The 144,179-nt window shown below is 44.7% G+C and overlaps 1 protein-coding gene and 1 long non-coding RNA gene across 9 annotated transcripts in view; both read right to left on the reverse strand.

Annotated features, from left to right (window-relative positions):
* Positions 1–5,685: 5,685 nt before the first annotated feature.
* MAP7D3 (MAP7 domain containing 3) lies at positions 5,686–95,490 on the reverse strand. 8 transcript variants are annotated; one of them, XM_088465767.1, is made up of 21 exons: positions 95,324–95,490; positions 67,583–67,681; positions 67,423–67,503; positions 67,045–67,208; positions 57,671–57,776; positions 55,436–55,468; positions 53,683–53,787; positions 51,698–51,796; positions 49,156–49,251; positions 47,464–47,589; positions 44,681–44,829; positions 38,364–38,494; positions 36,380–36,630; positions 34,939–35,068; positions 22,977–23,157; positions 19,252–19,356; positions 18,874–18,927; positions 16,187–16,244; positions 9,946–10,141; positions 7,050–7,333; positions 5,686–6,439 (listed from the first exon to the last, which is right to left on the reverse strand). In XM_088465767.1, the coding sequence occupies exons 1-21, from the start codon at positions 95,367–95,369 to the stop codon at positions 6,432–6,434; spliced, it is 2,502 nt and encodes an 833-aa protein (XP_088321893.1). In that variant the 5' UTR covers positions 95,370–95,490; the 3' UTR covers positions 5,686–6,431. The 8 variants fall into 8 exon arrangements, with proteins under 8 accessions (XP_088321893.1, XP_088321891.1, XP_088321890.1 ...); XM_088465765.1 differs by having other exon boundaries at positions 44,681–44,805; positions 55,436–55,531; XM_088465764.1 differs by having other exon boundaries at positions 55,436–55,531.
* A 36,215-nt stretch (positions 95,491–131,705) lies between these two features.
* Positions 131,706–144,179, reverse strand: part of LOC148534758 (uncharacterized) — a 24,064-nt gene continuing 11,590 nt past the window's right edge. The window contains exon 3 of the long non-coding RNA XR_015876880.1: positions 131,706–132,183. This is a non-coding gene — a long non-coding RNA (uncharacterized LOC148534758). The remainder of the gene's footprint in view (positions 132,184–144,179) is intronic.

Consider the following 144,179-nt stretch of genomic DNA (forward strand, 5'->3'; position numbering starts at 1 on the left):
CAGCCTCACAATATTCCAGTGTTTCTGAACAATAGTTTGAATAGATTGCCACTCACAGCAGAAATTCCCGATAAATCTGATCTTATCTGGTGCTTCTGTGGCTTCCCTGTTACTGGGAAAGATCAGTGTGTCCCTATCAATTTTGGATACAGTATGATAGGCTCTCTTAATTAGCCTGTTGCTATATCCCCTGTTCCTCAGTCTTAGTGCCAGTTCCTTACTCTGAACCTTAAAGGTGCTGTTGTCAGAGCAGTTCCTCCTCAACCTAAGAAATTCACCCTTGGGTACATTATGTATTGTCGGAGGAAAATTACTACTGTCATGGTGTAACAGACTATTAGTAGCTGTGGGTTTGCGAAAGAGATCCGACGATAGATTACCTTGATCGTCAATGAATAATTTAAGATCCAGAAAAGTAATGGATTCCCTACTGATCTCATACGTGAATCTCAAATTAAGATCATTGACATTTAGTTTGATCATTAATTCATGAAAACCTGACTCTGATCCGTTCCAGATAACCAAAATGTCATCGATGTAACGGACCCAGAGTAGTATCGATGAGTTGCATTCGTCGTTTTCCTCATTGAAAATGTGGGTACGCTCCCACCACCCCAAAAATAAATTGGCGTAGGTGGGAGCGCATGCCGATCCCATCACTGTTCCCCTCATTTGCAGGTAGTACTTTTTATCGAATAAGAAAACATTCCTATGTAGGATAAATTCCAGTAATTGTTTACTCTTATACATTTATTTTGGTGGTCAGTAGTGGACTACTATTAGATAAACCTTTATTAGTGTCCTTCTGCTTACAGTCTAAATGGGGACACCAATTTATTTGGATATCCTCATTGATGTCCTTTATGTCTACTTGACTAGTACAATTATTGTTATGTTTATACTAGTATGTATAGAGAGATGACATCACTATTCTGGAGTGAGAGTATTATCATGAATTTCTGACATCCATTCTCTTGTCTCTTTGACACACGGTATAGTTTTTCTATTTCTGATTTTTCATATATATTTATCATGTTGTCTTATGTTCTCATAAAAGATGTCTCAGAATATTGACCAGTGTTTGTTTACTTGTAATATATTGATGGATTATAGTTGAATTTATCCTCTATAGTACTACTGTGTGCTACTATGTCTTTTGTTTTCATAAAAGATTTTTCAGAGTATTGACCAGTGTTCTCTTTTTATATGGTATATTTTTTAGATCATAGTTTAACTTATCCTTTGTAGCATTACTGTGTGTTACCATGTCTGTTTAGTGGTAACTATATCATGTGATTGCACTTATAATAATTACCCTCTTCAAGAGTTATGGTACCCATATTTACAGTGGCATATCACATCTTTGATAATTGCTACAAGGATCATATGTGTCTCGTTTATAAATTCTAACATCGATTGAACCTATAGAAATATCGATTGTACACTACAACTTAAAACATGGTGATCGGCAATATCGATATGCGACCTATGCGTGAGACATAGGTCTCTATTTTTTTATTATTTTTCATGAATGTATGTTTTGGCGATGGCGTGTTCCTCGGACTTGCGTCCGTGGCTCACGCCATTGTCAACCTGTCTTTAAACTATCATTTTCTTTTATATCATATTGGCTGATTATTATCTTATTTGCTCAGCTGGGAGCATTACTGGTCTCTGTCCATCTTATAACTCTCTGTGTGGCCTTGTAGGAATACTAATAGCACCTGTCACGATGCGAAACATGCTTACTGATAATGTGCATATGCCTATTGAGATATCTCCTACTATTCAGCTCTACAGTGACGTGTTTCTGGCATACACGTTACTATGGGAACGCCTTTTGTCTCCGCCCACCATAGTCCTCATTGGTCCTCTAGCAGTGTCAGTTTTCTAATACTACCAATTACATGAGGGCCGGTACTATTTATGTCCGGCCTGTAGACAGCGTCCTTGAAAAAGCCCGCCTCCGGCAAAACGCGCGTCGGCCTGTCAGCTGGGGGATCCCGGTGCGCACTGTGGATCCCTTTACCCAACACCCGTCTGAGAGCATACTCTATACAGGTACAACCCTTTACTCTCTTTCTCTGCTCTCTCATTAGATGCCTGTGTGGTGGGTCTCTGCGCTGCATGTAGCAACAGAGATACTACCTATACGGTGGCACTAAAAGCAGAGGCAGTCTGCACTGTTTCTTTGTATGCCTGGTGACAGTGAAACTCATTCCACATCCTCTGATTTCATCGATGTGGAACAGCAGTATCTGACCCTTAAGCGCATACGCTCTGCATTCCAATCTATAAATACACTGTAAGCTCTCATATATTTAATAGAGGGACGCCTCTATATATACTATACAGTAATCATTGACGATACGGGGTTAATTATTGATTGCGGTATACAGCTTTTTAATTATGTTATTGTTGATTAGTACATGTCATTTGTGTTATGTCATGTTATATTTTCGCCGTACTTTATGAGGGATATATGCCTTGATTTAGAGGATTAAGATACGTGTTGCGACATTTAGATTAAGAGCCAACTTTAGTAATAGTTCACTTTATAATTAAACTATTACATATACATGTTTTGTATTTACATGCAGGACTGTAATACATTATATTATTTGGGATCATCAACCGCTTCCATTGATTGTAGGAGGAGTACCTCCAATCCAATGATTTCCTAAAAGTCTCGGTGACCTCTCAATAGTTTAATTGATAAATTGGCCATTTATAAAGACCACTATCTGTCTCATTGTGCAACACAACTCTGAGATATTTATGTTTTGTTACTGTCTTCATTGTTCTGTCATTTGTTTAATGTCATTTGTGTGACTCTTGCCCAGAACACCCAGTACAGGTTTTAATGATACTAATAAAGTTGAAACTTTTTAAGATTTCTCCTATATAGCTTTCTTCATGATTTAATTTTGTGATTTTCTTTGAGTTTGGGGTGTGCCTCAGTTATTGGGGTCCTTTTTTTCTGTTTTTTCTTATAATTTTGATCTTTGCAATATCAGTTTGTATTATAGCTTGTGCATTATTGCTTCATTCTGGATCTGCATTGTCAACTGTATAATAACCTGGAAAAAGCATATTTCTGTACAAGTATACTTTGTGCAATGTCTTTTCAGGTTTTGACGCCTAAATGTTTCATAGCTTTTATAAGCACGTTTTCTGGACTGTTTAGCAAATGTAATTAATTAATATTTACTTATATTTTCGCCTATAGAATTTTTTCTTCCTTTATAAACATTTTTTAAAGTTACAAAATAATAGAAGGTACATTTAAATATCATAATCATATCATATACATTGAAGATTTCATATAAGAGTGCCCCAAAAAGGAATATATTTTCTTTTTTTGCCTGTGCAAAATATTCCATTATAATGTTCTATGGACTAATGAATAAAAATGTTCACTTTTTGGAAGACATTGGTCAAGTTATACCTCTCATAAAACAAAACAGCAATCCACAAAAACATCATCATACTTCGTGGAAGTGTGATGGTGTGAGAACGCTTTGCTGCTTCAGGCCTGGGTGACTTGTCATAATTGATGCAATCATATATTCTGCTCTCTACCAGAAAATTCTGAGGGATAATGTCCTGTCATCAGTCTGTGGTCTGCAGTTTAAGCACAATTGGGTTATGCAGCAAAACAACAATAAGAAGTACAGGAGAAAGTCCACCTATGAATGGTTTAAAGGAAACAAAATTAAGAATTTGGAGTGGCCTAGTTAAAGTCCTGACTTGAGTCCAATTGAGATGCTGTGGCAGAACGTTTAACGGGCAGTACATGCTTGAAAACCCTCCAATGTGGCTGAATTAAAGCAATTTTGCAAAGAGTGGGTCAAAATTCCTGAACAGCGATGTGATAGAATGATCTCCAGGTATTGGAAGCCATTAGCTGCAGTTGTTGCTGCTAAATATAGCACAACCAATTATTAAGTTTAGGGGGCAGTTCATTTTTCACATGGGTGATATGGTTTGGGTAACACCTAAGTGTGACAAATATGCAAAAATGGAAGAAATCAGGAAGGTAGCAAAAACTTTTTCACGCTATTGTAAATGGAGGGATTGCTGCTTTAACCACTTAACGGACATGGTCGCATGGGATGCAAACGCAGCCAGCTGTGCCTCAGCTGATAAGGTGCCACCGCACCACCTGCTGTGGTTTTGAAGAGGAAATTTGTTCTACACCTGTGCAGAACGGATCTCCTGACTCTCCTGCGGACCCGGCAATTTCTGACCGGTTTTGCTGGATAAAAAGTCAGTTAAGTGGTTAAATGTTTGGCACAAATGGAAGTAAACACCCTCCCCATAAACACAATGTCACTATATTAAAAGAAAAGTTACAAGGATGTAACATATTCCAATTTTTAAATTGATAAAGTTTATTTAACAGTGCACATATATATATTTACATAAGTAGCTGTAAACTAAGAAGTTAACATGTAACAGATGCACACAAAATATAAGCAATTTACTGGTTAGATTGTCTCTGCTAGAATTAAACAGTGTTTATACAAAAATACATATATGTATATTTTTTTTTTTATCTAAGGCACTGTCTGACCAAGTCTACCAAGCGGAGTCTAATGATGTGTGTAAGGCTAAACGGTATTTTAGCCTAAAAAGAGGAACTTCAAACTTCTACCATTCTCCATTGACCAAGCATTAATGCACAAACTTTATGTTCGTTAATATCAATATTTTCAAGACACAAATCTTGACAAGTCTTTGCTGTTATTAGGACGAAAACCACACAAGTTTTTATCAATTAAATTAATGTTTTAGTGTCTTTAAAGCGTTTTTAGAGTGAACATATTGCCTACAGACAATGGAAACAGACATTTTGGACACTGAACTAAATCTCAGAGTACAGGCCATCAGCTTGCGAGGAACTAGTGACATCACTATGACATCACAACCAAAACTGATGGATAGCTAACAGGTTGATGATTTGAATAGCCTGGAAAATGGCTTCATACATTGCCTTCAATAAATAAATCCCCACCCTCTTTGTCAAAACATATGCCAAAATGAAACCTGCCACATTAAATTGAAAAATGTGCACTGTAAGCAGCCCCTGGGGACTGGAAAACACTAATCCTGCCTAACTAGTGGTGCAAAATGCTACTTTGCAAGTTAGTTATTAAATGTGTATTCATAAACACATGTAATATCAACTTTTGTTCTGTGATGCACCTGTATGTAAAGCAAGGAGAACAATAAATTGTGTCTAACTAAAGGCACTTGAGGACTGAAAACAGAACTGTTGCCTAAGCAGTATGTAATCATTTCTCAATAATCCTCAAACATGCAATTATCTTAAAGAACTGTCCATATTGTGCTGCCTGGCAATTTTTCAGAACCAGTAACATCCATACACTGTTGTGTGGGTCTCTTTAGGAGTTAAAAAAATATTGAATATTAAGACCAGTTACGCTAGAGGTAGTGACTCGGACTGCTGGAAAACTGCCCTCACTGCAAGGGCTGAGATGTCAAATCAGTGGAGACTTCATCCCACCTCATTCAAATAATGATATGTTTAATGGATGGCCTGGTGGAACCAATCAGATGAAATGTCTCTGTCTGCTGCGGATAGAACCCTATGGCAGCACTCAGAACTAAACCACTGTAAAAACTTGTTTTAAAACCAACAGAAACATCCTAAAGATCAAGTAGTTGTCTAATACTGCTGTTTATATACACAATAAAATAATACATATACAACTTAAATACAAATGAACAAAGAAAATGAAATGTTTTAAAAATTGTGACAAGAGCAAAGCTGAGAGGCATGTAAAGCAGACCTACATACAGTAAAGGCAGTCATTTTATGGGCTAAGCCAATATCCATGAGGATGCAGCCTATCAATTCGCTAGGAACTAGTCATATGGCTAGTGCCTCATTCCTCAATAGGGAATTCATAGGGTGAAGAGAACGGGGTTCAGCCCACAACTACTGCCTTCACTCTGCACAAATGTATGGGCCAGTTTAATGATCATTATTTTCTCATGGCATTAGCCATGGTGTACTCTTACGAGTATAAAAAAAGAAACCCTGAACGAATGCGGAAAATGTTATCAACTTCTTAACAGCTCTAAACAAACCCATTATTAACATATACTCCTCCTTCTTTGCCCAGAGTATCAATTGTATTGTCAGGGAACACAGTTCTGTCAAAGTTAGAAAGTAAGAAAATGAGGATGAAACGTCCGAGACCCTGTGTGACTGCCTAACACAACAGAGTGTGATATCACCAACATCTCCCTGAGGGAATATCACATTATAACCTCCGTTCCTTGCCAGGTGATTTTTGCATTTTAGTAATATGTTCAAATAGCAGCTTTAAACAACAAGGCTTCAGCGCTTTATTAAATACTGGAGAGCGAAGTGCAATCGTAGGCCGACGGCTGTGGAGAGGTCACATCTCTGGGGACAGAGGAGAGATGGATTAGAAAAGGTTCATTACATAAATAAACAAACAGAAATGGCAGATCATTATATTACATTGTATTATTACAACTACTGAGCTTGTAGTTAAAGTATAGGGTGGATGCAGCCCTTTTGTAGGTTGAACCAATATTTGAACAATTAATGAACTAGTGACATAATTGAGGGGATCTGGTATAGCAGAGACACTAACATATGCATAAGCTGTGGCTTTCTGTATTGCTGGAGGAGTGAATCAGTGGCCTGTACCACATTACAGAGATCAGTCACATGGAGCTTTCAGTGCACACTTCTTGTAGACAACAATTTTACACAGTGTCTGTCTAGTCCTTGCCACAGTGTCTGACGAGCCCTGGCTTGTGTTCAAGCAGACACTGTAAGGGATGAGGAAGATCTGTACATATACAGATAGGGAAACATCCTAATTATAGAAACAGTATTTTAAGTGGAAACCTTCTGTACAATCTCTGAATGAAAGTCAGCTGAGCCCACATCAGCGAAGAAGACGACTCCTGACACTGCCACACAATCACATGGGCGTTCGCAACACAGTAGTAATAAATACTTTATTGCGTTATATACAATGTACCTGCAGCAGACTCGATGGTTGTGGACAAAGAATTGACTCGTCCGTCTTCAAAAGCTAACTTTGGAGGGACTGTAGCGGATTCTATGAGGTCCTGATTACAGCTGTCTGCACTGATGGAATCAGACAAACTGGCGGTCTTGGAATGGATTCCCAGATGAATAATTTCCTCAAATGTCCATGTGCCGGATTTCCCATGTAAATTTGATACACTATCTCCTGTACTATAATCCTCATTAAGATGCGACTGATCCTGGCTCAATATAGCGGTGTCATTGGTCATCTGACTGTAATTGGAGTTATGAGCATTAGAAATAGCAAAACAGATTAAAAAACAGATAGAAAACTAATACTTGCAAAATACACTAATATTACTGTAGCTGCTAAAACATGCAATTTGAAAAAACTTAAAGCTAGGCATGTACATTTAAAGGGTCTCTCCACTTTTTCCCCCTAATAATCGATGTCCGACAGCTAATTAACATACACTTACCATCCTCATGGCTGCCAAAAGCAGCTTTCCAGCTGTTATCTTTGTGGACTCTGGGGGTCACAATACTGTAGGGCATTCAACGTAATACTCCAGGCCTGGCCAACCTGTGGCTCTCCAGCTGTTGTGAAACTACAAGTTCCAGCATGCCCTGCCACAGTTTTGCTATTAGGGAATGCAAAAACGGTGGCAGGGCATGCCGGTTTATGTATTTTTGCAACAGCTGGAGAACCACAGTTTGGCCAGGCCTGTAATACGCCAATAATTAAAAACACCTGTGTAATCCCCATCTACCACAAAGGACGCCCAGGATTTCTCTTACCTCTAGCTTTATGCTGTTCAACCCCTAGATACAGAGAGGTTTATACAATCACCTTAGCCATTTATCCCCCTCTTAACAGAGAAGCCCTATATGTACCATACTTCCAACACACCAGTCATTCCCTGTACACTTTATCAACCTCTCTTATATGTGAGGCATATCTCTTTATAGTATTCCACTAATACTGCACTTCTCCCTCACCCATCTACCCACATTAACATTCACCGTAACATTCCATCTCTGCTATATGCACTCTTAAAGGTATTAACTTGTTAAGCAGAGCATAGAGCCAAAGCCCCAGATAAACCATAATCCCTAAGCAATCAAGCGCTCATTCCGCAACTAACAATATCACCTTCCTCACCTCCTGACACTTCTCTACAGGATCCATATACTACTACCATAGTCTCATCCACAAACTACGGATCCTGGTTTCATTCACCATCAAGGGAACCCAGCTCCTGTACATTGCTACGAAATCAACCATATACAGGCAGTAGCTCCCTGTGTATATGGATAGCCCATTACACATAACATATACATGTGCACTTAGACATATCGGGTACATGCCCAGTTAATGGTGGTGCCACTGGTATATTTCTACAATTCATTTTCTGATGTTATGTGTGGTGGACTGCTGATATTTATGAACAAAGGGCCTGATTCAGGTTTGGGTAATAGAGAAAGATAGAGAAAGTAACTGTGTACAACATGCAGTGCAACATGGTTTTGCCCAGGTTCACCATTACTTGCTCTTTCTTACTCTATTCCTAGCTCTGAATCAGGCCCATATTACACTATATTTGTGCTTTCTTCTGACACCACACGGAATGATATGCATATAAAGGGAAGTAGCGGCTTATTGTACTGTTTATTCATCGTCTGTACATGGTACCTATTGTTAATATATTGTGTTTGTTCTTCAAAAAATTGAGGTGGAATTTTTTTTTTTATACAGATATGTCCTCTCGCATCTTTGCAGATTGTGCGGCAAATCGTGCATCGCGAGCAGCACACCCTCGAATGGGTGCACATGCTTAGTTCGCACCCACGACTTCATAGGCTTGCATGATACGAACGCAGCACGCGGCATGGCGCAGCTAGGCGCATGCGGCTAATCGCATGGCGCAATGCGTGCGCACGTTTGAAGCAAAGATGCAAGAGGACACATCTGTAGATATGGGTTTTAAGACTGCTGTGTTGGGGTATATATTCATTTTTCCTGTTATATACAGGCAGTGCAAGATAAGATAAGATCTGCAGAACACATTCAATTAACTATGAGGGTCCTCTTGGAACCGGTTATTACGGTAGGTAAAGCCTCACTTATTTTTGTTCGTACTACCATGGTATGCAAGCAAAAAGAAGTGAGATTTTCCTACCCAAATCTCACATGATCTGTTAGCAGAACTGAGTGGCTAATTGAAGCTGCCCTTTAATTGTACAGTATATGTCGTCCATCGTCTTTGCCTCTAGCATGCAAATTAGGTGCACACCAGGACTTGGTGTGTGACCTGCTTAAATGACTAATCAGAAAGACTGGATACAAGCAATAATTATCAGTTAATCTGATCAATCTTAAAGCACTTGGACATATTGGGTACATGCCCAGTTAATGGTGTTGCGACTGAAATATTTATACAGTTCTTTATGCTACAAAATATCCCTCAGAAACACAGTGAAAACATGTGGGTGGGTCTGGAATACCCGAAAACATATTAAGGCAATTTGTTCTGGCATTATTAGTACCCTTGCCCACACCAAATCCCCCCCCCCCTTCCCATCATGAAAACAAGTATCAATCACACTCAAAGCTGCTACTTTGAGGTGTTGTGTGCATAATGAATATACAAACACCCATCACTCTGGTAATCAAAAGAGATTTCCATTACTACATCCTAAGGGGACCTTAAGCAATAGCCAAGTAGCATCATATACGTTTTATCCAATGGTCAGGAAATCATTTTACTTGTTTAGGGGTTGGAAGAGAAAAACTGTGGTTCTAAAAGGTCAACAGGTCTGTCTTTTGCCGGTTTTATTTTAGACTGAGTGTAGAACAAACAATACGGTGTCTGGTCACCACTGACCTTGATTCTTGTGCAGGTGCGGAGTCTGAAGAGTGTCCATTAAGTTTATGATCAATGTCTGCCCTGTCCCCATTAATAAATAATTCATTCTCTGCAGCATCCTGGGATACAGGATGTGGGGAAATCGGAGCAGGCGTCTCTTCCAAATCCCCAGGATCATCTGTATCATCACACAGATCAACTCCATTTACTGTTGCTGAAAGGTAATACCAAAAAACACCCAACATATTACAATACCAGCATATTCCACCGTACTTAAAAATTGGGACTATGTGTACACAAATAGAATCTGAATCTCACTGCTTAGTTCAGGTGCCCAGATAAATAGAAATTAACCTAGTTAGATTCCTCTAACACTACATGATCAATTATGTGCTACTTTCTTAACTTTAATAGTTCTAGACTTTGATGAATTGCAGCGAGAAGTGATTTGTTGCAGCTGTCCGAACATATCTACTTGTGTAATAAAATGCAGAGAGCCTCACTGCTGACATAGTTATCTCATGTAATGATTGTCCCAACCCTACCTAACCATGTCCAAAACACAGCTCATCATCTTCCTGCCACTCAAATTAGCCACTTAACGGATGTGGTCGTATGGGATGTGAACGCAGCCAGCTGTGCTTCAGCTGACAAGGTGCCACCGCACGCTGTGTTTTTGAAGAGAAAATTTGTACTACACATGTGCAGAACTAATCTCCTCTGACTCCCCGGACTTTCCTGCATACCCGGCAGTTTCTGACCAGTTTTGCTGGAAAAATTGTCAGTTAATGGTTAAACAGGAATCTAATTATTGGCGCTAATAATCAGATAAATTAGTATACTGAAAAAAGTTCTGACAATAAAACATTTTCATCTACATTAAACAAAGTATTTTTCTCAAGTTGTGGAAGAACTAATGAGCAGGTAAGCACAATTGGACTTGGTATTAGCTAATATAACCTAGAGCAGAGGGGGGATCATTTAGGTAATAATGATCATAATAGGAGAACATCTAAAAGCATGACAGTGTTTTCAGATGAAATTCAAGTTGTATGAAGGGGTATTAGTATTAAGTACTTTGTAGGTGAGGGTGAGTAATTTGCTTTCGGTTCTAGAGGATATGGGGAGCCTCCCCTCAAATGTAACTAGCAGTTAGCACCGCAACAAATTACCATTTCTTAAGCTTACTGTTATCTAGATGTCATCCTTGAACCCACCCTCCCTCCACGTCCTGTTGTGGCTATCTTTGAAATATTGCTAAAAAACACCCTTTTCTTAACCAAAACTCTTACTTCCCTCAGCAGTCCAGTCCCTCTGAAATGTTATAGCATGACTGGTCCTCCTCTCTTGCTGATCCACCCTGCTAATAGTATACCGACTCCCCATATGCTCCAGAACCCAAAGCAAACCATTACAAAACTTGAACCTCATCTGAAAACACTGTCATGATCTTAGATGTTATCCTATTATGATTATTATTAGCTAAATTACCCCCCTTAGCTGTAGGTTAGAAACCGCATCAGTGCTATTAGCTAATACCAAATCCAACTGTGCTTACCCGCTCGTTAGTTCATCCGCAATTTGGGAATTATAATTGTATTTTAATGTTTATTAAAATATGACACCAAGAAGAAGAGTCAATCACACAACACTTACTAACTTAAACAGACTACATGGGAGTAACTGAGCTGCAAACAAAGTACTATGGCGGCTAACACCAACTAATTAAGTATTTGTGTGAGTGTAATTAAAAAGACTGATTTAATATTAAAGATTACTATTTTATTATATTTAAAAAAAAGGAGAGTTACGGTAGATGTACCTTTGTTAATGCTCTTTCTTCGAAGTCCACAGGGGAGACAATGGGGTATAGGTGATGGCTAGGAGGACTGGACACCAACAGTTAAAACTTTTCTGTCCCAGGATGCTCCGATCCTTCCCCCCTATACTCCGGCCACGGCCTGAGGCAATTCAGGTTTGTCAACAAGTCCAAGCCAGGAGCAAGATGGGAGAGAAGGAAGACTGGTACACTGAAGAATCACACTCTCACACAATAGAGAAGGATACCGGTGACCAAGAGAAGAAACCCATAGGTGCGTCAGGGCGGGCGTCCTGTGGACCCTATGGACTTCAAAGAAAGAGTTAACAAAGGTAAGTCTACCATAACTCTCCTTTTCTTCTTCAGGGTCCATAGGGCTCCATAGGGGAGACAATGGAAATGTCCCAAAGCAGTTGTTCAAGGGCAGAGACGCTCCTGAGCTGAGAGGAGACTACGACGCCCAAAGGAAGCTTCCTGAGAGGCAAAGATATCAAAGCCATAGAACCTAAGAAAGGTGTGGCCAGAAGACCACCTGGCCACCTTGCATAGTTGTTCGGCAGACACGCTACGGCGGGCTGCCCACGAGGGACCCACAGAGTGAGTAGAATGAGCTGATATTATATACAGCACAGGAAGGCCAGCCTGCGTGTAAGTGGGAAAATAGACATGCGAAGCCATCTGGCCAGAGTCGGTTTGTTAGCTGACCAGCCCTTCTTATGGAATCCACATAGGACAAAGAGGGAATCCGTTTTCCTGATGGAACCAGTACGGTCCACGTAGATTCTCAGAGCACGTACCATATCAAAGGAGGCCTCACCTGCCGAGAGGTCTGGTGATTGGAAGGCCAGAACTACAATTTCCTCATTAATGTGGAAACTAGAGAGACCACCTTGGGAAGAAAGCCAGGGAGAGTTCGAAGAACAGCCCTGTCCTGATGAAAGATCAGAAATGGAGAGCGACAGGAGAGCACCCCCAAATATGGCACCCTACGGGCAGACGCGATAGCCAGAAAAAAAAAAAAGTCTTTGCAGTGAGCAATTTGACGTCTACGGAATCCAGGGGTTAAAACGCAGGTCCCTGAAGTGCATGGAGAACCACTGACAAATCCCAGGGAGCCACAGGAGGGACAAAGGAAGGTAGTATACTGAGAACACCCTGAAGGAAGGTGTAACATCGGTCAGTGGAGCAATTCTGCGCTGGAACTAGATGGACAGAGCAGAGACGTGCGCTTACAGAGAGGCCAGACGGAGTCCGAGATCCAATCCATCTTGAAGGCAGGCAAGGATCCGAGAAACCCGAAAAACCTGAGGGTCATAGCTTCTGATAGCACACCACTGGAAGTATGTATGCCACACCCGGTGATAGATCCGGTCGGAGGCCGGCTTACGTGCTCTGAGCATGGTCTGGACCACGGAGCGAGAAAGCCCTTTGGACCTTAGGAGAGATGTCTCAAGGACCAAGGATCAAAGACAGATGGGGCAGGTCCGGATGTAGACAGGGACCCTGAGACAACAGGTGCGGCCGTTGAGGAATTTGGAGAAGAGCGTCTATGGAGAGACTGAAGATCTGAGTATCAATGGCGTCTGGGCCAAGCCGGAGCTACCCCTTTCTTGCTTAAATTTCAGAAGGACCTGAGAAAGGGAGACTGGCGGGAAGAGGTATGCCACATGGAAGGACCACTTCACTGACGAGGCATCCAAGAAAGTTGCTGCTTCGGGGTCCCTTGTCCTGGACCCGTACACTGGAAGCTTGTGTCGATGAGGCCATGAGGTCCATGTCCGGTAGACCCCATTTGTCCACCAGGAGCTGAAAGACCTCTGGGTGTAGAGACCACTCCCCAGCGTGCACCTCGTGATGGCTGAGGGAATCAGCTTCCCAATTGAGAATCCCCGGGATGAACAGCGCAGAGATGGACGGGAGATAATGTTCGGCCCAATTGAGAATACATGCCAATTCTGCCATTGCCGCCCGACTGCGAGTGCCTCCCTGCTGCTTGTGTTAGGCCACCGCCGTGGCGCTGTGTGACTGTACTTGTACTGGCTTGCCCTGAAGAATGTCCTGAGCCAGAGTGAGGGCTCTCTAGATGGCTCGGAGCTCCAGGGTGTTGATTGGTAGGACCCCCTCGGTGGGAGTCTCCAGTGACCCTGGAAAGAGTGCTGGACGGTCACTGCGCCCCACCCGCGGAGGCTTGCGTCCGTGATGAGTACCACCCAATCCGGGTTCCAGAAGGGACGACCCTGGTTTAGGTGGGACATCTGTAACTAGCATGAGAGGGATAGACGAACTTCCGGAGAGAGGACCATCATCTGGGATCTGATTAGATGGGGCAGCTCATTCCATCTGGAGAGGATTAGGTGTTGTAGGGGCCTGGAGTGGAACTGAGCGAACTCCACCATGTCGAAGGTGGATACCATGGACCCCAAGGTCTGCATTGCTAAATGAATTGACACTTGCGACTGTGGAGTAACCTGCGCACTCATAGCTGTAGTGCGGAGATTTTGTCTGCTGTCAGGAAGATTCTCTGAACTTGAGAATCCAGAAGGGCTTCCAGATGTACTATCCTTTGAGAAGAGATCAGAGAGGACTTTTTCCAGTGTATCAACCAGTCGTGTTGTTGTAGAAACTCTTTACTTTGTGTAAAGGGACTGCTAGGAAGTCTGCAATATTTGCCAACACCTGTGAAAAGGAAGCCCAAGGGGGTTCCTGAGCAGGGGCTGACTAGCCTGGGGCAGTATAACAAGATGCAAATACACCAGTGGTTCTCAAACTCGGTCCTCAGGACCCCACCCAGGTCACGTTTTCCAGGTCACCCAGCAGGTGCATTCACTACTCACTTACACATTTTAAAAGATCCACAGCTGGAGCTCATTATCTCACTTGTGATTCTGTGAGGAGACCTGGAAAACATGCACTATGTGGGGTCCTGAGGACAGAGTTTGAGAACCTGTGAAATAGACCATCTTGACTTAAATCCTCCTGGGTTAATCCTGCTGAACAGGACCTGCAAGAGACCAGTATAGGAGCAGCAGCCTGCTTGTTACCCTTGCCTTTGCCAGACATAGCTGCAAATAGAGAATAACACAATATGGCACTGAGCAGAGTACAACACATACAGTATGTGACAGCCTTCACAAATACAGGTAGATGTGAAGTACAGGGAACCCCTATACACCAGTATCCCAGGGTTATTGTGAAAGAAAGAAAGGTATAAGCTGTCAGCAGAAAAAAAGCAGCGCTAGCACAAGTCACATACAATGCAGAGTGTAAAATATAACTGCAATGGGCACTAAATTCAACAACACAGACCGCAGTGGCTGGTAGGAAATAGCGCTGTATAACCTTGCTCCTAGGAGAGGTATATAGGGAGACTGGACCCAGCATTCCCTGGAGACCTGTGGCTGCTCTGAAGAAAATGGCCACCATGAGTCTCTTAGGGGACGGAGGGTGAAGGAGGAGCAGCTCAGGTGTGCCAAGACCGCAATGGAATGGCGCCCTGAGCTGGGGGAGGGACTGCAGGGAGAGGGCTGGCCTTCCCTATGCCGACATCAACCAGTATAATTTTATGCCCTCTTGGTCTAGTGGATTCACGGACGAACCGGTGTCCACATCAGCACCTCACTTGTCCCGGCTGCAGTCTGAGGTCCTCCCGTGGAGCCACACTAGCCAGGTCCCCCGGTTCCCCGCCAAGACTGGGGCTGGAGTTGCGGCGCTGTGGAGGGGTGTTGGAGCAGCAACGCTAGCATCCAGAGGACTGCCTAGTGCTGCCTGCTCTTCAGGAAAGAACAAAATAAAATAAAAAATAAAGCTTTGGCTGCTTTAAAGCAGCCCCACTGTTGTTAACGGTTATCCAGCTCCTGCCGGACATCAACATAAACTGAATTGCCTCAGGCTATGAGCGGGGTATTTTGGGTGTAAAGGACCGGAGCATCCTGGAACAGAAAAGCTTTAACTGCTGGTGTCCTCCTAACTACCACCTAAACCCCACTGTCTCCCCTGTGGAGCCCTATGGACCCTGAAGAAGAAAATGCCTTGCCCTTTATACAAACTACCTTGGTTTCAACTAAATCAGTGTGGACACACTCGCTAGTAACACGTGCAGTGTTACTAGTGAGTGTGTCCACACTGATTTAGTTGGAACCAAGGTAGTTTGTACTGAAATCAAGGCACATCACTTACAGTATGCCCTTTTCACTGGTTAAACACTAGCAACAAACAGTGGGACACTTCCGTGAAGTACCACCAGTAAATGACCAATTCCCAGTGGAAGCTGCAGTTGTCCATGCACTCCGCTCATTTGCTGAAAACCTCCCAATATTCCCTCATGTACTCTAAACTCTCCCCCTTGATACAGTGAACACTAGAAAATAATGTAAACTTGGAAAAGCTTCCAAACTCAATTTAAAACAGCAGCAATATGCCCAGTACATAATCGTGGCATACCATGTAGCTCTTTTTCTAGACTGCCAATTTCGTCATCCTCTTCAGATTGGTCTTCACCCTTCCAAACAAGAAGCAATGGTACCATGAAATACAGAACTGATCAAATATATTTATACTTATTCAAAACATGAGTAACCATAACAAAGATGAAGGGTTTGTTTTTCTCTAACCTCATTCTATGGTTTATTGGCCTATTGCTATAAACGTTATACATGAATGGAAACTTAGTGATCCACCTTAGGATGACCCCTTCCTAATTAAATCTGTCAACTACCTACAGTAACAAGCAGGTAGAGATCCCTCCCTGTTAATTTACCTTGAATGCAAGTTTTCTGTTGCACACCGGCCCTCCATGCCCCACACGCAGCCACAACGCCCACCTCCCTGTACTGATCACATGGCAACATCTTTCTGGTGATACACTTCCAAAGATGGCGTCACTGGGACCAGGTATGGCTACTACATAGTGTCCCTCTCCTCAGCTCTTAAAATGCCACTATCCCTCCACCCACATACTCTATCACTTAAAGCATACCACTGAATGCAGATTCATAGAAATGCTTTTGTACTACTGATAGGACATTTACCAGCACTAGGCTCAAATAACAATAGGTTCTCAAAAGGGGTGATGTCCTCTATATTACTATACTTAGGGCCATATTCAATTAGTGGCGAAAACGGCCGTTTTTTTTTCGCCATTGGCGAAAACGCAATTGGTGAAAAAAACTGGATAAGTTTTCTCCATCCCAGACCAGGTGAATAAAAAATGGTAAATCCGTATTTTTGCCTAAAAATGTGGGGATTTCTTTCAGAACCCTTTGGACACCCCCCCTAATGATAAATTACCCCCCCAAAAAATCGTAAGTTGCACACTTTGGCGAAAAAAACGACTGCGCAATTTTGGGTAACAAAAAAAAAGTTGAAATGGTTTTAATGTATTGGGTCTGATTTTTCGGGGGGAGGTATGGATGTGTGAAGTGTTTTAAACATGGCACGCAGTCGCAGCAGGCAGTTTTTTACGGTTTTTAAAAATGTGTTTTTATGACACGAAAATATACTTACACCCATTTTAATGTACCCCCCAATTTACGTGGAACAGTAATTTCCTGGAAAAAAAAGAACTTTATTTTCCACCCAAAATTGCGCGGTCGTTTTTCACCAAAGTGCGCAACTTACGAAAATTTTTTGGGATCATTTATTATTTGAGGGGTGTCCAAAGGGTTCTGAAAGAAATCCCCACATTTTTAGCCAAAAATAGGGATTTTGTATTTTTTTTCGCCTGGTCTGGGATGGAGAAAATTTATCTCCAGTTTTTAACCACAAACTTTCCTCATCATAATCTACAATTGTTATTCTGCTACCTTTTGTATCTAGTGGTCCACACTCCTCTTAAGCAGGGTACACACTATACGATGTGTGTACCCAGCGACAGCACAACGCTATGTAACAATACATCGCACGTGCTGTACACACTGCACGATACGATGTACGGCAGCACTATTAGCAGCATGGCACCATTCATTACATAGTCCCATCTGCTGTGAATGACAGATCAGGTGTACACACTGTACGATGCGTATGAGATATCATTCCGATCCGTGATGGAATGATCTATCGTTCGATAGGTGTATAGTGTGTATCCCGCTTAACATTGAAGTTTTTGGGCATGACCATTTTTATCTTATTTCAGGTCAGTGCATATAAAGTATGCCATGTCATGATATCCTCAATGTACAGCGTTGCGTAATACGTCAGCATTTGAGAGAGAAAATAGTCATAACAGTAAAAAGGGGAGCTGTACGGGACAATTCTTATAACCATGTATGGAATGAGGCTATGCAAGTAAACCTTAGAAGATCACAGTGCAAAGGGCATCTTTGAGGGAACTTGGTAAAACAGGGCGGCAAGCCTCAGAACTTTGGATTATTGTAAAAATTTTTGGAATTAACGCAGGATTTGACCCAAGGAGCAACAAATTGAAAGTGTCAAGGCAGGTATCCACTTATAGATATATGCAAACGAGAGCACGATTACGACATTGCTGTCGTGCTCTCGTTTGTATATCTAGTGATGTGCCTAGACTGAATGTTCACTCGTTCAGTCCAGGCACATCCCTCATCCCCGCACATGCAGAAACTGACGAGATCGTCAGGTTGACCAGCATGTACGAGCGATGTCAAAAGCGACAAGCGGGCAAGCGCATCACTGGTCGCTTCCGACCAAAACGTGCCTGATTTGCAAGCGATTGCACGATAACAACGTCGTTATCGTGCAATCGCTTGGTTAAATCGCTAAGTGGATACCTCCCTTCAGTCTTCAATCAGCATTTATGATTCACTGAAATGGGTAGAAGTCTTGTCACTGGAAGGCCAGAGAGAAGGATATTGCAATAGTCAAGGCGGAAAACTACAAGAGCATGGATCAGGAAGTTTGTGGCACATTGTGTGGAGAAAGGACATATTTTGGAGATGTTTAAATGTGAGGAATAATAGTGCTGGGCACGGCAAACACTGCGACGGCAAACCAGGGAAGAAGGATAGAGACATTGACTGTAGATCTCTGAAGAGATATAAGACAGGGGTTTGGAATGCAATGGAAGGAAAATAGTCTGCTCAATTCTACTAGCCTATCGGTAAGTTAGATAACACACAGGGTGTGAGTACAAGGCACTCAGACATGACACCTACTTTGACATCCATCTGGTCAGTCTTTCTAGTTCTCTTCATTATTTCATCGATTCTCTAAAAAGAAAACAAACAAGAGCACAAGTGAAAAGGACATTTAAGTGGCAATAAATCCAAAATTTAAACTATTGGAAAACTTCCTAAAAGTAGTATTGATACATAAGAGAGATAATAGTCTGATGTACAGTGATGCAGGTAAACTGCCAATCATACAAAACATGTCACACTACAGATGCCAAAAACTGGCTGGGTCAGTAATGATCCCACCTGCTCCCGCAGTAATTATCCCACCTGCTCCCGCAGACAGAAATCCTCAAACATGACCTGTGGGGAGAACTTTAGAGCTGTGAACCACTGTTGCACTCATCATGGGACATATACCTTTTTTCGTTCGAGTCTTTCCTGCATATTTTGCTGCATGATTTTTTCCCGTTCTAGTCTTTGCTTCTCAGCTTCTTCAAGAGCTTTGGCCTCTGCCTCTTCTCTCTTAAAACAGATGAGAAATCTAATATTTACTGAACTTCAGTAATAGCTTTTTAACATTGTTTATTCGTAACATTTTCCTTGTAAAACCTGTGTGGTGGTGCGACTCCCTTCTCTGGTGCCTAATAAGTCTAGTAAGTTCCAGTGTAAATAGTTCACTGAGCATAGTAGGGACTGTGTATCAGTGGGCGCCTGCCGCAGACGCCCGCTGCTTACCTTGTGTCCCCGTGCAGTCCGGCCACAGTCCGGGGTTCCTGCTAGCAGGAACCCCAGAAGCCCGCCGAGATCCCCGAATCAGTCTCGGGGCCGGTGGAGCGTCAGCATGGACGTCCCTTGGACTGTCTGCTCTGAAGATCTTCTGGGGCTGTTGACAGCCCCTCCGTGTAGTGACCAGACTCTGGCCTGGCACCTACGAAACTTAAGGTTCCTTGGCCTGGGGGCGGGGTATAGGAGAGGGGCCCCGATGCATCCTGGGAGAAATGTTTAACTGTGTGGTACATGATTAACACATCCCCTATACCCCAAGATATCCTGTGGCTACCCTATAGACCCTGCAGTAGTTTTTATTTCCACATTGTATGCGGTCTTCCTCTACAGAAGGGGATCTTTACCATTTCTTTCCAATCCACTTCTGCCAAAAATTCTCAATCACTTGTGCTCCCAATGTGAAATAAGAGGATAAGCTGTTATTTGCTGTGAATATAAACTCTTCTGCAGTAATCAACCTGGCCTTACCTAAACAGTCATTATGTCCTACACTGAAGTCCTGTTTGCCACTCCCTAAAACTGTTGGACAATGATATTTGTTGCTACGTACCCATCAAACTATTAGCAGAGTAAACAGGAGTGTAATGAGTGTAAGGAACCATCTACCCGCCTGCAACGAAACAAGTAGCCCCCTTGCTTCTCATTGAGCTCCATGAGCGCATCTGCTGCATTTATGGTCTAAGATGAAATTTCCTTTTTACGATAGCAGTTGTAACAAATGTCACAGCTTAGATATAACATTACATCGTCTTGAAAAAGTCCCAGCATTCCATGGGAGGAAACGCGTTGACTGTATTATCCCCTTAAACCTATTTGCTGAAGAGACGGTGGGAGATTGTCTGGAGAAATACTTGAGAGCAGCCGAAATGGGAGCTTTATCAGCCGCACTGACTATACAAACAAGAGCCACGGCGGCTCTGCAGTGCCTCCGACTCCCCGGTTTACCTCTGGAGCTCATGATTGCACAGCGCAACCATCATTTCCCCACTTTCTGCCCTTTTTGGACAAGAAGAGGACATTGAATATTTAACCCTGGAAAACTCCACTAAGCGTGGCCACGCAGTGGGACAGACCAACGTTAAGTCCTATCTATACTGACCTATGTACAAGGGGGTACTGTATTTAGCAGAGACTGCTTGCTTACTTATGGTAAGACTGGGACGCCAGTAGTTACCTAAACATTGTATCGTGACAGCGACCAGTGTGATAACTATATGTCTTGATTTGTTACAGTATATTATTGGATTGACATTGTAGCTATTTAGCTACCAGATTTGCAACAATTGCAAACAGCCAAAGTATCCTATTAATATTCAATTTCTAAGCATAGCAAAAGGGTTTTTTTCTTGTGACTTTTAAAAGTGGTTTTTATATGTGTATACTTTTTTCATTTTGCTTATTAATATTGTTATCTATTGCTGCTATTTATGTGTAGTTATTTATTTGCATTTCTATTTTGTGGATATTTTGATTAAAACCAATTTTAGTAGAACCAAACAGGTCTCTTGTGCATTTAATAATAGACAGCAAACCTCATATTAAATTGGATATATTCTGAATAACATAATTGAATACCAGCGCAGTAACGTTACATCAATGTCTCAAGAAATAGTGGAAGATGTTTGGTGGCAGATTTTTTTCAATGAATCCACAATGTGATGGGATGTACAATGTCACTAGATGCGAAGGACTGCCTGCTGGAAATAAATGAAGGGTTAGGTCTTCCTCACCATAAACAAGCACTGCTACATGGACTGTTGTGCCTGGCCAGGACGTAACAGGTATAAGCTGCCTTTCCCCTGACCGCTCTCTTCCGCATAAGAAAGTGGTTTATCATCACTGGTGGTGATCTGACATATTTAATAACAATATGGAAGCCAAGGTAGGACAAGCCAGAGCCAGCTCCCTATGAGCCTCTCCAGTCAGTCAATCAATCTAAATGTGATCTATCATTTTGGAAACATCCCTCATGGTGCTACTCCTGGTTACCTGCTAATATTGTTACATGACATACAGTATATAGTCAGAATGGTGATCATACTGTACAAAAGTAATATGGAAATGTTTGAGTTATAGCCTTCAAATGATACTGAGCAGCACTCGTTACATTATTCTCTTTTCTCCTGTTTTGTTCTGTTAATGCATTACAGTACATTATTGTTTAAGATGGTTGTAAAAAATCTGGCCTGACATTTGGAATATATTTTAAACATGTAAATGTATTTTCCAGAATTTCCTTGTGTGTGTATACAGCCAACAGTAAAGCATCCTGAGACCATTCATGTGAGGGGTTGCTTCTCAGCCATGGGAGTGGGCTCATTCAAAATTTTGCCTAAGAACACAGCCATGAATAAAGAAATGGTGCCAAAACATTCTCCAGAGCAACTTCTCCCAACCATCCAAGAACAGTTTGGTGAGGAACAATACCTATTCCAGCATGATGGAGCACCTTGCCATAAGGCAAAAAGGATAACCAAGTGGCTAGGGGAACAAAACATCTAAATTTTTAGTCCATGGCCTGGAAACTCCCCAGACCTTAATCCCATTGAGATCTTGTGGTCAATCCTCAAGAGGCGGGTGGACAAACAAAATCCCACAAATTCTGACAAACTCCAAGCATTGATTAGGCAAGAATGGGCGGCCATCAGTCAGTATGTGGCCGAGAAGTTGATTGACAGCATGCCAGGGCGAATTGCAGAGGTCAACACTGCAAATATTGACTCTTTGCATAAACTTAATGTAATTGTCAATACAAGCCTTTGACACTTATGAAATGCTTGTAATTTTACTTCAGTATACCATAGTAACATCTGACAAAAAGGTCTAAAATCACTCGAACAGCAAAGTTTGTGAAAACCAATACTTGTGTCATTCTCTATACTTTTGGCCATGGCTGTACAGTGTTGCTAAGCAGTTTTTAATAAAAGGGATAGATTTCATGCTGAAAGTAATAATTATACATAACATTCAAAACAGTAAATATGTTGAGTAATCACTAGTACTATACACTGTAGACCACATGAAATAAGCAACACTGCTAGGTTATACACTGCGTAAGGCTCAAAGCTGCTTGCCAATCCCTAAAAAAGTTATGGAGTATATTGGACCTTTATCGTTGTAATGTAAATACGCGGAATTATTAGTAGTAGTCAGCAAGAAATCATATGATGGCATAAAAGATAAATAACTGAGGTGTAGCCTTAATTATTCTTTGTAGTAATGAGCAGGATACTTTTAATAGAAGTGTTGCTACTGCATACAGTGATATCTTCACAAAGAACATAGCGTTAGTGATATTATCAACTACTGTATATCAACTATAGCTAGTCCTATTATTCCTATATTATTTTGTCTACCTGTTGTTGAAGCTCCACAAGTCGCTCTTGTTCCTCTAGATCTCGGAGCAGCTTTTCTTCTTGAGCTATTCGTTCTTCTTCCTCTCTCTCCAGCTTTCTCTTCTCCTCTAATAAAATGGCCTCTTCTTTCAGTCTCTGCTTTTCCTCCTCAGCTTTGACAGCCATTTCTTCCTGCTTTATCCTGTGAAATGACAAATACTATTTAAAGACCTGTTGCATATGAAACCTGCCTTGCTCTCCATAGCTCCCTTTTGGTTGAAGAAGCAGAAGAGGGGCAAGCACTTCAACCATGTCAGCCAGATACCAGCAGGAATTACAGTGTTCTAACTGATGCCCGGCACAATGGAGCAACAAGTAAACAAATATGCAAAAAAAAAAAAAAAGTTATGGTAAACCTTACCTTGGTTAACTCTTTTTTCAAAGTCCATAGGGTCCACAGGGAGACATTGGGGTGTAGGTGGGACCTGGAGGACCGGACATCAACAGCAAAGCTTTTCAATCCCAGGATGCTGCGGTCCTTCCCCCTATATCCCGCCCACAGCCTGAGGGCACTTCTGTTTTGTTAACAAGCCCAAGGGAGGAGCAGGATTGGAGAGAAGGAAGACTGGTACACTGAGGAATCACACGCTCACACAGAGAAGGAAACAAGTGACCAGGAGAAGAAATCCATAGAAGCTAGAAGCGTCAGGGAGGGTGCCCTGTGGATCTTATGGACTTCAAAGAAAGAGTTAACCAAGGTACGTTTTACCATAGCTCTCCTTTTCTTCTTCTTCAGGGTCCATAGGGTGTCACAGGGAGACATGGGAATGTCCGAAAGCAGTTTGAATGGAGGTTCCTGAAGTGCTTGGAGCACCACTGACAAATCCCATGGAGCCACAGGAGGGACAAAGGAAGGTTGTATTCGTTTAACACCCTGCATGAAGGTGTGAACATCCGGTATAGGAGAAATTCTGTGCTGATACCAGATAGACAAAGCAGAGACCTGCACTGTCAGAGGTGGAGGCCTAGATGCATTCCAGCTTGAAGAAAGGCAAGAATTTTAGAAACCTTAAAGATCTGAGGGTCATAGTTTCTTGGAGCACACCATTGGAAATACAGTCAGGTGCATAAATATTGGGACATTGACAGAATTTTCATATTTTATCCTCTATTCACCACCACAATGGCTTTGAAATGAAACAAACAAGATGTGCTTTAACTGCAGACTTTCAGATTTAATTTGAGGGTAATTACATCCAAATTAGGTGAACGGTGTAGGAATTACAACGGTTTCTCTATGTGCAATTACAGCCTGAAGTCTGGAACGCATAGACATCACCAGACGCTGGGTTTCATCCCTGGTGATGCTCTGCCAGGCCTCTACTGCAAATGTCTTCTGTTCCTGCTTGTTCTTGGGTCACATCAACAATAAATACAAGGGAACCAGTTCCATTGGCAGCCATACATGCCCACGCCATGACACTATCACCACCATGCTTCACTGATGAGGTGGTATGTTTTGGATCATGAGCAGTTCCTTTCCTTCTCCATACTCTTCTCTTCCCACCACTCTGGTACAAGTTGATCTTTGTCTCATTTGTCCATAGGATGTTGTTCCAGAAAAGTAATGGCTTTTTTAGATGTTGTTTGGCAAACTCTAATCTGGTCTTCCTGTTTTTGTGGCTCACCAATGGTTTACATCTTCTGGTGTACCCTCTATATTCACTCTTGTGAAGTCTTCTCTTGATTGTTGACTGACACATATACACCTACCTCCTGGAGAGTGGTGGAATTACAACGGTTTCTATATGTGCCTCCCACTTTGTAATGGGACTATCATCTGACTGTATGTATGTCATATTCTGTGGTAAATCCTGGCTGAGGCTGGTTTACGTGATTTTAGCATGGTGTGGACCACAGAGCTGGAAAAACCCTTAGCCGTTAGATGGGATGTCTCAAGAGCCAAGCCGGTAAAGACAGACGGGCTAGGTCCAGCTGTAGACATGGACCCTGAGACAACAGGTTTACTCATAGAGGAAGCTGAAGAGGAACGTCTATGGAGAGTGTTTGAAGATCTGGGTCAGGCCGGAGCTATTAACATGACTGTGCCTACCTCCTGTCTGAACTTTCAAAGACACTCGAGGAAGCAGGGATATTGGAGGGAAGAGATATGCTAAATGGTTCCATTTCACAGACAATGCGTCTACGAAGGCCGTGTCGGGGGGCTTTGTTCTGGCTCCATAAATTGGAAGTTTGTTGTTGTGTCTGGAGGCCATGAGATCCACCTCCGGAGGACCCCATTTGTCCACTAGATACTGAAAGACTTATGGATGTAGAAAACATTCTCCTACATGCACGTCGTGACTGCTGAGAAAATCCGCCTCCCAATTGAGAATCCCTGGAATGAACACTGTGGAGATGGCTGGGAGATTGTGTTTGGCCCAGGTGAGAAAGCGGGACACTTCTGTCATTGCTGACTGACTTCGAGTTCCCCCTTGGTGATTGAGGTAGGCAACAGCCGTGGAGTTGTCGGACTGTACTTATGCCATGATCTGGTAAAGACCCGAGGGGCCATTGAGAAGCCAAATGGCAGAGCCTGGAATTGGTAATGTTGCTGCAGTGTAGCAAACCGGATATATTGTTGATGAGAAGGCGCTATAGGTACATGTATGTAAGCGTCCTGAATGTCTAGGGATACCATAAAAACTCCAGGTTCCATAGGAAGGATAATAGAATGGAGAAATTCCATACAAAACCTGGGCATCCTGATAAACGTGTTCAGAAACTTGCGGTTGAGGATAGGCTGATGAGACCCATTGGGCTTCTGAACTAAGAAAGGGGTAGAATAATAGCCCTTGCCCCGTTGTGAGGAGGGGACTCTAATTATTACTCCTGAATTCAGTAAGGACTGAATGTCTTTTTGGAGCAGCAGGGCCTTGGTTGAGTCCGATGGAGGTCCTTTGCAAAAGAACTGCTGTTGGGGTTGCCTCAGGAAGGAGAGGGCATATCTGTGGGAGGCCACTTCTCTTACCCAGGCATCTGTCGTGATTTCATGCCATGCCATACTTGAGTGAATTGAAGAAGTCAGCCTCCCACCCTGGGAACCCCCAGGGAGAGGCCCGCCGCGTCAGGCTGCAGGCTTGTCCTCAGACTTGGCAGGTGGACGTCTAGTAGCCCAGGCTTGTTTGGCCCTAGGCTTGGAGGCCTTGGCTGATGTCTGTTGCTGTGGAAAGGACTGACCCTTGGCTTTGCCTTGAGGGTGAAAGGACTGAAAGTACGACGTCCGCGGCTTCGTATTATATGCAGAGGGCAGGAATACCGTCTTATTAGTCGCCAAAGGTAGTTACAATTTTATCCAATTCTGGACCAAACAGGATGTCTTCTGCATAAGGCAGAGACTCCAGAGCCGTTTTGATTCCGAATCGGCTTTCCAGGAACGTAGTCAAAGAACACTGCCAGGAGAGCCGTATCCATAGCTGCTTTAACCTAAGTAGGAGGCTGCATCTCTGATGTGAGATATATAGGACAGCTGTTTCCTCGAAGCATCAGGGGGAAAAGTCTCTCCTAGGGCTCTCACAAGAGCAGGTATATTTAGTTTAGAGGGTGGCTCCTCTTCTCCTAAGACAGAGTCAGAGTGAGAGAGATCTGCGTCTTCGGCCTCCCCATATATCACAGAATCAGATAACTGTGTGGATTGGGAAGATATCACAGTACGTTTAGTAGGTAAAGGTTTATCTTTTTGCAGCACTTGCTGAAAAACCGTAGAAGTATTAGCCAAAGTCTGTACTGAAGCAGACAGTACATCTATCCATGGGGGAGGCAACAGATATGCAGGGGGTACCAGCTGTGGCCATCCCATAGGGGGAGCTACCACGGAGACTGCTACTTGGTCCACAAGTTTTGCCAGCACTTGTGAAAAGGCAGCCCAGGGTGGGTCCTGAGGGAGACCCCGGGGCTGACTGACCAGGAGCTGTTTAACAATTAATACAAAGACCATCCTGAATGAGGTCCTCTGTGACTAAGCCCGCAGAGCAGGACTTACAAGCTATCAGAGTAGGAGGAGCAGCATCAGGCTGCTTGTTATTCTTTCCTCTGCCAGACATAATCACAAGAATAGAATACACAGTATGATACAGTGCAATGAACACCTTGCAGTATTTGCAATATGGCACAATGTAGTGTGCAACCGCGCTATATATAGCACAGTTTAGTGTGCATCCATGTTACATAGTATGTGATAGTCCTCACACTTAAAATATGAGATATGGTAAGAACTTACCTTTGTTATCTCTATTTCTACGAAGTCCATAGGGTTCCACAGGATACCTTGGGGTATAGGTGATGACGTCAGGCATCGGGCACCAGAGTGTTAAGTTTCAGCCTCCCAGGATGCACTAGGGTCCCCCTCCTATACCCCGCCCCTGAGCCAAGGCATCTCAGTTACGTACCAAGCCATAGGCCGGAGGAGGAGAATGAAGAGAGCGAAAAAAGATCTGGACACACACAAGAATCACATTCTCACCAGAGGGAGACGGAAAAAAACCGGTGACCAGAGTAAAGCCCATCTGCAGCACAGGTGCGACAGGGCGGGAGTCCTGTGGAATCCTATTGACTTCGTAGAAATAGACATAACAAGGGTAAGTTCTTACCATATCTCATATTTTCTACATCAGGGTCCATAGGGTATCCACAGGATACCTTGGGGATGTCCCAAAGCAGTATCCTTCAAGGGTGGGGACGCTCCTGTGCTGAAAGGAGAATCCGCCGCCCGAAGGAAGCATCCTGAGAGGCAAAGGTGTCAAACGCATAATACCTCACAAAGGTATGGAGAGAAGACCACGTGGCAGCCTTGCAGATCTGGACTGCCGAGGCACCACGTCGAGCTGCCCACGAAGGACCCACAGTACTAGTGGAATGAGCCCTCACAGAGGAAGGAACCGGAAGGCCTTCATGAAGTTATGCTTCTGAAATGGCCATACGAATCCAGCCTCCCAAAGTCTGCTTTGAAGCAGGCCAACCCTTTTTACGGAAGCCATAGAGGACAAACGAGGCGTCAGACTTCCTAAACGAAGAAGTGCGGTCAACATAAATCCTTAAGGCCCGCACAACATCCAAAGTGGCCTCACCCACGGAAAGGTCAGGTGAGTTAAAAGCCGGCACAACGATTTCCTCGTTGATGTGGAAACTCGAAAGAACTTTGAAGAACTTTGGGAGAAGGAAACCAGGACGACTGCGCAGCACTGCCCTGTTTCTATTGAAAATCAGGAAAGGGGGTCTACAGGAGAGAGCCCCTGTCAGAAACACGTCTAGCCGAAGCAATGGCCAGAAGGAAAATTGTTTAGCTGTCAGCCATTTAAGGTCCACTGAGCCCAGTGGTTCAAATGGCGGTCCCTGGAGAGCCCTCAGGACCACAGCTAAATCCCAAGGCGCCACCGGTGGAACAAAAGGGCTGAATTCGGAGAACACCTTGCATAAAGGTGCGCACATCAGGGATTGCAGCAATCCTACGATGGAACCAGACGGACAGGGCAGACACCTGTACCTTCAGAGAAGCAAGGCGAAGCCCATGGTGTAGTCCCGCCTGTAGAAATGCCAACACTCTAGTCAGACGGAACTCCCGAGGTGCATAACCTCTAGGCCGACACCACTGGAAGAACGTATGCCACACACTATGGTATATTCTTGCAGAAGAAGGCTTCCGAGCTCTTAGCGTAGTCCGTACTACAGAGCTGGAAAACCCCCTGGACCTTAACATGGCCGTCTCAACAGCTACGCCGTCAAAGACAGCCGAGTCAGGTCCGGGTGAAGACAAGGACCATGTGACAGAAGGTCCGGTCGTAGCGGCAACCGCAGAGGACTGTCCACGGACAGACCCTGAAGGTCTGAGAACCAGTACCGCCTGGGCCACGAGGGAGCTATCAACAGGAGTGTCCCTCCTTCCTGTTTGAATTTCCGGATTACCCGTGAAAGAAGGGAAAACGGAGGAAAGAGATAAGCAAACCGGAACGTCCACTGGACGGACAGAGCATCCACCAGAGACGCCTTTTCGTCCCTTGTGCGAGACCCGTACACCGGCAACTTGTTGTTGTGCCCTGACGCCATGAGGTCGATCTCTGGAAGACCCCACCTGTCCACCAGAAGTTGAAAGACGTCCTGGTGCAGAGACCATTCCCCCGGATGAACGTCCTGGCGACTGAGAAAGTCCGCCTCCCAGTTGAGAACTCCCGGGATGAATACTGCCGATATGGCCGGGAGATTGCGCTCTGCCCAGACCAGGATGCGGGACACCTCTACGAGTGCCGCCAGACTTCGGGTTCCTCCTTGCCGATTTATGTAGGCCACGGTGGTGGCGTTGTCCGACTGGACCGGCACGGGGTGACCTTGGAGAACCCGCTGTGCCTGCTGGAGAGCATTGAAAATGGCGCGGAGTTCCAAGATGTTTATCGGAAGCTCCTTTTCCGCCTGAATCCATCTGCCCTGGAACAAGTGTGGACCCGTGATAGCTCCCCAGCCCCGAAGGCTGGCGTCCGTTGTCAACAGGACCCAATTCGCCACCCAGAACGGACGACCCCTGTCGAGATGGGTCGTCTGCAACCACCAGGCTAAGGACAGGCGAACCTCCGGAGTGAGCACCATCGTCTGGGATTTTAGACTCTGGGGCAGTCCATTCCATTTGGACAGGATCAATTGCTGCAGAGGTCTGGAGTGAAACTGGGCATATTCCACCATGTCGAAGACCGACACCATGGAGCCCAGTAACCTCATCGCAGAGTGCAGAGACACACGGCGATTTTGCAGACAACTGCGCACCCTCAACTGCAAGGCAGAGATCTTTTCCCCCGTCACAAAGATCCTTTGCTGTCCGGAGTCCAATAAGGCTCCGAGGTGCAGAATCCTCTGAGACGGGATCAGGGTGGACTTCTGCCAGTTTATCAACCAGCCGTGCCATTGTAGTACCGCAATGGTCAGGTCCAAGTGGCGTAGAAGGAGCTCTGGAGATCCTGCCACCAACAGAAGGTCGTTCAAGTACGGCAGCATGCGGACTCCCTGCAGCCGCAGGGAAGCCGCCATGACCGCCATCACCTTGGTGAATACACGTGGTGCTGTCGCCAGCCCAAAAGGTAATGCCCGGAACTGAAAGTGGTCGTTGCGGATTGCAAACCTGAGGAACTGTTGATGCCGCAATAGAAAAGGGACATGCAGGTAAGCGTCCTGTATGTCCAACGACACCATGTAATCCCCGGGTTCCAGCGCCAGAATGATGGACCGTAGGGTCTCCATCCGAAACCTCAGCACCCGCAAAGACTTGTTGAGTGCTTTGAGGTTGAGGATTGGACGATAAGACCCATTGGGTTTCTGCACCAAAAACAGATTGGAATAGAAACCCTGGCCCCTCTGGGAGAATGGAACAGGCACTATAACTCCAGCCTGGAGCATAGTGTGCAAAAACTTCCGCAGTTCCATGGCTTTGTTCCGGTCTGATGGAAGACCCGTGGTGAAGAATCGAGACAGGGGCCTGTGCCGAAAGGAGAGGGCGTACCCGTGAGAAACCACCTCGAAGAACCCAAGTGTCTGTCGTGGTAACCGACCAACACTGGGCGAACTGCAGCAGGCGGCCTCCCACTTTGGAATCCCCCAAAGGTGGGCCCAGACCGTCAGGCCGTAGGCTTGTCATCGGGCTTAGGGGCCGGACGTCTGGTACTCCAGGCCTGTTTCCGGGGCTTGGCCGATTTTTTGGGGCCAGCTTGTCTGGGAAAAGACTGCTACCCTGGGCCCTGTAAGGCCGAAAGGACGACGTACCTGAACCGGAAGGAACCGCAGCAGACGGAAGACATGCCGATTTGGCTGCCGCCAGCGTGGCTACGATTTTGTACAGATCCGGACCAAAGAGGACTTCTCCATTGAAAGGCAAAGCTTCCAAGCCCTTCTTGGAATCAGCGTCCGCCTTCCAAGATCGCAACCATAAGGTGCGACGAGAAGCTACAGCCGCCGAAGAAATCCAAGACGCCAGGGTACTGATATCCAAGGCCGCCTCATTGATATAAGTGGCCGAGTCCCGGAGATTGCCTATCAACTCGGTCTATTCAGCCGAACAGTCGGAATCGAGAGACGCCTCCAAACTATCAGCCCAGCGCTCCATAGCCCTGGCTACCCAACAAATGGCCATAGCCGGCCTAGCTGCCCCCCTCCCCCCCGCAAGAGAATAAACGGACTTTAGGCAGATCTCTACCTTACGGTCCGTAGCATCCTTCAAGGAAGACATGGAGGGCATGGGCAATGTGGCACTTCGGACTAGGCGTGTCACATGAGAATCCAAACGGATAAGCCACCGCCAAACGCCTCTGAGGCTGATTCCGTTTGCCCGGATGTTTCCACGCCTCCTCTAAATGGTCCACTAACTGACCCGAAAGAGGAAACACTGTGGCGTCACCCTTAATATCCTTAAAAAAGGCATATTTAGATTTTGACACCGGAGGATTTTCATCCTCAATCACTAAAGCTGTGCGGACTGCCCGAATAAGTCCAGGAATATAAACCTTGGACCTAGCGTCCGACTCTTTAGTACGGAGAGGTTCCTGGTCCGAAAGATCCATAATCTCCCAGTCATCAGACGTCACGTCGTCATCCTCATAAGGAGCGGACAGAGATGTCACCGACCGCTTATGTGGCCGCAACACAGACTCCCCTTGTAACACGTCCGACAAGTGCTTTACAGAACTTGTCGGAGAATTAACCCACGCAGGCTCCTGAGAAACCTGGGGAGGGGAAATAGGGAGACTGTGTGGTACCATCAATTGTCTCAGGAAACCCTGCATGGGTGACGACACCACTGACTGCTGGGACAAACCCATCTGTGAGAACGCAGGCTGCGAGCTAACTGGCCCACGAGGGTCGTAAGCGCTTTGGCGAAACAAGCCCAGGGCGGCTCCTGTACCGGGGCCGTGACAGTAATTGGCCGCGCCAATAAATAACACTGCCCCTCTGCACTACCCTCCCCCTCCGCTATTGGTACCTTACACGTAGTACACATAGGCTGGAGAGGAAAGTCACTCTCAGACATGATGGTAAGTATGTGACCCCTCTCACTGATACTTGTAGTATAGTGTGAGACCACCCTGCAATCACCGCACCGCAAGGGCTTTAGCAGAAAAAGATCAGGGACAGTGAAATGGCTGACAGTAGAAAATGAAAGTACAGGCAGCAGCGCTAGCAGAAGTCACATACAATGCAAAGAAAATCAATTCCTGCACTAACAGCGCTGATAATCAACTACACAGACACGGAGCCTGGTAGGACACAGCGCTGCATACACAGACCTGAACCAAACGGAGGAGAGGTATGCCGGGGGACCCAGACCGCGATGCCACCGCTCCCAAGCTTCCAGCAGTGTTCACCATGCGTCTTGTTCAGATGGCCACCAAGGAGCATAGAGGAGGCCGGCCTGGGGGAGGAGCGCTGCCACAGGGCCAGTCAGCACAGAGCAGAGAGGGCTGTGTGCAGCGGGGGAGGCACCGGCTGTGTACAGGGAAGCCGTGCTCCCCTGGCATGCAATTAACCCCTGGGACGCCGCAGCGCTACCGCTCAGCCGCGGTCCGCTGTCCCAGGGGGGTAGTGGAAGCGCAGGTTAGGTACCTGGCTCCACGCTGCAGCCAGTCCCCAGGGAGCCCCCTGCCTGGGGACTCTGGACCATGTTTCAGCAGGGTCCCACCGCGGGACCCCGCTGCCCCTTTGGATCCGGCCATGGTCCCAAACATCTGGGGTCACCGCTAGCTGTGACCCCAGATGTTTACCAGCATCCCCGGATCGGTACCGGCGGGGGTGTAGGGAAGACAGCATGGACGTCAGCACTGACTGTCCATGCTGTACTTCCAGATGTGCAGCCACAGCTGCATTGAAGAAACTTCAAGGGCTATTCTTAGCCCCCTCTAACAGGTGCATCCGACTCCGGCCTGTACTTTTTGAATGCCAGACTTTTTGCGATATCGCTGGTTTTCCATGTGAAAAAGTATCGCGCTCATCCCCGCATTCAATTAGAAATCGGCGAAAAGTGCTGTCAGATTTAGGGAAATCAGCCTGACACCCCCCAAAAGATGCACTGACATTGGGGATTACTATAGCTACCCCTGAATAGGCCTGTTGAAGGTATTTGGGTACTTAAATGCTCTCAATAGCTGCTATTTAGCGTCTTTGCAGAAGTGGTGAAGAATAGCATTTAGCAGGTTTTTTTGCAGAAAATAAGTAGTCCCAGCAAATTTGGGGTACATGAAAATGGGTGCTAGCACATTTTACAATTGCTAAAGTGAAGTTCTAAAAAAACTTAAAAAATCCACCTGCCGCAAACACCTGCAAACTTGAAAACAACTGGGGCATACTTGGGGACCCCCCCTGGAGTCCATTTCGCTAGTTTTTAAATTTGTACCCCAACTTTGGATTATTTTTTTGCCCCAAAATGAAAGTACTTTTTTGGGGAGATCTAATGTTTAAATCTAATATTATAATTTAAATCTAATATTAAATTATATAATTTAAATTATATAACTTAAATCTAATATTTTTTTTTTTTACTTGTTTTTTACGCAGTTTACCTTTTGGGGACTGTCCCAAGGGTGCAGGTGGGTTTTCCGAAGTTTGCACCCCAAAACCCCAATTCGGCACTGTTTTTCGACACCTATTAATAGGCAAAACTTTTTCGCAGGTTCCAGTTTCCGCACCGGCAAAAAGTCTCTGGAATTGAATAGCGAGGAAACTTTTCACATGGTGAAATGACGTCACTCGCGATAATTATCGCCGAAAACGGCTTTTCACACCTAAATGAATACGGCCCTTAAAAGTCTTTGGAGTCTGCAGACAAAACATTGCTGACATTGAATTTAGCTTTTCTCCTAGCCATTCCTTCAGCAAGGAGGGTTTCCGCGCTGTGAGCGATCTACTGCTGGTCACCTTTCTTAATCTCCCTTGAGGACAATGCCATCTCGACATCTAAGCCCTAATTTCAGCCATAGATGTGGCAATCGCTCTTAAGATTTGTGTCTGCAGTACAAAGGAGGTAAGTCATACGGACAACCTATTTGTTCTCTATGACTTTCACATAAGGGGCGACCCATCCTTTAAGCAGTCCATAAACCAGTTTCCCAAACTCCGCCATTACAGTCCAGGTTTTAAGGATATCCATGCTTGAGTCCAGATGGTTAAATCAAATTGACTAAAGTTCTAATTAAGCCACCTGTGCTCAACATGGATATCATTAAAACCTGGACTGCAATGGTGGAGTTTGGGAAACTCTACCATAGCCTATCAGATTATAGCTGTGGTCTGCCAGGTTTACACAGGAGCAGGTAAACCTGTACACAAGGATTTGCTAACCCACTTTGCTAAAATGGTGCGAGCTTCGTGGGCAACGAGGAATTGTGCCTTTGCTGTGCAAATTTGCAAAATGGTCAACTGGTATTGAGGAGCAAACTTCTGCAAAATTCTAACGGTTTGTCAACATTGCTTCCAAGGTGGTCAGGTTTGGGCAATCGATGTCCCCGAGGACAGCTTTAGGACGTCCCCCAATAATGCTGTCCTATTTGATATTGTCCTATTAGTTTTGTTCTGTGTACTACACTTTCCTAGTGTGGTTAGGTTTTGTGCGTTTATCCTCTCCTTCCTTGCACTAGACATCTGTCCTTTGGGTACTGTTAGGTAAGAAAGACTGGTACAGCCAACCAGGGCATAGAGGGGGAGTAGCCAGAGTTAAAACAGTTTATTTGCAAGTGTCCTGGCTCCTTGTACAACATGCTATAGCCCCAGAGTTTCCTTCATGGAATTAGAGAAAATGATTTAACAGGAAGTACAAAAATCCTGCTTTTATAGTGTAGATTTTTCACTATTTCACCGAGATTTTGTATCATAGTCCAATTACAAACATGTCATTTTTTAAACTCATTTTTTTAGAATGCAATAAGATAAAGAAAATCAAATAAAAAAAAATATCACTTACTTTTCTTCTTCTTGTCTTTGAATTCTTTCTTGTTCCTCGCGCTCCCTCTGCTCCCGTGCAAGACGCCGTTTTTCAGCCAAGATTTTAGCAGCTTCCTCAGCAGTGGTGCTCCCCGATTTGTTACTAGGTTCTAAAAGTAAAAACAGATGTAATACTCCTGTAATAAACTGCAATATGCCAACAAAACTCATCTGACCCCAATATTTATTTCCATAATGTTGTCTCATATTGTACAATGATTTTTATTTTCACATCTGTTTAACATGTGTAAAAAAACACATTGATTAAAAAAAAAAAAAAAAAAAAAAAGTTTGTAACGTTAGAGTGTACATAATCTTGCTCTTATGTCTAAAAGAGAAAATCTCCTTGTTTGGGCATTTAAATAAGCTTGAAACATTACCTCCACATTTAAAATATATTATTAAAATCCCAGGACCTTAAATGGGTATTATGTAGAAGAATTACCTGGCTTATCCTGCTGGTTAGGTAAAGTCTTATACTGTATATATTTACATGTTGCCATAACTTATCTTTAGGATTACCCTTTGCATCCTATATTCCGTAGAGTTATATTGCAATTTTTCCCCACCCCTTCCACCTCTTATGCTAAGGAGTACAAAGTGGATGTTTAATTAATGCCATGATATATACTTCTGATAGAAAACAGGACAATAAAAATGTTATTTCCACTAAGTAGACTTTTAAATAGAATATGGTGTAAAACTGCATAGAAGTTCCATCATTCGAACTATAGAGGGCGCTCCTCACTGTTTTTAATGGAGCAGACTAGCACTGGCACTGTGATATCAGCAATGTCTGATATATAGTTGTAATAGAGTACAGTAGGCTCCTTTACTTCTCATTTCCGATTGTTAAAGTTGTTTCCCAAAGAAAGTATTCTAAATATTGAGCAGATAGAGAGCCTTTAGATTCAATTTAATTGCAACTGTACCATAATTGACACTAGTTTTTTTATTTTTAGGTGGTGTCAAATCCAAACAGGAGCAGGTGAGCTACACACGTTTCAGTCACAAAAATTCACATTTTGAAAGTACATGCAACTTTAAATCACTATTTACTATCCTTGTTGCTGGTCATTTACTATCCACAATATACCAAAATATTGTGCTTGAATATGAAGTGGAGGAAATAGTCAATAGACATAAATTTAAGACCAATTGTAAAAATAAAAAACCCCCAAAAAACATTGTGCCATTTCCAGAAATTGGATACGACATGAGGTGCGAGCAAAAATGAACAAGATTTATTTACAGAAACATCCCTCAAAAACACATTGCACAAGTCTACAACAGAACCTCACAATTTATCGAATTGGCTCCAAAACGTTTCCAATTGCCATAGAGGGTTTGAAGATTCAAAACATAGGGCAAAACCAGATGCATAACACATTGCTTGACATAAATACATAGGCTCACGTTACCATCTTTGGTCTTTGCTGTCTCCTTTTCCGAAGTCTGTACAGTTTTGGGTTCTGAGCTAATCACATCCAGAGATTTCTCCTTTGGTTTAGCTTCTGGTTCGGTGCTCTTTTTGGTAGCACTTAAGACAGTTGGCGTGAGTGTGGGACGCTGAATGGGAACTGGCTTGTGGGGCACTGTGGGTGAGGGAGGTCTCTGCTTCACACTTGGAGATGGGGGACGGTTCTTTTGTGCCAATGAACTACTGGTTCTTCTGAAATTTTTGTTAAAAATACACAAACGTCAGTCAATTCCTAGTTTCACTTCTCTCCTTGGGAAAATAATGCTTATGTGTAAAAAACATTCATGTTCTAATTTTTCATTCAGTTAATTAAAATAACTTTGCTTCATATTAATTAAAACATCTACATTAGTTTTCAGCAGCTACCACTGCCTTCCCATCTATAAAAGCACCAAGTTATTTTAATGCAAAAGGCATGTACTTCCGCAGTCGTAAGAGGTTTGTAAACTGGATCTAATTGTGTCTGGAAGGTCTGTTATAATCAGTATAAACTGGATATTATTGCAAGTGTGAGATATTAGAAAGGCTAATCAGATGCCTAACTGGGGCCCTTGAATACAAATCTGAGGCTGTTGCAATATGCGAGAAAGGTGAGGAAGAACTGCAATACTATGCACCACAACTGGCCCAGGTCACCGGACGGGATCGGTATGAAATCCCGCCGGCGCTCTGGCCGGCAGTTCGGATCCCGGGAGCGGCAGGCCGACAGAAGCAGAGTTCCCCGCAGCGGAAGCCGGACAGCGCTGGAAATCCCGACTGTCCTCAAGGTAAGTAAATACTAACCTAACTCCCTAACCCTCCTTAGGGGTGCCTGACCCTAACCTCCCCCCAAGTGCCTAAACCTAATCCCCCCCTTCCCCGCTGCCTAAATCCCCTGAGGGGGGTGCCTCCCCCTAGCCTAAACCTAACCCTCCCGGGGGGGGTGCCTAGTCTTAAATCCCCTCCGGGTGCCCTAAACCTAAACCCCCCCCCCCTGTGGCTGTTCGCTCGCGGCACCCGGCATCCCTTCGATTGTCATTTAACCCTCGCCAGGATAAAGCAGTCGGGAAGCCGGCTGTCGGGATTAAGACAGCTGGTTTCCCGATTGCATCCCCACCGGACAGACCCTGGTGACTATCTAATAAAAGAAACCCCCAACAAATCACGGACTAGCCTGGCATACAGCTATGGGACTGCATCAGGAAGGTCATAGATAAACCTCATGACTTTTGGATCATCTACAGCAGCGGTGGCCACATGCGGCTCTTCCGTTGTTCTGATGTGGCTCCCCTGACTGACACTGACTGCCTCCTTTGATAGGCGTGCATGTATGAGCAATGTGGTGATGTCACACCGCAAACAGGAGGCGGAGCTTAATTTGTGACTAAACCTGTAGCCACGAGGAGGACATGCGTCGCAGATACCGAGCCTACCTACGTGACAGACAGCTGCGACAGGGTAAGAGCTGTAGGTTTTTGTTTTTATTTTGTGACATGTGGGGGGGCTGGAGTAGCCCATTGAGTGGGAAGAAGTGTGGGGGAAGATGGTTGGACTGGAGTGCCCGGGTAGAGAGGGAGGGGGAGGAGGCTTCTTCAGTGTATTTTATGTGGATCTGTTTTTTTTCAATGGTTTTTTTCAAATTGTTTTGGCTTTTTCTTTCCCTTTAATAGTTACCTCTACAGTGATTGTAGAAGCATGTAAAAGCGCATGCACACAATCATACCTAGATGACCACGCCCCCTTTTGCACGTGCACCTTCGGTGTGCGCATGATCTCGGCTCTTTGACATACCTACAGATATTTTTGGGCTCTTTGCCCTACTGGTTGGCCTCCCCTGATCTACAGTCAGATGAATTGTGCAGTTCTGATTAATATGTACAATTCCGCTGTTTATATTTATCGGGGTGAAATGTGAAACAGAAGTAAACATATTATTAAACACTTACTTTTCATGTGTTGGTGAAGGAGCCCGTTTTGTTACATTTGAGGGTGAGGGAGATCTTCTCTGCAAAGTCACAGTAGGAGAAGGAGGGCGCTTCCCCACAGATGATGGCAGCTGTTTTTCAAGATCTGCCTTCTAGAAAGCATATTAAAATCTTATTTATAATAAGAAATATAGCTGTAACACTGTCACTTCTGTTCTAAACGAAGTCCACAATGACAAGATTCAGAACAAGCCATTCAAAACACATGCAGTATCTTTAAAATGTTACTTCTACAGGACATAAGGAACAAATGACTTGTTAAACTTTGTTTCTAGCAAAGTTTCAACACAAAGGCCTAAATCAGCAGTGTTAAGCTGGGTAGACACTGGGTCTGATTCAGAGATGGACGGAATTGCACAGCTGCAAACAAGCTGCTGTACAATTCAGTCCATCTAAAATGCTAGTGCAGCAAGAGGTGTCTGTAGGAAACATACACCTCTGTGCTGCATCTGCGTTCACAGCCTGGGATCACCATCGCAACCATCGGTCACGATGGTTGCTCCTATGGCCAGGCTGCGGAAGCTGAAGCTTACTGAAGCCTGACCGGGTCCTGGTCAGTTGCGAGATCAGGAAATCTGCATCCACTGACGATTACCCTGGCCTCGTCCCTTCTAGAAAACGGAGGCAATACGCCCATTTCTGGGAACGGAGGCCAGTCACGCCTCTGCTCGGCCTCCCAAACGCCACAGCATGTCAATCATACCGGGTCCTGCGCATGCACAGACCCCAAAACATCAGAGATGTGCGCTAACCATCTCTGAATCAGGCCCACTATACGGTGTGTCGTACAATATATCGTTCAGACGTGGATTGGAAATTTTACATTGTACACACTGTATAGATCAGTCGTTCACCGTATCGTCCCATCTACTGTTCTGCAGCATGTAACAGCACATCACACCGTCATACACCAGATCATGCAGTGTGTATGGCGCACACGATGTATCGTTACATTGCATCTTTGTTGGGTCGCACATTATATAGTGTGTACCCAGCTTTAGACTAGACTTCTGTTCTGTTAGGTCCATATCTGCTACAGTTCTAATTGCAAAAGCAAACCATTATTAATTTGGTACCACATAAGGAGAGTTATGGGAACACTGACCCTTGTTAACTCTCTTTCTTCAAAGTCCATAGGGTCCACAGGGAGACAATGGAGTGTAGGTGGTACCTGGATGACCGGACACCAACAGCAAAGCTTTTTTCTATCCTGGGATGCTCTGGTCCTTCCTCCTATACCCCGCCCACAGCCTGAAGGCAATTCTGTTTTGTTAACAAGCCCAAGGCAGGAGCAGGATAGGAGAGAAGGAAGACTGGTACACTGAAGAATCACACTCTCACACAGAGAAGGAAACAAGTGACCAAGAAAAGAAACCCATAGAACCCAGGTTCGTCAGGTCGGGTGCCCTATGGATCCCATGGATTCGAAGAAAGAGTTAACAAGTATAAGTTTTACGATAACTCTCATTTTCTTCTTCAGGGTCCATAGGGCTTCACAGGGAGACAATGGGAATGTCCCAATGCAGTTGTTCATGGGCACAAATGCTTCTGAGCTGAGAGGAGAACCCGGCACCTGAAGGAAGCATCTTGAGAGGCAAATGTATAAAATGCATAGAACCTAAGAAAGGTGTGGACAGAAGACCATGTGGCCTCCTTGTATCGGACGTGCCACAGCGGGCTGCCCATGAAGGACCCACAGAGCGTGTAGAATGAGCAGATACTGTAGCCGGCACAGGAAGGCCTGTCTGCGTGTAAGCCTGTGAGATAGTCATGGGAAGCCATCTGGCCAGAGTCTGTTTGTTAGCTGGCCATCCCTTCTCATTTATTATTTATTTTATCAACAGTTTCTTAACTGTATAGCGCAGCATATTCAGTTGCGCTTTACAATTGTAAGCATTAATAGAACAAAACTGGGTAATAACAGACAGGTAGGAAGGCCCTGCTCGCAAGTCCTTCTTGTGGAATCCATATAAGACAGAGGGAGTCCAAATTCCTTATGGAACTAGTATGGACCACATAGATCTTCAGTGCACGGACCACATCCAAAGAGGCCTTACCTGCTGAGAGGTCTGGTGATTGAAAGGTCGGAACCGTGATTTACTCATTAAGGTGGAAACAAGAGACCATCTTGGGAAGGAATCCAGGGAAAATTTGAACAACAGCCCTGTCCTGATGAAATATCAGAAATGGGGAGCGACAGAAGAGCGCCTCTAAATCAAATACCCTATGGGCAGATGCGATAGCAAGAAAAAGAGTCTTCACAATGAGCCATTTGACGTCTACTGAATCCAGGGGTTTGATTGGAGGTTCCTGAAGCGCATGGAGAACCACTGACAAATCCCACGGAGCCACAGGAGGGACAAAGGGAGGTTGTATACGTAGAACACCCTGCAGAAAGGTGTGAACATCCGGCAGAGAAGCAATTCTGTGCAGGAACCAGATGGGCAGAGCAGAGATGTGCACTTTCAGACAGGCTAAGAGGAGTCAAGAGATCCAATCCAGCTTGAAGAAAGGCAAGGACTCGAGAAACCCTAAAATCCTGGAGGGTCATAGCTTCTAGTAGCACACCACTGGAAATATGAATGCCACACTTTGAAGGTCGGAGTACCAATGGCGTCTGGGCCAAGCTGGAGTTACCAACAGGACCGTGCCCCCTCTCGCTTGAAATTCTGAGGAACACGAGGAAGAAGGGAGACTGGAGGAAAGAGGTAAACCAAATGGAAGGTCAACCTCACAGATAAGGCACACACGAAGGCTTGTCCTGGCCCCGTACACTGGAAGCTTGTGGTAGTGTCGCGAGGCCATGAGGTCCACGTCCAGTAGACCCCCATTTGACCACCAGAAGTTGAAATACTTCTGGATGTAGAGACCACTCCCCTGCATCCCCTTCCCAATTGAGAATCCCTGGGATGAACACTGCGGAGATGGCGCACAGCCCATGTAAGAATGCGGGACACTTCTGCCATCACTGACCGACTTCGAGTGCCTCCTTTGTGATTGAGATAGGCCAATGCCGTGATATTGTTGTACTGGCCTGTCCTGAATAATATTCTGAGCCAGAGTGAGGGCTTTGTAGATGGCTCGGAGTTCCAGGAAGATGATTGGTAAGATCGCCTCAGCTGGAGTCCAGTGTCCTTGGAAGGAGTGCTGACCAGTCACTCCGTCCCACCTGCGGAGACTTGCGTCCGTGGTGAGGAGTGCCCAGTCCGGGATCAAGACTTTTTCCAGTTATCAGCCAACCGTGCATTTGTAGAAAGGCAATGGTTATCTGTAGATGGGGTAGGGTCTTCATACGAAAGCTGGGCACCCTGATTAATTTGTTCAGAGACCTGAGGATGAGGATAGGCCGATGAGACCTGTTGGGCTTCTGAACCAAGAAAAGGGTGGAATAATAACCCGTCCCACGCTGTGATGAGGGGACCAGAATTATTACCCCCAAGAACAACAAAGACTGAATGGCCTTCTGGAAGAGCAGGGCTTTGCTTGGGTCCAATGGAGTTCCTGTGCAAAAGAACTGCTGGGGGGGGGAGGTCGCCTCAGGAATGAGGACATATCCGTGGGAGACCACTTCTTGTACCCAGGCATCTGTGGTGGTCTGAAGCCAGAACTGGGTGAAATGAAGAAGTAGGCCTCCCACCCTGGGAGCCCCTAGGGAGAGGCCCACCTCGTCAGGCTGAAGGCTTGTCCTCAGTTTTGGTAGGTGGACATCTAGTAACCCAGGCCCGTTTGGTCCTAGGCTTGGAGGCCTTTGTGGATGCCGAGTGCCGTGGAAAGGACTGAGCTTTAGCTTTCCCCTGGGGACGAAAGGACCCAAAGCATAACATCTGAGGCTTCGTAGTAGATGCAGAAGGCAAGAACGCCGTCACGATCTTGTCCAATTCTGAGCCAAACAGGATCTCCCCAGAGTAAGGCAGAGACTGCAAAGCCTTTTTAGAGTCAGAGTCTGCCTTCCATGAGCGAATCCAAATGATACGGCGGGCTACCACGGCAGATGCCATGGAAGCTAGGAGACTAGTATCCAAAGCCGCTTTTCCTAAATAGGAGGCTGCATCCCTAATGTGATAGATGTAGGAAAGCTGTTCCCTTGAAGCTTCAGAGGGAAATGTATCTTCTAGGGCCTCTGCCCAACTCTCAATGACTTTTGTCACACAGGCCATAACCTTGGGAGGACGAGTAATAGCTCCTGTAAGTGAGTATATAGACTTCAAGCAAGCTTCAATCCTTCTATCCGTAGTCTCCTTTTAAGGAGGTTGCTGTATGGATAGGTAAGGTACCGTTCTTAACCAGGCGTGTCACGTGGGAATCCACTGCAGGGGGAACTTCCCATTTAGTGCAATCATTAGCTGGAAGAGGGTAAAAAGAAATAAAGCATTTAGGGAGCTGAAACCTTTTATTTGGCATATTCCATGCTTCATTCATTAGATCAGATAGCTGATCAGAGTGAGGAAACTCTGGCAAAACTACTTCTGTCGCTTAAAGAGTGTCTCTTTTGCCTTAGCAGTGGGTTCTACCTCTTCTATTTGAAGAATAGATTTTACTGCTCTCACAAGTGCAGGTGTATATTCAATTTAGAGGGGGGTTCCTCCTCTCCCGAGGGGGAGTCAGAGTGAGAGAGGTCTCTGAGTCTTCTGCCTCCCCAGATGATAACGCAGAATCTGATAGCTGGGTGGATTGGGAAGATAACACAGCACGCTTAGTAGGTTTACTAGGTACGGGGTCTCTCCTTTTGAAACATATGTTGAAAGGCTGTAGAGGTATCCGCCAGACTCTGCACTGAGGTAGAAAGTACCCATGGGGGAGGCAAAGTGTTTGCAGGGAGTATCTGCTGTAGCCATCCCATAGAGGCAGCTCCTACAGGGACCGCTAGGTCGTCCGCAATTATTGCCAACACCTGTGAAAATGGAAATCCAGGGGTTGGTCCTGAGGAGAGGATGCAGGAGCTGATGGACCAGGTGCCGTATAACAAGATGCACACAGACCATTTTGAATGAGATCCTCTGAAGCTAAGCCTGCTAAGCAGAAGTCACAAGAAACCAGAGTGGGAGCAGCAGGCTGCTCATTATTCTTGCTGCAAGGATAATATAGCACACAATATGGCACAGTGTAGTGCGCAACACAGATATACAGCCTGTAACAGCCCTCTCAAATATAGGTAGATGTGAGGTACAAAGAACCCCCCCATACCTCAGTATTCCAGGATTATAATGAAAGAAAGGGAAAAGGTATAAACTGACAGTTGAGAAAAATAAACAGACAGCAGCTCTAGCACAAATCACATACAGTGCAGAGCATATTAGTTAACTGCAGTAAGCACTAAAATCAACTACACAGATCGCAGTGGCTGGTAGGAAATAGCGCTGTATAACCTGGCTTCTGGGAGAGGTATACAGGGAGACCGGACCCAGCGTTCCCAGTGAGGTTGTTGTAGAAAATGGCTGCCATGAGTCTCTGAGGGGGTGGAGGGTGAGGGAGGAGCAGCTCAGGAATGGCAAGACTGCAATGGAATGGTGCCCTGAGCTGGGGGAGGGGCCGCAATGAGAGGACCTTCTCCCCTATGCTGACATCAACCACCGGCTCCCTGGCCTTAGCTGTACCCTGCGCCAGTATAGGTTATGCCTTAGTGGAGTCCCGGACAAACCGGTGTCCACATCAGCGCCTCCGGTCTGTCTCCTGAGACCGGAGGTAAGACCGTGCATCGACCTGTCCCCTCGAGTCCCGGGCTGCAGTCTGGGGTTCGAGGAGCTCTGCTAGCTAGGTCCCCTCGGAGCCCCGAGAGTACCTAGCCAATTGCTGGAGTCGCGGCGCCGTGGAGTGGTGATGGAGCAGCAGTGCAGACGTCCAGGGGACTGTCTAGCACTGCTTGCTCTGTAGGAAAAAAAAGAAAAGAAAAATAAATCATAAAATAAATCTTGGGCACCAACGAAACTGAGTTGCCTTCAGGCTGTGGGCGGGGTAAAGGGGGGATGGACCAGAGCATCCTGGGATAGAAAAAAGCTTTGCTGTCCGGTGCTCCAAGTACCACAAACATCTCATTGTCTCCCTGTGGAGCCCTATGGACCCTGAGGGAGAAAATTATATACAGACAGCATTTACTACCGGATAATGATATTTTAAAAATTAACAAAAGAAATACTGCTAATCAAAGACTAAAAATAAGCCACTTGACTCAAAAGGCTTTGAAACAATGGGAAAAAGTTAATGTCTCAAAATAAATGAAGTCATTCCACAAACGATTAAAACAAACAAAAAAACACATACAAATAAATAATCATCTCTACCTGGTTAGGTTCAGTGGGGATAACGCCAGGTGCCGGACTTTGTGGGGATTTCAATCTGTCAATGCTGCGGCTGCGTATGGGACCTTTAGAGGCGGAGGGTGGGGTACTGCTGGTAGTGGCTGAAGCTGAACGAGGACAGAGGTAAGATTCTATAAAGTTAAGAATTTGACAGAACAAAACAGAGAGCCAAGTGCAGAGCATAGCGGAGGGAAAAGGAGAGAGAAAGAGACTGTGTGTTAGAAATGGCAGGGAAGCTCACCATAGGAAGTGCGCAGTGCAGCAGATCACACAAAACACCATCACCATACATTTAAGTGCAGACAAGCAACAGTACTAGGAAGAAAGACCCCTTCAGAAAATAAGACTAAAATTACAGGGTCTATTTACTAAATTGTTAAGTGTTGCCATGCTTTCTTAAAATATTTTCATACGGTCTTTTATTTCTCATTAGTTAGGCAAAGTTACAGGTGTATTTTCAATTAACTAACCAGCCTTTGCATATAATGACCTATAAAGCAACATTACATTTCCATTCATGTTTTGTAAATCTATTCTTGCTGGGAAACACACAGGTGCTCCTGTATCTCTGTATAAAGGGAAGCTACTTGCATTCTACCATTTTATTACTAGAGGTCAATGTTCCAATGGGGATTAGGAGGGACAGTTTAATGATAATTTCCCTAAATTTGCAGTGCTTACCCACTACTTACATAGGGAGGTTTGCTTAAAATAGTGCTATAATATTATTTATTGTAGTAAAACATTGTCTTTATCTATTTAGAAACATAAAATGTGTTTGCCCCTCTCTCTCTTGAAACTGACAGACAAAAGCTGGGTACACACTTGTCGATGTGTGTACCCAGAGATGCGATGCCCGATCACACGATAGATCGTACACACTGCATGATACGGTGACCAATCGCCTGATACATCGGACATCGGCTCCATCCACTATGCCAGGAGTCAGCATCTTGGTCGTTCCATTGGCCCTACATGCCAATGGAACAACCCCGATGGACGACCCACGGGACCTAGTGGTTGGACATAGTGGGTACAAACTGCACGATGCAGTGACGGATCACCTGATATGTCGGGCACCGGCTCCATCCACTATGCCGGCATCCGCATTTGGGTCGTTCCATCGGCCTTACATGCAGGCCGAGCTCTAGAATACCATGTAAGCTATGTACGTGTTTTGCCCGCAACATGGCAGAGAAAAGCGTGACTCGTGGCCTGCCACACAGCCTGATGTAACAGAAGGGAGACGGGGACAACTCCTTTAAAATTAAAAAAAACTGCCAGCCTCTGAGAAGCCATAAATGGATGGATGGATTATTTATAGGGTGTACTGAAAAGACTTCAATGTAGTAACGAGTGGTTTGAACCTTATTTCATAAACATATGGCAAGTTGCAAGTTTTTTTTCCCGGGTGCTCCATCAAATTTGCAGTTACATTTTCAGAGCACCAGGCGCTTGTTTTATAAATGTCCCTCTGAATAAGTTGTCAGCATGGCAGTTCCTCGTTCATTTAGGACAGGGGTGGGGAACCTTTTTTATATATAACATTATTCGCAGGCCCAGTTAGGGGAACAAAAACAAAGTAAATAAAAAAACAACACTCTAAACCAGGACCAAAATTATCTTTCTCCCCAGTTTTAAATTAACACAAGATTTCATGTATTTTTAGATTTTCTAATTTGGTTTACATGTGGCTACTTGCGGCCCACTAACATAGGCAACTTGAATTTAATCATAATATTGCAGACACATTTGGACTAACACTTGCGGAGGACTCTATGGGTGACAATTAGAAAAAAAAATATTTCTGGGTAGGGAAGATCATGAGCACAGAAAAAAAAAACAGGACACAGGGATATATTTACTTAAGTGCGGGTTTTTAGAAGTGATGGTGTTGCCCACAGCAACCAATCAGATTCTAGCTATTATCTTCTAGAAGGCACTAGATAAATAAGTAGAATCTGATTGGATGCTATGGGCAACACCTCCACTTCTAAAAACCCATACTTAGTAAATATACCCCATAATTTTTACTTACAAGAGTGAAAAGTGGGTAAGCACTGTAACTAGTACACAAATGTCTTTGCTAAAACTTACTATACGCTCTAGAAAAAGAGAAAGGCAATTCCTAAAATGCAAGATAAATATTTAGTTACAACTGCAAATGATGCAAATGATGACTGCAACTAACTGTAAACTGATTAAATTAGTAAATAGACCCAATGTTTTTTAACAAAGTGGTATAGAAAAACACATTGTGTGTGTGTGTGTGTAATTATCATGTTTTTTGTATTTAATACAATTTTAAAATAAAACATACAGCATTTTAAAGAGACATTTTTACATTTGTATATGTTAATGACATCCTACTTAAAAGGACTAAAAAAAAACATAACCAGGGCCAGAGTGGTGGCTACAGATGCACTTTACTGCTGACCATATTCTAACCATAATACGTAACACCTATGGAACTCTGCTGAGCTTGGTTTTGCTATTCTAAGAATAAAAAAAGCAGGCTTTCAACTGGCATACATTGAGAACCTTGCTATTATTATTCTCATCAAAACTCCTAAAGCGTTTTACTTGTCCTGCAAAGTGGGTTAAATGATACTGGACCCTCAGCCCTTTAAAAAGCGGAGAAGTTGGAGAACATTCTCCATGATGCTGTGTGTTACAGGACACAGATTCCCAAACTGACTTAGTAATTGCATGTGGAGCACTCAGGTTAGAAGATGCAAGTGCAATTTCCAGGCTCTTGAGGTTACCTGGTGGCTCTTTTCCATCAGCTGATAATGTGGCAGCACTCTTACTCCTAGCTAGGGAAGACTGAGTGGGGGCGAGGAGGCGACTGATTATACTATTGTCCAGAGGACTGGTCGGGGGGCGATGAGCTAAATGAACAAATCAAATGGGCATTGTCATGAATATGTACAATGCAATACATAAAAATAAACAAAATGCTGAAACTGGATTAAAAAGTATCAAGCACCAAGAGAAAATAGTATTAGATGTTAGAAGGAAATCAGATTAAATGCAATAATATCCAGAAGAAATGCAGGCAACATGTTTAGCAATTTTAGTAACAAATTAATGTCAGGGCACTAACAGGTGAAAGTCATTACTTTTCATAAATAACTGATCATATTACATAATAGTTACATTAGTACTCCAAATATCAGTAACAGGGGGCCAAATGTAATAACCTGTGAGATGCGGCAAGATTCAACAGTATTGCAGCCAACATTCAGTATTACTTTTTGTTAACATTTGGGCGGTTTGTTTTAGACAAAACCAAAAGGTTTTCCTAAAAAATAAAATTGCCTCTTAAGGCATCTTAATACATGGTGCGATGGCACAGTGTGGGGCGACAGGGGATCCGTTGTCCGACATATCGGGCGGTCCGCGCACACAGTGCAATCGGGTGGCCGACCGCCCGATATGCCGGCTCCCCCGTCTCACCTGCATAGCAATCACTGGGATAGCACATCGCATCCCCTGATCCTATGGTCCTGCAGAGAGATCAGGAGGTGCGACCCCGCGGGAGAGCGCTCGGCGTGATATCAGGGCCATACACTGTGTGATATAGCAGGCAAATCGCACCAATCAGTCGGATTGTCTGCTATATCGCCCCATGTATGGGGGCCTTTAAAAGCTAGCGGCTTCATTGCCGGAATCTCGCAGGCCATTACGTTTGGGCCAGAGTGTTGATATAATGCATATACAAAAAAAGACTGACATTATTTATTATTCTGGTAAGGAAGCAGCTGAAAGAAAAACATTTGCTTTGTAAATGGTACTTTACAGAAGGCAGAATAAAACAGGTGCATAATAAAGATTTATATTAAAACAAAAATTGTAGTTAAATTCTGGTAGAAGAAACAAAGATTAGTTCCAGGCATAACAATGCAGGCCAGGCAGCACAGCACCCAGGTTCAAATGATTATATTGGGGATGGTCCTTGTAAACAAGCACAAGGCTTGGTTGGAGCTTATTTAATGAAATTGAGCAATGTGCAGAAACGCACTGGAACGCAACAAAATAAAATGTTCGTTTTAATTTTCAAACCTTTCCTAGAAAAACAGGCAGGATCTGCTCTGGGGTTACACACATTTGTGCACATTGCACCATTTTATTAACCTTTATGTTGACACCTGACTTTTAAATACTAAATTGTAAAAGTTACCAACTTGTAATTTATGTTGTGTGAAATCCCAAATGACTCATTTTCAGTTGTGTGGTTTTATGACATATGAAACAGAAAAAAGCTTAACTGCACGTCTGCAATTGTGTAGGTGTGTGCATATACGGTGTACCAGTGTATAGTGTAAAATGTTTGCACTTCGATAAACCATTTTTAATCCACAGTGTGTTGTAGATGAAGCCTGGGTGTCATGGACACAGCAAGTGGTTGTTAGACGGGAGCCCTGCTAAGCACACAAAGCAGACTGACATAACACCTGGGCTTTCTTCCTTTTTCACAGCCTCTAGAAGGAGAGAGGACTTTTTATTACTCAGCCTACTGAGTGAGGAGCTCCTCTTCTGGCCTGCTCCACCTGAGTGTCAAACCAACAGAACAGCACTGATCATGCAGAAACACACACCGATACCCTGTAACATTAGCAATCTTATCAACAATCACTGCTTAATTATATTAAGTGGACACTACTAACAAATAAAATAAATCCCCTCCCAAAAACTTCTGTGGTTTTAAACTTTCAAGGCATGTTTGACCAACCCCTCACTTAAATTATAATTTTACATTTCCATATTCTGCTCGTGTTCCCAGATAAAGATTTTCAAATCATATCACTGGCATATTCACACCAGCACAGAGTATTTCAGGAACTGTGTAAATGATGTGCTAGAGAGAGATATGAATAGTATACTTGTGTGACTGTGTAAGTATATGCCAGGATCGCATAAGACAAGGACAGTGTCCCAATGTGTGCAGGGGATGGAGGCAAGCAGGAAGCTATAGGTAAAGTTACACAGTGCAGTGATGTCAGGATCCTGTCATACTGGTGCAGGAAGATTGCGGTGCCACACACTCCTCTATATGAGGAGAAGTGCATATTCTTTCAGTAGATGGAGTCATCACAGGCACACAATGAATCAATAGCCCTCTATATTGTACATCACTCTGCATTTCACATAATGTATGCACTTATTGTGCTTTATCTCATAGAGATAAGATTGCTTGCGCGTCTGTTCTGTCTACTGGAAGAAAAATGGAAGCAGCACAAGTGGATTAATACAGCCCATGAGCACTTAGCCTAATTATTCACAAAGCATCGGTCAGTCTCTCCACATCCAGCCTCCCCATTAATGTCATCATTCATTACCAGTGTAGAGAACAGGTAATTAGCAGCATGGTTGGGGTACACTAATAGCAGCTTTATTACAGCAGATTCATATTTATTTTTCATCGGTCATTATTTAATATTTTAAAAGAAAAGAAACGAGTCTGGTACAACTCCTCCTCATACTATAATAGGCAGTTTGCTGTTGTCAGGATTCTAAAGATATTGATATATTCTTTCTTTCTGAGACAAAGTATACATCCTGCTGACCTGTCTGGCCATTTTTAGAAGGCCAGATCAGTAGAATTTCTGACACTGGACTCGGTCACAGCTAGATGTCCTTTAGGACACTCCTCCAATTCCCCTTCGCTAAAATCCAGCATACTGCTTACATGTGAAGCACCTAAGCCACCAAACCACAAATGAGTCCTATTCTACACACCTTATTTTGTCCCATTATCAATGTCGTCAGTTCATCAGTCAACCAATACATGTGTGGTATCAATGCAATCGTCACAATTTGTAATGTTATTACAAATGTGCCCACATACATCTAGCCTCCTTGCTTGTTAAACAGCTCTTCTAGTCATGCCATGCCGTGGTGTGAGACTGTAGCGCCAAGTGTCTTTTCATGTGACTTTTTACCTTCAAATGCGTCTTATTCGCACAGCGGAGCGAATAGAAGGCACAAGCAGCTTCTGCTGATTAAACTGATGTGGCATGCCTATATTCTGCGGGTAACTGCGGGTGAATCTGCATACGAAATACTACATAACAGCATCCCAGCCACTGACACTGTAACATAGCATTTTGAGTCGCACACAGAACATAGGCATCCCGCATATCATTTTAATCAGCAGAAGCTGCTTGTGTGTTCTATTTGCACCGCTGTGTGAATAAGACGCATTTAAAAAGGTAAAAAGTTGCATGAAAAGATGCTCGGCGCTACAGAGTTACATGGCTGATGTATGTGGACACATCAGTAGTTTGTGTTTGAGATATTTTTATTGTAAATGGTTTCTGTAACTTTATTTTTTAAGTATTTCAACCTAAAACTTCAGTTTTGTGCTTTTAATTAGGAATACATTAAGATTCCTCTTATGGTCTCTTCCGTGAGTACTTAAAAAAAAAAAAATATTTCAAAAAAGTGCTGCCTCCTCAAAATGTTGTTTTGACACTCCTCATAAGGAAGTGGTTAGTAAACTTTTTATGTGACTGAAATAGAATACACTTTGGGAGTGATCACTCTGCTGCTGGTATCTTGCAATACTGAAGAGCAGTTGACTAATTGGTGTTCAATCAGAGGTTTTTAATCTAACAATTCTCCTGCTCCCACTAGAACAGTGATCCATGACAGGTACTAACAGGCACTGAACCACAGGTACTAACAGGCACTGGACCACAGCCATTCTGCTCAGTGGGATTAAATGAAATGTTAAGCATTAGCGCATAGCACCTCTAAGAAAGCAATGAGCTCTAAACAGTCCTGTAAATTGTATCTGAAATTTATCAGGTGGACTGAAGACGACTTAGCCTTAATATAGCACTCTTGGTGTTGGGACAAATTTGTAGAAGGTAATAAAATAGATATACAATGTATGACGGTGTGGTGACATTAAACAGCGTTTTGTAAAGTATTTCAGGTGATATATTTTAAGGGTTAAATGTAATTAGTAATTGGATATAAGCTATGTTGCACCTTTCTTTTCCAGGGCAGATACCCTAGGCGAGGGGGGCTGTGGGCTGAGAGTAGTTTTGTTACTCAGCCTGCTTAATGATGCGCTCCTCTGCTTGGTACCTGTAAGAAGTGCACAGTTAACGACAACAATCACACTGCATCTGCAGCCGCACTGGAACAACCGCTGCAAATCGCTTTGTATTACAGATATATAAAACACATTTGAATGCAAATCGAAAAGGAGAAACAATTCCTGTTAAACTGCCAACACTAAAGTCAATTCATAACCATCTTTAGCATTTATACAGTGAGACTGAAACTATGCCCACACACATACAGACATGCTCCCAATCAGCCGATGTACACGATTTCCCCTGAGCTCTCCCCAGGCAGTCGTGGTCACGATTTGGACTTAAAAATGTCCAATCTGACTTAAGATCTATCTTGCAGCCAGTGCATTGTATCCCAGATTGGCTAATCTGCTCTACAGCATGGCAGATCTGAAGATGCGAGGTACGACTAGCGGGGACGCGCATCAGCATCGTGATCAAGAGTAGAAACTCACGATTTGGCCATTTTTTACATGATCTGTCGTCACGATTCGTCGAAATCGGCCAAATTGGATGAAAAGTCGGTATGTGTGTGGGCACCTTTAGACATAATTACAATTTAACACATTGTACATAAATGAACAGTGTAAAAAGCTGAACTCTTAAATTCTTATGCAGCCTGGTGCTCACATAATGGCAGAAAAAGTGCCCAAAAATCCATCAGTAGAGAGAGAACAAGTCAGGACTGGAAGAGGTAACCTTAAATATTTGGCAGCTAAAGGGGATGTCCCCAAAGCAGACCTTTTCTTGTACTTGCAGACATTTAGATGAATGTAGTTAAAATAGTAAATTTTGCTACCACTAGGATCCAGTGCTGTGGGACAAAGGGTGAAAAGCCCAATTGCCAAAGAAAAAGGTTTTCTTTACTCCGGGGAAAGGGTTAGGCTGCGAGAAAGGTGGGTTAGGAGGAGGGTTAGAGCTGGGCACCGGGATTCTGACTGTTGAGATGCCGCCGGGATCCCGTACCCAACCCGTGTATAGCTACATGTTTATCAAGCGATGAAAAGTAGTACTTTCACGGAGATAAACAGTTTGCTTCTCCCGTTAATGCCATCTCTAAATAGCATTAACAATGGTACAGGGAGATAGCCTGGCCCTAACTACAGTCTTCCTAGGTCCTAGCTCCTCCTCTCCCCTCCTGCACATACTGTACAGCAGAGCAACAGGACAAGACTTTTTATTTATTTTTTTGGACAATCATTTACTTCATTATTTTATGAATATTTTAGCTTTTATTTTTAATACTAACATATTGCTATTTTTCTATAATTAATATTGGACAGGACAAAGTAATAAAGTTCTAATGCTATCAATGCAGACTTCAAAATAGGTGTACTATACAAATCAGATATGGATGCCATTGAGATACTGCGACAGCAGATGGAATACTTCAACAACATTTTGTGCAAACCGCAGTATATCTAACGGGGGACATTTATTTTGCAGTAATTCTTCCAAAAGTACAAACTTTCAAAAACTACACGGGTTGTCAGGAACGGGTTTCTGCTGTGTAAGTATTCACTATAAGGGCTCGAGTTGTGAGAGAATGAGTGTTAAGGTTAATAAAACTGCTTACCATGGTGAGAATGATAACGGCATCATAATTTAAACCCTTTTTTTTTTAATTTTAAAGACAGCTCAAGAATTATTTCAAAGGACATACTTGAAAAGAGTACAAATTATATGTAATTTAAAATAAATGAACCTGAAACAAGGGAAGAATATAATATTAAAGAGTCACAGCTTTGGTATCACTTTAAATCAATAAAAAATAAAACATATGCAACCGCTGAGTATGGAGGTTCACTCGTTATCAAAAACGCAGACCCACGAAAATGATAAAACATCACAGTAAATACTAATACGCAAGATCAATAATTAATCACAGAAATTTACCTTTTTCCGTAGAGCTCATAAGAGCGGCAGATGAGGAAGACAGACGTTTATGTATGACGCTGTCCGTCTGCTTTAAGTTAGACGCTGATGTGGAGCGCTTGTTTGCTGTAGAGATAAAAAACACATAGAACATGATCACCAGGTACAAACACTGTTAGGTATTATACGTGCAAAGGATATAGGAGCCAAACACTGAATGCTTGGGGTGTACATTATTGATAACTGAAGGGGGTCATGCACAAGTGAGACCATACCAAATATATAAAGAACACGGAAAAGCAGCAGGGAGACAAGTAAAATGGGATAGAACTGATCTATATATTTCAGACATTATAAAAAGTTCCTCAAGTGCACAACCAAAATAAAAAATCTTAAAACTTTTCTCCCAAACAGTGAGTACTGACCAAAAATGGGTTATGGCGGAGATCACATAAAATCAACAATATGACTATGATGGTAGGAAATAAGATGTATGTACACACAGAACTAAATCTGGATATGGAGGGCCAAGCAGTGAAGACGCAAACCATCACATAGAACAAGCGTATAAGTATATTACAAAGTGCATAAAAGGGTAATAAAAAATGCTAACAATGCATATAAAAGGCACAACAGTACAAAAACCGATGCACACAATTCAAAATTTTTAGGGCCTTTATTAAAATATATGTGCATTTGGACAGTAAAAAGTAATTAATGAAAGAAAGTAAAGTGACAAATATACAGTAAAAACTTGAAAACAATGAATAATTGGGGCTTCCTGGGGATGTGCTGTACTAAAGCACTCTAATATTTTCCAACCATTACACATTTCAAATTCTAAATGCTATTTGCATTTAGGCGCTCTAACACTATGTATTGATGCTTTACCTTCCTTTGCATCCATGCAATGTAAAGAATAAAATAGAAGATGGTAATACACTATTATGGCTATATGATTTTACCTCATTCCTATGCTGCTGCTGGTAAGTCTACTTAAAATCATCAAAATTGTGAATAGTTCCATTTCCTCCCTAACCTATTATTTCATGATGAAATAGCTTGGGGTCATGGCCTTGTGCCGAGGCCTGTGTATGATATCATGAAGGACATGGTCTGGAAAGGACCAAAACTATGACAGAGTGCAGTCAGAGAGGTAGACACGACCCCAAGTACAGTCTGCTCACAGTCTGCACATGGGATTACATAAAACTCTCTGATTGTACATACACCCCACATAATAGGCATTACTCGTGAAATGCAGTGTGGCCTTTTTACCATACTAATAAGGAACACCTCATAAAACCAGCTTTTTAAAACAGGCATAAAAGGGTTTAACAAATCGTGCAGGGGAGCAATGATATAAAAGCGGTGACATTTAGTTAGTTTAAATGCTATAAGATACAATTAATATGTATAACATATCTGACACCTATGTTATCATATTAACTGCTGTAAGTCATGTCCCATGTTTAGAAGGGCTGTCCACTTTTTGACTTGTCCTCACCCTCCATGCATCTCTACTAAAAGAGAACTAGACTGATTTGGTCCTGCTTTCTGCCAGCTCACAGCATGAGATGGCTCCCTACATTAGGGAACGGGAAGGGAGCCAGGGGAAGGAATGTACCCGTATGTTACTTGGAGTAGAGCGGAGGGCAGACAAGGAAGAGGACATTTGTCTATAAGTGGATAACCCCTTCAAGTAAGGCGATGCAAGCTATAGCCAGAATGTTAGAGGTTAGTTTATAAGGGACAACAAGAATTAAATAAATACCGCTAGGTCCACTTTTATCTTCAGGCTGTGGCTCTGTGGAGGAAGAAATTGTGTCTATAATATTTACAGGGCTGGGGGAGCTACTTCCAGGTACACCTATGCAAGAACAACAAAATGTAAGCAGGGCACAAAGCAAATGACATCTATGAATGCATGCTGACATTATAAATAGCAACTCCAAATCACACGCTTCCATGTTGCCCTAAATGACCACATAAAGAATAGAAATGGCTAGGCCAGGGTGCTATCTAAATATGTATATTTCCTGTGGCTATGTGAGTTTCATCAGAACGCTCAGCTTTTCCCCCAGAGTCCAATAATATACTGCTAGGTTATATGGCTTCTTGCTTAAAAGGGAAAAAAACAAAGTGTACGTCTGTGCTTATCGTAGGGAAATGATGTTGTAGGTTCCCTGGGGCTAAAACAGGTGGAACTTTACAAACATACTTAAACAAATACATGAAATTAAACCAGAAGTTCCAAAACGCAGTCCTCAAGGCTCCCCAACAGTTCAGGTTTTAGAGATATCCATGGTTGAGCACAGATTGCTTAATTAGTACCTCAGTCAATTTGAATTAACCACCTGTGCTCAACCATGGATATCTCTAAAACCTGAACTGTTGGGGAGCCTTGAGGACTGCGATTGGGAACCTCTGCATTAAACAATAAAGTATAGAAAAGCAAAATGTAATATATCTGATATAAAGTAAATAATTAATAGCACTGAACATTTTCATGTTGATGAAAATTACCAGTATTAAAATGCTAACATTATCAATGCTAAACTTTGCTGTCTGAGGGCCTGATTCAGCAAGGACCGCAATTGCAAAGCTGCACACAGGCTATAGATATATGATGTATGCATGCAGGCAACTTTGCAATTGCGATCCTTGCAATAATGCAAATGCAGCAAGAGGTGTATAACACCCCTTGCTGAATTTGTGATCCCAGCACAGCGACGGAGGACGGATCACCATCACGACCATCGGTGGTCGATGGTCGCAATGGTGGATGGAGCCGGGCTTACTCCTGCTGGCCGGCTTGCGAGTCCTGAAGACTGCGTACGTCCACACAGTCTCTGGGCTGGCCACTCCCGGAAAACAGGGCAGACATGTCCCCGTTTCCGGGAACAACGGCTACACCCGCCCCTTAAATGTCTCTGCCTGTCAATCAGACAGAAGCATTCAATGGCTTGCGTGCGATTGAGCAAGACCCATTCTGCACACTCGCAGCATGTGTCCTGCGCACGCGTAGAATCCGATAATCGGGGAATCTGCGTTCAGCAGTGAAAATCAGTTGCCCAACTTCAAATATTGGCACAAATAACCATACATTGTAAGTACAGAGCAACAATATATTTTTATGGCAGTTCATATTTTACCTTTAATTGAAATGGTTTATTGATATTTTGTTACACTTTGTCTGGCCAGATTGGACACCATATCGGGCACATTGTGTAGTGTGTACCCGCTATGTTGCTGACAATGTGCACTCCCACGCGTCGTCAGCTTCGTCAGTTGGACCTCCATGCAGGTCCGGCGGGCAACGTTAGCGAGGGCCATACTGCATGGCCCCCACTGTCAGCGGCAAGTGTACATGCACTTGCCAATGCCGGCACCCCACTGGGTTCCGTCGCTAACAAGGTCGGTACACACTAGACATCGTCTAGTGTGTACCAGCCTTTACGGTTGTTTTTTCTTTAGCACACAATTATCATCTCTAGAAATTAGCTGCTACTTTTTAGCCATCATTCTGGGGTTGAGAAAAGTTACACGTGACACGCAGCAACCATAATAAAGAGAAAACGTGACAGTGATTGGAGAACGGGTTTCCTTTGAGGTCAGAACATACTGTTCAAGAACTCATTACAAGTGTGGTATGAAAAGTCGACATTCATGTCCACGTGGACATTAGGTCGACAAGCAGTATGACATTCATGGTTAAAATGTGAACATGTTCATAACGTCGATATTTGATATGTCGACACCATAATATCAACATACATTACTTTGCATATTTTAAGCCTAACCCTAAAAAGAACACAAAAAAAAGGTACTGTCAACATTCTGTGTCGACATGTTAAATATCGACAGTTTAACCAGGTCAACATTTGTGAATGTCCACATTTTTTCTATTCGACCTCATGCCCACATCGACATTTAGAACCTGTCGACATTCTGACCGTATAACTGTAATTATATCATTTAAATTGAATGAAAGAAATTAATAAGTTACCTTGTTTATCACCGTCTACTGATCCACCCCATGACCATCTTTTCTGTCTGTGATCCAACTGACTGCTGCGTTCAAGAGTGCGTCGTACATTTGCCTCCCGACGTTCCTAAAACCAACAATTCTCCATTTGCAACATCTGTGCTGTGATAGCATCAAGAACATGTTCGCTGCTAGAAAATCTCACATCTTGAGAAATATAATTAAAAATATGGGCACATATTTTCCCAACAACCTATACATTTAGCAAATGCATCATGTAATTTCTTAACCTTTTAAAGACCCAGAGCACTTTTTAGCGCTCACATTTAATCATTTATGCCATGTGCTGGTCAAGAAAATTTTTTTTATTCATTTTATAGCAGTGTGCGCTGTCTTTGTTATTATTCTTATAATAAGTATTAAAGAGCCTTTGTCTGCATTTATTATGGTTAGAAAAGAAAACAGTAAAAATAATTTCACATGACTCTTCTACAATTAGTGCACCCACAAAAAAATGTGCTAAATAGGTTTATGAAATACTAATGACCCGCCACGGTTTTGCAAGGGAGCGATTTTGATTTTATGGCGATAGTCTTTTTTAACTGAGGTCTTATAAGATTGATGTACAGCTGTGGCCAAAAGTATTGAGAATGACAAGTATTGGTTTTCACAAAGTTTTCTGCTTCAGTGTTTTTAGACCTTTTTGTCAGATGTTACTATGGTATACTGAAGTAAAATTACAATCATTTCATAAGTGTCAAAGGCTTTTATTGACAATTATATTACGTTTATGCAAAGAGTCAATATTTGCAATGTTGACCCTTCTTTTTCAAGACCTCTGCAATTCGCCCTGGCGTGCTGTCAATCAACTTCTAGGCCACATACTGACTGATGGCCGCCCATTCTTGTCTAATCAGTGCTTGGAGTTTGTCAGAATTTGTGGGTTTTTGTTTGTCCACCCGCCTCTTGAGGACTGACCACAAGTTCTCAATGGGATTAAGGTCTGGGGAGTTTCCTGGCCATGGACTCAAAATTTCGATGTTTTGTTCCCCGAGCCACTTAGTTATCACTTTGGCCTTATGGCAAGGTGCTCCATCATGCTGGAAAAGGCATTGTTCATCACCAAACTGTTCTAGGATGGTTGGGAGAAGTTGCTCTTGGAGGATGTTTCACTATTCTACAGAACATTTTTCAAGGAAGGTTTAAGTATATGAAACATTAATGTGTAACATTAGCCAGAATAAATAGACAGACGCCTACCAGGGATTTTAATTTATACTATGTATAGATTATTGGGCGAGAGTTTAGAAAATGTGAGAGAAAACTCACATTTTTAAACTCAGCCAACGTAATAAAGTCACAGAACAGGCAAACTTGCATGTTTTTCAGACTAGAAAAACTCTCAAGATTTAAACGCTCATCCAGGTGTTTCCTGTATTGAAAATACAACTCGATCAATGAGTTTTACTGCTAAACTCTCACATTTTCTAAACTCTCACCCTCTTAGGCCCATTGTGTCTATATTGATACCATATATGTGAAGTTTTCATTAGTTTAGGATAAGTTTGTCCAAAGTCAGGACATATTTTGTTAATCACATATACAAATATAACAAGAGATATGGTAAGAACTTACCTTTGTTATCTCTGTTTCTACGAAGTCCATAGGGTCCACAGGGTTGACCTTGGGGTATAGCTGGATCTGGATCCATGGGCACCACGCAGTTAAAGCTTTAGCTGCTCCCAGGATGCACTTGGGTCCGTCCTCCTCTATACCCCGCCCCCGGCCACAGCACCTCAGTTGGTAAGCAGCCAAGGCCGGAGGAGGAGACTAAACAGAGAGAAGGAAGACTGGAACACACAAGAAACCATACTCACAGAAATGGGAGACTGAAAACCGGTGACCAGCCACACAGCCCATTTGAAGCCAGGTGCGTCAGGGCGGGCGCCCTGTGGACCCTATGGACTTCGTAGAAAGAGATAACAAAGGTAAGTTCTTACCATATCTCTTGTTTTCTACTTCAGGGTCCATAGGGGGTCCACAGGGTTGACCTTGGGGATGTCCCAAAGCAGTACAACTAAGGGCGGGGATGCTCCTGTGCTGAAAGGAGTACCCGGCGCCCAAAGGATGCATCCTGAGAGGCGAAGGTGTCAAACGCATAGAACCTCAAAAACGTTTGAATTGAAGACCAAGTGGCCGCCTTACACAGCTGAACAGCAGAAGCGCCACGTCTAGCAGCCCAAGAGGGACCTACAGAACGAGTGGAATGAGCCTTAACATAGGCTGGCACAGGTAAGCCCTCCTGTGCATAAGCCTCACAAATAACGGAACGAAGCCAACGGGCTAACATTTGTTTGTTGGCAGGCCAACCCCTCTTGTGAAAACCAAAGAGGATAAACAAGGAATCAGACTTCCTAACCGAAGCCGTCCGGTCTACATAAATTCTAAGCGCCCGGGCCACATCTAAGGAAGTCTCACCAGCTGAAAGATCAGGGGACTGAAAAGCTGGCACAACAAGTTCCTGATTAATGTGGAACTTCGAGACCACTTTGGGCAAAAACTCAGGACGAGTGCGGAGCACCGCTCTGTCCTGGTGAAAAATCAGGAAAGGAGGGCGACAGGAAAGTGCCCCCAATTCAGACACCCTCCTGGCCGAAGCAATTGCCAGGAGAAAAACAGTCTTAAATGTCAGCCACTTGAGCTCCACCGCCTCAAGAGGCTCAAACGGAGGACCCTGCAGGACCCGTAGCACCACCGCCAAGTCCCAAGGAGCCACAGGAGGCACAAAGGGAGGCTGGATCCTGAGAACACCTTGGAAAAAGGTGTGAACGTCTGGTAGTATTGCAATCCGCCGTTTAAACCACACGGACAAGGCGGACACATGAACCTTCAGAGATGCAAGGCGTAAGCCGAGATCCAATCCTGACTGAAGAAATTCCAAGATCCTAGAAACTCGGAACACCTGAGGATCATAATGTCTGGACTCACACCACTGAAAGTAAGTGTGCCACACTCTGTGATAAATCCGTGCTGAAGCAGGCTTGCGTGCCCTGAGCATGGTACCAATAACCGAACTGGAGAAGTCCCGAGACCTCAAGACGGCTGTCTCAAGAGCCACGCCGTCAAAGACAGCCGACCCAGATCCGGGTAAAGGCAGGGCCCCTGAGACAACAGGTCCCGACGCTGAGGAAGAAGGTACGGAGCGTCGATGGAGAGGCTCCTGAGATCGGAGTACCAAGGACGTCTGGGCCACGCCGGAGCTACCAGCACGAGCATGCCGCCGTCCTGCTTGAATTTCCGCAGAACCCGAGGAAGCAGGGATAACGGAGGAAACAGATACGCCAGGTGAAACGTCCATTTCACCGACAGCGCGTCCACCAGACTTGCGCCTGCGTCTCTTGTCCTTGACCCGTAAACGGGCAACTTGTGATTGTGACGGGAGGCCATCAAGTCCAGCTCCGGCAGTCCCCACCTGTCCACGAGTAGCTGAAACACCTCTGGGTGAAGCAACCATTCCCCGGGATGCACGTCGTGACGGCTGAGGAAGCCCGCCTCCCAATTGAGGACTCCGGGGATGAAGACCGCCGAGATCGCTGGAATGTGACCCTCCGCCCAAGTCAGGATACGAGACACCTCCGACATCGCTGCCTGACTGCGAGTTCCGCCTTGGTGGTTGATATATGCCACCGTGGTGGCGTTGTCGGACTGCACCTGTACCGCCCTTCCGTGAAGAGCGGGGCCGGACGACTGCAGGGCCCTGTATACTGCCCGCAGTTCCAGGATGTTGATGGGGAGAAGTGCTTCTTCCGCTGACCAACGACCCTGAAGTGACAAAGAGCCGGTCACTGCCCCCCAACCCCGGAGACTGGCATCCGTCGTGAGCAGGACCCAGTCCGGGATCCAAAATGGGCGCCCCTCGACCAGATGAGCTGTCTGAAGCCACCAAGCCAAAGATTGCCGAACGTCCGGAGACAACACCAGCACCTGAGAGCGGATCCGGTGAGGTAACCCGTTCCACTCTGATAGAATCAGCCCCTGCAGGGGCCGGGAATGGAACTGGGCAAATTCCACCATGTCGAATGTCGACACCATGGACCCCAGAACTCTCATAGCCGAATGGACCGACAGGCGGCAACGGCTCAGGCAACTGCGTATCCGCAGCTGTAGGGAGGCGACCTTCTCCGGAGTCAGGAAGATCCTTTGCTGACGCGAATCCAGCAGGGCTCCCAAATGAACCATCCGCTGTGATGGAATCAGGGAGGACTTTTTCCAATTTATCAACCACCCGTGTGCTTGCAGGCAAGCGATCGTCAGGTGGAGATGTTGAAGCAGTACCTCCGGGAAGCTCGCCAGCAACAGGAGGTCGTCCAGATACGGCAGCAGCCGTACATTCTGGTTCCGAAGATGTGCGGCCATGACCGCCATAATCTTCGTGAACACCCTCGGTGCCGTGGAGAGACCAAAGGGTAGCGCCCGGAACTGATAGTGGTGTTGAAGGATAGCGAACCTCAGATACCGCTGGTGTGAAGATGCTATCGGAACATGGAGGTAGGCGTCCTGGATGTCCAGGGACACCATGTAATCCCCCGGTTCCATCGCCAGAATGATGGAATGTAACGTTTCCATCCTAAACTTGGGAACTCTGAGGAATTTGTTCAGAGACTTCAAGTTGAGGATAGGGCGATGAGAACCATTGGGTTTCTGCACCAGAAACAGAGACGAATAATACCCCGTCCCTCGTTGTGATAGAGGAACGGGAACAATGACCCCTGCTTTCAGCAAGGACTCTATAGCCTCCTGAACCTGTAACGCCTTGGTCTTGTCCTGAGAAGGACTTGTGCAGAAAAACTGGTGGGGTGGTCTGTGCCGAAAAAACAGGGCGTACCCCTGGGAGACCACTTCTCGAACCCAGGCATCCGTGGTGGTATTGTGCCAGCACTGGGCAAATAGAAGAAGTCGGCCTCCCACTCTGAGTTCCCCCAGAGGGAGGCCCGTCCCATCAGGCCGCAGGTTTATCTTCCTGCTTGGAAGAAGGACGCCGATCACTCCAGGCTTGCTTCTTGGGTTTAGAGGCAGTCTTACTCGCAGACGACTGACCTTTCGCCTTACCCTGAACCCGAAAGGAACGAAAAGCCGAACTCCAAACCTTAGCAGGCAGTGCCGCCGAAGGGAGGAAGGCCGACTTGGATTTAGCCAGGGTGTCCACTATTTTGTCCAAGTCCGGACCAAATAGTAATTCCCCATTGAAAGGTAAGGCCTCCAGACCTTTCTTTGAATCAGAGTCCGCTCTCCAGGACCGCAACCATAAGGATCGGCGGGCAGACACCGCTGCAGCCGATACCCGCGAGGTCAGCAGACTAGCATCTAAAGAAGCTTCTCCAATGTAAGAAGCAGCGTCCCTCATTTGTCCCAACAACGCCCGCTGGACATCCGGAGCGTCGTCCGGGAAGGTATCTTCCAATGCATTGGCCCACCCCTCAATGGCCTTGGCCACCCAGGAGATGGCCATGGACGGTCGGGCCACCGCCCCGGAGAGGGAGTAAATAGACTTTAAGCAAGTCTCAACTTTCCTGTCCGTGGGATCCTTCAGCGAGGATATCGACGGTAATGGTAAGGTGGCGCCCCGAGTTAAACGGGTGACATGGGAATCCACCGCCGGTGGAGTTTCCCATTTTTTACAATGTGCCTCAGGGAAGGGGTAATTAGAAGCCAACCGCTTCTGAGGAAGGAATCTCTTACTGGGAGCCTGCCAAGCTACCGCCATATGATCCGTCAACTGATCCGACAGGGGAAACACCGCAGAAGCCACCTTAGTTTTTTTGAAACTAAGAAACTTCGACTTAGGAACCGGTGCCTCATCCTCTATAAGAAGAATAGCTCGTACCGCCCTAACTAGTGCTCGCACATTAATGGACGACTTGGTATCCATTTCCTGGACCGAGGCGTCCGAGTCAGTGTCATCAGGGACCTCCCCATCATCTGAGGAACCCTCTGAGTCCGATACCTGAGCAGCCCGTGTCATGAGTGGGCGTTTTGAAATCCTAGAAGGCATGTCAGTCTGCAACATTGACTGAAAAGCCGAGGAAGCGGCCGCCAAATTTTGCACGGAGTTGGAGAGCACATCCACCCATGGTGGAGGAGTCGCCATAGGGGCCTGAAAAGGTACCACAGGCTGCTGCGGCACAGGGGAAGCCTGGATATACATAGGCAACCCCGCATAGGGACCCACCGACTGAGACCCAGGAGGACTCCGCAATAACTGCGGGACACCCGGGGAATGGGGGATGGTCGGCTGGGGCAACGCCCTAGTAGGGAGAGCAGTCGGGACCGACAGACGGTCCGCAATAGACACCAGCACTTGAGAAAACATCGCCCACGGTGGTTCCTGCGCCAGAGAAGGTCTGGATGGGCCAGGAGCCACCTGGCATCGACTACACAGGCCATCCTGTGACAAATCCTCCCTATCTACTCCTGCAGAACAGCGTCCGCAGGAGGCCAACACCGGAGCCACTGAGCGCTCAACCTCCTCGTCTGACATGACAGAATATATTATATAGTCAAAAAATATATCTGGCAACAGGGCAGAAGAAAACGCACTCACCGGTGTGCTAAACAACAGCCCACAATACGGCACTGTGTAGCACACAACTGTATGTGACGGACCTCACAAATACGTGATTTATATAGGTGAGGTCTGCAGAAACGCCCCTCCCCCACACACCTGTAGGGCTTGTAGGAGAAGTAAAGGGATAGGTATAAGCTGACAGTAAGCGGAAAATAAGCACAGACAGGCAGCACTAGCAAAAGTCACATACCATGCAGGAAGATATACTCACTGCACCTTTCCACTACAATCAACCTGCCCAGATTCAGTGTCTGGGAGGGCTATAGTGCTGTGTACACTGTCCTTATATCGGGGGAGAGGTACACAGGGGGACCGGTCCGCGTGCTCCCTGAAGATCTGCGCTGCCACTTGTAGAAAATGGCCCCCAGAGACCTCAGAGGAGGAGTGGCCGTGTAACTGCAGCTCAGCGACGCCAGACTCCGTGCTGAAAGGCGCGCTGAGCTGAGGGGAGGAGCCGCTGACAGGGAAGGCTTCCTCCCCTGGCTAGCATATTAACCCCAGGGCTTGCCGGCATCCCGCTTGCCATATATCCCTGGTGGTCTAGTGGTCCCACGGGTTATTCCTCCTCAGAGGGGGAGCCCGCCGCCACCGCTAGCGGCCCCCGGTCTGTCCCCTAGGACCGGGGGCAAAGGACTGCATGTGCAGGCAATACCCGCGAGCCGCCGCTAATCGGCGACTCGCGGCTTACCTTGTCCCCGGCGACTCCGGCAGCAGTCCAGGGAGGGACCCAGAGTCCGGCTAGTACGGACTCTGGCCTCCCGCCGCGATCCCCAGTGCAGGGAAGGAGAGCGGCAGCGTGGGCGTCTGCATAGACAGCCCGTCGCTGCCACACTAGAGCCTCTGTTTTAAAATAAAAATCTAACAGGCTCTTTTTTTTTTTTTTAAATAAAAATAGAAAGCTTTTGGGGGCTGCTCCTGCAGCCCCCTTGCGCAGGTGACCCGACTCCGGCCGGGCACCAACTCAAACTGAGGTGCTGTGGCCGGGGGCGGGGTATAGAGGAGGACGGACCCAAGTGCATCCTGGGAGCAGCTAAAGCTTTAACTGCGTGGTGCCCATGGATCCAGATCCAGCTATACCCAAAGGTCAACCCTGTGGACCCCCTCTGGACCCTGAAGTAGAAATTTCCATTATTAGAGCTATTTCGTTCAAAGGGGACCGGATATACCAGTTAGAAAATAACCAGACAAGCTGTGTTTTATAAACTCACAGAGCTCAACCAGGTTATATTAGACCAGTATCTTACAGTTCTCCAGCCCCAAATGCTCCACTCCCAAAAAGGAAGTCCATAGTCCCAGAAAACATCCCACACTAACCTGTGACATGGAACGTTCAAGAGAAAGTAATAGTATAAATGTCAACATTTAGGATGGAACCTTACAATACATATAGGAGTTGATTCAATTATACACGACATAATTGCGCCTGCGAGTGAGGCTATCTGCTGCATTTATGGTACCGCCGGACTAACATTTTTGTTTGCAACCCCGTAATGCTGCGTACAAAAAAATCCACATGTCCAGGGCAAGATCGAGCCACGAGGGAGATGAGATGCAGGGCCATTGGTGGCGTTTTCACTTCATTACAACAGCAACCGGGATGGGTAAAAGATGCCAGCGCTCGGGAACCCGGCGGCCAAAATCCTGACACCGGCATCCCGACAGGTTAGGTTTAGGCACTAGGGGGAGGTTAGGTTCAGGCACCCTCCATCCCCGATGCCTGAACCTAACCACCCCCCTAGGGCCTAAACACAACCTCCCCCCCTAGTGCCTAAACCTAACCTCCCCCCCTAGTGCCTAAACCTAACCTCCCCCCCTAGTGCCTAAACCTAACCTCCCCCCCTAGTGCCTAAACCAAACCTCCCCCCCTAGTGCCTAAACCAAACCTCCCCCCCTAGTGCCTAAACCTAACCTCCCCCCCTAGTGCCTAAACCTAACCTCCCCCCCTAGTGCCTAAACCTAACCTCCCCCCCTAGTGCCTAAACCTAACCTCCCCCCCTAGTGCCTAAACCTAACCTCCCCCCCTAGTGCCTAAACCTAACCTCCCCCCCTAGTGCCTAAACCTAACCTCCCCCCTAGTGCCTAAACCTAACCTCCCCCCCTAGTGCCTAAACCTAACCTCCCCCCCTAGTGCCTAAACCTAACCTCCCCCCCTAGTGCCTAAACCTAACCTCCCCCCTAGTGCCTAAACCTAACCTCCCCCCTAGTGCCTAAACCTAACCTCCCCAAACCCTAAACAAAACCCTTGCCCCCTAACCCCCCCCGTGTGACTATCCCTAACCCTCCCCCCAACTTACCTTTGGAATGCCAGCGCCAGGATTCTGACAGGTGTCGGGATACCGGCGCCGGTATTCTAAGCTCTAGCATCCCCTGTGCCGGGATACTAAATGCATCCCCTGAAACCCGCCCCTCTCATATCTAACGGAATTGACCCCATACACTTTGCCCATTTAACAGCTGACCCAACCCCTCACAGATTCTATACACAGAAAAACAACAAATATAGATAACCAAGATATTGCTGCTGGGTTCAAAATTCTATTGTCTCATGTAAAGAGATCGTGCAGTAAATCGGATTAGTCTGTACTGTGTCTGATCTATTTAACAAATTGGTGCTAATAGGCATGTAATTAAGTACTTAGAAAAATTATTTTAAATATATATTAAAGTTTCATGTCACGTATGTCTGTGTTCTAACCCTCCGTAGAAAATATATTACTATATTTTAGATGTGAGTCTTTCCCTACTGTAGTACGAATGCAAACATAAAAACCTTTTCCTCCAGCAGCTTTTGCTTCCTCTTTTCTTCCGCTGCTGTTCTCTTCTGCTCATCTTTTTGTTTCTGCTCTTCCAGCTTCTTCTGCTTTTCCTCCATTTGTTTCTCATACTGGAGTTTTGCTTTCTTCTCTTTTTCGATTAATTCTCTCTCTTTGGCAGCTGCATTGTAATTACAAAGACTGAGTACATTATATTACAGAAGACAAACATGAAGAAGTTATTTGGAATGAGATGTAAATCACTTAAATAGTAACCATTTACAACTCATGTACTGGAGGAAGAAAGGTCTGGCAAGGGCTTTGGGTATAGTGATTTTTTACTATGCTATTATAGTTACAAATTATTTAGTGGCTTATAACAGACTAAAGCTTACCATTTAGTCTTTCCTTCTCTTCTCTGCGTTCTCGAGCTAATCTTTGCCTCTCATCGGTTCTTAAAGCTGAGCCATCAATTACTATAAAAAGACAGGCACGACAGATTATTGCAGCATTGTGTTACACCTTATACAATGTTTTATAGGAGATAAAGATTACCTGGCTTAGTTGTCTTTGTACTGACTGAGGAATGGACAGGAACAGGACTAGAGCCAGTTTGGCTTCTTCGCTCATCAGCTAGCGCTTGTGCTGCAGCCACTATTCAAAATAAAACATACAAAACACCAAAATAAAGACCCCCAAGAACATATGTAATAACTGCATGTTGTCAATAAAAGTAATAATTTAGCTAAGAACAACTTCTCCTAGGCAGTTACTGGGTCACTTAAAACATTATGAACATATGAATGTTTGTTGTTAGTTTGCTTATGTTACATAATAGAAGCAGCAACAACAACAATAAAGCTAGGGATCATACTACACTAATCAGAGGCTAATCAGACATTATTCCCCATTACAGGGGCTATGTAGGAAATCTAAGACATGTGGGGGTCAATTCAGTTACATCAGGCCCTGTGAGTCGTTCTCACGGCAAACCTTCATCACGAATAACATTTGCAATTCAACTCCAAACTCACATTGATTTTTCAAAGAACATTTGCGTTTTTTTTGTGCATATTCACTGAGCAGGAGAAAAGGTAGGGAAAAATCTTTGTTTTAAGGCAGGGTTGCAAAAAAAAAAAAAAAAAAAAAGAAGTTTTTTTTCTAAACAAAACCAAAGAACCCTGATTTTTTTGGTTTAAACCGTTTTTTTCATGTTTAAATTAAAAAAAAAAAATAATAATCTTGCTATGTATTAGAAACCTTGATCAATCACAAACCAAAGTTATTAGGGTTTGATAAGATTTATTTGACATCTTTCAATAAAACCAATTTTAGACTAAACATAATTAAACATGCAAAAACACAAAAAAAAAAAAAAAAAGGTGTTAAGCATTAGAACTGGGAATGTCACTGGCATTAAACATTTTGAATAAAAACATTAGTTTAGAGACCTTTTCAGTTCCCAGTCTGTTTCGAAGCTTCGAATGAACTAAACTGAAAGAAGAAAAATTCTTTCGACACTAGCTGAAGATGCTTGCGCAGTCAGAGGTTGTTAAATAATGAGAAATACATTTGGGTTAACTTTTTTCAATTGCGCTTCTTTTTTGCTCGTCCACCATTCATAAGAAGATACTTGTGACACCACAGAGGCTAAGGGGCATATTTTTGGAGCGAAAAGTCCATTTCCGGGCTTTTCGCTGTCATCGCAGGTTTTGGCAGCAATAAAGTATCTCACTCGTCCCCGCTATTCCATGTAATCGGCGAAAACGGGACCCGGCGAAAAGAAAATCGGCGAAAAGTCCTGTCATTTTTGGGGAAATCAGCCTGACACCCACCAATAGATGCTCTGACATGGGGGTTCACTATGGGTACCCCCGAATAGCCCTGATAAAGGTATGTGGGGTCTTTAAACGGTCTCAATAGGTGCTGTTAAGCATCTTTGGTAAAGTGGTGAAGAATAGCATTTACCAACTTTTTGGGGGAAAAATTAGTAGCCCCATCAAATTTGGGGTACTTGAAAATGGGTACTAGCATATTTTAAGTGGCTAATGTGATTTTTAAAAAATCATGAAAAATCCACCTGCCTCTACCAACCGCAATAAAAAAAAAAAACACCTTGGGCATACACACCTTGAGTCTATTTTGCTAGTTTAGAAGTTTGTCCCCCATTTTTTTTTTCACCCCCAAAATGAAAGTACCTTTTTAGGGGTGTCCTGTGATACTTTATCAATTTTTTTTGACACAGAATACCTTTGGGGGACTGTCCAAGGGGTGCAGGGTGGTTTTTGGAAGTCTGCACCCCAAAACCCCAATTCTGCACTTGTTCTCGCCACCTATTCATAGGTGATACTTTTTCGCTGGTCCCAATGTAACCACTTTTTGCACGAAAATCGGCAAAAATGACGTCATCGGTGAACAAAGTATCGCAGATAACATCTTTTTGCAGCCTAATTGAATATGGCCCTAAGGGGCTACATTTTTACTAAAGTGAGAGTTTTTAGAAGGGAGTTTTAGAAGAGATGTTGCCCATAGCAACCAATCAATCAGATTCTAGCTATTATCTTCTAGAAGATGCTAGTTATGTTAAGAAGAATCTGATTGATTGGTTGCTATGGGCAACATCTCTTTTAAAACTCACTTCTACAAACTCTCACTTTAGTAAATTTACCCCTAAGTCTATCTTTCTAGCACTCATCTCAATAGAACTGAAGGTTTTGAATTGAAATACAAAAGGTAAACATGGAGATTAATCCAGAGTTGTATCTCTGTGTATTGCCTGGTTTATGTGTTGGTGTTTACTCTTTAAGATTGAGAATGTTAGCGGTGGTTTTTTTCCTGCCCTATGGGATTGATGGGGGAGAAGTCTTAGCTTGAAGGAAGGCAGATTTAGCAACTCTTATCTGGTTCATCCTCCCTATATCTTTGTAGTGTGTGTGATTTACTGCATTGGCTGAGCTTACTCCAATAAAGACCACAAGCAACAAAAATGTGGAATAATACCAGTCACAGCATAATAAAGAAACCCAGAGTGTTTTTTTAAAAAAAAAAAAACATTTGGTTTAAACCAGCCAACTCGGTTTTAAGGTAAAAATGTTGGGACACAGAGCAGAACCTCTGGTACACCCTGCGTAATAAATAATCATGCACTTAAAGAGGTTTACCCATCATAAGCTGGCCAAATAAAGACATCAGTTATCTGGTGAAATTCTCAAAAAAGCACAATAATGGATTAAATGATGTGCGACAGGTACGTGGCGGTGTAAATGATGTGCGACAGGTACGTGGCGGTGTAAATGATGTGCGACAGGTACGTGGCGGTGTAAATGATGTGCGACAGGTACGTGGCGGTGTAAATGATGTGCGACAGGTACGTGGCGGTGTAAATGATGTGCGACAGGTACGTGGCGGTGTAAATGATGTCGACAGGTACGTGGCGGTGTAAATGATGTGGACAGGTACGTGGCGGTGTAAATGAGGTGGACAGGTACGTGGCGGTGTAAATGAGGTGGACAGGTACGTGGCGGTGTAAATGAGGTGGACAGGTACGTGGCGGTGTAAATGAGGTGGACAGGTACGTGGCGGTGTAAATGAGGTGGACAGGTACGTGGCGGTGTAAATGAGGTGGACAGGTACGTGGCGGTGTAAATGAGGTGGACAGGTACGTGGCGGTGTAAATGAGGTGGACAGGTACGTGGCGGTGTAAATGAGGTGGACAGGTACGTGGCGGTGTAAATGATGTGGACAGGTACGTGGCGGTGTAAATGATGTGGACAGGTACGTGGCGGTGTAAATGATGTGGACAGGTACGTGGCGGTGTAAATGATGTGGACAGGTACGTGGCGGTGTAAATGATGTGGACAGGTACGTGGCGGTGTAAATGATGTGGACAGGTACGTGGCGGTGTAAATGTGATGGGACAGGTACGTGGAGGTGAATCATGTGGGACAGGTATGTGAGGGTGTAAATGATGTGGGACAGGTATGTGGGGTTGTAAATTATATGTAGGTATGTAGAGGTGAATCATATGGGACATGTATGTGGGGGTGTAAATGATGCGGACAGCTATGTGGAGGTGTAAATGACGCGGACAGGTATGTGGAGGTGTAAATGATGTTAGATAGGTATGTGGAGGTGTAAATTATGCGGACAGGTATGTGGAGCTGTAAATTATGCGGACAGGTATGTGGAGGTGTAAATTATGCGGACATGTATGTGGAGGTGTAAATTATGCGGACAGGTATGTGGAGGTGTAAATTATGCGGACAGGTATGTGGAGGTGTAAATTATGCGGACATGTATGTGGAGGTGTAAATTATGCGGACAGGTATGTGGAGGTGTAAATGATGCGGACAGGTATGTGGAGGTGTAAATGATGCGGACAGGTATGTGGAGGTGTAAATGATGCGGACAGGTGTGTGGAGGTGTAAATGATGTAGGACAGGTGTGTGGAGGTGTAAATGATGCGGACAGGTATGTTAGAGGTGTAAATGATGTAGGACAGGTGTGTGGAGGTGTAAATGATGCGGACAGGTATGTTAGAGGTGTAAATGATGTAGGACAGGTGTGTGGAGGTGTAAATGATGCGGACAGTTGTGTGGAGGTGTAGTGTTCACTCTAGCACCGGCGGCAGGCAGGGTGCCGGAGCCAAAGAGGGCACCTTTGTGCGCGCGTCTGAAAAGGGGGTGTGGCCATTGAAAAGGGGGCGTGTCTATAAGACGCATCCCCTTTTCGTTACTCTTGGGGGCGTGCCCGGCACTTACGGACACGCCGGGCAGCCCACATGCGCTGCAGACAGGGAGAATAGATGCTGGGCGCATGTCTATTCTCCAGCGGTGACCGGGTCACCGCACATATCTCCACCCGCGGAACACTGCGACCGCAGGCTGTGAGGGCAGGGCGCTTTTTGTCCTCCTTCTGGAGGGCAGGGTGCTTTTTGATGTAAATGATGTGGACAGGTATGTGGAAGTGTAAATTATGCGGGACAAGTATGTGACAGGCTAAATATTCTCTGTAAAGCGCTGCAGGATATGTGTGCGCTATATAAATAACTGGTAATAAATAAATATAAAGTTTAGAACTTGAAGATGGGAGCTAAGAGTCTTTAGTCCAACATTTTACAAACGTGTATAGAAATACTGAAAAATTATTGTACAAACATTTTTATGTACCCCAAAATGCTGGAAATACTTTCATTTGCTGAAAAACACTTGCTTGCTATAATTTTTCAATCATTAAAAAAATTACACAAGTCAGCCATTTGACACCTTTTAAGAACCTCCAGTATTTTCCTTATGGCCACTAATAGTCCTATGGTCCTGCTATCTCAGTTACCAATTTTTTGGGGTCCAGGATAGTTTCCCTACTTTTCGTAGGGGTTTTGGAATTTCCATATGGTACTGTAATTAGTGCCTTTCCCGTTGTCCCCTAGCCACTACACACGGACACCCAGCTTTAACACAAAATAAAAACCAACAACAAATTGAGATCCCTGTTCTATACCCTATTTAGAAAGACTAACAGGAGTCCAGTAAACCCTGTGGTGGCTTTACAAGGGTGAACCCAAAACAATAGACCAATCCTCATCCCTCAGTATATTCAAATCAGATTCCCATTTATCACAGAGGCTTCGCAATGGGTGACTAACCCCTCCACCCAACAAATGGGAATACATATTAGACACAAATTTACAAGCAATTAGAGAATGGAGGAACAATCTCAAAGGGGAGATGAAACATTTGCGATACAGCACCTGCAAACCGCTTACCCATTGCATGCCGCAGTTGAAGAGAACGGAAAAAACGAAAATTTGGCAGTCCAGAAATCAATTGAAGGCAAGACGTAAGGTGCGATACGTGCGCACGTTTGCCATCAAAGTGGTAAAGATGGAAGAGGACACATCTGTAAATATAAATTGGGAAGTGCCATACCGCCATCATTTCTGGTCCTACACAGTCTTAAAACTTATACGACCAAGGAAGTAATAGATCTATTTCGTTAAAGATATGGGTATATAAAAATATCAGGGACTGTTGAAGCACGTATAAAGACTTCAGCTTGATGACCATTTTTACAAGGTTCACTCTACCCATAGATGATAATGGCAATTTCTTCCAAATGTTAGACTTGGTTTAAGGAAGTCAATTTGGAGTCGTATATTCAATAGAAAATAATGTGCCATGTTTTGAGAAATGTCAACACCCAAATATCAAAACAGAGTAACCCATCTCAGGAAAAAGTGATAGCTTCTAAGGGGAAACATACTAGATTTGTTCTAGTATGAAAAGGAACCACATTGATTCACTATAAATAGGGCTGGAAATAATAATTTTGGGTCTGTCTAAAAAAGAAACATATCGTCCGCATATAGGGACATTTTCTCCTCCATGCTAGAGACAATTAGACCCTTGATGGAAGCATCATCTCTTATAGTACATGCCAGGGGCTCAATCACCATTGCAAATAACATGGGTGTGAGTGGACATCCTTCTCTATTTCCTCTAGCCAGGGGGTAGGATTCCGTGGCAAACCCATTAACATTAAATATTGTTTTCGGTACAGAATACAGAAGTTAAATCCATCTCATAAATGTAGGCCCCACTCCAAACAGCCTAACACCTCCCCGCAATATATCCATTCTACTGAATCAAATGACTTTTTCTGCGTCGAGGGGCACAACAAAGGCAGAGGGATCGACTGGATAATGTAAGTGCAGGTGTGAATATAACCTCTGCAGATTTATAGGTATAAACCCCGTCTGATCTCAATGTATGATTTCTCCAATGACAGCACTAAGTCTATTGGTCAGTATTTTAGCAAGAATTTTAATAAATCGGTGGACAACAAGGAAATTGGACGGTAAGAATCAGGGCATAAAGGATCCTTTCCCGTTTTAGGGCCAAATTCAATTAGCCGCGAAAATCAGAGGTTTACGAAAAGTGCAATGTTTTTGCCTCATTCGCCTGTTTGGACGCAATGTTTTCTCCATGCGCGTCCCAGCTTTTCGCCCTATTCAATTCCAAAACTGGCGAAAACACAGATAGGCGAATGTAGTGAATAGCAAAACTAGCGACAAGGACAGCATATTTTGGGGAAATCAGACTGTACCCCATAAAAAGCTTAACTGACCCTGGGAATCAATATAGAAGAGTATAAATAGCCCTAATCAAAGTATTTAGTTATCTTATATTGAGTTAAAGGGCTGTTATATGCATATTTGCATAAATGTGGAAAAATGATATAAAGCAATGTACCGTAGTTAAATTTGGGGTACATGTAAATGGGTACTAGTGTATTTTGTAGTCTCTAAAGTGAAGATTTAAAAATAAAAAATTTGAAAAATACACCTGCTGCAGCCTCCTGCAATCCTAAAAACACCTGTCTCATCCTTATAGCCCCCCAAAATACCAGGCCCCCTACTTTTTACATTTTCACCCCAAAAAGGACAAGTCTTTTTTGGGGTGACTTGAGAATTTTTTTTTGCCTAATTAGTCATTATGGGGGTGTCCAAAGAGTTCTGAACCAAGTCCCCACATGTGCACCACACCATATGGATTTTGCACTTTTCTCCTGCCTTTTGCTGGAGAACTTTTTGCCTGTTTTTGCCTATGGAGTTTCGCCTAGGCGCAAATGTCCTGGAATTGAATACGACGATACTTTGAAAACAGGCGAGCATCGGCAAAAACTTCTCGCCAATCTCAGCTTTTCATGGCTAATTGAATTCGGCCCTTAGGGAGCACAAGAGCCTCAGACATTGACAGAGGTAGATGGCCATATTTTAACATATTAAACATTTCCAACAATTTGGGGACAAAGAAAAGGGCATTAGTTTTATATACTATCTATTCCAGGAGACTTGACGTTAGGAAAGGAGTGAATAGCCTCCTATTTCTTCTCCTGTAAAGGCGGAATTTATGTACATTGTGCTGTCAAAAAAATATTTTAGATTTTCAATAAGTTTGATTCATTTGTTTCCTAAACAATGACTATTTTATGTCTATCTATAGTGGTTAGTGTTGTTTCATGGCTTTGATTCACGTCTGCAAAGTGTTTGTTTGTTCTCGCAGACCTGACATGGGATTCCTCCATGTACTCAGGCTTCATCCAACAGTTCAAAAACATACAGTGTACTTGGTTTCTTAAGTAATTGGCTTTTTGTATAAGTCGGTTTCTATGCCTATGGTACGGAATTACATTGTTCGCTTCGGTGGGGCAGGGACTAGCATAGAAGAGAAAATCTTTAGTACAGGAACAAGATTTTATTTATCATATGTTTGAAAGATCCTGACAATGAATCATCAGCTTTTTAAAAATAAAACCTTACTGAACAGCATGTATTTAAAGCATTTTCACAGCTAAATATTAATGGAATAAAGATTGATTTGTAACAGGTGACTGTGCTGTTTGTAGAGATTTCAGCATGATCTGGCGCAATGTAGTTTAAATGTGATTTTGACCAATTGCACTATAATAAATGAAGCCTTTAATCTACTTTAATGAAGCACAACAAAAGGCAAAATTGTGTAACTATAAAGAACGTCACTCAGTATGGAATATTCACTCCAAGGCAGCTGCCCAGGTACTCTTGTGCAGGGCCACAACTAAGTGGGAGGGGGACGGTATGAGAAAACCGCGCAGAATTACTGCCTGGCCCCGGGTGACAAACCTCCTACTTTTGTCTCTGCCTGGAAAGCTCCTGCACTGGGCTGGAGTGGTGTAGCTGCTCACTAATATGCTAAGGGCTGTTAAAGGGATTGTGCCCTGAAAGCGGAACCCTTTTAGACATGGTGCAATCCATTCAGGTGTTGCTTTCTGTGTGCACTGTCCAGTTACACCAGTTTAAATCTTACTGATTGTCACCATTCCTCAAGCACCTTAGAAGATCAGAATACGGTAGACTCTGCATCAGATTTAGTGATAGTTGTAAAGTAAGGGGTGCAGTGAATGGACCGCCATCAGCATCTGGGGGAGGAACACTTAAAGGCAGAGGGGAGAGCCTCTATTTTGAGCAGAGCTCTTTAACCGTCCACTAGAACAGCAGGGAAAGGATACCGGTCGATTGGTCAACATAAAAAAAGGTCGGCACATTCTGAATGTCGACAGTAAAAAGGTCAACGATCATTTGGTCGATATGTATTTAGGTTGACAGTCAAAGGGTCGACTTTAAAAATGCTGACACGGGTTTTAGGGTTAGGTTTGGCTAAAATATTTTTTAAAAAGAGTTGCCATTTTAGCGTCAACATGTTAACTGCTGAACTTTTGACGTGTCAACCATTTAATCCTGTGTAACTAAATGTCAACAGAATGATGTTCGACCTATTGACCATGTCGACTTGTTTCCTATCGACATTTAGAACCAGTTAACATTCTAGGGTCGACCTTTATACTGTCGACCTTTTGAACTACAGCCCAGGGAAATGAGCTTTCAGCTTAAATGATTGAATCTTAAGTATTCAGTCTGAATTTTAATAAAAGCGTCACAATTTATTTTAAATTAAAATAGACAAATTAGTACCAGTTTTAAAAGCTTGCACTACGGGGGCCATTCAATTGTTTTATCACACCCTATCTCCTGTCTAAAGTGCTGGGAGATTGGGGTGTGCGATATTCAATTGTTTTTGGGCGCCCATGCATATCGCACCCAAATAAACAGGGTTTTGCCATGTAAAACAGCTAAATCTGCCTTAAGTCCTGCTTTGGGTACACAAACTCTTGTTTGGGCACCTAAGGTGCCGACTTGTCGCACATTTCTGCTCGCCTACCCAGGGGGCTGCGAGCAGAAATGTGTGCTCCCACGCCTGAAACTCCTGAACAGAGCAACAACTGAATTGCTATATCGGACACCGGGCACCATCAGCCGCGAGCAAAAACAACTGAAATCTCCAGTCTGCAAATTAGCCATAAAAAGAGAAATCTAACCAAAAGGAAAATATGAATAGAATCAGTTGACACCCACCTATACACCCCATCAGCCTGAGACAGTTATCTCAAGAGTCTGAATGAAAATGTACTTTTATGAAGGTCTGTGTTATCGGGCTTTAGCTGTTAAATTTAGCATTTCTCTCTTTTCCATTACAAATTCTGTAATGTAAAAGCAGTTCTATCAAAATGACATCAGAATAACTAAATGTCTTTATGTCCCTGGGACAAGCTTTAGAAATAGCGCAAACAAAAAGACCATTTAGTATAAGCAAACAAACGACAAGCGTACACCCAGCCAGCAAAATATCTACAAAGACCTCCTTATATATAGACATTCCCATCTGCAGGCCAAGAACAAGGTCACTATATAACATCTTAAAGAAACATCTCCACCAAACCAAGAATGTAAGTTATTTTCATATAAGAGAGCTACAAGAACCATTCATTCAGTTATTTCTGAAAACCTTTGTATGAATGGAAAGGTTATAGCAGAAGCCATAGAGGACATTGCAGAGTCTCACAGAGAGGAGATAATAGCTTGCTCTAACACATATACAACACAACACATTTTAGTAAACAATTTGCAAAGGTTCAGTGCTCCTTTAAGCCAATAAAAACTAATATAATGTAGAACATGTATTTTTCCTATAGTGTTTGGCTCTCACACATGGACAAATTGATATCGCATCCGTGGTTCGATGTGGTGCGATACATTCATTGTATGGAGATCACAGCGACAATCAATTTAGAATTAATGATTGATCCACATAATGGAAAGGATTAAACTGATGATGAATCAAAATCCTTTCAATTCAAATCAGTTCATTATAACAGAACATAAAAAAAAAAAAAAACCTGTAATAGACAGACTTTATTACATGGCGTGACATGCGAATTATATGCGGGATTGTGCTGTGCCGGGATACGTTCAATATCCCAACAGCGGGGAATCTGGCAGCCAGAATGCAGACACCAGAATCCCGACACTTAACAGAATACCGGCGCCGGCATTCTGACAGTCGGAATCTGACAGTAAGTAGAGGGGTTAGGGATAGGGTTATGGTGCGTACACACGGTACAATCAGTCAGAGATAACAATATCGCTGACTGACCTCCCTGCACCATCCCGATGTGCTGGATGATCAATATCGTTCATCCAGCACACAACCGACGGGCCAGCGTAACCTGGACGATATCGACCAGGGCTTGCATGCACCGCCGATGGACGATATCATTATAGTCCATACATGCCGACGCATCGCTTGGTCGTTTGAGGGCTGGAAGGCACAAAAAAAAAAATGAACGATCTGAACAATATCGTTAATATCATGCATTTTTATCGTACCGTGTGTACTCGCCATAAGGCACTAGGGGGAGGTTAGGTTTAGGCACCTTGGAGGGAGTATTAGGGTTAGGTATACTTACCTCGAGCCATCGGGATGGTAACCTAGTCGGGATGCCGACGTCGGGATTCTGACTGCCCGGATCCCGTACCCAACTGTGCCATATGCGATGACTCCATTTTGTAGAAGAAATTCTACAGGTAATCTTACTCAATGGAATCAAGCAATAACATCTGCTCTGTTTGTATAACCAGGCTCTTCAAGATTGAGCAGATGTTATTTAATAAAAATAGCCAGGTCGAACTGACTTATCAGCACCCATACTGCCTGGATGTCACTAGTTTTGGATATATAACTGAAAAGCTATTAGAGAGCAACATGGCCACTTGTCAGCGCTGCAGCTCTGGAGAGTGGGGAAAACAGGTTGATACAAGGTAGTCAAAATGCAGATGTGAAAATAAAGGGTTATTTTTTGAGGATGACAAAATAATACAGATTTCAGGAGCCAGCAGAAAATTTTAAGTAAGATTAATATTTATATTTTATTTATAAAATGTTCTTTTTAAATGAGCACTTGCTACTTTGGTTATGAGATTTATCCCTTGATAAATTCATATGGTGCATCACATACAAGAAGTTTTGTTTTTTTGTATTTTGAAAGGATAATTTAAAGCGGCACTCACATTCAGTGTAAAGCATGTCAGACTTTACAATGAACATGAATACCGCTTTAAATTTTCAGCTCCAAGTCGCAGCTTCGTAAATATAGCCCTAAGTGTCTTTATAGTGAACTAATTTGTACTGGCAGAGCGAAAGCTGAACACAGACAGCTGAGAAAGTGTGCAAGCAAGAAAATATATGAATAGCATCTATACGCTGCAAAGCCCCCTTTCTTCCTACAGGTTACCATTACAGAATATAAAAATGTAGTACGAGAGCTACTATCTTTAATTCTCGGTCAACATTATACTCAACGGACCATAATTTGTCTCTACTAGCTACTGTGCAATCAGAGAGTAGAAAGGGAGGAAAGGACATTTCACCATGGTAACTTGTATTGTTAGTATAATAAGGTTCCCAAAGGTAAACAGAAAGAACATGAAACTCAGTGAACACATGAGGCTAATGATGAATGTCTATTATATGCAACTTGACATTCTCAGATTGTAATTATTATTCTGTGACATAACGGTGTAACATGTAAAGGGAAAGAGGCCTAGTAGGACAGGGGGACTGGACTATAAGATATTGTATATTTCTGCTTATCATGCTTGAACTATTATTTTTAGTTTTTCTATCACATTTGTATGACTGCTACCTGAGCTATGAGCACAACCCTTCTACCAGAAAACTGCATCCACATACAACTTAAACATAAGCAAATCCTAAAAATGTTCTTTAGAAACTTTGAAGCCCTTAATTATTAAAGCAGGTAATATACCAGGAGCCCCACAGTGTAACTCCAAATGAAATTCCTTGTGACACAAGGCACCCATCAACTGTACGGGAGATATCCCTCCAAGTATTTCTCAGAGATGATTGCTCATTATAATATTTTTGTGAGAAGAACCAAACAGGTTGGTTACTAATGAAAATTAAACAAGAAAACAAAACAATTGTTTCAGGGGTTGGTCCACATGTAAGATTAAATTGGAGGTTATTAAACTATGGCTGGATAAACTTCTCCAAAAGTTAGTAGCAAATGTATCTGTAGTTCACAAGAGTGATCTACAAAACAGTTAGGGGGGTGTCTAACAAACATCCTTATTACCCATCAGGTTACAAGCAGGGCGTAACACATGTATCCAGCTCATGCATATAGTGCACACAACAGAAAGCCCAGCATGTAATTTTAAGCACAAAGTGACCCCATCTGTCCCTGTAGCAGAGAGGGAGCTTTATACTGAAACAGCAATTGCTATTAGTGGGCGCTGACACTTTGAATAAGGACAGGCCAAGGTAACATAACTTGCACCTCGTTACCCAACAATGCGGTACCCTTAGCTCCCTAGGTCTCCTCTGGTTTCCAGGGTCTATTTGGTATTCACCATGGTGACCTGTCAACTGGATTTTGTCAGTCACTTCCCAAAATGCAACATAAATCAGTAAATGTGTAAATATGTAGGTTAGTCTCCCACATCACAGGCTCTTCTGAATAGGGACATATTCAATTAGGTGCGAGAACAGCAAAAGTTAGGTGCAGGGTTTTTAATACTTTGAGCAGCGGGAGGTATTTTTTCTTGCAGCCATGGAACACGAGCAAATTTTCCTAAACTCCATATTTTTAGCTGAAATGGTCGGGACTCCTGCGGCGCCCCCGAATGACCACTTAAGCAACTGGAAGTGTCCAATTAGCTTAGTAAGTAATTACTCACCTTCCGATGAGGCGTCTTCTTCCTGCAGCAGCAGTGTAAGTATGTGCAGCCACCTCCCTGCCCAGCAGCCCCCTCTCCAGTGCAAAGATGGACGGGAGATGGCCGGGAGCCACAGAGACCACCAAAAAGGTTAACACTTTTTTTTTCCTCGCCCCGCTGGGTTTTCTAAACAGAAAACCCAGAGTGTATTGTTTTTAAATTGGATACCGCAGGTATCAGGAGCATGCATACCAGCAGTAATCCAAAATTGGGCGTAAGGTCCACAAGGTTTTTTCCGGTTAAAACCTTGCGGCCAATTGAATACGCCCCTTAGTATTGATTTGCATCTATTATCACATACAATTCGCATCTATTATCACATACAACCCTTTATACAGGATTCCATAGTGCTGTGCAATTTGTAAGTGAACACTATATCGAGGTAAGGTGAACATTTCCTTTGGCAATCACAGAATAGAACATTAGAAGAATTCCATTTCACTTCTGACAAATAAGCAGACATGTGATTGAACAGGCTGACTGGAAGCTGCAGAGTGCAGATGCATGCAATTTACAGTTCTACATCCCATGGAACAAACAGAAAGCTGTTAACCATTTGGCTCCCGGAACCTAGGACATAAAACTCGGGAGTCAGTGTCTCTGATGCAGCGTAACCATCAGAAAGGAGTAGTCACACACCATACGTACTGTAGTAGTTCCCACTCTAAGGCACTAAGTAAATACTACTGTGTGGCATACGGCGGACAAGGGGTCCTTACCACGTGGCATACGGCGGACAAGGGGTCCCTACTACGTGGCATACGGCGGACAAGGGGCCCTACTGTGTGGCATATGACTTGGGAACATTATTGTGTGGCATAAGATGAATTGTGGGCATTATATTACAGTAAATATAACATTGATTATATTAATGTTATATTACTGATGTATATATAACTATATACAAACTTTAATGATCCGTCCAAAATTTTGCCCTTAAAAATATAAATGTGCCCTTCTCAGTGGTCAACACCCTGACCAGAAAAAATCTTGAGTGAGTGAACATGACCACTAGAATATAAGCTCTTGCAAGTAGGGCTCTCCTTCCTCTATGTCAGTGTTTCCCAACAACAGTCCTCAAGGCACACTGACAGTCCAGGTTTTAAGGATAGCCATACTTGAGCATAGATGTCTTGATAAGAACCTCAGTTATTTTGATTTAACCATTTGTGCTCAAGCATGGATATCACTAAAACCAGGACTGTTAGTGTGCCCTGAGGACAGAGGTCAGGATACACTGCTGTACGTAATTATGGAATCAGTTGATTTTAATTATATCTTAGGAATCTTGTATTTTGTAATGTTGCTATGTTACTTCACTGTTTACAAGACTTCGGAACCCTTGTGGCACCTTATAAATAATAGTTTTTTTTTCTTTAAATTTACAGTTAATAAAAATCACATTGCATAACCCCCATTTACGTATAATTAAAACTGTCCCTTCAAGTACAAGTGTTTTTCTTGGGACAACATGTACAGCCTTTTCTCTGCCATGTGGCCTGATTCATTATGTATCACTATTGCGATCGCAGCTGCGATTATGCACGTAGGTCTCCGGCGAAAATATACTAATGTTTGTGACTGCTCAGCCAGCATAGTGATGCCCACTACAGCTTTCACACATCCGTAAGACCTCGCAGTCCGGGCGTATACATCGGTAACATCGGCCCCTCACGCACAATTACAGCAGGTCTGACCAGTCTCAGAAATTGATAACCTCGTCGCACGCAGTGAGTACACAAGCTACGTATGCCGTCGAAGTGGCTAATTTATGCATGCCCCTGAAACAGCGTTCAAACGGACAGGCACGCATGTGTTTCTCCAACCACTCCCCCTTCACCACCCCCAAACGTTGACATCCCGTCACTCACTCTGCGATGGCTTTGCATCTGCAAATGTGATCGCAGTACGATCGCAATGCTGACCTGCGCACACGTGCTGCAGTGCCTACGCAGTACACACCATCGGCCGATCTGCTTACGCTGTTGCAATTACGATCCGCGATGAATCAGGCCCATGGTCTGCAGTAACCTTTTGCTGGAGTATTTTCTGCCCAATATATTGAGTAAAGTACAATGAAATAATGGATGCTATCTGCTAAATGGAGCTAGTTAGAAACCAGATTAACAAAAACACATAAAGCAGCAGCAAGTCCTGACAGAGATTTAGGATGACATGACATTAGCAGACAACCTGGAAGAATACAAGCGCTCAATCATTACCTTAATATCCATATATCCAGTATATAGGCAAATCATGCACCAATATGCAAATTCTAAAGCATTTAACATGGTTTCTTGTCCCATTAGAAAAACAGAGAAGCATTAGCGTGCTGACACACATACCTTTGGAGTGAGGGATAGGATTTTCTATGTTTGTATTTGGCATTAATGTGCCACTCTACTGTACAGAGCTATTAACATGCAATTGTATGTTCCTTCATTGCTGCAATTCAAGTAATTTGGCAGCTGTTATTAATATAGAATATGGTGATGTTTGTAGAAAATCGAATTTCAAGGATTACTGTATATGCCAATTTACAATACAAGCTGGTGACATAGGAAATCACAGAATGACCCAAACTAGAGATTCATCATCAGCTCAGTCATTGTTCATGACAGTGGTATTCCTTTACAAGGTCTTACAAGAGTGAATGACTGGCAAGTGTTGTCGGGGAAGAATTGATGTAAATAATAACCACAAGTTATATTTGGCATGGTCATTCTTGGGGTCACCTAATGTAGTAGTCCCTGGTAGAGAACAAAATGACAGAAGTGGTGCAAACCTACAAGTCACATCTCACTTAGCATGCATACTACCAACAGCGCCGGCCTGCTAGACGGAGAATAGGCAAAAAATACATTGAAAAAAATACTTGTAGTACACTTGCAAAAGAAATGCTAACTGAAGTACTAAAAGTCATGCGATAGCAATATGTAATGGTAAGTGGCTGTGTCGTACTGCTTTCTTAGAAATGCCCAGACCTGCATCAGTTGCAATCGGGCATCTTGTGAGTCAGTTTGAACACCAACTAGGCTGTTCATTGCAAGGCGACGTGAATTATCAGAGTTTGAACGGGGCTACGATAGTTGGTGCCCGACAGATGGGACATTCCATTTCCAAAGTTGTTCGGACATTCAACATTCCTCAACCTACGTGTTGTGTGTGCCGGGAATACCTCTTGGAAGGCATTACCACCCACTGTGGACAGCGCAGTGGCCGACCACAGGTGCTCAATGATCGTGACCAGCTGTGTCTGGCCAGAAATGTCCGTAGTGACAAGCGACATTGGTTAAAATCACATCCACATTCATTCAATGCAGGAGGTACCAAGCGCATATCCAGCAGGTCAGTGCAGTGTTCTTTAGCTTCCATGGGAGCAGAAAAAACACTCCTGTTAACATTACCGGACACAGAGCCTCACTTGGGCTCGTGATGTCGCTAATTGGACCCTGGAGGACTAGCACAGACCCCATAACACCATGGACCTTAGTTGTCAACAAGGCACCGTGCAGGCTCATGGGGTGAGTTCACATGGCATGAGTGGGGTCTGCTGGTCCACCTTGAACGGTAACCACTACGTTACATTGCTTGATGACCATTTGCAGCCCTTCATGGACTTCATGTACCCCCACAAAGATGGAATATTCCAGCAGGATAATGCACCGTGTCATCGGTCACAAGTTGTCAAGAATTGGTTCAAGGAGCACTGTGTAGCGTTCCAATGAATAGTGTGGCTACCACGTTCGCCCAACATGAACTCAAATCGAGCATTTATGGGATGTGGTGGAGAGGTACATTCGCATCCAAGATCCTGCACCTACAAATATTAGAGAGCTGTGGGAAGCTACCCAGACACCATGAGTCAACATCTCTCCGGAGGTCTTCCGTCCACTTGTGGAATTGATGCCATGTTAAGTTGCTGCACTTCGCCGGGCTTGAGGGTGTCCTACATGATACTAGGCATCTATCCCATGACTTCTGCACTTCAGTGTATAGTGTTCCTCAAGGCAGTTGGAGAATACAACACTTATTTAACAGGGCTAATGTACACCAGACTTCGGGGGCAAATCAACTGAGCGTGAGTTTGTTTCGTTCCGGGAATGGGTGCCCGGAGCTATTTAATTGGCAGCACTGTAAATCTCATACTAGAGGATTTCTGCTCGACTAGTTGAGGACTTATTACATGCACTACTAGCATTGCACCCAGCACTGAAGTTGGATTATGCCATTTACTGCGACTAAATCCTGGGCTTTAGTTGCAGCAAACTGCATCTCCCAACTTAAGTAGGGGGCACAATCCAGACAACAGAAAAGCTCCGGGCACTCATCCTAGGAGTTCAACATAGTTATTCTGTCAATAAGCGCACTATGTTATATATTGTGCAACTAATGAAGTAAGAAAGAGGTTCCGCCTTCCTTCCCCAAATGATATAGATACAAATTTAATATTACCTCAAATAGGCGCTCAAATATAAACCATAGATAAAGAACAAATAATACACCCCTGGTGCAAGTTCACGGAAATGTGTGTACCACAACCTGGGTAAAAATGACACTGACATCTTACTCTGTTTAGGCTTCAGAGCAGTGTTAAAATCCACCATTCAACATCCTTTCCCAAATGTACCATAAATCCTTTATTTTCAGTGCTGCTGTCCTGTGCAGCTTTATCAACTATATATGATAAGCTGCACAGGACAGCAGCACAACGCGTCATGTGTTTTATCCCTACAATTTATTAAGAACCTCTGCGGAAGCGCTTGGACCAGGACTGGACTATTTACCATTTGTAGCTGGGACCTCATTGGACATTGTTTTATGTTTATCTACTGATGGATGAGGCTCCACTAAAAAGACATTGCATACTGGTGAGGACTTTACCTTTTTTTTGGATTATTACTACCAATACGGGACTTTATCCTCCAGCGGTGACTTTAGGGTAATTACCCATTTTGTGGATTATGCTCCCACATTCAAGAAGTACTTAAATGTGGGTTTACCAGCTATAGTGTAGTCCAGCTATCCTAATAGAAACATACACTGGGTCTTATATTAAGCAGCTGATGTGATTAATTGATTTTATTTGTCTAATTTGTTTTATTATTATTGTGAATAAATGTTGAATGAATTTAATACTATGATGTAATTGTTGTGCATCCAATTTTTCTAAACATTTGATTGAAGTGCTGATATATTTTATGTATTATATTTCGTATGCCACAAAACTTTCGCACATTTCTGCTCGCCAACTCAGGACAAACGTTTGCGCCCGTGGCCACTCACACCTGATAGGAGCTACAATTGAATTGCTCCATTGGGCGCCCATTAACTAAAGTCGCAATAAAAATCATTGAATCCCCCCCCCCAGCTCCTTAAAAACCCAATAACCCAATAAAGGTATAGTCAAAACTGAAATCAGTGCTGTAAGCCACATGAACTAAGTTATGTGCCTGTTGTATGGTTATATTGTTGTTGGGTTAGATTGGTGATATGGGCTACAGTACCTTTTCTGCAGTTATATAGGCACCAGTTTTTATACATCTGCCACCAGTATCCTGAATTATGATCCCTAACTTATAAACAGGATATCATTTTAAAAATATTTCTACTATGAGACTGAGGGCCTGATTCAGAGCCACTCGTAAGCGGCAGCTCGTTCGCTCCGAGCGATGTTTGCCCAACTGCGCATGCGTACGGATCGTTATACGCATGCGCGAACCAGTCAATGCGGCCGAAATTCATGTGCTCGCAAAATATGTGCTGCTAATTTGAGTGACAGGATAAGGCGTATGTGGGTGGTAACAGGGGAAGGTGCTTGAATACGGGGAGTGGAGATCCGATCGCAGGCGTGCTTAAAGGTCAAAACGGGCGTTTTATGGGTGTGCATATTTAAAACAGCAGCGTCATTGACCACGTCACTGGGTTATTTTTTAGCCAGAACTGCTCGCAAAATTGTGGTAGCAAAAACCAACCACAAGAATAGCGAGCAGCTCATACCCTGTACTCGATTAATCTAATAAATAGCGGACATGACGTAGGATGCGTGCGGCCAGGGGGTGTAGTTTCCCAAAAAACGACCGCAAGTTTTGTTCGCTCGTTCAAACCTAGAGGCGTGAGCAGACCGCAAACAGCGAACGGTTCATTTGAATAGCCACCCCTATTTTCTGGACGAGCGAGAGCAAATAGCGACCGGCTCTGAATCAGGCCCTGAGTCTTCCAGTAGAAACATTTTTTTAGGAAACATCACATACAGAATTGTGACAAATCCGGTCGGTGAAGAAATTGTGTCGAAATTTGTGATCAGCAAAATACTACGGAGTTAAAGAATTTCTCAATTAACAGCAAGTTTCTTTCTTAACAGCAACAATGATTAAAAAAAATAATAATTTAATAAGAATACTAATAATGAGCTAAACTTTTGCAACCAAATAAGCTGATGTCACACTAACATTTCTGGAAGCCATGCTTTCTCAATTTCTGACATGGGGCCGAATTAAATTGTTGCAGCCGCCTACGCGCCCGACGGAGCTATTCAATTGTTGCTCCTGTCGGGCGCAATCAGCTGCAGGGCACCCGAACTGCACTTTTCGCAATCACATCCAGCACTTTGGTCGGGTGTAGCCGTTTTACACGGCTAAACCAGACCTCATTGGATGCGTTCGGCAATCTCCTGTCACTTTAGACCGGAGATCTTGCGAGAGAAAACAATTGAATTCCGCCCATGTAGTCACTGCTTTCCGTTTAAAAGCCAAGTGCCTCTATAGTAACTTTTGACAGTTGATGGCTGCATTTGTCATCTCAGCAAAGCATTCAGAAATGTGCGACACAATACAAAATAAATACATGTATATATTATATGGTGCATATAGTTTTATACAAATTATTATTACATACACAATATCCCCTTCACATAACACATTCCATCAGGGGTATTCATCATGCAACACTCCAGCTGTGAACTACACACTTCAGCTTGTCCTGCCACAGTTTTGTTATTAGGGCAGGCTGACATGTCTAGTTCAACAGCTGTAGGGCTGCAGTTGAATACACCTGCTCTATATTCATTTGTGGGTGGAATTAGTTGTGAATAATGTCACAGGTGCTATCACCATGTTTCAAAACTGCATTTTTAAGGGAAGATTTGAATGATTAGAATACTTAATTATTACAAAGTAAATCCCCCCCTAACATTGTTTACAAGCTGTGCTACATACTGAATAAAGATTATTTCTGACTTTGCTATTATCTCACGGTTATAAGCACTATTGAACATAACAGGACCACCAAGCCCAAACTTTAGATTTTTTGATGTGACCCATGATGGCAAAATACAATCTTCTGTGTTAGCCTGACAATCCAGTGCAGCTGGGTTCCTCTCCATCACGTAGTTTAATCTCCAGCCACTTCTTTTGAACATTGGGCCTGATTCATACGGATCGCAACAGCGCACGCACCACAGTGCGCATGTGTGAGTTGGCATTGAGATCACCTACGCAAATATAACGCTATCGCATATCAAGGGACTGGACGTCAGCGTTTGGGGGGTGGTGACGGGGCAGTGGTAGAAGAAACGCAGGCGTGCCTGAAGTTGATTGGTGGGCTTGTTTAAGTGTGTCATTCCCTTATATGTCAAGGACTCCTAGTGATGTTTGTGTGCACTGTGATAATCCCTGCGCTTTTGGTCATGGACTTCATCAAGAGGCTGATTATCTGGCTACCATGTGACTTATCATGGTAAAAATCTTTATTAAAAAAAGGGTTAAGTACTTGGCCTATGCTGAAAGGGTTACCGTTTTAAAAAGGCCTTCTTAAGTTAAGGTGCTCATACACTGTGCAATGCACCGTGTAGGGAGACTGCCGATCCGTCGGCAAACGGATCGTGCTTTCTCAGAGCGGTCCCCAATGACCGCACGATGTGCCGGTTCCCCCCTCCACCATCAAAATGTGATGTTACATCTAATCCCAGATCTGATTAACCTGCGGGAAGATCTGGGGATGCGATTTACGATCACTCGGGAGCGCGCAGCACGATATCAGGTACGATATCATGCTCATACACGGCACGATATAGCACCTATGTCGGATCGGCACGTATATATCGTGCCGTGTATGGTCAGCATTACACTATAAAAGGTTATGGTCTCATCCAGGCATATAGACGTTTACATAGAAATGTATCCACACACATCTAGCCTCCTTGCGCGGTAAACAGCCCTTCTAGTAGCGCCATGCCGTGGTGTGACTTGGTAGTCCCAAGAGAGTTTTCATGCGACTTTTTACCTTCAAATGTGTCTTATTCACATAGCGGTGTGAATAGTGCGGCGGTGAAACTAACGTAGCGTTTTGCATGCAGATACACCCGCAGTTGCACACAGAACATAAGCCTGGCGCATATTTTAATCAGCAGAAGCTGCCTGTGTGTTCCATTCGCTGTGCGAATAAGACGCATTTGAAGGTAAAAAGTTGCACGAAAAGACAATGCGCTACCAAGTCACATGGCTGTCACATTTTATGTGTAACACGACTTATAGGTTAGGATAGTTGTATGTGGACACATCTGTATGAGTCACCTTAAATGTCATGTATTACCCATACAAACGTTAAATAGGTTTAGCTGTCTTGCGAGACATCTGTAGATATTGCGGCCAGAACTCATTGAACGTTTGCGTTGTATAATATAAAGTAATTATCTCATAAAATGACAGGGGCCATTCGGCAGCATGGCATCGCTAGTTACAATCTGTATGTACATAAGATATGAGGAAGTGACGGACGACCCGTGGGAGCTCGCATCATGCGTACACACAGGACGATATGAACGATTTGTCGTTCCGATGCATCAGAATCAGCCAAATCACTCAAGATATCGTCTAGTGTGTATGGGGCTTCAGGTTCATTACATAAATCCTCTACACCTTCATTATCCATTAATAACATGTTCTATGTATGACAAGGAACACTGGGTCTTGACAAAGTAGGATATCTTTGAAAACAGACACTTATCAATTGAAATATAAAATTTCACACGTCTACGTAGCCCCTTTCTCTTTGCCGCTAGCAGCAGAGGAACAAATATACTTCTATCAATGTTTAAGCTCAGGCTGTTTTTTTAGCATTTAATAGTGTCCAATGCTAGAACATGTTTAGAGGTTGTTTAATTTATTACTGTGTTGGCCCCCATTCCCACACTCAGAAGTTGTGGTCTTCAGTCCCATGCATAGCTGAAAGTCGGTGTTATGACTGTGCTACTAAGCATAAGGTTTAAAGTTAAACCTCAACTCATAGAAGCAATAGACCACCTTTTATTGATGCTTGACAGTCAGAAAGGGGTAGGGGCACCGGAGCTGCTGGAAACATTCATTATCAGCAGTCATATGTATGATCTCTAGGTTGTGTATATAACCTGAGACTATTGCATCCATATATGCTGCAGTCATTGTTTGTTTCCAGCTGTGCACAGGACTGGGGCATCAGCCTAGAAATGAATAAAGACTCAGTAATTAAACAATGCAGAAGTTGAACTTGATACACTTGGACAATTACAATAGTCTGACAGGAATTGCTTACAACAGGGGAGAGAAATAGAGTGAAGAGAAACTGAAGAGGGATTTACAGATGGCTGACACCTATCCTTCCAAATACAACTTTTACACTAAAGCTGGCCATTCACTACACAATTTTCTGTCAGATATCAATCTGTCCAATCTGGCTGGTTGGAATGAAAACCTGGTAATGTATGGGAGCCAATGACAGTCGATCATATGGTTTGAAACACTGAAAAAAGGACAAAAAAAATTGTTCAAATTGGTTAAATTTGTGTGTTTTAACCAATTTGTCTGAACAACCATTTTTGACTATTTTCCAGTGTTTGTGAGCAAATGGAAGATTATTTGCTCCCATACATTACCAGGGTTTCATTCCAACCAGCCAGATTGGACAGATATCTTGTATAGTGGACAGAAAATTGTATAGTGGATGCCCAGCTTTAACCTACTGCAAGACAAAATAAACTAACAAAAAAAAACCATTAAGCTTACTTCACCGTTCGATCATAACCACTGTAACCCAATTTTTTTTGAATCCCGACGTCTGTCATTTTACTTACACCGGGAGCCCGACACCCGGCTTAACGATCGAAGGTAAGCCGGACATGGACAGCCGCGGGGGGTATAGGGTTAGGATTAGGGTGTGTGTGTGGGGGGGGGGGGGACTTAGGGTTAGGCACCCCCCGGGAGTTTAGGGAAAGGCTAGGGGAAGGGAGGGTTTGGTTTAGGCACCCCCCGGGGGACTTAGGTTTAGGCGGCAGGGAAGGGGGGGTTAGGTTTAGGCACTTGGGGGGGGGGGTTAGGGTTAGGCACCTCTAAGGAAGGATTAGGGTTAGCGGGTAGAATAGGGTAGGAAATACTTACCTTGGGACGATCTGGATTTGCATTGCTGCCGGGATGCCACTGTCAGGATACTGAATCCTTCTAATTACATGGAATTTAGAATTTGGTGGCTTTTGACTGCAGAACCTGTTTATTGAAGAGTATTAATTATATAACTCACAAAGTATACGCATCATAAACAAGCTGCAAGGGTCAGCGAAGCTTTCTGCAGTGTAATATAGAGCACTATTGTACACTGCGTAACTGTGGCAGGACTTCAATTAAAAAGTAAAGATGTCTGTATATTTGCTGCGACAATATGATCGTTACAGTTTCATGAACAAAGAGCAGTATACTGATTTCCTGTAGAATCTATTATCTGGGCACAAGTCTGTGTATGGTGAGCCTGTATGATCCTGATGGGTTATGATGCTGTCACATTTGGAACAAGCACTGCAAATAATATACAGGGCCAAGTAAATGGTGATCGTGAAACAGTTGTGCTGACGTGGGATTATGGTATGCATGATGCCATTACGTTGGGTACAAGGCTATATATGGTGATCATAGGATGCCTATACATAGTATTTACTTTTTGTTTTCCATATTATCCAAATTTATGTATTTACTTCTTTACCTGTGCACACCAAGCACATTTGTATCAGACCATATGGTACATTCCACCACAAAACAAACATGGCCTGCATGGATTACTAAATCACAGCCATAAAGAGGCAGTATCCTTCTACTAGCCAGCCAGATGAGTCCAGCTTTGCACATTTTTATTCTGTAAGATTCCATAAAGACAGGCATATTATAAAGATAGTCGACCATGTTAGACTTTCCTTTCAACTAACTGATATTTTTAGTCGTAATCTGTCACCAGTGTTAATCGCATTGCTAGACTCTGCAGAAGGGGTTATCACATGGTGCGGTGTTCCTTATCTGCATTAATTATATATACTGAGGGAGACAGACACTTCCATGCTTCATAAAAAGAGACCTGAAAATTCTTTAAGAAATGTAAACATGTGGACACTGCCCAGTTATAATCTGCAGCAACACAACCAGAAACAATAATATAAACACCTTGTTTCCTTTGACAGGACACAAAAGAATGAAGCTCTTCAGAGCAGGAATCTCATGTAGAGCGAGCGCATCCTTCATGTTTGTCACTTAAAACTCATTTCTATTTCACTCACAGTTGCTTATTAAAAAATGTCACAAAAAGAGAGATATAAGGACGGGGGGGGGATAGAAGGACGGAGGTGGAGGAAGACGGAGTAATAGATACTATTGGACAGAGGGGTGGAGAGATAAGGACTGAGGGATGGGAGGACAGAGTGCAGCCACTGAGTCTTGCTGCTGCCTGCCAGTGCCGCAACCAACTGAATCCGGGGATTGAGCGTTTTTCAATCCCGAATTCCAGGATTGGTCTCCCTACACAGCACTATGCAATAACTGGCAATAGTTTACAACTCACATAATATACTGCAAGGATACACTGTAATAAAATGCACTCTCCTCCCAATCACCAAGCTGTCTACAGCCTTGTCATATAAGCTAATGTATTTAATTGAGAACACTTGCAAAGAAGATAAAACAAAACCAAGTTTTAATGTTGGAGTGGTCAGCAGACAGTCCCAAAGCTTTATAGCACTGTGTTATCTGTACCAATAATATTACCCTTCTGGGTAGCCAGGCATCACTTGATACTCTTATGCTGGGTACACACGGGACGATATGTTCAGCGGACGGTATCGCTGAATGATCTCCCTTGAAATTACCGGTATGCTGGATGAACGATATTGTTCATCCACATACCAAATATATTGTTAACGACCAACGATCGTTCTCCCATATGGAAAATGAACGATATCGTCCAGGTTGGCCTGCATGCATGCCCAATGGACGATATCATTATCATCCAGCAGGAGCGCGCATCGTTGGTCATTCATTGCATACACACGGAACAATATATCGTTGAACGATTTCGTTAATATTGTTGAAAGATAGCATTCCGTGTATATGCACCTTTAACAAAGCTCACATGTTCCATGTTGTATTAGCAAATATATATGTTTGAGTCTAATATATTTATGAAAGCTAATTATAAGGTGGAATTAAACTTTAATGAAAATGTACAAAATCTGTGTTGTAAAGTATAACTATTTAAATAAAACGATATAGAATAATAAAATATATATATATATTTTTTTAAAGCACACAAAGGGGGTGCCACATTGTGCATCAAAAAGTAACAATTTTATTGCAAACAACTAGCAATCAACTCCAAATCTGCGTGCGTACCAAAACAGGCGGTCAGCACCACCGCAAGTAATAACAGTGTAACAATAAGGCCAGTAAATCACCCGAACGCCTCCAGGATCTTGATGGGCCACTTGATCATTCAACGAAAGTAACGTCAAGCCACGCCCCAACGCATTTCGTCATCAGACTAGATGCGCCTGGCATCCAATCACAGCCGGTGACCGCTACACCGCAGTTTTCGCCTCCCACAGGACACTGCCACCCGTGGTTGGACAATAACCGCAGGCTGTTTCAGCAGGGTGCTGCGCCGGAGGGCAGGGTGCATTTTGCCCTTTACAAATATGGTAGGGCGCGGCCTAGCAGGAACACTATATATATATATATATATATATATATATATATGCATACACACACATACACTGTATATAATTTATTACACTAATTGGGCAGGACGAGCACTTCGCAAAGAAGAAATACATGTTTTTTTAAAAACCAAGTATGTGAGAGTTTACAATTCAGAGAATCAAAGCCGATGGGTGACACAACAGGATAACAAGCCGAAACCCCCCCCCCCAAATAAAAAATTTTACTTCCATCTTGTGGAATGTGCTTATACTACTATGCATTGATCCAGAAATCTAAGTTAGTCATGAAAATGCTCATAAAAACAATATGGAATTATATTAAACATTTAAATATATAGGGCCGTATTCAATTTGAGGTGAAAATCCGTTTGCGCGTGTTTTTGGCAAAAACTTTGACGATGACGTCATTTTCGCCTGTTTTGATTATACTCCGTATTCAATTGGAAAGTCAATGTAATAGGCGGAAAAGTTTTGCGGGCATGCGCGCGATACTTTTCCACCTGCAAAACAGGCGAAGTAGGCAGAAAGTCTGGGGAGGCGAAAAAGTATCACGGGTCCGCTCTAATTGAATAGGGCTCTAAGTGTTACTCTCACCCAGGCATAAAATGGGGATTATATCAGCTACATAAATTTAAAGCTTGCCCAAAGGGTAATATTTATGAAAACCAGTCCAAAAGGAAAAGGTCATCCTGTTATTTATGCCATGACTTGGTTAAGTGTATTACAGAATTAGTTACAATTTGGTCTATCAAACCCCCTTTTTTTTTTTTTTTTTTAAACTTTGCACCAGTTTAAAAAAAAAAAAAAAGTGCCCTATGGTATGATGAAAGATAGGAAGCTCCTACTACACTTAATAATACACAGAATTATGGAGGAAAAAAAAACCAGGAAGCAAACTAAAAAAACATTAATTTGAAATGATTAATTTCCAAGAAGCTGAGCTGCAGAACGTCACTCCCCCCAAAGCTCCTCTGCAGCTGGGGGACCTCTGGCTGTGCAGCACAGGGATGGGTCATAGGCTCCAAAGAGGTTCTGCAGCAGCAGCTACAAAAGTCATAGTGTATAGAGACTAATGTGACATGCACGCCTTAGGAGTCTCATACAGAGGCAGGAAATGTCATGTGTGTCACTCTCAGGCCCTCAGTCCTAATACTCATTGTGATGGGGAGGAAGCAGCAGCCACAGGGTGGGGGGAGGAAGCAGTAGAGGCGGCGGCGGCGGCCACATCACATCTCTAAGCGGTATTAGAGCACCATGTAGTTACCCCCACAGTTATAGCAGACATGGGGGGCGGAGAGGGACTGATCTCCTGAATGCCAGCAGCTCCCTCACAGGGAGACATGTGTACATGGTATACTGAGTGACAGGACCTTACAATCAGTGACTCTGACTGAGGCCGCTGATAAGAGCCGGTGTGTGACACCGCCAGGCGCTCTCCCCTGCGTGTGGGATCCCCGGGTCACAGCATACACACAGTAGCCCCTCCTAGCTTCTCCCTCCATGACAGGCCACGTCTGCTGTCTACAGCTCAACAGAATCCGGGGCTGGATCCGTCACACACCGCCGCCCCATCAACCTCTCCCTCCACCCCCGGTCATGCTTTGCCCTGTCTTACCCATCTGCTCCCGCAGACCCTTCAGCTTGCCGCTGCTGTCCGCCATCTTCCAGCTCCCCCCGGTGTTGCCGCTCTCTCTGTCCGCCCTGGGCTGCGCATGCGCAGGCGGCTGGAGGGAATCACGCGCGGCGGTTGTTGCTGCTGCTGTTGCTAGGGAGAACTGTGTGGTTGGGCTTAACCAGTAACCTGCCGGCCGGGCCCGCTGCACATGCACTCATCATCATCATCATCATCATCATGTGGCTCCCGCGTCTCCGGGGATCATTGCCCGTGTGGCCTCTCCCTCCACCTGACAAGGCATGCTGAGGCGTGTAGTTCCTCACCAAGTCCTACATACCCTGGATCACAACGATTATTCTAAACAAATGTCATTTACACTCAAACACGTCATCATTTTAATTACCTACACCAGTGGTTCCCAAACTTTTTTGTACCACGGCACCCTAGTGCATCAGATTTGTTTTCACGGCACCCCTAAGCCAAAAGTTTGTTATTGAGAAATTCAGAAAAAAATGTAGTGAAGTAGTAAGGTTAAGTAAATTGTGCTCACCTAGGTTCATATATGTAGTGGGTAACAGGTTTGTGCTTCTTTTCGTCCACATATTTATATTACATTGGCTATAAATAATTTGATTTGGTGCTGGACCACCAACCTGAGGCACCCCTGCAAGTGTCTCGAGGCACCCCATGGTGCCGTGGCGCACAGTTTGGGAACCACTGACCTATACAATTAATGTATTTCAGTGATTTGCAGTGATTTCTTTGACACTGGTTTACATTTGCACTTGTGTACTTTATGTACTAATAGGCTTTTGTTGCAGGACATCTATTTAACTAATACCACTTTCAGACAGAATTTTTGCAAAAAAACGGATTTTACCCCGCATTTGAGTACCAGGTCGTTTTGCCGGTCCCAGCCTGAACTCGTTTCAGACAGAAGAGCAAATTACCGGGTTAAGCATTTCTACCCAGTAATTTGCTAATCAACACAGGATTTTTTTCTGTCTGATACCTCTTTTCCATAGCTCCAATAACCCATGTTTTTGCACGTGAGCGCGCAGCAAACCGGGTTAATGTGCTGCGTGAAAAGGCAGGGTTAAAATAAGCCGGATCGAGGGACCGGCCTTTCAAGCCTGGTCACGAGAAGGGTTGAATGCGTGTGACCTGGGTCCCTTTCTCTGAATAGGAAGAGCCAGCGCTTGGAGATGAGATCATCTCCCAGTGCCGGATCATCACATGACGCCTGTCTGACGGGTCTCCGGGATGGGCGCGTGAACATAATCCCGGGTGCGCCCCGGCAATTTAGTGGAGCAGGTATGAAAGGGTCAAACCAGGATCTAAATCCCTGGAATTTCGACCTGGGTTGACCCTTTCAGACAGATATAGGACCCGTGTTGATCAGCAAATTACAGCGTAAAAGTGCTTTACCCAGTAATTTGCTATTCTGTCTGAAAGGGGTATAATACTCCATTTGATATAGTGTAAATATATTTGTCATTTTAGAAAAACAACTATCTTTATTACATGTCTTGCTTTGTAATTTTTACTTTGCTTTACAAGTCTTTTATCTGTTCTGTTTTCTGTACCCTGCAGGGGTAAATGTTCAGTTATGTTACTACAGTCTATAAAGAGTTTAGCCAGTCATTATAATGTCTCCCAAGGTGACAACGAAACAAAGAGAAGCGAGAGAACAAAACATTTACTTTAATTAGAGGTTTTCGCTCATACAGCCCTCCCCACTAGTGTAATGCCTGACCCAGGGGTATAACATTTTATATATCGCTTGGCAAAATTGCAGGGAGACCTTCCAAACCTACCCAGATACCCTAACACCTTTTAGAATATGCAAGGGCCAATGCATGTCCAGTGAGGCCTATAGGTTCTTGGAACAAAAGCCCAAACGGGGCTTCCCTGGGCATGTGCCGGCCCTCACGAATGCCCAGAAGAGCATAGTGGTGGCCTTAGACATTAGGGGACTAGCCAGCATCACCAGTCCCCTTCACCACCTGGCCCCATGAGCTGCTATTGTTGCCACTGGCATGACCAATGCTCGTATCTTTGCAACTTGGGTAGTTTGAAAAAGCTGGGAGGACCCTTACAGTGAGACAATGGTAAGGAACACAGCTGATCCAATAACATGCCCCCTGGGCGCCAGATGGCATGTCTCCGAGCGGTGGACTAAAACACAAGATGGCCCCCTAGGGCAGAAGCTGTAAACTAGGGATGTGCAGGCTCGGATAGGTTCGAGTTTGCACGTGGAGTTCGGATTTTTCCCTCCAAAAAAACGGAACTCAGAACGAGGCAAAACGTCATCTTACATGGACGAACATCATCATTCCTGGTCTTTTGTCCAGGAATGATGATGTTCGTCCATGTAAGATGACGTTTTGCCTCGTTCTGAGTTCCGTTTTTTTGGAGGGAAAAATCCGAACTCCACGTGCAAACTCGAACCTATCCGAGCCTGCACATCCCTACTGTAAACCCCTACAATCCCGTTCCTAGAGGGAGTGGTAGTCCTTTTGGTCAGTGTCTGTAAAACCTTTGACATCATCATTCTAGACAGTATTGAATAAAATTAAAAATACTGACATGGTCATAGTAGTTCCACATTACACAATCATAATAGGCCAAAAGGTCCCATATTATACTGTCACAACAGCCCTTGTATCATGCAGCCTCAAAAGTACCTGTGGTTATAGCTAGAAAGGACCCCATAATCAGGAATTATTACAGCCTTTATATTGCCTTTGTGCAATAGCAAAAGTAAAAATGTGCCCAGTTATATGTTCAGTTGCAGAAATATGGGAAGTAATATATCCATAATTAATAAAATTAATATTATATGCATATCACTAGTAATATGCCACTAATATTCCATACAGTACACAGATTTTCCATTAATGCCCATTACTATATCCATCAATAGTAATATGCCCATCAGGAGAAGAACATCATTAGTCTTATGCACAATGTAGTAGTAACATGCCACTAGTATGACCATCAATAACAGGAATGTACAGTAATCTGTCCTTAAATAGTAGTTTGCTGGTAATATACCCATCAATAGCAGTAAAATGCCAATTGTAGTAATATGCTGCTAATTTGCCCATCAACAGAAATTTGCAATACACATCCTCCTCTTCACACACTCTTTTTTCAAAACTCACTCTCTGCGGACCAAGTTGGTATGGCCAACATACTACACTATTCCTTCTTAGAACCAAAGCTACACTTGGCCTTCTAGCGGATTTGAAGAGCATAAATACATCCAATATGAGGAAGGGGTGTAGCTATTCCAAACATTTGGAGAAGTTAACCCCTTCCTCAAACATGGAAACTCTCACCCAAAGCCTAGTCTCGCAGTCCCTGTCAAGCTAATTAACTGTAATGAAAAGTTTAGTAGCTTGCCTTGCTCATTCTCACGCATACTCTCATTCAAGAGAGTACTGTAGCCTGATACTACAAACACAGCTGCTAATCCCCACTGTGAAATTGTAAGAGCAGTTTCTAGGTTAGCTGGGAGCGCCCAAGCCATAAATACAGGTGAAGATGTTCTACAAGGCTACCATAGGCGAAACTAGAGATCTGGTAATGGGTGGTCCCAGTTTTAGCACCATGTCAGATATTGGGAAAAAAACACCAGTGGCGCCCTTCCCCATGTTGTCACCCGGAGTAAGAAGGCATGTTGTGTGCGCGGTATAGCCGCGCGTCGCCAACAAGAGGGCGTGGCCTCGTGATCAGGGGGCGTGGTCACATGAGAAGGGGAAATGGCTTCGCTGCCCGAACCCCAGTGGTCTGGTCTGTGTCTAAGAAGTACGGGTGAGCACTATGCAGTGCCGGCTCCCTCACACTGTCAGGAGCCGAGTGCTGCATTTGATGCTACAGTGCAGCACCCGGCTCCTGTCACCTTGTTGTCATCCCTAGGCGGGTTTTGGGACCCCAGTCAGTTTGACAGTCTTTTCTTACCTATATGGTGGTTTCTCTGCAACGGAGAACCTCTTAGGAATTTGAGCCTCACTGTGCAGCGTCTTCAGCCGGTATTCACTATTCATGTAGGAGATAACATTGTCTGGAAGATGCCTGTTTACGTAGAAATATAACCCATGTCATTATCATAACCAAATAATATATACTGTAGTAACAGAAGCTTTTGTGCAGGAAAAATGTGAATTTCTCTGATCAAACTTCTGTGTCTCTCCAGGCTCCCCTGTGTTACTCCAGACCCCCAATATCTCTATCCCCAGGCCCCTCAGTGGTTCTCCAGGCTCTCTGTGTCTCTTTATCTCCAAGCCTCCATGTCTGTCTATCTCCAGGCCTCCTGGTCTCTTTCCATCCCCAGGACCCCCTGAGCCTCTCCATCCCCAGGACCCCCTGCGTTTCACCTTCCGCAGGCCCACCTGTGGCTCTCAGCCTTATTCCACCAGCCCCAGTGTGCTTCTCTCTGCCCCATTCCCCCGACCCCAGGGTGCGCCTCTCAGCCCCAGTGTGCATCACTCTTCCCCATTGTGTCTCCCAGCCCCATTCCCCCGACCCCAGTGTGTGTCTCTCAGCCCCATTCCCCCGACCCCAGTGTGCGTTTCTCAGCCCTATTGCCCCGACCCCAGTGTGTGTCTCAGTGTGTCTCTAGGCCCCATTTCTCTGGCCCCAGTGTGCGTCTCTCAGCCCCATTCCCCAGGCCTCAGTGTGCGTCTCTCTGCCCCAGTGTGTCTCTAAGCCCCATTTCCCTGATTCCAGTGTGCGTCTCTAAGCCCCATTTCTACGGCCCCAGTGTGCGTCTCTCAGCCCTAGTGTGTGTCTCTAAGCCCCATTCCCCCAACCCCACTGTGTGTCTCTCAGCCCCATTGCCCCAACCCAAGTGTGTGTCTCTCTGCCCCATTTCCCTGACCCCAGTGTGCATCTCTCAGCCCCAGTGTGCATCTCTCAGCCCCATTTTCCCGACCCCAGTGTGTGTCTCTCAGCTCCATTTCCCCGACCCCAGTGTGCGTCTCTCAGCCCCAGTGTGCATCTCTCTGCCCCATTCCCCCAGCAACAGTGTGCATCAGCGTCATTCCCCAGCCCGTGTCACTCCAGCCCTGTGTTAACTCCAACCCCCCCAGCCCTTTGCAGTCAGCTCCAAACCCCCCCCAGCCGCCTGAGCAGTCAGCTCCAATCCCCCACAGTCCTGTGCTGTCAGCTCCAACCATACCCCCCAGCCCACTGCAGTCAGCTCCAATTCCCCCTCAGCCCTGTGCACACAGCTCCACCCCCCCAGCCCTGTGCAGTTAACTCCAACCTTCCTCCCCAGCTCCCCTGTGCAGTCAGCTCCAATCCATCCCTCAGCACTGTACACAGCTCCAATACCCCCTCCCCCCTCAGCACTGTGCACAGCTCCAATCCGCCCCACCCCCCTCAGCACTTTGCACATCTACAATCCCCCCTTCCCACCTTAGCACTGTGCACAGTTACAATCCCCCCCTTCCTCCCTGCAGTCGCTGCCAGCACTTACCTCCTGTTCCTCTGTTTTGCTGCTTGTTGTGGGAAGAGCTGTTGCCAAGCATGCGCAGCAGCTCCCCCGGTGGCCTTTTTTTTTTTTTAGCGAACTGGACTAATGGGTGGTCCTGTGCACCCCTGGACCACCCACCAGTTTCGCCTATGATCATGTATGATGTATGCATGTGCATATGATTGTGAGACCCATCATTAATAATGTGCCATAAATATGTACATCTGTGTCATTTCCATGGACACACATCACCTGCTTCTAATTTATCAATGCTACTAACTAGTGTTGGTGCCAACGTTTATATCTCAGGGTACTAAGTACGGTTGGGGAACTGAAAACACTACTTGACTCATATTAGAAAAAAATCTAAAGTAAGAATTATACGTAGCATTTGCTCACAGGTAACAGGGCGCTTCCATTGTTCCAAGAAGCACTGTACGCCCTGCCAGTTTAACATCCTGTATATGGTGTGTGGCTCTAAGCTTTGTTCCTCCAAAGGGGAACACAACATGAGTGCTGAAAAAAAGTCATTAACAAATCACTTAGAATTTCTAGTAACTGTAGGTCTGGGAGGGAGGAAATGCTCAAAGAAAAGTAAGAGTGAATTAAAACCTGGAGGGGGAAGCAATCGGGAAGCCGACTGCCTAAATACCGGCAGCCGGCTTCCCGACTGTCTTATCCCGGCATGGGTGAAATGCCGGGATAAGACAGATGTAGATGTAGACGCCCGCATTTCCCCGACGCCGGGAGACCGGCACCCGGCATCATGATTGTAGTGATGCCGGGCGCCGCGAGCGGACAGCCGCGGGGGGGAGGGTTAGGTTTAGGGCTCCCGGGGGGGACTTAGGATTAGGCACTTCCCCGGGAGGGTTAGGGTTAGGCTAGGGGGAGGGAGGGTTAGGGTTAGACACTCCCGGGGGGACTTAGGGTTAGGCACCCCCCCGGGGGACTTAGGTTTAGGCAGCGGGGATGGGGGTGGTTAGGGTTAGGCACTTAGAGGGGGGATTAGGGTTAGGCACTTGGGGGAGCAGTTAGGGTTAGGCACCCCTAAGGAGGGTTAGGGGGGTTAGGTTAGTCTATACTTACCTATCCACGATCGGGATTTCCAGCGCTGTCGGGCTTCCGCTGCTTCGAACTCTGCTCCTATCGGGCTGCCGCTGACGGTAATCGAACCGCCGGCCATGCGGCCTGGGTATATCATACCTATTCCCCTGGAGGCATCTATCACAGAATGCTCTTAATGACTTCCAAGTTTCAAGTGATACTTTTGAATAAAGCACAGAATCTGGGGCCTACTGCTGACCCCCAACCCATATGACCTATTTATTGAGCTTAATGAATGCATCCATTCATTATGCCGGAAACCATATTTTGTATTAAGGATATTATGTTCTAGTCTAACTAAGAAGTGCTCCTATAGGGAACATATATAAAAGTACATTAGATTAGTTTATAACCTGACTGGATACATAATAGTTACAGGAATAAGAATCTTAATCTAAATAGAGCACAGCAACTAACTCTCAACTAACTTAATGCGCACTCAATGGCAATAAGCGAGGGAGAGTGCTTATAGATGACCATGACGGTTATATAGGTAAAGCTTGGACACAGCTCACAGGAAGTTTTATAAACCCTATGGTACGGGGTGAATTAACAGATAGACAGTAAAAAGGTCGACAGTGTCTAGATAGACACTAGATGTTAGTCAATAGATCGACTGGGACAAAAGGTTAAAAGGGACAAAATGTGGACACACTAAAGGTAGACATGTAAGAAGGTCGACAGGTACAAATGGTTGACATGAAATGATTGACACAAAAATGGTTGACACATTTTTTTTTGTTAGCCCTACTCTTCACCCTAATCCTAACCCTCCCCTTAGTACCTAACCCTCCCTCCTGGTGCCTAACCCTAACCGACCGGGCTAAGTGCCTAACTCTAACCTTAAGCCTAAGAAAAAAAATCATGTGTCGACCATATTTTTTGTGTTGACCATTTTCATGTTGACCTTTGACCCTGTTGACCATTTGTACCTGTCGACATTCTTACATTTCTACCCTTAGTGTATCGACATTTTGTCCCTGACGACCTTTTGTCCAAGTCGACCTACTGACTGTCTAACATCTTGTGGTCAAACAAATTATGTGTGAATTACGAGTAGCGAGTTTGTTTCTCGAAACTCGCAGAGTGTGCATCAAAGCGTGCTCCCGAGAATTCTCCAATGCAATTAAAAGTCCCTATTCGCACTATTCGCAGCGGAGGGGTGCGAATTGACTGCCAAATGAGATTTGAGAGAAGTGCATGAAAAGTGGGGAGACCATCCTGGACACCCCAAAATGGATCATTTCGTTAGCCGGTCCCTATATAAGGCTGTTTGTGGGCATTAGGAAGGTACTGTAGGTTTTTAAATGGTGTCAAATGACTGATTTGTGTTTTTGTTTTGTTTTTTAAATACAAGAAAATTATAAAAAAACCTAACTTCATTTAATCTCAAACGAATTAAACGAAAAATGATAAAAAAAAAGCAGGAAAAAAGGTGATTTTGGGGTACTTTGAGGGCACCTTGAATTAGTCACAAACAAAAATGTTAAACCCCCCCCCCAAAAAAAACAACCAATTATTTTTCAAATAAAAAATATTGTAATTAAATTCGAGGTGCCTAAACTAATGAAAAAGTTGATTTTGGGGTTATTTGAGAATTATTTCCCCCCCCCCAAAAAAAGTACATGTAATTATGGGACTAATTAAGCTAATTGGAAACTCCCAATTGCCTAATTAGTCATTAGGGGGGGGTGTCCAAGGGGTCCTGACATTTTAACCTTAAAATAAAGATTTTCCTTTCCATCTCTCACCCTCAGGTAGGTGCGAATGGAAAGATGCAAATTCAGTCTGACTGATTCAGTGCGAGTTGCTAATTGGATTGCAAAATTAATTCGCTATGCAAATTCCAAGAGAAAATAGCAACTCGCAATTTGCACCTAATTGGATTGACCCCCTGGTGTCTATTTAGACATTGTCAACCTTTTTACTGTCTATCTATAGTCTGGAACCCTCACTTTTTGTTTGCAAAACACCCTATCACTCCCATTTACTATCACTCTTTAAAATTCACAAAATCCTTAACTCACCCCCTGGTTGTCCTGCTATCAGGGTTGTCTTAACAGCAGTGTGGGCCCTGGGCAAAGCAATGCACTGGGGCCCCTACCCACCCATTCATGGGGAAAAAAATTTAAATGGTCAATAAAATTAAACCCCCCTGCATGCCCATCAGACCTCCCACACATGCAGAGACTCTGTCTGCCTGGTCTGAAGCCGCCAGATGAACTGAAACTGAGACTGAGGTGAGTACTCATCGCCTGGGGAGGGGTGGTTAGATCAGAATACAGTGCACCAGCGGCCGGCTTATAAAAATATCACAAATTTACCAACTGCCTGCGGATGCAGGGGGCAGGTTGGCGGGCCCCTACAAGCTTCGGGCCCTTGGGCAATTGCCCAACAAGCCCAATGGAAGAGATGGCCCTGCCTGCTATATTTGGTATTGTTCCCTAACTACAAAACTATCTGTTTGCATTTATCACTCTTTACACAACCATGTTACCTCTCTGAGAGTTAATGTCAGTGACACTATATTTATTCTACACAATGAATGACCATCATCTGTCTCTAGCAACGGGGCGTGTCCTGCCCCTTCTCCCTGCGGCCTCTGCTGCAAGTGTACGGGCGGCTGGTAGACTGCCCGTCGACACTGCCCGATGGACAATTATATCTGCAGATATATCTGCCATCGGCTGTGCAGCACAACCAACGCAATATGTCTCTGAACGAGGTTGTTCACAGACATATCGCTGGTACACACTGGCCGACGGGCACCCGATATATTAGCCGTACAATTGATCGGCCATTATATCTGCCAGTGTGTACCCAGCATAAGAAGTATTTATCTTACGGTGGGGGAATAGTGATCAGTCCTAGTCATGTATGGCGGGTACGTAGGGGGTCATTCAGACCCGGTCGTTAGCGCCGATGCGCTCGGACCAGGTCGATGGCCCCCAACAGAGCATGCGTCGTTAGCGCCGGCGTCGTCATGCGTATGCGTGAGGCCCGCTACGATCGACAGCGCCGGTCGTAGTGGGTCTCGATCCAAAGGGGGCGAGCTGTCGATGTTGATTGACAGCTCGCCCCGTTTGGAAGGCGGGCCGAGGGGCGTGGCAGCCCATGGGAACGCCTGCCGTTTGGGGGAGGCCCCACTGACATCACTAGTGATGTCAGTGGAGAGCTTCCAGCTCAGACAGAGCCAGAAGGACTCCGGGGCTTACGACAAGGGAGACCCTACCCTAGGGTCTCGTCGTAAGCCCCGATGGTCGCGATGGTCACAGACCATCGCGACCATCACCGGAGCGGTCGTTAGAGCTGTGGGTGTAAACCCACAGCCTAACGACCGCAACAGAGGCGGGCGGTCAGGATGCAAGCGCCCGCCCAGTTTCTGAGCGATCGCTTGCATCCTCCGACCGCCTCTGAATGAGGCCCATAATCTTTTTACAAATTGAGATGGTGATGTTAATTCAACATGGGACTTTGTTTCACACTTATTCAAATTTTAATTTAAAATTTACACATGGTTTTAATCACGAGATTATTATTTTTTTATATATCATCTTCTTGATACAGGACTCAATAGTTATTTCTATTTTCTTATATGTCTGTCCTTTGTTACATATGCGGAAGGACAGACTGGGGCTGCTCAGCCTCCCTGGCAGTCCCCCCTAGTGCGCAAAAAGGTGTGTAGTCTCATACAAAAGGGGAGCGGCCACACCTCACGGGTCGTGCCGCGAATCACGGGGGCATGGCCTCGCTACACGACCCCGTTTTTCAGTGTTGCGGCCGAGCAGAGCGCTGGGAGGTGGAGCTGCTCGGCCGGGGTTTGCAGCCGGATCGGCCCATCTGGCCATCGGCCCTCCTGTCATTTGCCAGAAGTGCCAGATGGGCAGTCTGGCCCTGCATATGCTGTAGTTGGTTGCTATTAAGTTGCATTCTATAGATACGTTTTTATTGTGTTGATGCTGTGATTTTAGATTATTCTTGCTATAGATTGATTTTAATAAAAACACTATTTTTGAGACAATTCCATGTGTTAGTAAATTCTGCCATTTTGATTATTTCATATCTTGTACATAATAGCCTCATAATATATTGTTCTTTATATACCGCACTTAAGTGTGTGTGTATTTTTGTGAGCTCCCTCTGGGCAACATGCCACAAAACTGCCATGAGTATGTGTCCTAAAGATAGTTCTCATTCATTTTTCCAAAGCTCTGTTCAATGTGAATTAATACTTATGGGTGTCAGCCCTAAGTACATTTTATAATTGGTTATAAAAATATCATACTGTATCCATTTAGACTAGAACACATTCAGAATAGGCAGTCTGGTTTAGAGTAATGGCACCGTGTAGCCGGCAGTTCAGGCTAAACATAATATATTGCCTATAAATAACTGTATTCAAATAAAAGGTAAAATACTGTTCTGAATTTTTGCTGGTAGAATCTGTACTTGGATTCCAAAACAAGTACATACCATCGAGTAGTATTCTTTCAAGAAGGGTGACAATCTACTTTGTCAGTAATACGAGTCATGGACATAAAAAGTGCTTACTGGAACAGTATTGAACAATGCTGTGGCATAAATTCTTAATTAGCATCATTAACATAGAGCCTTTTTATGGATAGCTGCCAGCTTCTGTTTAAATAACATCCTGTGGTTTCGATATATCCATGATACAGATTACCAGGTTGAATTCTTAGACCAAAGTGTTATTGCAGCTAAAATTCAATTTTTCCTAAAATCACCCTAATTAATCAAACCATTGAGAACCAATGCCATGGACCCTGATTATTTCAGGGAACCCACCCCCACTAGAGATACAGGGGTCGATGGAGAGCTGAATGCAAGTTGTCCGCAATTACACTTGTAGAGGGCCCTGTCCAATGCTTCTAGAAAGACACCTCTCTCCGCCAGTGGTGGAACTAGAGAGTGATAGGCCCAGGTGCAAGAATATGCTTTGGGCCCCCCTACGCAGTGCCCTCAGTAGTGGTCCCCCTATGCAGTGCTCCCAGTAGTGGTCCCACTACGCAGTGCCCCCAGTAGTGGTCCCCCTATGCAGTGCCCCCAGTAGTAGTCCCACCTATGCAGTGCCCCCAGTAGTGGTACCCCCTATGCAGTGCCCCTTATACAGTGCCCCCCCAGTATTGGTCCCCCTATGCAGTGCCCCTTATACCGTGTGCCCAGTAGTAGTCCCCCTATGCAGTGCCCCCAGTAGTAGTCCCCCCATGCAGTGCCCCCAGTAGTGGTCCCCCCTATGCAGTGCTCCCAGTAGTGCCCCTTATACAGTGCCCCCAGTAGTGGTCCCCCCTATGCAGTGCTCCCAATAGTGCCCCTTATACAGTGCCCCCAGTAGTGCCCCTTATTCAATGCCCCCAGTATTGGTCCCCCCTATGCAGTGCCCCAGTAGTGCCCCTTATACAGTGCCCCCCCTACATATATAAGACAAACACACACACACAAAAACGCACTTACCTGAATCCCCGCTCATGCACCAGCGGTGTGTTTGTTACTATGAAGTGCGGACTGCTCTCACTGTGGTCCGCACTACACTTAAATACTGTGGAGCCCGGGGGACACTGGCGGCGGGTGCAGCGGCACTGTTGGATGCAGGTGGCTATGGGCCCCTGCACCACAGCGGCCCCCAGTGCAAGGCACCGGCTGCACCGCCGCTAGTTCCGCCACTGCTCTCCGCAACGACTGTTCATTTTATGCCCCATAGCCCTAGTTCGCAATATGTCCCATAGTAATTCTCTAGTTCCCATTGAGCCACAGTTTCCCTTGTTTACCAGTCACACCGCCCTTGGTACGGCTCAGCTGTAAGTAATAAAGCATCAATATCACCAATGACTGCTGAGTAGAGATGATCATAGTTTCCAAAATTGTCCTGCAAAATATATTCTATCAAATATTCCACTCAGTATGGATTTCAGTGCAAAACATCACACTTGTGGACTTTTGTGTAAAGCTTTCCCAAAAATGTAAAGCTAAAAAGTTGACAAATATACGTACACTTATTTTTAGAACCTATAACTTTCCCGATACTGGAGAAAAACCACATATTATGGGGTACATTTAGTAAAGCATCTAAAGCCCCATACACAGTGGACGATATGCTCTATGAGTGATATCATTGAACGATTTCCCTTGAAAGTCCTGGACAAACGATATTGTGCATACACACTGAGCGATCTCTCAGACGACCAAACGATACACATTGAACGATATGCACTAAATCATCAGTGATAGTCAAAACAAGTAAGCTGCATGTACAGATGTCAGAAGATATCGTTAACGACCCGTGGGAGTGCGCATCGTTCATCACATAGTGCGTACACACTGGACGATTTGAGCGATATATCGTTTAACGATGTCGTTATTCATATTTTTTAAAAATATCACCCAGTGTGTATGGGGCTTAAAACAAACAAGTGGTGTTGCCCATAGCAACCAATCAGATTATATCTGTCATTTCCTAGAATGCATAGGTATTAATTTACATATTTTTGGAGCGCATTGAATGCTTGAAAATAATCTTTGGTATATGCATAAAAAAGTTTATGTTTGTTTTTTAGCTTTTATAACTTTAAAAACAAGCAAAGTATGAAAGTGTCATAAGAAAACCCAGTCACTGACCATAAATATTTCATAAGTAAATCACATTTTATTAGATTCCCCTTTCTATTAAAGTCATCCTGAAATGGTGTTAGCAGATCAGGTAGGTACTATGGGCCCGATTCAGATTAGTACGCAAACTAGATTGTTTATGTACAAATCCGATGGTTCTTGGTCTGCGCAGGTGCAGGACCCATTCCGCACAAAACGGGTACAGAGTGATCGCTTGCAGCTCCTCCTTAGCCGCAACATGATTGACATACTGCGGGGTTTGGCGGTGCCGACCAGAAACGTTCTACAAAACGTCGGATTGCCCCCATTTTGAAGCTGTGCCGAGTGCAGGGTCTGCATCGGCGGACACAGACTTCCTGGACCCGGCAGAGTGGTTCTGACGGCCAGGCTGAGTAAGCTACAGCTTACACAGACTGGCCGAGGGCAGTGACCATGATGGTGATCCAAAGTAGCGGCTACGGTAGCGGCACTTGAATCGCAAATGCACGGTGTCTATTTCCTACAGATACCTGCTGCTGCATTTGCCTATTAATAGCACGGTTTTACACAGACGCTTCCCTACGGCTGTACAATACTGTACACATCGGAATCGGGACCTATATCTGTACCACGACCACTGCAACGACATTGGAAGCAAAAAAGTAAAAAGACCCAGTAGCTCTGTCTCCTATGGGAAAGGGGGGGCACATTTTTGATACAGAGTGCATGAGTATGAATGGTGGCATGTGTCTGCCATTCTTATCTATCATAAAAACACAGTGCATAAGTTTACCAACTATATCAAACCAGGGGTGGGTGAGGGTAAAATACACCCACTGGTACTAGTTGGTCAATACAATAGTTTAAATAAAGATTAAAGACAACACACTGCAAATAAGCTATTTTTTTCTTTATTTTTTCTTATATGAAAAGATCAGCAATTACCTATACATAGCAGAGGTATTAATGTCACTGAGGTGCAAGGTACTGTAAGGTACACTTGTGTTATACAGCCCCATCCTGCGATGCTGATTGTAACATAAAAGATGTAAGCCATCGGCCATAAGATAAGCAATTAGAACGACACTCACAGTGCCCTGTGCCAGAAAGAGCATTTGCACCCCCCCCTCCCACCCTATTTTAATAGGGACAGAAGAAGCACATGAAAAAGGGGTGTGGCCTAATGGGTACGGATCATGCCAAATCTGATTTGTCCCGTACGATGATGAAGGGGTGCTGATTCTGTTGTACCACTGTTATCCAGGTGTCCAGGTGCCACTGCCAAATACAGTGTGAATCCAATAGCTGCAGTGATGATACACAATAGTTATGCAGTATAACTCATCAGCTCTGGTGGTGGAGAGCGCTGGTGAAGGCAGGATTTGTCCATCAGCCCAGCCATGCACAAGCCTGGAGCCGGCAGTGCCAATCACCAACTGAAGGTATAGAAAGAGCACTACTTGTAGTGTATATGCAGCAGATATTAGCGGTGGGCAAATCCGTGTATGCACCCTGTGCCAGCAGCTAAACTCACTGGCAAGGGTACTCAGGGTGTGCTGGTAACACCAAGTTCGGACATCGGTGGCTGTGTTCAGGGCTGCCATAAAAAATTGTGGGGCAGACAGCTACATGTGTAAGGCATCTGACTGCCATGTGAGAAGTGATAGGTTCAAAACTCGGGTATGACAGTATTTTAAAATGTGTGTGTTAAATAAAAGAGGATGTGACTGAAAGTGCTCAGGGAAGTGACCAGATGGAGGGGAGTCAGCCAGGGAGGAGATGGAGCGGCCAGGAGATGCCGGGCATAAAAGAAGAGCAAGTTACTGAATGATTATAAACAGTAAATTGACAGGCCCGAACAGCGCCCCCTGCCCTGTCACACTAACCTAGTTACAGTCCTGGCCACTCATATGCCACATGTGACAAGTAGCAGACTATGTGAACCAAATGAAAGTGACACATCTGTCGGATATGTGAATAACAGTGATTTATAAAACAGACATATTGAATAAGGGGAAACAACTTCTAGCCGATCATAAGATACAGGTTTCTGGGTGGATCAACAAAAACATCTCCATGGACCTGTTCACATGCCCAGAGATGAGGCACTGAGACATATTTTTTCTCTAATACTAATACGTCTCTGTGGCATTGTCAGAAAACCACAATGATAGGGAACAGCACACATACACAGCAATTTGCATTTTGTCATTGGTTTACCAGAAAACACTTTGATGCTGGGATAAATCCACTTGACACCAGAACTGAATGGATTTATTTCTTCCTGAAGTTAAGCATTTCCAGGTGTGATAATGTCACACATATGTAGGAGACTTTGAAGCTTTTTGTTTTCATGCTTCCTTTTTTTTAACTTTTTATGTAGGCTCTATAAAAGCACAGAAGCTCCATGCCCTAACTATTAATAGGATAAAATAAATGTGCCCAGGAATTTAAAGGGGACCCTTATCTGCAACCTGAAACAGCTCCTGGTCTGAGCTTATGCAACCTCACTTTTATCTCACATGTTTGAAAACACTTTTATGTCGGATATTCTTTACAGGAGTCAAACATTACCCCTGCAGTGGGGCATTCGTGTGGTATTTTTGTAATTAATTTTTTTATAAATTTGATAGACCACAAACATGATTTGGAAACACCACAGAACGTCAAAAGTGCAACAAATACATGCTCCATTTTTGTAACGAAAACATGTAAACACTCAGATGTTGTAGTTTTAAAACTGATGTATGTTACTAATACCCCTTTCACACAGAATAGCAAATTTCCAGGTGTTTTTCTGCTACTGTTAATGGCCAGCGATGGCTTTGACAAGTAAAATGTTCAGTTTCTTTTTTTCAAGTGTTCAGGTTTCCAGCACCCAAATCTGACAAAGGCGATTTAGAAAGTTTTTAATTATTTCACAGTTACCTACACACAGTGATCTTGTAGGCAGATGTCCACTTGACATTGCAAAGTCATGATGGAAGCAGTATGCACTTACGTGGAGAAGGGAAGGTTTGTATGTGGGGGTACCATAGTTGGCGTAGTGGTTAGCATTACTGCCTCACAGCACTGAGGGGTTCGATTCCTACAAAGGCCCTAACTTTGTGGAATTTGTATGTTCTCCCCGTGTTGGCATATGTTTTCTCTGGGTACTTGAGTTTCCTACCACAATCCAAAAACATACTTGTGGGTTAATTGGATTTTGAAAAAATAAATAAAATAACCCTAGTGTGTGTACATACAGAGGAGTAGCGTGTAGCCAGGGCGCCCGGAGCACGTGCGTGCTATGGTGCCCCCCCCTCAAGTGTTCCAGGGAGGAGGCAGTTCCATATGGGATTAAAGGAAAGAGAAGTAAAAATAAAGATTAGGGGCAGCATCAAAGTGGGGCATGGAGGGCTAAATATATTCCGCCTTCTTCCCCCTGTCTCTCCATCCTCCTGCCGCAGCTTTCCAGCCTCCTTCTGTATCACTCCTGTAGTAGTACCCCTTATGCAGGGCCCTCTGTAGTAGTGCCCATATGCATTGCCCCCTGTAGTTATGCACCTTAAACTACTGCCCCTGTAGTTCTGCCCCTTAAAGTAGTGCCCCTTAAAGTAGTGCCCCTGTAGTTCTGCCCCTTAAAGTAGTGCCCTTGTAGATCTGCCCCTTAAAATAGTGCCCCTGTAGTTTTGCCCCTTAAAGTAGTGCCCCTGTAGTTCTATCCCTTAAAGTAGTGACCCCCCCCCAGTACTTACCTGATCCATCGCGGCCGTTGTCCGGGCTGTCATTCCTGCTGCCACGCTGACTGGATCTAACTAGATCCAGCAGGTGCGGCCACGCAGGCTCCTCAGCGCGCGGGTGACATCATGACATCACTCACGCACTGCATCACTGGGAACGCTGGTATCTGAAGTGATTGGAGGCTTCCTTAGCCTCCGATCACTTCAGAGGCCAACATTCACAATTGCAGTGGGGAAGCAACAGCCCCCGGTGCCCCCAAGCCGCTGCAGGGACCGTTGTTACGCCACTGCCGCTACTCTGTTTTCTGCCCCTGTAACCCCCGGGGTCCCCTACGCACAAGGCACAAGATGGAAATGCCTTTGATGCTGGCACCCGGCAGGCTGTCAGCTTAGACAGCTGCTGGTTAGACTCTCCAGCAAGCCGGCGCCTCTGGACACCTTCGGCGCCTGGAGCTTGAGCTCCACTGGAACCTCCCTACACCCCTGTGTACATGTGGTAGGGAATATAGATTGTAAGCTCCTCTGGGGTAGGGACTAATGTGAATGACCAAAATGTCTCTATACAGTGCTGCAAAATATGTGTGCACTATATAAATAACTGTAATTAATATATACCACCACTCTACTGTAATATTTCTGTTCTAAGGCCTTATTTAACTTTATACAATACTTTTTGCGTTCCACTACTCCATTACTATTTGTGGATGAATAAAACAATTTCCTCTTAGGCCTTAGTTGGATTTCGGCTGATTTAGGGGTTTCACATTTAAGTCTTAGCATGCAAATATAACATCCGAATGATGGTATTGTTTGTAAGTATCTTAAATAATTTGCAAGGAATCAGCCAGTGAAACACTGCATAACAGCACAATTAGAAGATATAATCAAATGTGTAGTAACATTGTGTTTTTCTGATTACAATTGGGAATGTTTCATGTGTTCCTCACAACAATATATTCCTCCCAACATTTGGGAAGGGGGACATTGGCGTGCATGAAAGTAGACATGACCTGGTGTCACACCACCATCGCATGTCATTTGGGGGCATGAGTATGTGTCACGCCCCTGTGCCTTGTCATGCTATAGGTGTGCCCAGCACTCTCCGAGCTGCAGTGTGTGGATGCTACGCGACAGAGTCCGACTGTGAGTATTACTGTTAGGCACTAGGGGGACGGTTAGAGTTAGACTGTATGAGGGGATGGTTAGGGTTAGACTGCGGGAGGGGATGGTTAGGGTTAGGCTGCGGGAGGGGACAGTGGGCTAAGGTTAGGATTGGGGTTAGAATACTTACCAAAATCCAATACCAACACCAGCATCCCGACGGTCACAACCTCAACAGATTCTGACGGTGAGTATTAGGGTTAGGCACACAGGGGGAGGGTTAGGGTTAGGCACTAGGGGGGGGATTAGGCTGTGGAAAGGGACGGTTATGGTTCGACTGCGGATGTGGATGGTTAGAGCTAGGCTATGGGAGGGAACGGTTAGGGATAGACTGCAGGAGGGGATGGATAGGGTTAGGCTGCAGGAGGGGGCGTTGGGTTAAGGTTAGGATTGGGGTTAGAATACATACCAAAATCCATCAGGATCTTGACCATCAGCATGCTACTTTCGGGAACTCGCACCCAAACCCTATATAGCTGTCAAAGCTGTAGCAATTGTGGGTGCCTGAGGACTGGTGCAAACACAAGGCCTGATTCTGAGTCGCACACAGACATGGCCACGGCTGCATCTTTACTTTAATGTGGTGACTAATTTCTTTAAAACTTAGACCCCCACTTGCAGCGTTTTGCGGCGGTGCAGATTCATCTTGGTGCGTCTGGCTAGCCACCACACTGTAACCTTCCAGGAATGGCCACTAAACTCCACACTCCATGCATTGAAATTTGTTCTTTCGTCTCCCTACGGTAATAATCGGGACACATGCACATGCAACTCTGATGAATGTGCAGTACTCATTACATCTGCCAGCTGCCTGCATCAGTATAGCGTGCAACTCAGCATTAGGCCCATGGTGAGGATGATGATGGTCGCTGGTACTAGTTAGCCCTTGATTGCAAATTGTTCTTTCCTCATTGGTTGTGCAAATGTAACCCTCGGTTATTAATTTTAATATTAATTTAAATATATTGTGCCTCCACCCAAGCTTAATGTAATAGCAATATGGTTAATAGGCTAGCTTGGGCAAGCCTATAGATTTATATGTCTACAAATGTATTAACTATGACAATAGTATTGGTGTCACTTTTATAAATTAAATTGCATCACATATAAGGTATTCTCTAACAATATATTTCTACTTTCACCTTAGGTCCGCAATGAACGGGATAACCGAATACTCTGCAGGTAAGTAACATTTTTACACAATTTAACCTTTTCATATACTTTATGAATATGGAATACATGTAACTTTACAAGGTAAATTACATTTTACAATATCAGCATTTACCATCTGAATTATTACACTATGCAGTTAACTAGTTATATAAATAATATAGCCTTTTAACATTTACTCTCCTGAATGTATAACACAGTGGGGTAGATGTACGAAGCCTACAAGCGGTATCAGCGCATGTTATGTGCGCTGATACCGCTTCTCCCCGATGTATGATCAGGGGGTCTGGATGGTAAGTGACAGGCGCGCTGTGCACCCCTGTCATTATCAGTGCTAATATCTACAATCTAGCAATCTACAAGATAGCAATCTACAATCTACAAGATAGCAGCGCTGAGCGGCAGGGCCATGTACGAACGGTCATACCGCATGACCGTTCGGCCGGCTGTAGCTGTCGTTATCGATAGCTACAGCCTGGCGCTAGCCTATCCCCACAGCAGGGACAGCGCTGTCCCTGCTGCGGCGGCTGCCGGCTCCAGGCTGCATGTGGGGATCTCGTGATACTTGCGAGATCCCGCGCATGCTCAGTGGAGCCGGCCGGGACAGAGACACAGCGCATCAGCACTAGGCTGATGCGCTGCTGTCTCTAGCGGGTAGCGCCGGAGGGGGGAGTTAACGCTCCCCCTTTCCGGGCCGATGAGATGTTCTTACATCTCATCGGTAGTGCTTCCTGCTTCGCCTCGGTAAAGAGGCGAAGCAGGAAGCGTTATAGCGGCACTTAACGTGCTGCTTTCATACATCTACCCCAGTAGCACATATTTCAAATAACACTGTATATATACAGTCCACTGAAATGTTAACTAAGCAGATTTCAATGCAGGGGTGAAATGTTCCTCAAGTAATAGCTACTTTCCCTTATTACTAGGTTAGGTGACACTGGACACTTTGTATTAACGAGGTAACTAAATATAGGAGTCTGTTCTATTCCTCCAGAGTTTATACTATGTAACTAAATGAAAGTACTTTGTATCCTTAGGAACTCAGGGATTTTTAGAAACTTTCCTCCTCTCAACAAATGAGTGTCTTCAGGTGAGGTCTCTTACTACAGCCACTTGCAGATACCTTTCCAATAAATCATATAAGAATATACATATGCACTATTAGGCTGAAGTACTTGGCTCTCCTGTATTTATGTTTCCACAGGCTAGGTAGGTATCTTAATAAATAGTATATGCCAGTGTCTAGTATGCCTGGGTAACTGAAATTATCCCTGTACTGAGGGGTAATGTGGTTAGCGCTACTCACAAGAGGTAACAGCGCTGCTGCTGTTACCCGATGGCTGGACTCGGTGATATCAAATTGGCCACACCCCTCATCTAGTAGCGATCTTTGTCTAAAGCAGCAGGGGTTCTCCTTTCCCCAGCAATACAGCTCCCCGAAGGTTTACTATAACCGGGCTCCTCCTTGGCACCCTAGTATAGGCACCACTAGCGGGAACCACTTTTTCTGATGCATCGGCACCTCCCGATCAGCACTGCCTAAGTGCTGATGGAGCACCCTGGCACTGCTACAAACCCCTTGCTGGCCTCACGCTGCCTGGCTCCCTGATGCCGCTGATTACACCTCTACCTAAGCAGCGCCGGCAAGCCAGCTTGGTGTGCTCTGAAATGGGGAATCGCTCACTGGCTGCTCAACTGATAACCCTGGCTTATATAACCCTTGATTGCCGCATGCCTCCTTTCTACAGTTTAACCCCTACATTACCCTGCATGCTCCAGCCCCCCTGCATTAACATCTGCCCAGCCATTACAATACCTCATTTCAATTACAAACATAGTAGTTACCAACATTAAAAAAGCCTATATTAGCACATTTTTAACACATATACTGTATGTTACTACATATACTCCTTACATTGAGATATAATTTTAAATATCTATTAATTACCAAGTAACCATGAACTTTCCTCTTTTATCTAATTTTATTAGCTCATAGTACACTAGGACTAAACAAATATTGCTGTTTTTTTTCTGTGCAAATTTTTATAGCATCCAATCAGATTCTACTTATCATTTATCTAGCACCTTCTAGAAGATAATAGCCAGAATCTGATTAGTTGCTATAGGCAACATTTCCACTTCTATAAACCCGCACCAGCAATCACTGGAAATAGTCTAATATATACATGGTGGAATGAAGGGATAAGTGCAAAGGCAGTAGGTGAAACTCATGTTCTGTGCATATAGTACTACCACACCACTCCTTCATGATACAGGTACTGTAGTATAGTTATACTATTGTAGTATATCTTTACTTTTTTAATACTTTGTAACTATAATAAACAATCTATTATTTTACTCTGCTTCTCTTGTGCACTGCACAATGGGTGAGTTTGACAGATTACCAGTGTAGAATACACTAAACTTTTTGAACTTTAATGGCAGGGGTGTGTCCAATAATGGGAATTCTGGTTCAGGTGTACAAGGCTTTGACACTTTAAATATTATCTCACCTTTGAATATAAAACAAATTTATTCTAATTCCACATGGAGAATAAATGAATACAATCAAACAAATAACCGCATTAAAATATTGTAATGGACATTTTTTTTGAACTAATTAACATACACTCAGGTCCGTTTTTTTATTAAGCTGGAACTCAGGTATATTCTTCACCTGTGAGAGTAAAGGGTTAATAGCAAAATTCATTTAACATAACTCTTTAATGCATAGCTCAACTCAGTCCCAAATGTCTCAATACTACCAGGTGCACCTGAACATACACTAGTCTCTATCTCTACATGCTAGAGATAACCGATTAACAGTTAAATGTTGATATACCGTTGCCCGGGCTGTTGTGTAGCTTTTTAGAGGACGAGTTTATAAATCCTTAGTTACCACAAAGTCCTGAAGTACTATCGGCTATATGAAATCACTAGCTGTTCTGTCAACGATATTTATTATATGCAATTCTCCTGGGAGTTGTTAATCTGTGTCCCATTAAGTACAGTTAGAGATAATTTGCAACAATCACTCCTGGCTATGTTCCCTATTGGAGCTAGATCTCTCCTGAAGGAACAGGGTGGGTGCTGACTGAAGGTCTGGCTGGCACTGTGCTGACTGGAAGTCTGGCTGGCACTGTGCTGACTAAAAGTTTGGCTGGCACTGTGCTGACTGAAAGTTTGGTTGGTTTTGTGCTGACTGAAAGTTTGACTGGTACTGGGCTGACTGAGAGTTTGACTGACACTGTGCTGACTGAGAGTCTGACTGGCACTGTGCTGACTGAAAGTCTGACTGGCACTGTGCTGACTGAAAGTCTGACTGGTACTGTGCTAGTGTTGTGGTGCCAATGAATGAACAGCTGACAGACCTGTTCCGTGGATTTCCCTCAGCACCAGCGACGGTTCTCCCTCCTCTCCTCCAGCCTCCGGCTGCCAGTCAATGTGAAAGGGGTAGGAAGCAGGGCGGCTCCAGCACTGAAGACGCTCCCTCCTATATACGCCCCCGCAGCAGTCTCCTCCGCTCTCCGTCTGTCCGTCTCTTTAGCAGGGCGGCTCAGAGGCGGCCCCCTACTGATGCGACTTCCCTCGGCAGTCCCTCCTCACCGTTAGGGAGCTCCGGTCCCAGCGCTCCCTTCCCGGAGACCTGCAGATCCAGGTGACAGCTCCCGGTAAATGCTGCTTGCTTCTCAGGGCTCTACTAACCCCCTGCTCCTCTCGGTAAGCGCAGCGCTTCTCCACACTGGCTCACCTCAGACCACACTACCCGGCAGTCCCCGCGGGTAACCTTATATACTAGCGGTCGCGTGCAGGGCTCCTTCCCGCCGACCGCACGTGCTGCTCTGCTGCTCTTATTAATCATCCTTCTACGAGCTCTCTCTCCTTCCCCCTATGTGCAGCGGCTGCATTGGATGTCCCTGGCGCGTGCCCACCAGTCTCTATGTCCAGCAAGGGCAGGCTGTGCCATACCCACCTTAGGGAGGGGGTCACATATATCAATATAGGGGAAGGTGTCCCCAGGTGGCCATAGTCAAAGATGAGCAGTCCAGTCTATGTAACACTCTATAAGGAGTCCATATACCTCAACCAACACATGTTTTCAGTTTCGTGTATATAAATAAATTTACCACAAAATTATATTTAAATACTGTATATGAATTGATCAGCAAGCACTTTTAGGGGTATCACACCAGTGCTGCAGATTTTTGGCTGGATGAATAACCCCTACACAGTATTAATCGGCCTTGTATATCCCTTTTTGTACATTGCGCTATTGTTCTTTTCCTAGTTTCTTAAGACAAAACCTACTTGTCCTCAGTGCTTGGTGAAAATATTGGATAGAGCCTATTCACTAGAGAATTGTACCATACAATTTCTGGCTAACGTTTAACAGATTTGAAATCTGTAGTTTTGCATAGTTGGGTCCTTGTCTTTGTTAAGAGATACAATAATATGAATTTCAAATACAGTATTATTATGCAGGATCTTGTCTTCTGATAAAAAGTTGTTGATAGATAACTTAAGATAAGCCTTTAGCCTATGGTCACCTACACACTTTCTGTAATAAGAAGCAAGCAGATCATGACCAGGGCTTATTTAGCTACCAAAGCAATTCACCTGCTGAGATTACACTTTTCCAGAACATCTTTAACCTAAGTTTAGAGTATGAAATGACCCCTGTGTTTTTTGACAAGAAGATTTAAAGTGTTAATATGCACTTAATGCTGGCCATACACTGTACATTTTATCTGACGATCCGTCCAGCGATACGTAGATAGAGTAACGCCATTGTCCTCTGCAGTGCTTCCAGACACCGAATGATGTTTTGGCACAATGATAAGTACAGTAAATGAAATCAGCAAATCAACGGCCTTTTGGAAAATAAAACTAATGATCACAACCAATTTTCTGGGTTGGATAATTATCATTCATGAACATACAGTACACTGAGCAATAATCATTCAGAATTGTAATTTGAACGATTATCGTTAAATGTATGCAGGCCGGATTAAGGGCTCTCATGGGCCTTAGGCTGAAAATGTTCAAGGGCCTATACTTAGAAGAGGAGGAGAGGGGTCCAGTGCCATAAAGGTGTGGCCAGAACCACGTGGGTGGGTACACTATCAGCCCCACTGTCTCCCTAAATACATAAAAAGTGAAAAATTGCATAATGTTTTTGAGAAACTAGAAATACAGTTTTAATACTTATGATTTATGGCCAACTGTCTGGCCTGCTAGGCAGCCTATTTTATGTGGATGCCTGGAGGTGTAGCTCCAGCCAGGCCCATTCTTTATCTGGCTCTGTGTATGATCAGGTTAAGCACAGCCAGGGGCGCCAAGATGAGGGGGTTGAGGGAGTACAATTTACCCAGGCCCGGGCTTCCAGAGGGGCCTGGCGGGGGCCTGGGTCCGGTGCCACCCCCCCTCCCTCTCTCCCTCCTCCCTCGCAGCAGCCAATGCAGTGGGAGATTGCTCGTGGCTGCTAAGCAATCTCCTATGCCTGAGGGGCTCACAGCGCCCCCTCCCCAGAACGTAGCGGCGCTGCAAAAGTGTTTTTTTTTCTCAAGGGGGCGTGGCTACGCATACCATGATTAGGCCATGCCCCCTTTTTACCTGAGCCCAGCGGCGCTCTCTACGGCCCTGAGCACAGCCATATCAGAATCAGAGGTTTAGTAGAAGGCATTGCTTCATCTTTTGTGTGTGGGATGTGTGTTGCTGATGTGCATTTGTTTGGGGCACAAGAGACTAAATGATAAAGTAAGTATGGGATGTGGGGCTAGCTGTAAATTACAGTAAACATTAGGAGATGTTCTTGCTTTTAGCTGTATAATGGTGGAATATAACGCTGCATACTGCATATATTGGTACTGGGGCAAACGCAGGATTTTTAAGGGGGGGGTTCCATATTTTAGAGAGAGAGAGAGAGATTATTTTATAAAGAGAGAGATTGTTGTGTGTGTGTGTGTGTGTGTGTGTGAGACATACACACAGTATACATACACACACAACATACTTACACACACACAGTATACATACATGTTCCCTTGTCATTTATACCAATTAAATATTCACATTGAACAAATAAAAAGGAAAATGGAATAGTTATAGAGTTTATTTACAAAGGAAAAAAAAAAAGACTCCAGAGCTGTTAGTATTTCATGTTACTATATTCCCCTCCTCCTCCCCTCCTGGGACTTTAGATGCACAGCACCCACCTGGTCAATTTGACCACACTGGCACCAGCAATGTCTGTGTAGATATAGCTTTATTGTATATAATCATGGTGGCACCAAACAGCCCCCCCCCCACCTTCCCTGGGACTCCTATGTCTCACACACACACACACACGCACACGCACACACATACACATTCATCACACTCACACACACATCACACACAGAGCAACACATACATATATCACACATACTGTACATCACACACACACCACCTACCCAGCCAACACTAAAAACAAAGAAACTGACCTGACATGATTCTGCAGTTAGCCTCTCAGTGCCGTGCCGTGCCGCCCTCCCACGTCTCACTGCGCCGACCAGCTCCTCGATCCCTCCCTTGTATGCGCTGTGGCAGTTGTCACTGGAGAGAAGATATGTCGTCTCTCCATAGAGCCAGCACACCATGCGGGAGCCGGAGGAGGCGGAGCTCAAAGGCTCAAAGCAGGGTCATGGATAGATCCCCTTCCGTAGATGTATCAACAGAAGGGGATCTATACAAAACCCTCACAGCAGCCAGGACAGCCATGTGCGCCGCTGATATACATAGCAGCAGGCACCCGGCACATAGAAATTTGTCCAGAGGCCGTGTCCGCCCAAGAGCATTCTCTGCTCAGTGTGGCCACCCTGGTTACAGCCTCTGAAAAAAGAATTTGGTTGGTCGGGGGGGGGGGGGGGTTCTGGGTACCCGGAAGCCCCCCCTGCGTGCGCGAGTGTTGGTACACAATCGGTGAGAGGACTGCTCTGTGTACCAATAAAACTTATACTGAAATCTTGTCTGGAGAAGTTTCTAAACAATTTGGGTGTTTTGTTTTGGTTGGGCGAACAGAAAATATATGTGAAATAAAATAGAGCCTATTGAATGAGCACTAGGGTCACAATTATTTTTATTATCTGTATTTTGCATCAATGATCAACTAACACCCCTTTTCCAACAAAATCCTGGGTCTGACTTGGCATTTGGAACACAATTCCAAGCCGAGTCAGACCCAGTATTTACCGAATTTCCTCTGCGACATCGACCCAGGAATATCCCGGGTCTGCGCTGTTCACACAGTGCACAGGTGCAGTGCCAGCGCTTGGAGATGATGTCATCACCAAGCGCCAGAAACTCCAGTTCTCCAGTTCTATATATACACAGATTATATATCTGTGTGTGTATGTATATATATATATATATATATATATATATTATAAAATCTGTGCAAGTGTGTATATATATATATATGTTTAATGTGTGTGTGTATATATATATATATATATATATATAAATAATAGCTTTATGTGTGTGTGTATATATAGATATATTAGAGACTGTACATGTAAGGTCCAATTTCAGTCCTGTACGACTACTTTGCTCTTTTGATTCTTTTGTTTGCATAAAGTCCCAAAAGTGCCGCCTTGAACATCTATTGGACACGTGAGTGGCCCCAGGGTAGAAACATTTTGTATATCGAGGCGTGCCGGCTCATGCCTATGTTATATATACAGTACATATTATAGATATATATATAGATATGTAGATGCATTTAGTTACATGTATTGGGAGGGGTGTGTGGGTTGTGTGGAGGAGGGGTTGACGGGGGCACCCAGAAATATCGGTGTGACGGGCCCCAAGATTTTTGTTGCCAGCTCTGCCTGTCTGTCCCCCCCCTGCCGCCGCCTGCCAACTGACGCTGCTCCCACGGTCCCACCTACCCCGGATCCGGCGCAGCTACCTGCTCTCTCCCCCAGCGCACTGCCACGATCAGGCAGCACAGCGGATGGCCAGGCTGGTCATGTGACCGGGATCTGGCGCATCCGCCCGGCCCTTAGTCAGAATGAGATTCTGCATAGAAGCTCATTCTGACAGTCTACAGAACGCTGCCACACCTTCCATGGGCCTTTGCAGAGCATCTTAAGGCCCAGCCATCAATTGTGAAGTAGGCAGGCCGCTGCCCGCAGGTAAGACTGAGACTGAGTAAACTAATGACAACTATAATGCACAGCCACAGCATCATTACATTTAGCTGGCTAGCTGGGGGAAAGGCCTGGGGGCAAAGAGTGGTTTTGTCAGTGCTGCGTCTGGCAGTGACTGACTATAAGAGGAGAGGGGGTGGTGTAATCTGTATGTGTATATATATATATATGTTCTGTATACCTGACGACGGGGCCAGAAGGCCTTGAAACGTTGTATTTGCAGTAAATATATTTTTCAAAATCCTGGAGTGACGCTGTGTGTTTGTCACGTTTAGTGACTTTGCACCTTGCTCATATATACTTTTCTTCAGCGAGCACCCAGGTCCATTACACCAGATTTATAGTGAGTGCCGAGCCGTTTGGACTCTGTATATATATATATATATACACACATGTATATATGTATAAGTATGTGTGCATATACTGTATGTATGCATATACTGTATGTATATACATATATATGTGTATGTATACACATACATGTGTGTGTGTATATATATATATGTATATAATATATATATATATAATATATATATATATATATATATATATATATATACACACACATATACATTCAGCCCGGCACTCTGGATAAATTAACTGGCAATCTCGAGGGTGCCCTCCTAGGATAATAAACACATTCCTATACCAAGCTGTACAGCCCCTCAATGCATCCGAATACTTGAATAAGTTTGAGGATAGATAAGCACCCTGTTTGATATGTAAATTTGTTAGGTAAGTTAAGGGTTAAAAGCTGGAGGGGGATGTGGTTAGTATTCGTCACTTGAGGAGTATAAGCCTATGGTAGGATTTAAGGGAGGGCTTAGAGGTCCCATATAAATAGCCTGGTGAGGGGAGCCATCTTCCTCTTTCCAGTTTATTTCAACCCCACCCACTCACCCGTGTAAGATGGTTTGTGTACATTTTTCTGTTGTTGGTTGGTGCATTTGTCTGTGTTTGCTTCCAACAGGTAGAGGTGCAGCCTGGCGGGAAGCAGTGCTCATGGGCGGCCTATTATTAGCGTAGGAGTGCCTGTGGTAGCATTCTTCCTTTGAGAGCAGCCAGTTTGTCACCGCTTAAAGGGGGGACATGGTCATTGTTCCAAGGGAGGGACCAATGCTGTGCCAATTAGGGAAGGATGGTACTGCCCCAGGTCAGTCTGTGCAGGGCGGGGATCCGCCCCCTTTTTATTTGTATTGATATCCACCGGGCTGTGGCCTTGGAGCACTGCTTTCTTCTTGCCACCTATTCTAAAATTTCAATTTGATCAATAAATTCTGGCTGTGACCTCTATGAATTCCATACATTTGTCGGTGTGTTTATTTCTAGGTTTAGGATTAAGTTAAGTTAACAAAAGGGAATAATAAAACAAATGGGTGACTTAAGAAAAAAACAGGCAGCACTCCTCAATAGTTGTAACAAAGTGATATATTGTCACAAATCACATAGGTTCTGTTGATGTTTCAAGACCCATTGGTTATTTCTTCATGATATTGCCTGATGAAAAGACAGATGGGTTTTAAAATGTCGACAGCACCTACTGAGGAGGGCCACCTGCTTTTTTCCTGAGGGGTTGTTCAGCTCGGTATGGGATGTTGTTAGGGGGCACCAGGCAAAATTTTGCCTAGGGCACCAAATGAGCTAGGGGCGGCTCTGTCTCCAGCGATATCCGTCTGAGACAGACACAGGCTTGGAGCTACACCTCCCAGTGCACTCCAGACACAGTCCGTACTGCTCACCCCAGGAACATCTCCCTGATCAACCACGACGACACACACACGTCCACAGCATCCATCAACACTTCAGTGCGGGACGCCGCACCAGCTTTTTGACTCACATCATTGCATCACTAACCTATATATGAGCTCAAGGGTTTTCCAGGCCTCACTCTTATATTGATATATCCTTTCTGCTGACTTTGAGCATTTTGATTTATCCCCTTTTTGATTTATCCCCTTTTTGGTCTTCATACTGATTTTTGATTTTGATTTGTTTCTGAGTTGATTGTGATTTCTTTGTACATGGTCATATTTTACTTTCAGTCATTTTTTACTTTCATTTTTGTTTGCCATACACTGGAGCCCATGTTCCAGTTCTGAGAAGGTTTAATACAATTTATTCATTCCCTGAGTGATTGCAGAATCAATCACCCCACTGTATTCTTTGACTTGTTTAGTTTTATCCATTTTAAACCTCATATGTTAAGATTTGTATAGTATTCATGCAGATCTGATTATTGAGTATACTAAGTAAAATTCTTTATTGCTACATATCCACTTATTTATTTGTATACTTCTACATGTTGTCTAGAGAGGACATATACTGACACTGGGTACACACCTTCACCACAGTGGCGTAACTAGGGCAGGGCGAGCAGGGTGTGTGCCCTGGGCGCCGTGGGACTGGTGGCGCAGGGGGGCGCCACTGGCCATGGTACTGGCACGCCCTAGTTAGCCAGTGTAGCGCCGACCGCAGTGAGTGCGGTTAGCGCTACACATTTACACAGGACCGGCGCTAGGCTTCCAGTGCCGGTCCTGTGCTGCACAGCTGAGCCCCTCCCCCTGAGCGCTTGCCAAATAGCGCCAGGAGGAGGGTGGAAGGTGGGCTGGCTCAGACTGTGCTAACACACACATCGACGCCAGCACGGCAGCGATGTGTGTGTTATTCAGCAGCCAATGAGAGTCAGACAGACTCTCATTGGCTGCTGCTGCTGCACACACATCTCCGCCAGCGCTGGTGGCGATGTGTGTGTTAAACAGCAGCCAATGAGAGTCAGATAGACTCTCATTGGCTGCTGCAGCGCCCACTGCAAGAGCCGGGCTCCTGCAGTTGGTAATGGGAGAGACGTCATGATGTCATGATGTCTCTCCCATAATGCAGAGCGTGCCAGCCCGGGAGGGCTGACGTGCGGACGTTGTGGCGCCGGGAGCCGGAGCAGGAGCGTGTATGCAGGTAAGTTTTTTATACATTTTTTATTTTTTTGCTATGTATTGGAAGGGGGGTACCTCTACTGGGGGCAGTAATTGGGGGCACCCTCTACTGGGGGCAGTAATTGAGAGCACCACTGGGGGGAACCTCTACTGGGGCAGTAATTGGGGGGCACCACTGGGGGAACCTCTACTGGAGGGACTACTACTGGGGGCAGTAATCGGGGGGACTACTACTGGGGGCACCACTGGGGGGAACCTCTACTGGGGGCACTAATTGGGGGCACCACTGGGGGGAACCTCTACTGGGGGCACTAATTGGGGGGACTACTTTTGGGGGCAGTACTTGGGGGGACCTCTACTGGGGGCAGTAATTGGGGGGACCTCTACTGGGGGCACTAATTGGGGGACTACTACTGGGGGGCAGTAATTGGGGGGAAGACTACTGGGGGCACTAATTGGGGGGACTACTACCGGGGCATTCCATCAGGGACCACTACTGGTGAGACTACTAATGGGGGCACTATATAAAGGGCACTGCATAGGGGGAGACTACTAATGGGGGCACTGCATGGGGGGACTGCTACTGGAGGGACTATATAATGGGCACTGCATAAGGGGGGGTCTACTACTGGGGGCACTATATAAGGGGCTTACTACTGGAGGCACAAGGGACACTGCACTGGGGGCACTAAATAGGGAGGACCACTACAAGGGGCACTGGATAGTGGGGATCGCTACTGGGGGGCTGCATAAGGGGGATTACTACTGGGGGCACTGTATAAGGGGCACAACTGGGGGCCTGCATAAGGGGGACCACTACTGGGGGCACTGTATAAGGGGAACTAATGGGGAGCTGCACAAGGGGCACCACTACTGGGGGTACTGTACAAGAGGCACTACTGGGGGCCTGCATAAGTGGGACCACTACTGGGGGCACTGCATAGGGCGGACTGTATAAGGAGCACTACAGGGGTTAAGGTGCATATGGAAAGGCATGTTAAGAATGACGAGAAAGGGTATATGTGTCCTGTTGACACGCCCCATTGTCAAGTGACCCCACCCCTTGTGACCACGCCCATTTTTTTGATGCGCATATGGGGGGGGACGCTCCATTTTAACATTTGCCCTGGGCTCCAAATACCCTAGTTACGCCACTGCATCACCATTAGGGGTTTTAGAGGGCATTTTATCTTATTGTATCCACAATATTAATCTCCTATCTTCTTACTCTAGAAGGCAAGAGACCCTTCTAAAAAGTGCAGCCTACCCCGAACACCTAGTCTGAGTCCAGTGGGCAGTATTTCTTCCCTTTCTGACCAGGTTTTTACCTGCTAAAAACCCTGCTCGATACCTGGGAAGAAATGCCGGGATTTTTTTCTAGGAGCCTTTTACACTGAGCCAATACCCAGATTGACATGGCAATAACCCGGGTATTTTGGACAGTGGAAAAGGGTATTAGGTGGTGGTGTCCCTGTAATGCTTAGTAAATAAGGTAACTCTATGGAATGTGAGTAGCATACACACAGGTAAATTACGTCTGTCAGAAACAAACTTATCTACCAGTATGTTTTTGGATTGTGGGAGGAAGCCTAAGCACCAGGAAGAAACCAACACAAACACAGGGTGAGCATACAACTACACAGAGGTCATTCCCTGGCTGGAATGAAATTCATAGGGGTAAATTTACTAAGAATTAAGATTGGACGAGATGTCAATCTCGGGTGATTTTAGAGATGATTTTCATCTCGCAAATTTACTAAAGGTAAAGTCAGGTGAGCTAGAGAGAGATTTCTCTCTTCTCAACCGTAAAACTCGGGGGAGATCGCTAACTCAAATCAACTCACCATCGGGCAAATTGGAAGTACTTTTCACCTAAAATATACAAATGCTTTGGCCCTGGAGATCCGGTAATAGGGTCCCCTGACTGTGGCATTACACCCCGGTCATTTTGGGTCCGGTGCTGGTTTTAAATATAGGGGGACCCCTACGCAAGTTTATCCCCCTATATTTAATACCAGGACTGGCCCTGCAGCCTGGAGCTGGTACCTAAGTTCGGGGGAGCCCTACTCGTTTTGTTCCCCATAGTTTTAGGTATCAGGATAAGCTGACAAATCTGGGCTGGTTAGGCTTTTTTGAGGGGGGACCCCACGTAATTTTTTAAAAAGAATTTAACCTGTTTACTACAGGACTAACACACAAGCAGTCTGCACATATCTCACTGATATGTGCAGGCTGCTAGCGCGGGAGAGATTTGGCGAGTTCCAGTGAGATTAATCTAATTGAAAATCGGGACCATCTCGGATTTTAGTAAATTTGCTAATCCCTGTGCCCCCATGCTGCACGGTATAATATGTATTTGCTATTTTTTATTTTTTTTTACAAAGCAGTGGGTTCCTTTATTGCTGCTGGTATGATCATATTACAGTTTTGCTGAGAATCCTAGGGAAGATTCTCTGCATTGCAGACACAGATTCCAGCTCAGGTCAGCAGAGAGAGGTCCTGTTTGAGCTGACAGGAAAACAGTCTTACATCCTACTAGCAGCGATTTGAGAGAACTGAATGCTGAGTGGGGTCAACCAATCTTTCATCATCGTCATTATCAGTGTTATTCAAACATTGCTGGGAATTGTATATTATTGGGTTTATTATATTGTCAGCAATAGATAAAAATTTCACTGTGACCAGCTAAACTACAATTATGAAGATTGAACTTCAAGTTGTGCTGTGATTGAAAGACACAATACAACTGTCATACAATCAGGGGCTGGCTGGCAACTTTTAGCCTGGGGGGCAGGCACAAGTAAGTGGCCCAGTTTTTCCACCAACGCATTGAAATGGGGAAAGACACCTGATAATAGCCTCTGTAGGTAAGGCTTGTCTAATGTGGGCGTACTTTAAATGGGATGTAGTTGCGGCCGCCGGTCACAATACCAACTGCTGAATGCAGGCAAAGGATTCACGATAGGCATCGAAATACCGACGTCTATCATAATCCCGACGCCGGAATCCAGGAGGACGCGTGCCCGAACGAGTTAAGTACAGGCCGCCAATCCTTTTAGCAGCGGAGATGGGTGGGTTAGGTTTAGGGCTGTCAGCGGGGTTAGTGTTAGGTTTTGGTGGGGGAAGTTAGTATTAGGCACCCCTAGGCGGCATTTCAATCCCATTCCCTTTAAATAGCCAATGAAATATATAAAAAATAGTTGTGTCAAAGAGCCCCGTCCCAAACCAGAAACCATTCTAGTGACCCCTACCAAATGCTCACAGCGCTCTAGTGACGGATATACAATGCAGGACCCATTCTACTTACCAATATACAATACTTATACCATTCCTGTGACCATTATACAATACAGGGATTATTCTCATGACCAATATACAATACAGGTACAATTCTCGTGACAGATATATAATAAAGGGAGCATTCTAGTGACCAATATACAATGTAGGGACAATTCTAGTGACCAATATAGAATGCAGAGACCATTCTAGTCACTGATATGCAATAAAGGGGACAGTCTAGTGACTGGTATAGAGACCATTTAAGGTGATAGAACGGCAAATATCTATTTATTGAAGACCTCATATGGGAACTTATAGGCCACAGTCCAGCAAGAGTTCAGCACATCTAACAATGGCAGCAGCAGTGAATGTGTGAAATCCATGTTTTTACTCATTCACTGACTAGTTAGAAAATAGTTTAGCAAAAAAATTTAAATATAAGCAGGCTCCCTATGATCCTGGAATTGGATCTGGCTCTTTAACAGAGCTATGTGGTTTGTCTTGTCGAACTGTCACACATATAGCCGCACCTAGACATTTTTGCACCCTGTCCTTGAGAATTCTTCTTTAATTTCACCTAACATATTTATTTTTCTAGCATAAGGCAGGAGAGACTTTAGATGATTCAAACACTGGCCAGTAATTGATATATAATATACAGAGAGCGTTGCAGTGACCTCTATTGTAATGCAGAGAAAATTACGGCGGCCGCCATATAAAGCAAGGAACATCATAGTGACAATGTAGAGATATGCAGGGAACATCGCAATGATCGCCAGATCAGATAGCATCGCAGTGACTGCCGTATAATGCAGAGGTTACAGTGATCAACATAAAATGAATAGAACATTGCAATGACTGCTGAATAATGCAGAGAGGTTCACAGTGACCGCCAGATCAGGGAGCATCACAGTGACTACAATATAATGCAGAGGGGTTCTCAGTGACAGACGATCAGGGAGCAGTGCAGTGATGTGCCATATAATGCAAAGAGGTTTGCAGTGACCGCCAGATCAGGGAGCATCACAGTGACTACAATATAATGCAGAGGGGTTCTCAGTGACAGACGATCAGGGAGCAGTGCAGTGATGTGCCATATAATGCAAAGAGGTTTGCAGTGACCGCCAGATCAGGGAGCATCACAGTGATATGCTGTATAATGCAGAGGTTCGCAGTGACCACCAGATCATGGAGCGTCACAGTGATGTGCAGTGGCGTAACTAGGGGGGGTCGGGCAGGGTGCGTGCCCTGGGCGCCGTGGGACATGCAAACTCGCACACTGGAATAGAGTCCCAGAACATGCAAACTCCCACAATGTAATAGAGTCCCAGAACATGCAAACTCGCACAATGTAATAGAGACCCAGAACATGCAAACTCGCACAATGTAATAGAGTCCCAGAACATGCAAACTTACACAATGTAATAGTCTGAGAACATGCAAACTCACACAATGTAATAGAGTCCCAGAACATGCAAACTCGCACAATGTAATAGTCTGAGAACATGCAAACTCACACAATGTAATAGAGTCTGAGAACATGCAAACTCGCACAATGTAATAGAGTCCCAGAACATGCAAACTCGCACAATGTAATAGAGTCCCAGAACATGCAAACTCACACAATGTAATAGAGTCCCACAACATGCAAACTCACATAATGTAATAGAGTCCCAGAACATGCAAACTCACACAATGTAATAGAGTCCCAGAACATGCAAACTCACACAGTGTAATAGAGTCCCAGAACATGCAAACTCGCACAATGTAATAGAGTCCCAGAACATGCAAACTCGCACAATGTAATAGATTACCAGAACATGCAAACTCACACAATGTAATAGAGTCTGAGAACATGCAAACTCACACAATGTAATAGAGTCCCAGAACATGCAAACTCGCACAATGTAATAGAGTCCCAGAACATGCAAACTCACACAATGTAATAGAGTCCCAGAACATGCAAACTTGCACAATGTAATAGAGTCTGAGAACATGCAACTCGCACAATGTAATAGAGTCTGAGAACATGAAAACTCGCACAATGTAATAGAGTCCCAGAACATGCAAACTCGCACAATGTAATAGAGTCCCAGAACATGCAAACTCGCACAATGTAATAGAGTCCCAGAACATGCAAACTTGCATAATGTAATAGAGTCCCAGAACATGCAAACTCGCACAATGTAATAGAGTCCCAGAACATGCAAACTCGCACAATGTATTAGAGTCCGAGAACATGCAAACTCGCACAATGTAATAGAGTCCCAGAACATGCAAACTCGCACAATGTAATAGAGTCCCAGAACATGCAAACTTGCACAATGTAATAGAGTCCCAGAACATGCAAACTCGCACAATGTTATAGAGTCTGAGAACATGCAAACTCGCACAATGTAATAGAGTCCCAGAACATGCAAACTCGCACAATGTAATAGAGTCCCAGAACATGCAAACTCGCACAATGTATTAGAGTCCGAGAACATGCAAACTCACACAATGTAATAGAGTCCCAGAACATGCAAACTCGCACAATGTAATAGAGTCCCAGAACATGCAAACTCGCACAATGTAATAGAGTCCCAGAACATGAAACTCGCACAATGTAATTAAGGATACTGCTTTTGAACCTCTATATACCCATGCCTATACCTTCTAATATCCTTCCTATAAACCTCTAAGGATGACGCTAATTTGCGTACGCAGTCATACAGTAAATAAAGACTCCAGACCTAGAACCTGTGGCTCCAAAGCACAAAGTATTATTCAAGTAAAAGTACAGCAGTTACACACTATTATCCTCATATAATCTTAGCGCAAAGAGATTATACAGACCCAAGTACAATTATACATACGCAGCGCTCTCTGGACCAGATGTTAGGCATCAGCAAGAAACCCCTCGTCAATCAGCATTCAGCACAAAGACTAGGAACCCAGGGTCAGAGCACACATATTTATACCCCCCAGAAATAAACAACACAATAGAGAAGTTTGTTGCTAATATCATTGGTCCTAAAGGAGAGGGCATATGTTACAAGGCATTTAACAGGTTGATTTAAATAGACACAACCCAGCCTCTAACAACTGGGGGTCTCTGGTTTCCTGCCTCACGCAACATCCTAACAGTTGTTCATATAATGTACATTTTGTTGCTTGAAGTCTCTGCGGTCCATAAGTTGAGAATGCATGATGCGATCTCCACACCGATTGTACCGGAATACTGTTGAAAGAGTACGCATCAGTACAATACCAATCACGGCTTACTTATCATGTATAAAACCTTAGTTACCAAATAATCTTTATTTCACAGCATTTATGCTAAATGAACAAACTTAAATCTTATACTTTAAAGCTTATTAAACCTTTTATGTGAATATGTAATGTGTAAGTATGCGGGGTGTGATGTAAAGACGCTAGTTAACTTGGGGCAGATGCGTGCACATGAAGCTAATAAACAGCGTTTTCATACATGATCTTATGTATACGCTAATATGCGATTAGTTAACAGCGCAATTGTGCGTATTAATGTGTGTATGAGAAATGGTGCACTTAAATCTCACTTAAACTAATGGTGCGTACACACTGGGCGATTAAAGTGGACGACTGAACGATAACGATATCGTTATCGTTCAGTCGTCCACTTTATCGTCCATTTTTAACACAAAAAAGATGAACGATGATGACGACGCGCGTTCCCGCGGGTCGTTCGTCATCATCGTTCATCGCGCTGACATGCAGGCCAACCTGACGACCTCGTCAGGTTGCTGCATGTCAGGGAATGGGTGAGAGAGCCCGGCGCTGAACGATATCGCTAATGATATCGTTCAGCGGCTGTGCTCAATGTCATGAACGACATTGAGCACAGCCTGCCGGGGACACACTAGACGATATCGCTCAGGGAGCATATCGTCTAGTGTGTATGCACCTTAAGTGAACACCTAGCAGTGTGGAATGCTGAGCCTTATAGTTCCATGACTTGCTCATGCCCCAGCAGCCCCCACCCTTTTCATGCTCAAAAATACTGGTCTTCGTTCTCCCAGGGCCTGTGTGGATGCAAATTAGCACAGCTACAAGACCCAAACCTCAGATAACACTCTTGGCTTTGAAGGTATTTTATTGTAGGAAGCCTGCTAATGTAAGGTGCTACAAACGACCGTCTTGCTATATTAGAGCAGGGCAACCTGGAGTGAGAGCAGACGTTATGTCCATGAAGCTTGTCTACACAGGCTAGTTGTCACATAGCCATTTGCTCTGTTTAGCTAATGCAATCCAATTTTGACATACTGTACAGCCATTTCTGAAATATATCCTTTAGGGGAATTATAATAATATACACTTTATCCAGAGCACCCAAACTACGTAAAGTCATGAAATGGGCTTTTGGTGAATCGCCATCACTTATGGCGATGGTCACAGATGCAATCGCATGATGCTAATAGTAATATCGCCACATGTACTAAAGTGTGAGTTTATCTAAAATGGCGCTTAGGTGGCCATTCGCAAAATGGCGTCTTGCGATCTAATTTCCAAGATGGCGTCTTGCGGCCAGTCGCAAGATGGTGTCGCTGCGATTCAATTTTAAACTGATCTTGTCTCAGCCAATAATCCAGCTTTGACATAATAGAGTCTGAGAACATGCAAACTCACACAATGTAAGAGTCCCAGAACATGCAAACTCGCACAATGTAATAGAGTCCCAGAACATGCAACTCGCACAATGTAATAGAGTCCCAGAACATGCAAACTCGCACAATGTAATAGAGTCTGAGAACATGCAAACTCGCACAATGTAATAGAGTCTGAGAACATGCAAACTCGCACAATGTAATAGAGTCCCAGAACATGGAAACTCGCACAATGTAATAGAGGACCTCATTCAGAGTCGGTCATTGCGGCCGCTCGGTCGTACGCCACCGATGTTCGGTAAACTGTGCATGCGTAAAATTCGCAATGCGCGTGCGCAAACTAGCTATTACGATCAGAAATTGCTCTCTCCTTGAACACAGCCAGGTCGTTAGTTTGAGTGACAGGATGAGGCGTTTGTGGGTGGTAACAGGGGAAGGTGCTTGTGAACGGGGGAGTGGAGATCTGAACGCAGGCGTGCCTGACTATGCAAACAGCGTTTTATGGGAGTGCATAATTAACTAAGTAGTGTCATGGCACATGTGACATGGGAGGTTTTTACACTGACTAGATCGTAGTGCTTAAGAGAGGGCATGGTCAACCTTAAGCTCTACGAGCAGCTCCGATGGTTCCCGATGGTCTCGATTAATCCTTATATGCCCGGAGATGACGTGTAATGCGAACGAGAAGGGGGCGTATTTTTAGTCTTACGGCCGCATCCTCCCCTCGCTCGTCCAGCTAACGATCCCATCTTAATGATGCAACTTGCGAACACTTCATTTGCATATCCGGCCGCAACGACCGACTCTGAATGAGGTCCAGAGTCCCAGAACATGCAAACTCGCACAATGTAATAGAGTCCCAGAACATGCAAACTCGCACAATGTAATAGAGTTCCAGAACATGCAAACTCGCACAATGTAATAGAGTCCCAGAACATGCAAACTCGCACAATGTAATAGAGTCCCAGAACATGCAAACTCGCACAATGTAATAGAGTCCCAGAACATGCAAACTCGCACAATGTAATAGAGTCCCAGAACATGCAAACTCGCACAATGTAAAGTCCCAGAACATGCAAACTCGCACAATGTAATAGAGTCCCAGAACATGCAAACTCGCACAATGTAATAGAGTCCCAGAACATGCAAACTCGCACAATGTAATAGAGTCCCAGAACATGCAAACTCGCACAATGTAATAGAGTCCCAGAACATGCAAACTCGCACAATGTAATAGAGTCCCAGAACATGCAAACTCGCACAATGTAATAGAGTCCCAGAACATGCAAACTCACATGTTTTTAGAATCAAAACAACCCCCACAATTTAAACTCTCATCCAGATGTTTTCCCATTTTGAAGATAAAACTTGACCAATGTGAGCGATTACTGCTAAACGCTGACATTTTCTAAACTCTCATCCTATTACATTTGGCCGATATCTTTCAAGTATACTTATCACTTAATAACTTTATGAGGCGTACAGTAATCCCCTATTCGACACTGTTTATAATTCCGTAATGAAGGTAGGGGCCCCACGTTTGCTAATTACCATCCTATATCAATCAATTTTATTCACATCATGCACCTTTTTAAAAATCTTCTTCCAGTCCTTAGTCTTTAACCATTTTTTCTTGATCTTTTATGTTGCAAGAATTTAAGAGGATGACCTCCCTGGTCTCTACCTAATCACCAAATTACCACAGCAGAACTTGGAGGTGTATTAGTTTTTAAATTCAACACCCATAATTGGAGGTTGTAGGGGTGGGGCTGCAGCGCAGTCCAAAGGGGCATAACTGGGTTGGAACAGTATGTCTGAACGTAGGCATGTAGACAGAATTGTGAGCTAGGAGTTATCCGCTTGTGTGAAAACGCGTGTTTTTAGGGGGATCTTTAACACAAAGGATAAAGCTGGTGCAAGTATTCACTGAAGCTGAGGACAGGTATTAAACCAAGTGCACGTATAGGGGAGATTCAGCCGGAGAAATCTGTAAATCTCTACATACAGACGGATATACGCTTCTGTTGGTTTGCGGTGCCCCAAAGCTGCAGCATGACTGACATACTTCTGGTATTTGAGGGCTGTGACAGGGAGCGTTTCAGAAATTCAGTCATGTTAGCCCGTTTTCTGGGTGTGCCGAAGCCAGAGGCTGTGTCTTCTGAACCAACATCACTGGCAGTGGCAGGGCGATTTTGCCGGACATCCTGAGTAACATGAGAGTTATTCAGATGTCCGTTGCTCATGCAGTTGATCTTATGCTGCGTCTTCGGATGCAGCAGTGGATCACAGATGCCTGCTGTAAGCGTCATAGACACTGCGTACAAAGATGCAGTGGCTGCACTATAGTGTCCATCTCTGAAAATCAGGTTCATAGTTCAATGCAGGAGAAATTACGGCCAACATGTGTTGACTTCTGCATCAGCTCCCTCCTATTAGTATTCCCTGGGCCGTCAAGAGCAGTGATGGGCCCTGGTACTGGGGGCATGACCAAATTGAGGCGGTGTGGCCACGCCCCCTTCAATATTTTTTTAAAAGAGTATGGGGGAAGACTTGTCCCCCTCAGCTAGGGGGCAGATCCATGAGGGAGGGGGCGATCGGTGTGAACACCACCATAACACTGGCAGGGAAAGAGGGGAGACTGCTGCTGCTGGGGTCAGCAAACAGCAGCATGTGCTGGGCTGGTGAGAGATACTTCTGGCACTGTGCAGCAGCAGTCCCCTCTCCCTCTCTGCCTAATGTGCTACTGACCTTGGCCCCTCCAGCCAGCCCGGCCCGGGTAAGTATGACCTGCTCCCAGGGCGTAACTATCGATGCTCCTGGGTATTCCTCCTGACCAGTTCGAACTTTTGACATAAAGTTTTACTTGCATGTAGTTTAGGGACACAAGAGACTATCTAAGAATGTAACTGGCTTCTCATTACTCACCTCTAACAGAGAGGAATTTCCTCTTACTTTTTTTTAAATGTGTAGAGAGCTTACTAGGAGGCATTCCTTTCCTACTCTATTTCTGGGATAGGCTGTGTATACTCTGTAAAAATGAAAGTACTACCCTATTTATTTTTGTGCCTGGATGTTGAAGCAGAAAACATCTGTGAATGCTGTTGATGACTCTTCATGTTCATCCACAGATTTTCTATGGATTTAGGCCAGGAGCAATTTGGGCACTCAAGGAAATTATCCTTCCTATCCATTGCTTTGCTTTCCTGGCAATATATTTAGGGATGTTGTTGTATTGGAAGGTGAACCCATGGACAGGTGCAGAGAGGTCCACTGCACTCGCAAGATTGTGAGTGTGACCTTTCCATCAGTGTGGATTTACATTTCTGGACATTGCTTATCCGAGATTGCCTGTACTCTGGACCAGAGGCGGATTTAGACCTCATGGGGCCCTAAGCAGGACAGCAATTTGGGGCCCCCCGTCTCAAAATATTCATAGCACTATATTTTAATTTGTGATAATGTGTGCCCCCCCCTATTTGTAGCAATCCTCAGGGCCAGACTCAGACAATGTGATAATGTGTACCCCCCCTCTTTGTCTGAGCCTGGCCCTGAGGATTGCTAAACGGGGATAGTGTGTGCACCCAGCTCCCCTCCTCCCCCGCGGCTGGTATATTACATTAAACACTGCAGGCAGGCACCGGAGACACATACCTCAGCAGGGGTCAGCAGAAAGCAGCTCACTCCTCTGCACGCGTCCCGGCTCCTCTCACTGTTCGTGTGACGTCATACGCAGATGCGTCATGGCGGATCACACGCACAAGGCACAGACTGTGGGAGGAAGATGTAGGCCGGCGTGTGCTGCGCTGGAGCTGTCACCCGGCAGCTGTCATCACTGACAGCTTCCCGGGACTCAGCCAGCCCAGCGCTCGGACATTTTTGGCGGAGCTCAGGTTACCGCCAGAAATATAAATGCACTCCAATCAATGCACCTGTTGACGGGGCCCCCTGGGTCCCGACGGGCCCTAAGCAGCCACCTGGGGTGCCTAGCGGTAAATACGCTACTGCTCTGGACTGCGGACAGACTGCCCGATGTCCAGACTGTCTGCAGTAGTCCCGAATGCAGGGGCGCAGAGAGGAGGGAGGTACGGGTACTATTTACCAGGGCATGTTGGAGGGGCCCTGGTCCTGCAGCCTGCCTCCCACCCCAGTCGCAGCCACCGCTGTTGTTTAATTTTCATGCAGGGAGAGAAAGGACTGACAGCTGCTGTTACGCTGTGTGCTGGGCTGCGGAGAGAGGCTGCTGCAGTGGTATGCAGTTGGGATGCCGACGGTCTAAATACCGACCGTCGGCATCCCGAATGTCTAGTCCCGGCAAGGGTCTAATGACAGGCGTCGAAATCCTGATGCCTGTCATTTTACCTACGCCGGGAGCCCAGCATCCCGATTGAAGCAGGCTTGCCTACCCTCCCGATTTGGCCGGGAGCCTCCCGATTTTCGGGTGCCGCTCCCGGCCCCCCAGAAAGGCAGACAAGCCTCCCGGAAGCTTGCGACCCTCCCTGCCTCCCACCTGAAAAAAATGGAAACCCCCGCAGCGGGGGGCCTGGTGACGCGATTTGCGCAGAATCGCGTCATCGTGGCCCCGCCCCCTGCTTCACAATGCTGAAAATAACAGCATTGTGAAGAGGGGGCGGAGTCATGATGATGCGATCGTGCGGCCCCGCCCCCGCCCCCAGTGTGCCACCAAATGACCGCCCCGCCCCCGGCTCCGTCCCCAATGGCCGGCCCCGCCCCCTGCTATTAGCCGACAATCAGCTCCCTCCTGGAAGGCTGGAGCTGATTGTCGGCAAGTATGGATTGAAGGTAAGCCGGGCGCGGGCAGCCGCTTGGGGGGGACGGTTAGGTTAGGGGCTCCCGGGGGGGACTTAGGGTTAGGCACCCCCTGGGAGGGTTATGGTTAGGCTAGGGGAAGGGAGGGTTAGGCACCCCCGGGGGGGGGGAGGTTAGGGTTGGGCACCCCTAAGAGAGGGTTAGGTTAGTTTATACTTACCTTTAGCACAGTTGAGATCTTCACTGGTGCCGGTCTTCCGGCGTCGGGATTTGAACTGCCAGACATGTGTCCGGCGGTAAATCATATCGATCCCGCTGCTGTAGCAGTCAGTTCTCTCTCTCCCTGCGTTATATGTAGAAGGGGAGAGCAATTGTGCCCCCACCCCCAGACACCTGCGCCCCTTGTGCGGTACGCGCGGCCGCAAACATATTATTTAAAAAAAAAACACTACAACTTAAGTTCAAGGTGAATTTTTAATTTTTTTTTATATATATTAAAAACTATTTTATTATAAATTCATGGACTTAATACAGATGTGTCCTCACTTGTCTTTGCTGCAGTTGCGTTCAAACAGCCCCTCTTGGCGCGCCAGGTCCCTTGAGACTCTGCTAGCGCCAGGCGTATTTCTGCTCCAAAACCCTTCTCATTCACAATACACGTCATCTCCGGGCATATAAGGATTAATCGAGACCATCGGAGCTGGTTGTAGAGCTTAAGGTTGACCTTACTCTCTCTTAAGCACTACGATCTAGTCAGTGTAAAAACCTCCCATGTCACATGTGCCATGACACTACTTAGTTAATTATGCACTCCCATAAAATGCCGTTTGCATAGTCAGGCACGCCTGCGTTCGGATCTCCACTCCCCCGTTCACAAGCACCTTCCCCTGTTACCACCCACAAACGCCTCATCCAGTCATTCAAACTAATGACCTGGCCAAGTTGAAGGAGAGAAAAATTTCCGAACGCAACAGCTAGTTTGCGCACGCGCATTGCGAAACTTACGCATGCGCTGTTTTGCGAACATCGCTGGGTACGACCGACTCTGAATGAGGTCCATAGTCCCACACTAATTTCTGGAGTTCTCTAAATTCTCAAATGAATCAGCACAGTCTTCTTGTGCGTCCTAGTTGCAGCATGGATCTCAGGGTCTGATTCAGACCTGGACGCCATTTGCGCTCGCTCGTCCAGAAAAAAGGGGCTGGCTATTTAAATTGACTGTTCGCTCTTTGCGGTCTGTTGACGCCTCTAGGTCTGAACGAGCGAACAAAACATGCGGACGTTTTTTTGTAAAAAACGCCCCCTGGCCGCTTGCATCATACGTCATCTCCGCTATTTATTAGATTAATCGAGTACATCGAAAGGCGAATGAACTGCTCGCTATTCTTGTGGTTGCATTTTCCTACCGCAAACATGTGAGCAGTTCTGGCTAAAAGACACCCAACTGACGTGGTCGATGACGCTGCTTTGTTAATTATGCACTCCCATTAAACGCCCATTTTGACCGTTTGGCACGCCTGCGTTCGGATCTCCACTCCCCGTTTTCAAGCACCTTCCCCTGTTACCACCCACAAACACCTCACCCTGTCACTCAAATTAGCAGGCATTCGCTATATTGCGAGCACACGATTTCTGACCGCACTGACTGGTTCGCACATGCGTACTAAAATCCATACGCATGCACAGATGTGCGAACATCACTCGAATGAGCGGCCGCTTACGAGCGGCTCTGAATCAGGCCCTCACTGCTCTGTGCATGCATATGTGTCAATAGTACAGTTCCCTATTTAAATTTTGAGGATATCTTTAAGATGGTCGTCAGGTGTTTGGGACAGCAAACAATGTATCGTTAACGATCTAACAATTTGAAAATCGTTAACGGTGAACGATATATCGTTTGGTCGTTGGTAAAATTGCACAATGTGTATGCACTATATAGTTAGTCCAGGAGTGCCGGGGAGTTCAGGGGAAATCATTAATGACATTCATCGTTTGCAAGTCGTTTAGTGAGTACCCAGCAGATTTGTTAACAACAGGTTTATTTTTCCTGCTGCATTTGTTACAGTACTGCCACCTAGTGAGTAAATGATGAAATGCTGCTGTAAATTTTCTTCCAGATTTTGCGGTGCAGCAATTAACTACAAAGTGGAAATGATCGCTTCTGGACCAACCTAGAATTTAAGATATTTCTTAACCTATTAGATTAAAGTTAACATCAGCTTTAATACTTTTCTATGACTTCCCATCGGCATAATCAATTTTGGCTCATTCAGACAAGCACATTAAGATAATTTGCTCATGATACATTCAAAGAGCTACACCAAAACCTGAGCAGTGACCAGTATTTATTGGTGTCACTAGGGTGGTGGGGGAGGGGGTGGTTGTGGATAGAATTGGGCGACACCATTGGAGGGGGTGACAACACAATGATGGAAGCCAGGAGTGGGCTCTGAATGATAATGTCACTGTGCAATGCCCGGGTCCCTGTCACTGAGGAGGATCTGGCAGTGCGGAAAGAGTCCCTGGGGGCAGCCCAGCATCATTAAGAGTGCTGGGCACTCCCCCAGTGTAATGAAAATGGAGGTGTGCCATGAGGCCAAGCCCTCTTCCCCACAGAGCCACGCCCATTTCAGACATGTGCGCCGAAGATGTGGTACATTTACTGCACTGGGTGACACCAACACTATTGACGCCACTGTCAGTATTATTGATCACAGGGCCTTTAGACTTCTGCTGTTCAGAAGAGCAGCTGTAGAAATCACTGGCAACTGCAGAACACTGGAAAACTTATTTCAGACCATATAGTTTTAATGCATAACCAAGTGGGGAAAACCTTACTCTGGTAATATTAATCATGTTGGGATACATGGCTGAAGGGTGAGTTCAAGACTACAAGTTCAAGTAATAGTGCATCTCCTTACACCAGTATTAAGCATCTATAGAAAGTTGAAATACAGCATATATTCAGATATACTATGGCATAGATCTAAATATCTGCTGCTTATAAGGGCTCTGAACAGTTGTTCCAGGTACAATGCCACTTACTATTGCAAGCTTGGAAATAAATATAATGAAAGCAGATTACCCTACATCTTCCTATCTGTTTACCTTCAATGGTAGTGCATCATACAAACTATGTAATTGTATAGCACTTTGCAGTATATTCCACAAAGCTTACAATCTGATACTGCATTCCATGAGTTCTATGATATGACCTGTGTATTTATATTGAACAACAATAGTAAATACTAAGTTACACTCACTGAACAAAACATGCTTACATTTGCTGCCAGACTGAAAGTCTGTGGTGACTACTGCCATGCTGCCTGTCATTAGTGGGGCTGCCTGTCTCTTGGCCAGGGCCAGTCCCGATGTGTCTAAACACACAAGACAGCTCTTTCTGCCCATACCCTGTTGATGCTCGACAAACCTCGAATCCCTTTGTAAGTTCCCGCTAAATACACTCAATATAAAACAGCATCTTCCACATGTAAATTATGACTTTTAAGGAAGACTTATGGCCGTCACTTGCACTAACAATGCAGCTTCCAAACTACAGATTATTATTGCACTACCTGTGCAGTCTTTGGTCACTTCCAGTGAAGGAAGCCAGGACGAGTAAGAACAACAGCCCTGTCCTGATGAAAGTTCAGAAATAAAGAGCAACAGGAGAACGCCCCCAAATCTGACACCCTATGGGCAGATGCGATAGCCAGGAAAGAAAGAGTGTTTGCAGTGAGCCATTTGATGTCTACTGAGTCCAGCGGTTCAAATGGAGGCCCCTGAAGTGCATGGACAGACACTGACAAATCCCACAAAGCCACAGAAGGGACAAAGGGAGGTTGTATATGGAGGACACCCTGAAGGAAGGTGGTAACATTCGGCGGTGGAGCAATTCTGCACTGGAACCAGATGGACAGCACAGAGATGTGCACCTTCGGAGAGGCCAGGCGGAGTCCGAGATCCAATCCAGCTTGAAGGAAGGCAAGGATCAGAGAAACCCGAAAAAACGGAGGGTCATAGCTTCTGGTAGCACACCACTGGAAGTATGTATGCCACACCCGGTGATAGAGCCAGGCGGAGACCGGCTTATGCGCTCTGAGCATGGTCTGGACCATGAAGCAAGAAAACCCTTTGGACCTTAGAAGGGACATCTCAAGAGCCATGCCGTCAAAGACAGATGGGCCAGGTCCAGATGTTGACAGTGTTAGGTTCTGAATTTGTTGTGGACCCGGGGTGGTGATAGAAGCAGACACAGGAGCAGACTTAAATGAAAAAGTGGGGTTTTTAATAAGGGACTGAGAAGACATGGGAGTAGCAAACAAAAGTCCAGGTATAGCACTAAAGTGCACTTGATAACTGTTGTGAGTGTTAATGAACAAATGTCCAGGTAGAGACAGGCAGAACAGTCCAGTATAGGTATGGTGAGCTAAAACAGAATGCAGGCTTGATGAGCTGTAAGTGAATGCAGGTTTGGTGAGCTGTAGCTGATGCAGGCAGAGGTAGTGAAGTCCAGCTGGGAATGAAATGAAAAAAGGTGCAGGGAAACAGCAGGTTCAGGTACTCAGGCAGGTAGAAAGGTATATGGAGGAAGTAGGGGAATCCAGCAGGGTTTGGAGCGGGTTAGGAAAGGCAGGCTAGGCAATGAATCCAATAGACAGGTTTAAGAACAGGAACACTCTCTCTCAGCTCTCGCAGAGAAACACGTTGCACTGGCAATGCAAGGGAGCTCTGAACTCCCTTAAATCCCCAGTGCTCAGCCGTGACTGGTCAGAGAGGAGCATGTGACACACCAGGATAGGGCAACTAGGTCACATGTCCGGAAGCAAGATGGCGGCGCCCATGCCAGAACGGAACGGAAACACCACCAGGCCTAACCAGACCAGAGTGACAGTATGCCCCCACAGAACCACACACATCCAATGCTCTTCGCCAGGCACCTCCGCCACTGCCAGACGCTCCTCGCCATAGCGTCCTCACAGGTATTACCCGTCGACTACCATGCCGAGAGACCCTGGTCGTGACAGACAGGGACCCTGGGACAACAGGTCTGGCTTTGAGGAAGTTGGAGAGGAGCGTCTATGGAGAGACTTTGAAGATCGGAGTACCAATGGCGTCTGGGCCAAGTCGGAGCTACCAACAGAACCATGCCCTTCTTGCTTGAATTTCCAAAAGACCCAAGGAAGAAGGGAGACTGGAGGGAAGAGGTACGCCAAATGGAAGGTTCACTTCACTGACAAAGCATCCACAAAGGCTGCTTCGGGGTCCCCTGTCCTGGACCCGTACAGTGGAAGCTTGTGGTTGTGTAGTGAGGCCACGAGGTCCATGTCCGGTAGACCCTATTTGTCCACAAGGAGATGAAAGACCACTGGGTGTAGAGACCACTCCCCAGCATGCACATCATGACGGCTGAGTAAATCCGCTTTCCAATTGAGAATCCCCGGGATTAACACCACGGAGATGGCCGGGAGATAATGTTCAGCCCATGTGAGAATGCGTGCCTCTTCTGCCATTGCTGCCCGACTGTGAGTGCCTCCCTGGTGATTGAGGTAGGCCACCAGTGTGGTGTTGTCGGACTGTACTTGTACTGGCCTGCCCTGAAGAAAACCCTGGAAAGAGTGCTGGCCAGTCACTGCGCCCTTCCCGTGGAGACTTGCGATTGTGGTGAGGAGCACCCAATCCGGGATCCAGAAGGGACGACCCTTGTTTTGGTGGGATGTCTGTAACCACCAGGAGAGGGATAGACGAACTTCTGGAGAGAGAACCATCGCCTGGGATCTGATCAGATGGGGCAGCCCATTCCACATGGAGAGGTTTAGGGTCA

Source organism: Taudactylus pleione, unplaced genomic scaffold (assembly GCF_031769625.1).
Source record: "Taudactylus pleione unplaced genomic scaffold, aTauple2 ptg000064l, whole genome shotgun sequence".
In the NCBI taxonomy this organism is placed as follows: Eukaryota; Metazoa; Chordata; class Amphibia; order Anura; family Myobatrachidae; genus Taudactylus; species Taudactylus pleione.

What these genes read in the sequence shown, in the direction of transcription:
- MAP7D3 (XM_088465764.1), bottom strand. Translation starts at nt 95,369, where the DNA reads ATGGCGGACAGCAGCGGCAAGCTGAAGGGTCTGCGGGAGCAGATGG. An exon ending in GAAAAAGGAAGAAAGCCCAG is followed by an intron (nt 47,590 to 49,155) that starts GTGTTATGTCAG and finishes TTGTTCATTTAG; the next exon opens with CTCATCGCCCCCCGACCAGT. An exon ending in GACAGCAAAGACCAAAGATG is followed by an intron (nt 35,069 to 36,379) that starts GTAACGTGAGCC and finishes TTTTACTTTTAG; the next exon opens with AACCTAGTAACAAATCGGGG.